The sequence below is a fragment of the Psittacula echo genome (genome assembly GCF_963264785.1).
Source record: "Psittacula echo genome assembly, chromosome: 4".
Classification (NCBI taxonomy): domain Eukaryota; kingdom Metazoa; phylum Chordata; class Aves; order Psittaciformes; family Psittacidae; genus Psittacula; species Psittacula echo.
In genome coordinates, this window is record NC_137738.1 from 74290761 (window position 1) to 74434939 (window position 144179).

The window sequence follows — 144179 nt, forward strand, 5'->3', positions numbered from 1 at the left end:
CTGTTTACTTTATTAGACTTCCATGGTACACCACATTTTGCAGCCAGTATTATTGTAAAACTCACCAGAGAGCCAATGCAAAAGTCCTTTGGGTCCAATAGTTATTTCTTAATCCATTTCCCCCTTTATCGAGAGTTTTAGTGAGAATCTGGGACACACAATAAACATTTAGTTGGTCTTCTAGAGCACAGTGATTTTGTACCTTAAAAATCTGACAGTGAACTCTTAAACATAACTAGGTGAGCACTTGCGCATGTATATTTCACTGTAATTTGCATGCATGCTTCACTATTGAATCTCAGAATTTTCACTACCATATAGGAAAATACTTCTGTTATTAAACTGTCTTCTATGATTTAGAATCCAAAATATACAATTTATGTATTTACTGGCTTCTGTGCAGACATAACTAGAATAAAAAGCATAGAAAATATTATCCAAGGAAACTGAGTTGTAAAATAATCCTGTTGGGAAAGTATTCCAGTTTTAAGATCTGTATTTTAGAAGGACAAATAGATTTTTAAACACAAAATTGTTTATCCTGTGAGAAAGTTCTTTTTTTTTTTTTTGTTTCTCCTTTGATTTTGTTCTGAGGATAAAATAGGAATTTTGAGAGATAATTACTGACCACTAGCTCTGCTTGCATTTCTTTTTCACTATTGTGTCAAGTAGGAACAAAATGCCTCAGCTCAGAGAAATATTGGACTTATTCAAGCCACATACAATTGAACTGCCTCCTGTGACTAAATCATGAGCTTTGGAGGTGCTTTCAAGAACAGCCTGTTCAGATCCATGGCAAAAACTGCACGATTGTAGATTAGAAAAATCAACATCCCCTTTCTTGCCAGTACCATGCAGATGCCCCACGTGCAGATATCATGTAGGGCACCTGAATTCAAGGGGCATGGGCAGACGAGCTCTTGCTGACTCAGCAGCAGGGGTTCACGACAAAGCTGGCAGGCTGAGCTGCCTGCTGCCCTCCATTGCCAGAGGCAGCTCAGCTCATAGCAGGAGCAGCAGAAGGTTGTGCACGTGGTCCGTCAAATTAGTGCACAAAAGCCTCTTATTTCTCCACCATCAATAAACAGATGGTTCTTCACATCTTTTTCTTGGCTCAGAAGATGGTAACTAGCTGCGATGATTTGCTGTGGCTTCTGGTGCTTGACAAGGTGTGGATGGTGAGTTTGCAGTCAGATGCAAGAGCTGCTGCCTCCTCAAGTTCGCTATAGGCCACAGCCACCTCCATTTTTCTTGTCCTACAAATTTGCTGCAGCACTACCATCTTCTCTACCTCCAAAGTCACCCTGTCTCCTGAAGTTTTAAACAACTTCCATGGAGGCATTAATGGTAACAGAGAAACAGAAAAGGAAATATGTACTGCCACATGTCACCAAGTCACGGACAAACACAGACTTAGCTAAATGGTAGTATTTAAAGTTTGGGAATACAGTCACAAGAAAACTGAGACTATTAAAGTAGGGTTTCAATAACCGTGAATTCTTAAAGAATCCTACTAAAAATTTTGAAACAAAGACATAATGCTTATTTGCTTTCTGTGTAAAGGTTGAACATATTTTATCTTTGCCATTTTATATTAGACATCTTTCATCAAAAAGATACAGTTTCCTATGAGGCGTGAGAAAGGGTAAATGAAATTAAATGAACAAATGTGTTTCCCTATTGAAAATCCCATAATTAACTTCATGGAAATAATGAAGCAAATGTATTTTTATTGTTATTTTTTCAATTACAGCACATTGTTGGAATGTAACAGAGATACAAAGGAATAACACTGAGATTGTGCATTGTATGGAAAGGTTTGAGGTTTGGGTATTTTTGCTGGTTTTGTTTATTTGTTTGTTTTTAATACTTCCCCTTATTTCCATGGTATTCAACCTATTTACTCAACAGCAAGACAGTTTTCCAAGTGACAAGTGTACGAGGTACACATTTATTGTAAGAGTGAGTTGGTATTGTCATTAGTTGTGAATTGTTCCTGAAGTAATAAAACTTATTTAGCTACTCATCAAATAGAAGTTTGTCCACTTCTGAAATCCTGGGTTACTGCAGTTTATCACATCAGTCAAAATCCATGTGGCTCTTGCACGGGACATGAATAAAAGCTTTGTCAATATTTTTGGTTTGCAATGTTCTCAAATGTTCACATTTACACAAAGTGCTATTTAAGGTGTTTGTGCTTTTCATCTCTTGTTTCAATGCATTCACCAACAGAATGATTTCCCTGTAAAATGCTAAAACCAGCTTGGCAACCATTCTAACACACTCCATGTGTAACATTTTATAGAACAATTAGTAAAGCCTATTTGTTCTTCTACAAAATGTTTTTACTGCAGAAAGAAGGCAAATTGGTTAAGCTTTTGAGATTTCTGCCATTAAACTTGCTCCTGTCAAAGTCTGCTAAATAAAAAATGTCAGTCTTTCAATGCAAGTGAGTTTTGCTCCAATAATCACAACACATCCCAGGTGGCACATGCTGGAAATGTTTGAACCAAAAATTACTCAAAGCTTCTGAAGATTACAATTTTCCCTAGGTTTACTGCATAAAAGATTAAGAAGCAAGATGATGTTGATAGGTGCATTTTTCTAAGATTAGGAAGAAAAAAAATTTGAGAGAAAAACTTTTCTTACTTCAGACTGTATTTTCTGAACCTATTTCAATACTATCCAGAAAAAAAAGCCTACTGCTTAGCTAGTGCAGGATCTGTTCTCCAGCAATGACAAGAAGACTTAGAATTTAGAAATGAACACATGGGTTGATTCCCACAGCTACATCAATAATCTTTAAAACTGACATTTAGATTCTATTTTTAAATGTAAATGTAAGTTTGGGGACCTAAAGGGAAAAATTTAAGTTATCTTTGTTTTGTGAATTTAACCGCATAAAGTTATTTCAAACCCATTATAGTAGGAGCAAATTTATGAAATTTAAATACAGTTTAAACCTTATAATCTATTGCAAGCTTCTCAAGCAATATTGAACGTTTATGTAAAATTATTCCAAATCCCTCAACTATCACACTATCAGAGAAACTCAATGCCTTCCAATGTCTCCAGGGAACACGTAATTATTCCCTCTGAGTAACCATACTTATTTTTACAGAATACCCTCCATCAGAACAATCTTTCCATTCCCAGGGCATGATTTTTGGTCTCAGCCTACTGGAGAACTTTGTCTTCAGTCAGATGGGCATCTATGGTCTTTACTGTTGCTATTTTTTTGTATTTTCTGAGGCTGCCAAGGAGTTGCAGTGTTGTTTCCTCTGTAGGCACATCCCACTAACTGCTAGTGAGAAAGGCAGGGTTGCCACTCCTTAACATTAATGATCACAGCTCTGCTTAAAATAAGTCATCATCAGATGATGTTGAGGAGGTCAAGATGTACTTCTCATTTCCTATTTCACGCAGAATATGAAATATGTTGTTAATACATTTTTAATTGCATGCCCTCCTATAACAAGTTTACAACCCACCAAATGTTGCACCTATTAAAATCCCAGTACTTTACATTGCCATATTTTTTCACAAATACATTGGAGCATGATTGAAATATTAACAAGAAAATAACAGGGCTGAAAAAGACTATACAACTGATAGAAGAGTAAAGGTTCAAAGCACACATTAAAATAAAACTAAAGTTGTGATCTCTCACTCACACCAAAATGCTATTGCATGCATAATTTCATGAAAATCCTATTTAATTTTGCTGCATTTTTATGCATTCAGTAAGTCTACCATGGAAATGCAATAAATCAGAACATTTTACCTGAATGTTTCCAATAAGCTTGTCACATAAAGTCAGGAAAAATACGCCTAGAGAACATCATGGAATTGTTTCAATGCTCCATTTTGTGTCAGGCCAGGTCTCCAGATTTATTTATTTTCTCAGAGGAAGAAATACATGTAGTTCAGGGTTTCTCAAAAAGCGTAAACAAGCAAATGTGCTTGCATAATAATAAGAAAAATGTAGTTCATGTATTAATCAATTTGGGATCCCATGACATTTCTTTAAAGTAAAACCACATCTACTGACACTTGCCCTTTCCAAATTTGTACTGTTGCAAAATGGTAACTAGGAACAGCATTATCTTTTCTGAATCACAGACAGCAAAAGAAGCATAGCTATGTACAATCTAAATACGTTATCAACAGTTGGGCAGAAAAAATTATAGCAGGTTGGACTAAAAGTATAGAGGAGGATTTTCCCTGAAGCTTGTTTTCTGGACCACTTTTCTTTGGGCGCTGGACTACATAACTAGGTTCCTTCCAACCCAAAGTATTCTATGATTGTTTAAGTATATTAGTATTTTCCAAAGATAATGGAAGATGATAATGAAATCACTGGACAACAGACATAAAGTTAGGAAGAATTGTCAAAACAGAAGAAAAATCACAGAGGAGGGGTATATTAAAGGAGTTTGTATCCATCGTGGGATAAATGAACCAGGAATTGGATGCTGTTGTGAAATAGCAAACTTGTCAGGGAAAGTACTGCTAATAGAATATAGCAGTACAAATTTCCAAGAAGAACCTGGTGAAACAACATTTGGAATCCTGTGTACATATTGGACCATGATGTTCCAGAAAGATGAACTCAAGCTACATAAGTGAAAACAAAGTCTCTTACGGTGACAGGATGAAAGAGAGCTGTCCTGCAAGAGCTCAATGTCTATGCTGTTCTAGGCTTATCTTAACATACATTAAAAAAAAGGCACATTTTGCACATGAAGCAAAGAATAGTGATGCTAGTGGTCACTAGCTCTGCTGAGTGAATTGCTCTTGAATTAACCTCCTAGAAAGCCCCATTTCTGGTTCACAGAGAGCTCCTTGCTGAGTCACAGGGTGGCTCAGAGGCTCAGTATAATGTTTAGAATGGTTGAGACCAGGACATTCATAATGGTAGCTTGCATGCTGAATTTGGAGGATAGTCCAAATGTTGAGTAAGTAACATCCACAGCTTCCTCAAGGTACCCCACACATTACCCCATGTCACTCTGAGGGCACTGGAAGACCCTGACTGACCGAGTGCCATGCTCTCTCTGCTTTGTATTTAACCATGGTGTACCTTCCTCTCAAAGCACATGACTCTCATTTGCTTCTCATTAGTGACTTTATAGTTCATTTTGAGGGGACAAAACTAGTAATTTAGAAAAATGGCTTAAGTAACTGAAGATATTTCCTAAGTTACTGACAATCTTGGAGTCAATGATGTAATCTGAAAGATCAATTCTCTGTGTGAAGATTATGATTAGAGGAAGAAGTGAATAACAATAACAATGACTGGGGCTAAATTACTGTAAATTGTTCAGCTAATTAAACAATGAATACATCAAATCAAAGACTGTGTGAATCAACCACTGAATCAACAATAATTTGCTTCTGAATTTTGAAACCATCAAGTCATTGAATTAATACAGAGAATAAATTGTGAGACTGACATAAAAAAATGTCTTAGAAAAAACCCTCAACAAACAAAAGAACCTCCAAGTCATGCATACAGATAGTGCTGGAAGACATATTGCACCACTTTAGAAAACATAAAAGCCGAAAACCTATCTATGCCAATGCCCTGTTTGCCACTATGGCCTTGACTTAACAGCTGTAAAATCTGAATATCCATACTTAATGTAGCTCTTTGACTTAGGGAGTTCATCCAAAAGGGCAGTGAAATAAATTTTGCTAAATGCAGAGAAATAATTAAGTTAAAGTAGTTTCCCTTCATTACAATCCTAAAATCTCACTGTGGCTAGAATGAGTTTTTCCTCTTACTTCTTTTGCAGAAATTAACAGATGACTTTAGCACAGAGGTAAAGTATTGAAAGATTAACAACTCCAGCAACATTTCTTTCATCTTAACTGAACTTAATCAGACAACAGTCAAAATTAAAAAAAAAAAACACAAAAACAAAAACCAAAAAACAGAAAAGAAAACCCAAACAAACCAACCAACCAACAAACAAAAAAAAACCCCAACCCAAAACCCAAAAAACAACCAAAACCAAAACCCAAAAAAACCCTGAATCATCAAACCGCAAACAGAGGAGCAGTTCAAGACAAGTGGATGTTCAAGGTCTGAGGTCCTGTTTGAACAGTGTTGTTCTTGGTGGGAGTTGTTAGGTCAAATGGGAGGAAGACTTTGAGGCCAAGACTAGAGTAAAACCAGAAGAGGCAGAGAACACAGGAGCTGCAAGATCAAGCACAAGCCAAGGCCAAGAAAGTGGGAAAAGAAGGCACTAGCTTAAAGCCCAAGACAAGAGAGGAGTCAGAGGCTGAGATGAAGATTGACCAACATTATACCAGTCTATATGCTACTGGGGAAGAGGCTGGGTCAAAAGAATAGAAATGAATGCTAGAACAGGACCCAGGGATATACTGTCTAAAATAGCATCAGACAGCTTTGTACACGTGGGTAGTAAATTTTCTGAGCAATTCAGTGTGATTATAGCTCCAGGACTGGCACTGCAAAATATAACTTCACCTAGGCTGTCTTTTGGTAGTCTATCAAAATAGTTACTCCCTTGAATCAAACTCAAGAAATGTGTTACTAGTAGAGCAGTCCATAGAGGTGTGCCTGTGGTCCCGACTTGAATGCACTAATACTCACTCAAGCGCAATTCAGTTTTTAATTTTAAAGTGTCTGTAGGCAAAAGCACATGAATGTGTGGAATAACCTTTCTGTTATACCTTTGAGTCATTGCCTGTGGGCACACACACGCTGGATGACTCAAACCTTGTCCCTGACATACATGGCTTGGAGTCTAACCAAAAGAACAGCAGAAAGTACAGGCACAAAATAGCTAATGCTTTTGGCTACACAAGGCACCAAGAGATTATAATGACTGATAAATTGCACTTGAGTGGAGGCAGCAGCTTGGTATGTGTCAGTAATGGAAACACTACTGACATCTCCTGTATCGTAACTACCTATAGCTATCGCTTGATGGAGACAGAGCTAAGGATAGTCTCTATTCTGGTAGTCTCATATGGGACCTTGATAACCCAATTTACCCAGTTTAAGAGTCTCAAGTAGGAGATAATCGTACATTTAACTTTCCCAACCACCAGCAGAACCAACTTTGAGGACTGTTTCGTGTAGTGAAAAACAATATTCCCTTGACAAAGAAAGGATTGAAGAATAAGTTCACTTCTGAGACGTGACATTCTTGGCAAACCACAGGTAGACTAGTCCTCTGAGTTAGGTAAATCTCAAAAACTGCAGAGAACCCATACATTCTGTGTCTTACGGACAGAGCAGGAATGATAGAACTCAAATCTATTCTCCCTTCCTGGTAATGCCGTCAAAAAATAGAAAGATACCTAAAAATGTCAACATCGCGAGGGGCTTGAAAAACAGTCTCTCAGACTCCCTTATGTCTTGAAAAAAATCTCCGAAAGGGGGAAGGTTGTGAGAAAGCAAAAGCACTCTGTGGAGGTGCTAGCAAGAAAAAAAAACAAGGACACAAATGCCTTGAACTTTCAAACAGCCTATCAAGAAAACAGAGAGGCCTCCTTTTCCTTCCTTCGCTTTCTCCCTAAAACATGGGGATGCCTTATATGAGTAAGTGGTTCGGACATTTTCTCTTCGTTAAGAAGACCTTGTTCTAATTCAATTTTTATCTGTTCTCACACCAATGGGTTAAACAGAATGAATACTTCAAATTAATTTGGGCTTTTTTCTTTTTTATTTCCACTGAAAGCTCAAGTTTCTGTCAGAGAGCAAAGCATTACTTAGTTCTGTTTGCACTTTAAATCAATCCTCTTTGAGCAGTGGTTCAGCTAGAGGATGCTCCCCCCATCTGACAACTCTGTTCTACCCTGCTGATTCATGCAAGTAACCCTGTAAACTTCAGCGTTACATATGAACAAAAAATTGAGGATCAGATACAATATTTAAATACACCTTTTATATACTTGAAAGCTGCTATTAATGGCTTCCCTATATCTTCTATTTATTAGCCTAAACAATTCTAATTTTCCAGTGTTCCCCCAAATGTTACGTCTATTCAAGAAGAAGTTTAAAACACAAACAACCGTACCACCAATTATCTGCTATTGGTCTTTATTTTTTCTTGTGACCTTATCAGTATCAGGATGTGGAGAAGAATGATTTCATATTTTGAAAGCTCACGCCTCTTATGAGCTAAATGTTTATAAACTCTGCAACAGTGTAGTATGATGTTTAGCTCGTTTTTCTGAAGAAGTGCTGAAATTGCCAACGGATTCAGTTTTACTCAGCATGTGTGTTACTTTCAGTATACTTACACTTTTAAAACATTTTTTTAAAAAGGATTATTGCTGGATTGAGGTAGAATTACTCTGGCATATATGCTTAATGTTATGCATGCATTTGTATGCTTTATTCAGGCAGTTCCCTGATACACCTGCCAAAACATTATTTCACTTAAGAAATAAAATGCATAAGAAACATAATTTTCTTGTGACAGTTGATCAAGCGAATGGTCCACTGTTCAGAAGGACCTGGACAGAATAGAATAATATACTAACAGAGACTTCTTGAAATTCAGAGAGGGGAAAGACAGTGTGCCACACCTGGGAAAGAAGGACCCCTTGCAGCAGTACAGGCTGTGGGCTGCCCGGCAGGTGAGGTTAACATGAGCTTTCAGTGGACCTCGCAGCAAGGAACACCAACAGCATCCTGGGCTGTGTCAGCAGTAAGGATAGCTGATAAAGGGAAGGGAAAATTCTCCTCTGACCTGTACTCGTTAGTCTGCATCAATGCCGCTGCAGCTCGTAATGCACCCTCCTCTCCCCCCCAAATGCAAGGAAAACTGATAAAATGGAACTATGCAGGCACCAAGGATGGTCAGGGCTGGAGCACCGGGGGGGAGTTGAGCCTGGAGGAGTGATGGCTTCAGGGAGACCTAACAGCATCCCCTAGTGCCTGCAGGACGATTATCAAGGCTCCAGAGCCAAGCTCTTCACAGTGATACATGGAAAGAAGAAGCGAGATAACAAGGATAATTGGCAACAAAAGAGATTAAGAATGGGTAAGGAGAAATGTTTTCACCATGAGGCCAAGCAAACAGCAGAACATGCTGACCAGAGAGGTCATGCAGTCTCCATGCTTGGAAGTTTACAGAATGCAAATAGATAAACCACTGAGCAACCTTCTAGTTGATGCTGCTTTGAACAGGAGGTTGGACTAGAACTTTTGAAGTCCTTTCCAACCTGAATTTGCCTACAGTTCCAAAAAACCATACCTTTTGGAGATTGACTAAAACTCTGAAAAAAACAGGGGAATGTCTTGAACACACAAGTTCAGCATGTACTACTTTTTTAGTTAACTACAACCTAGTACATTTACTACTTATGCATGAATCATAGAATCATAGAATAGTTGCCTTTAAAACTGTCAGTCAACTATATGGGCTTTAGTGGGATTTCTGAGCTTTTATTCTCATTCCAGGGAAGGCTAGAAAAAGAAAAGCTGAGCACACAAAAAAGCCCCGCTCATAAAGAACTCCTTGGACATCTTATTTGTCCCTTAATCTGCCCTTTCTTGCTTGCCAGTCGCATTTTTCTTTACATTTAACAAGCTCTACTTGCAAGGGCAAACAAGTTTTCTCCTAATGATGTTCTGATGGAAGAAACATAATTGCACACCATAAAATCTTAGTAGCTATTTTAATTGCTCCACAAATTATCTTTAAGTGCTCTGCATGATTTATAGTAGCAAACCATCCCTCACACACACACCACACCAGCACCTAATAGGGCTGACTGGGATCTTTCAAGAAAACATTTTTCTTGCAGAAAAAATATCCTCCTGAAAGACAAGCCTTTTTTCAGGGAAGTTTCAATTAAAAAAAAAAAAAAAATTGCTGGGAAAGGTTTTAAATTTGGGTAGAAGTTTTAATCAGGTTTAAAATACCAGGTTAATTAGACCTTAATCACAGCAAGTTGTGTGAGTTGTGAGACAAGCAATCTGTAAACTAAGCCAACAAGGTGACAGAAACAGGTTCAAGATACTGCCTCATCCAGATTGCAGATGAGCAAAAGGCTTGATTTGAGGTCTAGGTAAGAGATCTATATTGGTTGAAGCTTTGTCTTTTCTACTGTGCTGGATGTAACTTAATGTGAAAAAAAAAAAATCAGTAAATTAAAATTTTGTTTGCTGATGAGCCCTATCTTTAAATAATATATTTAGGCAGCTATGAAACAATAAGTAAAAAATATATACTTGCACAATTACAGTGATTTCTACACCCCTCATCACCTCAGCATTTTGTAACAGCAGACTAAGTGGCAACTCTGATGTAAGAGCAGCATGATTTTTAGATGGAATAGTGCTGAAAGTAGAAAATTGAGAAGATTAACATTTTAGAAAATGAAAGCAGTTTCTCTACAACAAAGCTTCACGCTAATTAGGCTACAATTTATTGAGTAGGAAATAGAAATCAGTGAGGCATTAGGAAAAGCTTTTAGAAAGAGACAAACTTTGTAGCTGTTCCATCAGAGGACTATATTCTGATGTAATTAGAGTTTATTTATTCAAAGAGTTGTATACCAGTGGGTTCCAACTCATTAATAAATAACATTTTTTTCTACAGAATTAATTGTTGACACGTCTAAACAACTTTGATCTGTATTTAATGGAATCTGATCTGCTGAATGAAATCCTTAATTATTAGTACTTTATTGAGCCTCTTGTAATCTAAAGCTTTTTTGAATACAAAGTACTGAAGCAATCTTGCTCTGCATTTAAGTTGGATATAATTATTTTCTGAATGTGACAAGTGGACGTAAAAAACAACTACAGAGTTTAAGCTGGAAATACATACAAATGATAAACCAAAACAGACTGGAAAGATAATTGGTAATAGGAAGTTTAGTAAGTCAAGTCAGATATGCAAACTTTGTAGTTATACAAAATTATGGCCATCAGATTGGTAGCAAGTACTACTCAAAAATCAAACTTAAAGACAGATATTTTTGCTGTTCTGTGCCATAGACTTTACTTAGGAGACAGTGACTTTAAAAAACCCTCAAGTTTCAAACCTGAGGCACCAAAACCGAATTGACAACACATTTCAAGCAGAACTGAACAACAGTTTCTTATAAGATTTAAAATAAAGATAAAGTAACAATTCAAATAATGGAAGTTTCAGTTGCTATGGCATATTAATAACAAAGTATGTTTGCGTAACTTATGTACCAAATTATGGCATGTAATAGAAATAAGTCTAAAATAAAAGTAAATATACAAGTAAAATAGAAATAAAATAAACATATAAAATATATATATACTCTATATATATTTAAAAACAGAAATAAAACAAACATATAAAAGTGAAATTTTGAGGTAAGATTCCAGTAGGAAAAGCAAGAGAAACTGCAAAGTTGCAGAAATTATATTTCATGCAAAGTAAGAGTTATCAGAATTTCATTAGAACTCTGAATGAAAGCAAATTTTGATATGTCAGCACTTTCAATTCACTCCATATTAATCTTACGCTTTACATATTTTCTTTGAAATTATTCACAAGTTAGTGTGTTCATACTTTTTGTCTTTATAAGTTACAGTTTCTGTGCTAGAAGATTGTCTCTTCAATGTGTAGAAGTTAGTAACTGGGTACAGCTGGCTTCGATTTTTAGAAATTGAAAATGTAACTTTCAAAATCTGCTTGTAAACACATTTACAGTTACTATTTCCTTCAGGATGATAAACACCAGAGTAGATGTAAGGATAAGATCAGCAATGCTATCAAAGATTTAAAGAGGTGCTGGATATGGAATCTGAATATATAACAGGACCCCTACCTTTGATTATTGTTTCTCCAAGCCTGGCTTATTCTCCTCTGCTTTGCGGACGTTATGCTGACTGCCATTTGAATTTCCCCTTGGAAGTTTCTCCTGGGCTCATACTTGCTACAACTTGACTAAATTAAAAACTGACGAAAGCAGCATTCACAAAATGTAATGATAAACGTTGTCAAAATGACTGCAGATGGATATCCTGATGTGTATTTCAGAAGAAGGTGTTAAGACCCACAATGTTTGTCGTTGTCTTAAGTGATCTGCAAGTGTATTAGCGACATGTAAACGTATGCAGGGCATAAGGACAGAACTTATAAATCACAAAAAAGTCAAAGAAATCAACAGGAAAGATTAATCAGGAGAAAAAAATAAAGCACAATTTTTATTTATTTATTTTTTTTTTCAGTTAACAGAAAAAAATAGAATTAATGCCTCCAGCAAGAAAATACTCTTGAATATACTTGAGGTTTCAGCCCAGGATGATCTCCTGCCTCCAACTGCTGATTTGTGATCTAGCTCTCACATGCCATACTTTGGAACCATAGGCACTAGATCTACTTTTCAGGAAGCCTTTTACTCGAAATTCCCTTTATTCTCCTTCCTGGGAGTTCAGGCATTGGGGCTTGTCAGCTACCTAAAGCTCTGCTCCCTTGCTTCCTCTAGGACTTTCCCTGACACCCCTTCCAGACCTTCCGAGAACCTCTGGTGACACTTCCTTCTGGGTAGGATAACATTTAAAGCAAAGGGCACAAACATTATGATGGAATTTGTAAACACACACATACCAAGATGTTAGGTAACTGCCAACACATATATCCAAATAGGCATGGCTGTGCAAAAACCTATTTCAACCTCTGCATGACCTTAGGAACATAAGGACTTTGCCTGTACCACTGAATTAGGGAGTGTCAGGGCAGAGGAGTTAACTCATCTATTGCTGAAATGCCAGAACTGTCCTTGGTGGCACCCTTCTAGTACTTGTCATCTAGCATTTCCCCATGTGATTTCCTACGACTCAGCTCAGGTGCTTGCACAGGCCAAGAACCATCCCTCAACAGCTGCTTTGGACATGGCAACCCTGATTAGAAGACTGTGGGAATTTAAGTTGGGTTGATGGACAGAGGAAGACCCTGGGGACTCGCGCTGTGGCTAGTAGAGATGCAGCCTTTGAACCGTGGGCCTCACAAGGGTGGCACACATCTTGCACACCTCAAAACTGGAATCACAGCAGGCAGCACAGCAGGCAAGGAGCCATCTAAAGCCAACATGCTTAAGCAAGGTCCTGCTCAGTCTTAGTCAATGGGAGAGCAACGAGAAGGATGTGTCTTAAATAAAAAATGGTAGGAAAGTACTTGGGAGCCATGGATTGTATATTTTCTGAAAATATCTGTCCAGAAGCCTTTCATTGAAAGACTGAACAGGGATCACTGATTTTCCACACTTTTCACACTTGGGCGGATGACCCCCCTGGATACTGTGTGAGAAGAGAGAATGAATATCCTTACTACTGCCTCCTGGGGTCACGTCTCGAAACAAGGCATATCCACAAATGTATTTTGTGAGAAGTTGAACAGATCATATTGGCTTAGGGCAATTCTTTGTGCCTATGTGGTAAGTAGAGGTATCTATCACACAAAGAAAATGAGGAAAGAGAAGGGAGGAAGAGAGAAAGGAGTTAAGTGCACAAGAGGAGAGGAGTCAGTAAGGTTGCAGACACTTTTATTTTTTCCTAAATGTAGCTGAACTGACTGATAAGGTCTCTTCTCAAAATTACTTCCACATGCTCATGACTGCTGTTGCCTGGGATCATAACGCCCAACTGAACTGTTCTTGTTCACACACAAAACCCATCCCAGTTGACATGAGCTACCATGACCCATTTTAGCTGAAACACGTATTTCAGTGGGATCAGAGACCAGTTAGAAGAGGTTAGCCACTTCTTGCCCTGAAAATAAAAGGATGCGCATCTGAATCTTAAGGCATGAAAACTCCCGGTAGCATTTTAGTGGTCTTAAGTGCCTAATGTATCCAGCACAATGTATGTGGTTTTGTACAAGCAGCTGCAACATGCACAGGGAAGGCCACAATCATACAAATCAGAACAACGTACAGTCACAGCTGAAATTACTACTCTCCAAGCGTTATAATGTTATCAGAAAGTTATTATTAAATCAGCTCACAGGATATCAACACAAATAATGCTGCCTGGAAAGTCTGAATCACAGGGGACAGTCAAGAGAGATAAATGAAAGCAAACGAAGAATCTAAGATCTGATCAGGGACACAGAATATTAAATGGATCTATTCCTGTTTATCAACACTTGATAGCACATTACCAAGACAACATGTAAAATGATCTGTTGTTTATCAGTCTAGAAATTAGTAAGATATTTGTTCACTTATAATTTCTAATCTTCCTTCAAAGTGCTGCTGACATAAATTGTCACTGTGCCAAAAAAGTGGATTTGATGCTTAGGTTATGATAAGCACTTTTCTTCAAAATGTTTTTGAAAACAATCTATCCAGAAGACATACAGAAAAAAAAGGGGGAAACTGCACAGGCTTCTTCACCAGTATAATTTATAATACTATTTTCTGCTCTTTGAAGCAGGATTGCTATAGGAGCTTAGAACTCATGCCTCTGCTTTTCAGCTAATTCCTGCAGTATGTGTGCTTACTGAAGTTAAAATAAATTAATAAACCAGAAACAAGAAAAAAGCCCCCACCCAAAGTTACCCTGATTAAGGAATATAAAATCTAACCCTTAGTTACGTCTGCATGCTTGCAGCAACCAAAATAAAGGTGAAATTTCATTTTTTTTTAATATCACCGACATAAGAAAACCTTGGGAATGTTTAATTTTGAAGGTATTCACACAATTTCAGCACTTCGCTCTTCCTGGTAATTGCTAAACAGGTGCAGGTAAGCTCACATTTTATGGTCTGCCTAACCAAAGCTCAAGACATGAGGGAAAGTGTTTATAGTAACGGTAGATGTGTCATCTGTGCAGTCTAGTCACAGAATACATAAAACCCTTCAGCCATCAACATTTTCCCCTGTTAAAAATGTAAATCCTTGGTTTATTTCAAAATAACCATAAGGGCACTTTGTGCAGAACAGGATCATTAACTTAGCAGTGAAATAACTTTGCAGTGAAATTACTTGAATGTAACCTGTCTCTAGGACCCTCTTCAACTTTACTAGAATGAGTGAAAAAAAATGAAAGTGCCAAAAATAATCCCAGTGATATACATGACTGACATATATTTGTTTGTCTTATTTGTTTCAGTTATTGCCTTAAGTGATTTTCATACAACAGCATAAATTATTTTAAGCAGATTTTCCTTCTCATTTGGAGAAAAAAAATAGAATTGCCAAAGAGAATCCTAAAGTTCATAGCCAGTTTATTTCCTAGTTTTGGATATCAGTTTTAGTTTGCATAATCATTAGGAGGAAAAAAGTTGAGTACACTGCTCAAGAACATATATTAATATTACACAGAAATGCTTGCAGCATTACCTTTGTGCAACAAGGAATTTGGAGTCAAGTGGTATCCATGCGGAACAGCCTTCCTTTGTGCTTCTATTAGCTTCTAATATAAGAGTAGACTTTTAAAGGATCAACTAGTACAACCTGTTTTCTGAATAGTGGAACAAATTGCTGCACCAAAAACATACAAAAGAATCTATTCTGTTATATTCTAATGGTGGCAGACTAACATTTAAAGTGTTGCCTAATTTCTTATAAATTCTCCCTTCTCAAAAGAGCCTTTTACACAAAAACAAAAAGAGAAAAACAAGGTCTCCTTTGAAATAGAGATTTCTTGTTTGCTTTAAAAAGTAACTGATCATTAACAGGAAAAAACAACACTGAATGGGATTTTAGCAATCTCCATTCCCAGTTATGTGAGGTTCATATTTTTTACAAGAACATACAAAAACCTGCAACTGGCTCTGTATTTAGGAAGCAGACCATGCTTAGTTTTTTTAAGAAGACCTGCAGAGAGAACTGCCCTGCTAAGTGTTGGGGTTCCTGCCCTGGTAATGCAAACCATGTAGGGCTGCAGATCCCAGAAGTGCACAGTGCTTAGGACACTGCCCTAGGTTGTAGGAAATTTTTTCCTGCTGCCTGTGCTAGCTCCAGCCTAATGGCAAGGAACCAACAAGGCATGATTTGGCCATGCCCCTTGGACCTTTAAAAGGATGACTTACTGCTGAAAGCTTTTAGACAATTCCACTGGAGTTTGCAGCTCCTGATAGGTCTCATCAGGGTTTGTCTTTTTGCTTCTTTGTTTTCATCTGTTTTTCTTTTAGTCTTGTATTGTGAAGTCAGGAGAGCCTCACTCTAAGGTCAGTGTGGAATTACCTTGGTCCTTAGAGCTGTTTTTATGGATGGCTGCTAAAATAAATAGAAAGATTAGCTGAAAGATGCTTTGCTATCTCTAAGGCCTGAAAAACTTTGATCTTGGTAGGACTCATTACCACGAGTAATGAGTACCAGTGAGGTATCAGTGAGACATCCTGATATCCTATAAATTGAAAATACCTGAAAGTACCTGAAAACCAGTAGTGAGATTTCCCCCGCTGAAAGAGTTAGCCCTCTTCCCTCCACTCTCCCCTGCCCCCCCCCAAAAAAAAACCCCAAAAACCCAAACCAATCTCAAAACCCAAAACAAACCAAAAGAGAACCAAAAGAGTTCAAAGGAGTCAGTCCCTAAGAAAAATAGTAAGCTACTAAATCAGTCTCTCATTCTTTCTTTTTCTGGTTCAAGACGTATTTCCTCATCTCTGGTACCAAAGACAAAGCCCAGAATACCCATGGGCCAAAAGTAACAAATTTCCAGAAGACGACACAGTGAAGGGCTGTGAAGGTCAGAGATGCCCCATTATCTTCCTCAGGAGTACTATATAAGTCTGTTCAAAGCCTTCTGTGGATGAAAACTTATCTTGTTAATTCAATATGTCGCAAAAATAGAAAATTAGGCTGACACAGTTTTTACTTGCATTCAGCAGAAAAATGAAGTAAATGCTTCACTAAATCAATGAAGCTCATTTATGTTAGATGAAAACAGATTAGGCTCTGTATTTCCCTTGTAATAATACCTTTGCTTTCAATGTTTTATCTTCTTTCAGTACATAACAGTAATTTACAGGAGTTTTAAGTTCTTTCCTCTGGAGCTTTTCCTTCATAATATTCCTCTGGCTGTACAAAGGGCTGAATGTATCAGAGAGTATACTTAAGAAACCTGTAGGTACCATCATGCCAGAGTCCAGGGAGAACAGCTACTCTAGAGGACAGAGAATAATTTCAGTCTCCATAGGCTGGAAAGGAGGTCTTCAAAGAACATAACTAAATTCACTAACGATAACCACAAAAAAATATGCTTTGACAGCAGAAACACCAGAAACAGCAGCTGACAGGAGGAGGCAAGAAATCACCACAACTTCCTGGAGGAGTAAGTGCTAAAATCTGCAGTGTACAGTTCCTCATGTTGTGATGGAGAAAACGCTGATGAATGCACATATGCTGCTTTTTATACCTCACATGCTGAAGAGTTGAATTCTGTAAGGTGCTGGGTTTGCATTCATCAAGTCAGGTGAATCTCTGGCAACTACAGGAATAAGAAAAGAAAGAAGACTGCCCTTTTGAACGTCCCCAAAGATCTTGTCTTAGAACTATTTCTGTTCACTGGAGGATTCTCCTGGCTGGCAGAGACTGTTTCCTCAAGTTAATTTGAAAGAATTATCTCAGACATGAACTCAAGCCTGGTAAGCAGGTGATTTGCAAACATTGCTCTTCTCAGGAATGAGTCTGTCTTTAGTACAACTACTTTAATAGTGGACACAAAGAATTTGTGATGAATTTGAAATCAGCAAGTTTGGAAGAAATTATATTGAAGGAATGACTTAATTAAAGCAAGAATGAAAACTAATGTTGCTTGTTCAATTAAAAAAGAAGCTGCAGACTAAGTGATTTTACTTATAAGAAAAAAGGGAAAACTAAAAGGAAACGTAGCTAAGGAGGGCAAAACAATTTATATAAGGGGAGGTGACTTAAAGAAGGTTTTAAGTGAAGCACATTATCTGGATGAAGTTGCAGAAACTCTATCTCAAATCAAGGCAATTAAGAGCTGCAAAACAGAAAAAGACTCCTTCCGTCATGTTATAGATGAAAAAGCAACAAGCCAGGAAAGCTACAAGTACATAGCTGGGCAAGACTTGTCTGAGAAGTAAACGGGAAGGCACATATATGAACGACTGCTCAGAGAATGAAAACAAGCACTGAAGGAAAACCTGTAAAACTTCATCCTTTGCTTTTCTTGATTTTGTGCTTAGCATTATGAATTAAAACTATTTACAAATTTGACTTTTTTTTTTTTAAATCTGCGCAGGCACACTAAGGCAGAGCTTTTTAAGGGTCAGAACTGACTACGCTGGACTCAGGTTTGTGGCTTTGAGGGAGTGAGGTAACAATTGCTTAAAAGCAATCTAATTGTCGTGGCTTAAGCCCTGGCTGTAAATTAGAACCACGCAGTCTACTTCCCCCCCCCCACTCCCCAGAGGGATGGGGAGGAGAATCGAAAGAATGTAACTCCCACGGGTTGAGATAAAAACAGTCCAGTAACTAAGGTATAACACAAATCACTACTGCTGCCACCAATAATAATAATGATAAGAGAAATAACAAGGGAAGAGAATACGATACCGCCTGCCGGAAAAGAGCCCGACAGAAAAGAGGACGTGCCCTTCCGGGTCGCTCCCAGTTACATCCCCCAGCATGACGTGCTGTGGTATGGAATACTTCTTTGGCTAGTTTGGGTCAGGTGTCCTGTCCCCGCTTCCTCCCGGCTTCTCCTCCTCCCTGGCAGAGCATGAGACTCACAAAGTCCTTGGTCAGTCTAAACATCGGTGTTATAAGCTTTGTTCCCAGGCCGAAAGTCAAAACCACAGTGCTGCAACAGCTACTAAGAAGGAGAAAAACTGACTGCTACTGCTGAACCCAGGACAGTATCCACCCCTTATTCCATACCATTCACGTCATGCTCAGATCCCACATTTTCCATATACCCTCACTCTCATCTCAGTGCACTGTTATCTTAGTGCACGGACCAATTCCTATAAAGCTACTGAGTCCGTTCGGTTCATGATGTTGGGCTCCATCTCTTGTAACAGTCTTTCAGGGCAGGAGAGGCTGTGTGCAGTGTTGGATCGTTGCCTGCTGATGCTGATTGTTCCTTTACTGTAGAACTCGTCCGGTTCTATCAAAGTTCATTCTCTGTTGGGATGATGGTCGGAGGGAAGTCAGGGCCAGTCGCTGGTGCCCTGCAGACTTCTAGTTGATGGGCTATAGCAGGCAACAGCGTACAATTGAGTTCATTGTCTGTTTTCCCCTAAAATCAAATCCCCTTGAGGTACGCATCGAACTTCCCCATCTTCCCGCATTACCCACCAAGTATATCCAGGTCCCTGAGCAAAAGCAATCCCACGAGTGGGTTTGCCTTTACCTGAAGCAGGAATAACCCAGACTGTCTTCCCCAGCAAATTCTTCATGTGCACCACAGGAACTTTGTCCCCCTCTACAATATGTAAAAGTTCTGACTGGGCTGGGCCAGCCCTTTTGGCAGATCCTCTGGTGTTGACCAACCAGGTGGCCTTTGGTAAGTGTGTATCCCAATGCTTGAGAGTTCCCCCACCCATTGCTCTCAGTGTAGTTTTTAACAGCCTATTGTACCGTTCGATTTTCCCAGAGGCTGGTGCATGGTAGGGGATGTGATAGACCCACTCAATGCCATGCTCTTTGGCCCAAGTGTCTATAAGGTTATTCCGGAAATGAGTCCCATTGTCTGATTCAGTTCTTTCTGGGGTGCCATGTTGCCACAAAATCTGGTTCTCAAGGCCCAGGATAGTGTTCCGGGCAGTGGCATGGGGCACAGCGTATGTTTCCAGCCATCCGGTGGTTGTTTCCACCATGGTAAGCACATGGCGCTTGCCTTGGCGGGTTGGTGGGAGTGTGATATAATCAATCTGCCAGGCCTCCCCATATTTATACTTCAGCCATCGTCCTCCATCCCAAAGAGGCTTTAACCGTTTGGCTTGTTTAATTGCAGCACATGTTTCACACTCATGAATAACCTGGGCAATAGTGTCCATTGTTAAGTCCACCCCGCGATCACGGGCCCATCTATATGTTGCATCTCTGCCCTGATGGCCTGAAGTGTCATGGGCCCACCGGGCCAAAAATAATTCACCTTTATGTTGCCAATCTAAGTCCATCTGAGCCACTTCAATCTTAGCAGCTTTATCCACTTGTTGGTTGTTCTGGTGTTCCTCAGTGGCCCGACTCTTGGGTACATGGGCGTCTACATGGCGTACCTTCACCACCAGGTTCTGCACCAGGGCAGCGATATCTTGCCACAGTGCAGCAGCCCAGATGGGTTTACCTCTGCGTTGCCAGTTGCTCTGCTTCCATTGCTGCAACCACCCCCACAGGGCATTTGCCACCATCCATGAGTCAGTATAGAGATAAAGTACTGGCCACTTTTCTCGTTCAGCAATGTCCAGGGCCAGCTGGATGGCTTTCACCTCGGCAAACTGACTCGATTCACCCTCTCCTTCAGCAGTTTCTGCAACTTGTCGTTGAGGACTCCATACAGCTGCCTTCCATCTCCGATGCTTTCCCACAATACGGCAGGACCCATCAGTAAACAAGGCATACTGCCTTTCACTTTCTGATAGTCTATTATATGGTGGGGCCTCTTCAGCACGCATCACCTCCTCCTCTGGTGACGTTCCAAAATCTTTACCCTCTGGCCAGTCCATGATGACTTCTAGAATGCCTGGACGACTGGGATTTCCTATTCGAGCTCGTTGTGTAATTAGTGCAGCCCATTTACTCCATGTCGCATCGGTTGCATGATGTGTAGAGGAGACCCTGCCTTTGAACATCCAGCCCAGCACAGGCAACTGGGGTGCCAGGAGGAGCTGTGCTTCAGTGCCAATCACCTCCGAAGCAGCTCGAACCCCTTCATAGGCTGCCAGTATCTCTTTCTCAGTTGGGGTATAGCTGGCCTCAGATCCTTTGTATCCCCGACTCCAAAAGCCGAGGGGTCGACCTCGAGTCTCCCCTGGAGCTTTCTGCCAGAGGCTCCAGGTAGGACCATTCTCCCCAGCTGCGGTGTACAGTACATTTTTTACATCTGGCCCAGTCCGGACTGGTCCAAGGGCTACTGCATGAACTATCTCACGTTTAATTTGCTCAAAGGCTTGTTGTTGCTCAGGGCCCCATTTAAAATCGTTCTTCTTCCGGGTCACATGATAGAGAGGGCTTACAATCGAACTGTAATTTGGGATGTGCATTCTCCAGAACCCCACAGCACCCAAGAAAGCTTGTGTTTCTTTCTTATTAGTTGGTGGAGACATTGCTGTTATTTTGTTGATCACATCTGTAGGGATCTGGCGACGTCCATCTTGCCATTTTATTCCCAAAAATTGAATCTCCTGTGCAGGTCCCTTGACCTTACTCCGTTTTATGGCAAAACCAGCTTTCAGCAGGATTTGGATTATTTTCCTCCCTTTCTCAAAGACTTCTTCCGCTGTATCACCCCACACAATAATGTCATCAATGTACTGCAGGTGTTCCGGAGCTTGCCCCTGTTCCAGTGCATTCTGGATCAGTCCATGGCAGATGGTAGGGCTGTGTTTCCACCCCTGGGGCAGTCGGTTCCAAGTGTACTGGACGCCCCTCCAAGTAAAAGCAAACTGTGGCCTGCACTCTGCTGCCAAAGGAATTGAGAAGAATGCATTGGCAATATCAGTCGTGGCATACCACTTGGCTGCCTTTGACTCCAGTTCATACTGAAGGTCTAGCATGTCCGGTACAGCAGCACTCAATGGTGGTGTGACTTCATTCAGGCCACGATAGTCTACTGTTAGTCTCCACTCTCCGTTAGACTTTCGCACTGGCCATATGGGGCTATTAAAGGGTGAGCGGGTCCTGCTGATCACTCCCGGACTCTCCAGACTACGGATCAGTTTATGGATGGGAATCAGGGAGTCTCAGTTGGTGCGATACTGCCGCCGGTGCACTGTTGTGGTCGCGATTGGCACTTGTTGTTCTTCGACCTTCAGCAACCCCACAACAGAAGGATCCTCTGAGAGACCAGGCAAGGTGGACAGCTGTTCATTTTCCTCAGTCTCCAAAGCAGCAATACCAAAAGCCCATCGGTACCCTTTTGGGTCTTTGAAGTACCCTCTCCTGAGGTAATCTATGCCGAGGATGCATGGAGCCTCTGGACCAGTCACAATGGGGTGCTTTTGCCATTTCCTCCCAGTCATACTGTCCTGGGTTCAGCAGTAGCAGTCAGTTTTTCTCCTTCTTAGTAGCTGTTGCAGCACTGTGTTTTTGACTTTCGGCCTGGGAACATAGCTGATAACACCGATGTTTAGACTGACCAAGGACTTTGTGAGTCTCATACTCTGCCAGGGAGGAGGAGAAGCCATGAGGAAGCAGAGATAGGACACTAATTTTGCTCGTGTCTTTTCCCTCTTCTCTCTGAAACGAAGGTGAAGTACCAGTATCTTTGCGCAGTATCTCATTTTGTCACGCAGTCATGTGATATTCCCATGCTCCTCATCTCACCTAGCACCTCAGCATTGTCAAAGGCTCATCTGTACTTCCTTCTTCATCTTCTCCCCAGTCTACTTTTTGGGCTGAACTGCTTTTACCCTTGTCGGGGAGGATATGCTGAGGATAGCTAAAGGAATTGCTACTGTGCAAGAGCCACAAGAGGTTCCGCATGTAAATACTGCATTTTTAATGTCCTTACTCAGAAATCACTGCTATTTTACCTCACAGACAAGGAGCACTGCAGTGTTCCCTTGCAGTCATTTTTGGAAAATGCCTTGCACTTTTGTGGTATAAAGGAAGTTACGAGTAGGGCTTTCCACCTCTGAGAAATAAATGTTGTTTTGTTCTATTTAGCTGTCCCTGTAGGCTAGACATGCTCATGGGTTGCTGTCGTGGTTTAAGCCCAGCCGGCAACCCAGAATGACGCAGCCGCTCGCTTGCTCCCCCCACCCTTTCCTTCTCCCACTCCCAGAGGGATGGGGAGGAGAATAGAAAGAATGTAACTCCCACGTGTTAAGAACAGTCCAGTAACTAAGGTATAACACAAACCACTACTGCTACCACCAATAATAAGGGAAATATCAAGGGAAGAGAATACAACTGCTCACCACCTGCCTACCGATACCCAGCCCGACCCGAGCAGTGATCTAGCCCTTTTGGGTAACTGCCCCCCAGTTTATATACTGGGCATGACGTGCTGTGACTTTGGCTAGTTTGGATCAGGTGTCCTGTCTCTGCCTCCTCCTGGTTTCTCCTCCTCCCTGGCAGAGTATGAGACTCACAAAGTCCTTGGTCAGAGTAAACGTTATGGAGCAACAACTAAAAACATCGGTGTTATCAGCACCGTTCCCAGCTGAAAGTCAAAAACACAGCACTGCACCAGCTACTAAGAAGGAGAAAAATGACTGCTATTGCTGACCCCAGGACAGTTGTGGAACTAACAAAAAAGCAGAAGCTGTAAGATTTATTTTTTTGTTTGATAAAAGAGTCATTCTGATCCTCTGTTCCTATACCAGCAAGAGATCTATATTCCCTTGTCTAGATCAATAAAATATGAACATATATTAATCAACCCCAACCTACTGCTTTTTAAAACAGGCTAAGCTAAATTGAATTTCAGACTAAATGATTTTATATAAATTTGGTGTTAATTCTGAAATTTCAAAGCTAGATCTCTTGGAAATGCAAAGATAAACTTAATTACATTACTGATGACTTTCAGATTGATTTACATCCCAGTATATCACAGATGGCTTTAAATCAAATTAAGGATTTATGAAGGATGAAACTTTTAGTGACAGCAGACACAGGTAAGGCTGATGAAGTTGTCTTCAATGACAAAGTCTCCTAGGCCTTTCTGCTTAGTGCAAGTGTTCATGGACAGGAAATATTAAGGAGCAGCTGAAGATCAAGTTAGGGTATTTCTCTGCGAGATTGATGGAATCGGGTGGTGTACGTTCACAGGTGCTGAGACAATTGGTCAGTGTCCTCACAAAGCAGGTTAAACAGGTGGTTAAAACCTGTTGGTGGGTGAACAGCTTAAAAACCAGGTGGCTAAAAAAAATATTTGATAATCAAGCTCAGTGTAGTGCTTAAGGTTGTACTTTACCTGGCTGCCTGTCACAAACGGAGGGACAAATGTCACACAGGGATCTACCCTGGGATGTGTCCTGTTTAACATCTTTATCAGTGAGCTGAAGACGAGGTCATGGAGTGTACCCTTATCAAATTTGCGTATGACACCAAATTGGGAGCCCCAGTTGATGTGCTTGAAACTGCTGGCTGCAAGAATGGGCTGATAGAGACTTTTAAAATTCAGAAAGAACAAGTGCAAAGTATTCAACCTGTGAAGTGACACAGCATGGAAATGCCTGGCTGGGAAGCAGCTCAGTGGACAAAGCCCTTGGTGGCTCTGGTGGGCAGTGAGCTGAGCTCACACCTGCAGCGTCCCTGGCAGCAACAAGGGCTGACAGCATCCTGGGCTGTGTCAGGAGGAGCACAGATCAATGGAAAGGATTACCCCTCTCTCATCAGCACTTGTGTTTCTTCATCTAGACTAGTAGTGCCTATTTTGGGCCTCAAGTAAAAAGATGATAAACTGAAGCATGTTCAGTGGAAGTCCACTAAGATCACTGATGGTGGAGCATTTGTGCTATGAGATAAGGTTAAGGGAGTTGGACTTGTTCGGCCTGGGAAAGAGATGATTTCAGGTGGACCTAAAAGCACCCTCCAGTGCCTATAGGGAAGGTATCAAGGGAACAGATCCAGGCTCTGGGTGGTGGGAAGACTAAGGACACCAAGCATAAAATGAAACAGAGGTTCAGACTGTATATGAGGAATTTTTTTTTTCACCATGAAGACAGTGAAGCAGGATGGGAGATTATCCAGAGAAGTTGTGCAGTCTGTGTCCTTGAAGGCTTTCAATATCTTACTGAATATTGAACCATCAACAGACAACTTGCTTTGACAGCACAGCTACCCTTGCTTCAAGCATGAGGTTGGACTGGAGATCCTGAGGCTCCCTCCAACTCGAATTCTCCTATGAGCACATGAAGGTCAGCTGAATGTTGCACCACAGTAAGCTATAAAGTGTACTCTGTATCAACTAGTAATGCACAGATAACTGAAAGAAAAAAAAATTATTATTACAGAATTAAAATAAGGTATAATTTAATTTCCACATTACCAACATATATGAGCAATAACTAACCTCGAAAAAACCCAGTAAATCATAGATTACCAAATGATTCCAAATTAAGTTTACAAAAATACCTTGACAAAGTTCACTTCAAAATCCCACTCACTGCTGTCATTAGTAGGCATGCAGAATTCTTTAGAAAGTAGAACAGTTAATGGAGCTGTACAAAAATAAAAATTTATTTTCCTTGTCTCACAATTCTTCTACTCTCATAAAGAGAGACACTCTACCATAAAATTCTTTCTAAAACAGATCAAGATGAGTAAAAAACACAGCCACCTGGGAAGCTAAGAATGTGGCAGGGTTAAAAATTACAAAATCACAGACTGCTATTAGGCCATTAACTAATAAGCACTGCTAATTCAACCATACAAATACATAATTCAACCATATGTGTGTGTGTACAAATGTATAAAAAGTCTGAACAATTTGCATTTGCAGAGCATTTTCCCAGATTCTCAAGTACATATATTTACAAAAAAAAAAAAAAAAATATCAGCCAAGCGAAAGAAATATCCTTGTACTGTTAGTTCTAAAACTAAGGGTCACTCAGGTGAAACACTTCAGGGAGTGATGGCAGGTCAGACCAAGTACCTTTCTCTGTGTTTCCTATTCTTCTGGCCTATGACATGATACGCTTAACACATGGGACTTTGAGATTGTTCTTCTGAGACACTGAATAGTCTCCACTTAGCAAAGACCATAGGCACTTTCTTTGGATTTGAGAGTCCCCTCTGGGGGCCAGATATGTAAAAGCTGGATGTAGACATACCTATTTAAAGTACTTTAAGACAGTTATAGGCCAAGCTGCAGGAAGGTTTCTTCAAACCGGGTCGCAAATCCTCACCTGTAACAGCTAACTCCAGGGACTTGCTCAGTCATTATATTTTATGTCAAAACTAAAGACAGTGATGTTTACTCAAATTACATCTAACAGTCACTGAACAAAAGCAGAACTTGTCTGAAGAGGATGGACTTAAATTTAAGATTTCCTACTGTTACAAACAGGTAAGATATCACGTGGGCAGGATTAGGTTCTCACTAAGATACCTAAATGCATGTTTGTGTCAGTGAGCTCATGCTCACTGATAGCTCACTGATGCTACCATCACTGCTTGATTTAGTTGTCTAAACACACACATTTAGCAATAGTGCCACTAAACATGCTCCAAGGCACCTACATAAAGAGAGAAAATGTGACACAAGACTTACAGAAGATCTGCAGGCCTTTGAGGTTGTAGCTGGAGACTGCTAGGGTACATTGTGTTTCGTAACTTAAGACATTCCAACTACACAGAAGCATCCAAATGCACATTTTGTGCATCTTTATCTTGAGGTGAGTTTCATCTTGGTGAAAAATCTCTCTAAGAAACATAAGACAACAATCTGTCTAATAACTATTCTGGTTGCAAAGGTTATTGCTCCCACAAAAGCTGAGGTATGCTCATTAATGTGGTTCAACCACACTATTTAGTTTTGCACTGTAATAGGTAAGGAGAGCCCAGGTGACCAGTTAACAGCACTTTTACAGAGAGTCTAATGTGTGCCTAAATCGCTGCAATGGCATTATGAGGGGAATTCTCACTGTGCCCCAATACTTTCAAAGCTGCATAACAATCCATTTCAAACCCTTGTCAGAGTGAAAGTGCCATGTAGTTCCATCTCTGGACACCCCCCCCCCTCCCTGTATGTTGTGAAAAAGATTTCAAAAAACATGTCTCATCAGCTGTTACTTCAAGATTTATCAAGGATGTGTGTATTTCCCAAAATATCCATTGTTCTTTCAGTGGCATAGAGACCTCACTGGTGAGAAAATGCTACAATCTATAAAGAAGAAAATATGTGTCCCTTTGTGCCTCAGTTGCTTTACTGGTAACCAAAATATTTATTGCCAATAGATCAGCAAATACGCAGTGGTGTGCAATATAGTGTTGAAACTGTTCTTTAGAACAGGAATATTGAAACAATCCACGTTTTGCTATTACACAGATTCCAGTATCCTCCTGTGTTTTGTGTCTTTAGAAAATACTTTTGAATGAAGCTTTTTTAAAAAATTAAAATGAAAATTATTTTATCAATTAGATACCAGTTCCTTTTGTTTATTCCTTTCCTTGCCCTTTTTGGAATCATGCTTTCACCGCTGTGGAGGGAGGTGGAAGAACTGACCCTCTACCTTAATGAAACAAACAAACAAAGAAGTAAAGCAGTAACAAAAAGGGCACAGTAGTTCCTGAGTGACTACCAAACTTACATACTTATTTATTTTCTTTAATTTAACTTGGCTAAACTTATCCAATTTTCTAATGTGACTATTCAGGAAAACTTGCTTTGCAAATTAAACATTTCTGTTGAAAGAAACATTGCTAAAAGAAAGCGTTAAACAAATGTTACATTAATATACCAAATACATTAATATATCAAATACATTAATATACCAAATACAAAGTTTAAGAAACAGAACAGTGGTCCGTGTCTAAACAAGTGTAAGAATCACTCTTTAGGGAGCCAATGCAAGATCAAAGTAAATATTTTTTTAAATATTGATATATTTTACATATATAGAAAACAAGGGTTTATTATCTGAAATAAATGCATTCAAATTAACAAGATAAATTATTTACAGTATTTTTAAAAGCAGTGTTTCAGAGACTTTTGCTGACACAAAAACTGAGCTGATGAAACAAGTGCAAGGGAAAGGACAAGATCTAATGCTAAAAATGTTTTATATTTACAGTGAATATGCACTACTGACAGACATAAAACTAAAGTGTTGTTTATTTATTAGACAAAAAATGCTATTCATCATGAACAGTTACCCTCTAAATTTATTACAGATGCTGGATCAGTTAAGGTATTGTTGAACTTGTATTTTAAAGGCCTTCATGTTTAAGATGATTTTGTTTAAAATATGTTATTTCAGTTATTATGAGGAATATAATTTCATTACACAGAAATAAAAATTTAAAAATCAGATGATACATAAATATACAAAGGGGATTTTATCAATATTCATTAATTTTGAACAGAAAGGTTCAAAGTAGTCATTAAAAGAGTTAAATTCATTCAGATTAGATCTCTGAAATCATTAATCAACTCTGAGTGAATTAGGCCTACGGTGCCTACATTTGTGCATACACAAGTAAAGCCAAGCAGTACACAATGAATGTAAGAAAGCTGTAAAACTGAGCACCAGGTTTTATTTTGCTCAGGTAAGGACTCTTTTGATTAAATTAGAAACTAAGTCTGCCCTATAAGAATTTTTGGTGATAAGTTACCAAGTTTAAAAATAAACATTTTTATTTCTGCCAACCAACTATTGTCTCTAAAGCACAGAGAAGCTATACAACTCTTAAAAGACAGGCATTAGTTTCCTAACTTTGAACCTCTATACACCCTTTATGTCTTAACTTTAAAATTCATAGTGCTTATTTTAAACACCACTTGAAACAACTTTCTTTGTTGCCATTTTCACTGTGTATGTAAACAGCAACATATTGTTTTCCAATATGAGAAACTATTTATTCAAAGCAGCATCTGGATTATTACATTTTTTCTGTATTTAAAATTGGAAATAAATTGCATTATCTCTGAAACCGCTGGATAGCACAGCAGTTTAAAGTAAATGTTTTCCAATAATGACAATTTTCCTGTCTGGCTCAAAAATTTCCAATGCAATCCTGTAACAAATGCACTGTTAAAAAGTAGGTTGCTTGTTTAAATCAAATTGAATTTGAGCAGAGTTCAAAAAAACACTCACTCTCCATAAAAACAAAGAAAACAAAGGGAATTCATCTGAGAGATGAAGAATAAGTTGATCAAGGTTCTCCAGAAATCTGACTTTTTCTTCTCCATCATAGCCTGTGCTTGAAACATTACTTTCTTCTGTCTCATTTTGAAGAAGCTGTTCCAGAATCATGCACAAAGGAAAAATATTCTCATACTGGGTAATATCATACATGGCCTGGATCTAGGAATAAAGAAAAATCAATAATAAGCACAGCGTGAAAACATTTCTGCAGCCCACCATTCAGATGACAGTTTAAGGAATAATGTTAAAATGTGCGGTATATAATCAGAATAGCTATATGCTTAGTATAATTACTTCTAAGAAATTTTTTCCTTTTTGTGATAAGAGCTAAACAATTATCTCTCCATCATATTACAAAATGAAAAGTCAACATAACCTCCTGTTCATGAGTCACAGAGGGTTTTCTTTACCGAATTATCCACAGGCTGCGACATACAATAATGACCTACACCACCATCAAACACTTCGTTTGGTTTAGGCATATAATTAAAATTAGTGGGTTTCAGCGTTCTGAGTAAAAAGTATTTTTCTTTTTACTCTCAAATTCAAGTGACAGCTCTAGTAAGTAAATAAAAAGTCCAAATTTTCACTCTCAATCAAAAATACACAAGCCAGTACTATGTATCTGAGACAGATATAAAGTGTAAGAGTCGGTTTGTCAAACAAGCTCACTGATCAAACCATAAAGTCATTAAAAGTCTTTATCTAATATAAATTTACCTGTCCTGTATTTGGAACTGCAATTTCAAACTGAAGCTTTCAGAATATCTGCTGTAGATAAAAAAATTAAACCATGGGGAGTTGTCTGGAATGAAACTCTGTGTCCTCCTTAACAGCAAATCTACCAGTAATATGAGATGACCTTGTTTTGAAAAGGCTGCAGTTACAGTAAACAGATTATCAGAACTGAAAGGTAAAATCCTAGCTGCTAGAAAATTAACTATGTATTTTAGAAAATGGACAAACAACTGTTTAGGCCTGTGGTACAAAGGCAGATGGTTCTAGGCTTCAACATGGGTCTATGACTTAGTATTGAATCATTTCACCAACTTAAACCACATCCTTCCAGACTTTCCAACGTATGAAATCTGTTACATAATACTTGTTTTCACAAATAATGTAAGTTATTTTTTATTCCAGTGTAGAATCTAACAAAAAGAAGGAACTCTACCTTCCTCAGGTAAAGCTGGTACTACCTTCCTCTGCAGCAGATGGTGGCTCAGGGATTACTTACTTGGTCTTTCTGAGCTAGGAGTTCTTAATATCTGTGTTGAAGCTCCCGAAGGTAATTTCTTTCAGGTAAACTCCCACCTCAGGGGCACCACTAGGACACAACAGCAATCCTATTGCAAAGCCTCTAAGTAGCAAAGTCATTTTGCTGAGTTTTCAAGACATCTTGAAAATCAGCTTAATCACTGAAAAATATTATCCCTAGCCTTGTACACTCCAGTTCTCTCTTCCTAGAAGCTAGTAAGAAGAATTTGCAGTTCAAAAGCTGCTGTCAAGAATTTAATAGTGACATTCGTATCACAACAAACAGCAAAAAATATAAAAGGAAAAATATTTTAAGTATTTTCATACTTTCGAAGTTCAATTAAATCAAATTATGTAATTAGAGAAAACCTTCTTCTAAAGCAGAGGTAACAAGAGAGTCTGTTTCTCCAAACACCAAGCATCTGACTAGTGAACATCCATGTCTATACACTGACTACTTTGACCGTTAACTAATACTAGTGAGATAAATGCATTCATTTGGCTTATTAGACTAAATTACAGCTTTCTAAGTCAAGAGAATAACTGGTATTAGCAATTTCCTCAATTTCCAGGGAATAGATGCTTCTCAAGGCTGACAAAGGCTGCTCTTGAGACTTTCAGCGTAGGAATCATCTGATCAAACACAGGCATTAACAGGCTGAGATTAGTTCCTGATTCAGTCAACAGAGGTAAGCAGAGGGTGGGATTCAGTTGCTTGAATGCCAGTATCTATTGCCATTTTGGATGTCCAAGGGTATCCAAGGCATGTGCACAAGCAGAGCTTTACATCAGAGCCAGCAGCTCTAAGCTAGGACTACCAGTTAGAAATCTGACTTTTGGCAACCAAGTGGTTATCAGGGACTTTCAGGATGTAATTCATCCCATTCTAAACTAGATCCTCTGATGTACCATGTCCTGAAACTCTTTACAGTGATAAAATATGATTGTGCCCAGAAAAATTACTATTTAGAGCCTTAAAATTGCAGTTCTATGCTTTTAGTTCCTGTAAGTTGGATATTGTAAGTACACTACAAGCAAAATTCTTTGATTCTAAAGTGTTTGGCTTGTAAACTCACATCTTCCTTTCACATGAGGAATCAATAGAAAGTATTTTAGAAAAGCAAATTATGTCACTTCACTTATCCCCATAACCTCAGGCTCTTCCAAGCAGTTAAGCGATTGTGTTACTTTCAGTGGGTCTTTAAAAGTCCAACTAATTGCAACTTCATAAACTATCTAATTGATTGTGGGTAATAGAAACCACAAGCTAACTAATTATCCTTCCTCTGCAAATACTATTGCACTAAAGGAAAATTATTTTAGTCACACAGAACTGACTTTGCAGAGATAGGGTAAGAAAGGAGGAAGTATTTTCTGAGGTAATTGCTTTTCAGGGGACAAATGCTCTTTGAAATACTGTTTTATAAAACCAGGAAAAAAAACCCGACAACAGTCTAGACCATTCTCTGGCTCAAGGCTTATTAACCTTAGCAACCCATTTAATATAATCTGAACAAAACATGTCTCCATTTCTTCTTTAGATGTTTTTTGTAGTACTAATTGATCCAATTATTACCAATGCAAATTTATGCCACACAATTTGTAGAGGCATACCTTTATTGTGACCTAATGAGGCAATCAGGTACTAGTAATCTCATCAATGTGCGTAAGTGGGTACTGACATATGTACATGTACATACACATGCAGCTAGTCCATCCAGAAAATTCTGAAGGTATATCCACAAAGCAAACCTCATATATAGACGACAATTCCAAAACACCTAACACCAACATTAAGTAACTTTATAACTAACCCCATTTTTCAGAAAGATTTTTAATATAATCAGTCTTTTTACTGATCAGATGGGTATGCAATATGGATTTTGGACACATTTTTTTTTTCTTTGTTTTTTGAGATCAGTCCTTGCCAAATTTTCCTAAGTATTTGGAAATGTGTTTTTTAGCAGTAAGATGCATTTTGCATGCACCTCAGTTTTGAATTTAACTTCTGAAATTGTACTCAACCCAAAAAAACTTTAAAGTTACATAATTTAAAAAAAATGGTATGATTACATAAGATTAAGCTTTACATAAGATGGAAACAACGGGTGCAAGGACCTCCTAGCTGGATTTGATGATCTGCCAATCAGAATTCATATATTTATATCACCAAGTTCAGAATACAGGAAGTGTCAAAGGTTTTGGCTGAAATTCATTCTCCAAGCTCTTCCCACATTACAGAGTGACCACCTGGAATAGCACACCTACTTACTACATAATCTGAAAGCAGGGAAGAAGTTCTCTAACCTGTCTTCTTTACAATGGCATCATAAAATCATGTACTAATACGTTAAAGGAAACTGCTCAAAAATGTAGGAAGCATTGACAGTTGTAATGCTAAAAAGCATCTGTGTTCTAGGTCCCTCGGCCTTTATTATACTTTCTCCTTGCAAAGCAACAGATCAGATGGTCCTGGATGAAATTCCAAGCTACTGCTCTCTTATTGACTGATTTATTTATATAGAATATATTAGCAAAATTTTGGACAAAAAGTAGGGATTTGAAGGCACAGAATTAATTGAACTAACCTTCACAGAATGGCTGATGTAATTTCTGAAGGTTATTCAACCAGATTCAGAAAAAATCCCAAGTGATATTCTAAGCTCAAAACCAGCACTTAGAATATTTTTGTTTTCTTGGCTTAGTGGCTCATGCACATTTATATAATTTATTCAAATGCCCTCAATAACAGCAACATAAAAAAAGAACAGGAGAATAAACATTAGCTTCTGCACAAGTCTTAAGCCATTTACCAGCCACAACTAATATTTCTAGTGATGAAGTCTGTTAGGGCTTGAATTTTCACACGCAGAAGACTGAGTACAGGAAAATTAGTTTTACTGCTTTTATATCTCAAAGGACCTACTGAACGAAGACAATACTTTATCAGTGCAAACAAAAATTATATGAAAAGAAGGAAAGTATGTTCATGGCAACTAGAATTTGCTTCCATGCCACTATATAGAATCATAGAATCATAGAATAGTTAGGGCTGGAAAAGACTTTAAGATCATCTAGTTCCAACCCCCCTGCCATGGCCAGGGACACCCCACACTAAACCATGCCACCCAAGGCCTCATCCAACCTGGCCTTGAACACCGCCAAGGATGGAGCATTCACAACCTCCCTGGGCAACCCATTCCAGTGCCTCACCACCCTCTCAGTAAAGAATTTCTTCCTTATATCCAATCTAAACTTCCCCTGTTTAAGTTTGAACCCGTTACCCCTTGTCCTGTCACTACAGTCCCTGATGAACAGTCCCTCCCCAGGCTATGGACGAAGCATCAGCAACACCCGCATACTTTCTGGAATAAGCCAAAACCAGCTCTAACTCAGGAAAACTTCGTTTTGGTTTAGAATGCAACGTTGAAATGCTGAATTTTTTTACAAAATTAAAACCATTAAAATTCATTTAGAAGCATCATTATGTTTGATTAAGGGCAAAAACCTTTCCTCCTTTTCTATCCCTGTAATTTAGTAGTATCTGTTTAGGCTTTTTTAGTCCCATGAAGATAGTAGGTTTAAACATATATCACAAAAAAAAAAAATATACACAACATAATGCTATATAAAATACTGGCATACTAATGCAAATTTTAATTCCACTGGAAAGACAAGTGTTTATACAGCTCTGCTGTTTAGAAAGGGATAAAATTGACACTTCTCAAAGAAGTTATTTTAGCAGAGAAGTGTTCTGCCCAAATCTCTCCATCCTATTCTAACACCTTTGTTTCTTAAAAATTTTTTCTTGCAACTTTTGTCACTTCCATTCCTTGGCAAACTTTTCATCAGAGAAGAAACTTTTTGCTAGCAAGGTGTCTCTTCTATGTCCCAGGAAATTCTATTTCAAATCTCACTGAAATATCAAGTGTTAACAATTGATATTTCTATTCTTTTACATGCGTATTTTTCAGAGAAGCATAAAGGGTAGACTGAAATAAACAACAGGAACTGCTAAAGCCTAGTTAATATTTCCTCTCAACGGAAGAAGAGGCAGTAGGAACTGTGGTAGCACCAGCTGCTGTGATCACTTAGTTAAGAAGGATGGAGGACAGAACAGAACCAAATCTGCCATTCAGCTATTTCCAGCAAAAATCCCCCTCATACCGTCCCCTCCTTAGGGAAAAATTATTTCTGTGCTCACTATGCCTCCATATAGGAGGGATGCTTCTCTGAAATTATTTTCTGTATTTTACCACTACAGTTGTCCTAAAAGGAATATAATTATAAAAACATGTCCCTTAATGGAGACATATTTGACATCATCACTTTTTAGGAAAAAAATTTCTAAATCATCATAATGAAAAGGAAGAAGGAAGTGATTGGCTGGAAATGCTATCAACAAGTGATAAGCATTTAGTAAATTTTTGTTTGCTAAGGTAATGCCAACAAACTTAAGCTTTCAGAAAAACCAACACTGTTTTAACCCTACCCATCCTGTCCGAGTAAGTGGTTAGTGGAAATACATTTCAGGAATGACTGAACTGTTTTCTCAAGTTGCAATACATTCTCACTTTATAAACAAAAAAGATTAATTCTCACACAGAATTCTGTTCTTGACCCTTTGTTTTTCCTTCAGAAATCCCTATTTAGGCTACTCATTGTTGCGCTCAAGTCCTAAACACAAGACAAACGTTTTTCAGAGTGTGGCACGTACGTTTGGGTAATAGGCATTTTACTTCAAAACAACACAGAAAGTCTTTTAAATGGATGATCTACAAGCATGTAAACAAGCTCTACATGGATCATTAAAATTTACAAAACCAACAACATCCATGGAATAAGAAAGCACGCAGCAGGATAAAACAGGTTATCGTTAATTGCTGTTCAGTTTTTAAATAACATGCTGATAAGCATCTCTAAAATATTTTAAGGCAGGCATGCATGAAAGACTTCACTAGAAATATTTGTTCTGATTTTAATAGTGTCATATTTGATTAAAAGGTGCAAACTGCCACAACTGGGGATTCTGCTTTTAGTTGATTAGCATTTCTCTTTAATTGCTTTTTGTTTCATGATTTGAAATGTGTATTTTCCTAATATCCCCCACCAGTAATCATAATCGTCATTAACCATGGCAATATTCACCTGCCAAGCAAATTCAAACTGATTTATACGCTCTTTCCATATCTAAAGTGAAATTCACATCACCTACAATTCCTTACTTAAATTTATACCTGCACCCCCAGCTTTCAAAGTATTTTCATCTTTTATTCAATGAGCCACTACGAAATCTCATTTAGAGAGAGAACAACCAAAAAACTGAAACCTTCTTGGAATACTGGAACTTTATAAATCTATTTTACTCCAATCTACAAGGCATAAATTTGACCTGTCACTTCTTTCATAGATGTCATTTTAAAAAAATTATTCTAGAATAAAAAAAAGTCAATTCTTCACAAGCTGAAGCATAAAATATGGGTTTGGTTGGTTTTTTTTTTTTTTTTTCCCTTTTTTTTTTTTTTTCAGAAAAGAATCTGAAATAGACTGTGTAAGTATCTATCATAGTATGGGTCCTTCCAAAACAAATGGGCTACTTAAGCATATTTCTAATAACAAAAGAAAATACACACAGAAAAGTTCTAGACCCGACAGTTGCATGCAAGTCACTATCAGGATGAAAAAACCCAATAATTTTATGTAATTTCTCAGTTATGAACATTTCAATATTAAAGAAAGGTTTTTCTTGCGGCTTCTCTTCTGTCGGAGGAGGAGGGATTGCCTCTATTCCTGTAAACTCATAGCAAAACAGAACTATGGGAAAGCGGAGGAAAGAGGCTGGTCAACTATAAAGCAAAAAATCCCTGGTTTTAGCTCCCTTGGATGTATACTTCCCTCTAAAAAGGAGCCTTAATACAATTTACATTGACTTTCAACTGCAGCGGGTCACAAAAAAACCTGACAACAGACTGTACTACATGCTTTGTTCTGCCTTAGGTTCCACCCCATCTTGAAAGTCCTATTTCTCTATCAATGTTTTGTTTAGCTTTCAGGGAGCCAAAGGATGGAAGACAGATGATTTAGATGTGGTTATGAATAAGATGCTAATTACAAGTGGAAACTGAGACAATGACAAAGACGGAGAACTCAGCATGTAAGCATCCAGATTTTATAACCAGAAGGTCAAGTGTCATATCAAAGTTATTCTAACATATCAGAAAAAAAACCCTAGAAAAGCAGAAAGAATACAGGCTGTCAACCCATCAGCGTCCCCATTTAGCAGCTACTGCCCATTAGAAAAGCATGAAGTAGGACAGAAAAGAGCTCTCATATTCTTTCTTGTTCTCAACTGTTCTTAAAAGTGGTAAGGAAGCTCCCCCAGACAAGAAACCTTATGGTACTTTGATGGCAACTGATGCCTGAATGGGCCTCCTTAGAACTCTTCTGTTCACAGTCAGACTTGCCTGTCCTTCAAGATTTCCACTCAGTTCCCTGGGTTAGCCTTATACACATCATGCGTCTCTTTTAGCATAAATGTGAGAGGTTACGAATTCATCACATCACTGTCTGAAGTGCAATTCTTTAACACAAGCAAGTGTAGGAATACCATATGCAATAACCATATAATTAAAATAATAGATATTTTTTCATAGACATAAGAAATTATATTCTCATCCTACAGAATATCTCATAAAGTTGCAGCAGCGCTAATAATCTAAGCAAGTCTTGAAAATAAACATCAAACATATAACATTTTTATAGGAAAAGAATGACACTAATGTAATAAAATTAAGTTTTGAATAACAACAATAAAAAATCCTCTATTTAATTAAACTCATCAGAAAACAATGGATTGCTGAAAAATACAGCTATATTAGTTTCAAAAGATTTATTGGTAGAAGTTGACATATCTTTTGAAAAGACACTGAAAATAAAAAAATAAAGCAAAGTAATAACTTTGCTTTAGTGGCTCTAACACAGAGCATCCTGACAGTAATGCAAGATATACACTTACTATTTCATAATACTTAGTAATTGTTCATAATTCATTATTTTTTGAAAAGAAGCTTTTGAACATGCTTTTCATGTCATAAGGCTTTTCTGTTTTTTTCTAAAAGCATGATAACCTTGCCTCATATTCAGCCTGACTTAGAAAAATTGTCTCTTCAAATATTAGGGATGGCAAATATCAAATAAAACAAGTTATCTGGCACTGTGAAGTCATTATCTGCTGCAGAAGAAAAGAGGAGCACCATGAAAAACAACACAAAACAAAACCCCTAAAAAAAAGCGAGACGAGTGATTCTAGGCGCTGCCCTGCATGAGGAAAAAGACAAAGCTGGTTGGAACACAAACCTAGGATTTGTAAGAGAAAAAGTGACATTTCCTTTCTGAATCACTTCCATAGAATCATAGAATGGTTAGAGTTGGAAGGGACCTTAAAGATCATCCAATGAATCTAAAGTCTCTGCACACTTTTCATAAATTTAAAAAAGGATAATGCTAAAGAAGCCAGATTTCCTTCTAATTATGCAATTATTTTTCTGTTTTCATAGTTAGAGGCTGGATATTGTATAACTGTTCAAGGATATATTCAACTAAATCAACCTTCGGTTTAGGAAGAACTGTTCTACTTATCTACTTATACTTCCTCTTGTTTTGGAAAAAAAAATCTTACAGTTTATTGTAAAGGAAAAAATCTTTAAGAAAATATTTGTATTTCATATAATGTCTTCACAAACTAGTTGCCAAAAATGGATGAATAATTCCCTTAGATATTATCATGAAACAAGACAACAAAATTGTGATGTTTCAACGATCCTAGCATTTGCCTAAATCACCAGCTTTCCACTACAATTATGTCACCAAATCCCATAACCTCCCCCCAGTTTTCAAAGAATACCATCAGTCTTACAAATTTTAACTGGAAGACTCAAGAGGTGCAGTAGGATATTGTAGTTTCATGAAAATCAGACAGCATAGACAAGCAATGCTACTTTCTTATTTAATGTATTTAAAACTATGTGGAATATACGTAGAAAATAAATCTTGAATGGATTAATAGCATTTAACAATATGAAACTGATGTTGGTTATTCAGCTTAAATATGTGAGAAATTAGAGAAGCAAAAATATTTAACTGAAAATCATGCAATGTCTAAAATATCATGAAATCATGAGCACACCAAAGTACATCTAAAAGTTTATGTACATACTCAATTTTAGAAGCAATTACTCCTTTGACTAAAACATGACAAAACAGAAAATGGAACAGATTGCTTCCTACAATCTTTTTAGGCTTTACAGCAACTAAATGAGTGTAACTGTGAGCAAATATGGTTCCTCTTTCAAATTTTAGTTTTCTATTAATTTTCCATCATATTCTTGTGGAAAGCCCCAAACCAGTAGTTTTCCAGACATTTTCACAGTTTTAATGTGTGTTTCTTTTTCAAATGCTACAGCAGCACAGTAGTGTTAAAAGACAGGTTTTTAAGAGCTTTAGAGCAGCAGTTTAGAACTTGTGAGTGTCACAGTAAAACTGGTGCTGGAAAGAAGTGGTATGCAGCTCAAGATTGGCCCTCTAAAACTCAGCATGCCAGGAGTAACTCTAAAGAAAGTTGCATTTAGAAAGATCCTTTTGAAACGGGAAGTCTTCTGCAGCTTGTGTGGAAATTGCAGCATCCTGACAGAACACAAGAAAGCAAAATAAACTTGAAGGGGATTAAACTATAAATTGACTGTCAGAAACCAATTAGCTTTTCTTTCAATTTTTGAAGCAGAAAGGAATGTAGAAAAATATACAGGAAGGATTATGTATAGGAAATGCTTAAAATCTAAAATTCTAAAAGTTATTATATCATCTGGAACAGATAATGGAAGAATTACTGAAGAAAGATCTGTGGTCTGAGCATCATCATCAATATTGGTATTATTATTATATTATTAAGTTAAATACACAAGGTTATACCAAGCCAGCCCAAGTCCAAGGGCTTTCTACGCTTTGATCTGGAATAGGTGGACTTCCATTCACAGAGTGTGGTAAAAGTTCTCTTGTTATGGAAGTCACAGCTTGCGCGTGGCCAAACCTGTCATCTGGTTTGTTCTGTAAATCTCAGATGTGTCAGCTGGCAACGGCGCAACTGGCCTTAACTAAACAAAAAGATTCTGGTGGGTGCAAAATTAAACGAAAATCTGGATGTATAGCACTACCATTTTCAGCAAGTACAGAGTCACAGCAGGCCTTATTCCTTGTCCTAACAGGATGCTATCAAGAAATTATAAACCTGGGAATACCAGGACTTGAAATGACCTAGAAGAAGCTGAATAAAATTTAGGAATATTTATATATGGCAACAGAAGCATACGATTTTTCTGTCTTTCATATCATTTTTTTATGAGAAAGCCTCTCATAGCTCAGTAAGACTACCTAGAACTGACAAGTAGTGGGGTGGTACAGGCTCATTTACCCTTTCTAAAATCTGTTTGAAGGTTATGTTCTGCAGTTGAGTTGGCTATCTTAAGAGCTGATTACCCTAGCAAAAGTACAGATGATTTTATCACATGACTGTGCTAAGCCAAAGGCCTAAGAAGAATAAAACTAAAAATTATCGGAAGTCTCCTAAAAGGAGAGGTTTAAAACAATTATCTTTGAAGCAGAAGCATCAATTCCAGAAATAATTAGAAACAGAGGCCCAACTGGAGCTCAGAGTATGTTCAAAGTCAAAAAAATCTGAACAAAGCCCAGTGAAACAGCATCTGTGTTGAGAAACCTAAAAGGCAGTGTTTTAGGCAAATGTCTGAGATGTCTGACAGACGTGTTACAGAATGCTGACATAAATGTACCTGTAGAGGCTCATATGGTACTCTGATAATACTCAGTAAGCTGAAGTTTCCAGAAACAGATTTTCATTCATGTGAATACAGTATGATAGCTGCATAAACGAATGTCACGGTACCAAACAAACCCATCAGAGAGTAACATAAACAGCAGCAGTAGAATGCTGTGTCAGTCTGACACCACTGGAAACCCAAGAACATAATTGCATCTGGTAGAAGTAAATTTTGTAGAGCTCAAATCCACCTTCCAGCTAAGGGTGCGATATCCCCTAATGGCCTGAACCAGCCATAACATCAGGTGCATTATGTATGAAAAGCTCTCCTGTCATCCTTAGCAGTTACAACCTGCCCTGCCATTCTTTTGAATTTCTGTTCAATCCTAACCCTAACCCTACCTCCATTCTTTTGGCTCTTTATTTTTTCCTTCCCCCATCTCAGGAAAACAGAAGGTAAGAAAAAATGTGGCACTGGCATGACCATGTTCTGAGCCATCAGCGGGGCCACATGAATTTGAAATACACAGGAGGTATTTCAAATTGTACTCCATCGATCACCACAAACTCTTCTGCTCTTAAGGTCTCTGAATTCTGAATCTGTACAAAATACATTTTTTATTCAATTTGAATTTCCCACAAAAACACAGTCTTGGGAAAAAAGAAATAAAGAAATAAATAAGCAAATAAATAAATAAATGAGTAGAAAATAAGCTGCCATAGTTTAAACCTAGCTGACAGCTGAGGCCCCACACAGTTCCTTGCTCACTTCCCCCACATCAGGATTGGGGAGAGAATCAGAAGGGTAAAAGCGAGAAAACTCATGGGTTAAGATAAAAGGCAGTTTAACAAGTAAATCAAAAGCCATGCACACAGGCAAAACAAAACAAGGAATTCATTCACCACTTCCCTCTTGCAGGCAGGTGTTCAGCCATCACCAGGAAAGCAGGGCTCCATCATGTGTAATGGTTACTTGGGAAGACAAACACCATCACTCTGAACACCCTCCCCACCTTCTTCTTCTTCCCCAGCTTTATATGCTGAGCATGAATCCATATGGTCTGGAATGTCCCTTTGGTCAGTCAGGGTCAGCTGTCCCAGCTGCGTTCCCTCCCAGCTTCACATGCATCCCCAGCCTACGCACTAGTGGGGGGAGAGGCAGAAAAGTCCTTGACTCCCTTTTAAGCGCTACTCAGTAACAACTGAAACAAACACCCCTCTATTATAGACACAGGTTTCCAGCACAAATCCAAAACATAGTCCATACTATCTACTAAGAAGAAAATTAACTCTACCCCAGGTAAAACCAGCACATAAGAAAATCTGCAGACTGAAGAAAAAAAGATACAAATCTCCCCATGTTCCCTTCAAAACTATGGATGTTTTGAATTTAAAAATTAAATTAGAGTTTAAAAATGCAATTAGAATATGTCATTTACCTAAATAATTTCAGAGCTTAATACAGTTTCAAGAAATTTACAGAAAACAGCTCCTAATCATCGCCACCATTAAGATCATGCCCTTTTGTGTAAAACAACATCTAGCATTGCACTAGCAGGATTAAAGGTAACTGACATTCAGAATAGATTCTCAGAGATCATTCTGTTCTTTCTGCAGGTGCCATAATACTTGCCAATTACTAAATGAGCACACAGTAGGCGAAATGCCAATTCTAATGTCAGATTTACCGTGCAGTCAGAATGCAATGTTAGATATAGCATGATATTTATTAAAAATTTGTCCTGATGAGATTAAAAAAATTCCAGTTCTTCAGAGGATAACTAGCCTTTCAAAAGGATAGCTACACTTCAGATTGAGGCAGATTTATTTGGTTTTTATTACATGGTCTGGAACAAGAAATAAAGCATCTTCCTAAGCGTGGAGCAGATGCAGTAATTCAAATACCTGTTACTTCATTTTACACATGAAGCTATTTACAATCAACTCATTCGATTTAATAATTACTAGTAGGCAACAGATACAAGAATGTAGCAATGCTTCTTTAAGTGCTGTTAGTAACACAATAGCATTCCTCTTTTTTTCTTTACTACTTCATACAGATAAAATGCTGTCAATTTAATGCAATTTAACATAATTGCTTAATTTATTTAGGCAGGAATAAAACCACTGTGAAAGATATTAAAAAGATCATATTAACAAATCATACTGAATACACAGGCGACCTAACTCTTCAAAATCATTTCAGATGGCTGCAGGAATTACATTTACAAAAATGTGATAAAAAATCATTACAGATTGACTAATTAAAAGAAACAAAATCAAACCCTATTAAAATTGAGGTGCACTGATCATCTTTCTTATGCTGCAACTGACCCCTAGGAAATTTCTAGTTATTGGAAGGTCTAGGCTACCTGGCATAGTAATTTTAACATTCCTATTGAGTGAAAAACATCAGCTGCAACATAAAGAAAGCCTCCTACTGTAATGATCCAACTTACATTATTAGAAGAAAGTCACTATCCTGAATATGAGCTTTTATACATTCCATTGCTATCAATGTTCTTTTAAAGAATATGTATGCCATAGTAGAGGGGAACACTTCTGGGATAATACAGCGATTTGCAAACTGTGAACAAATAAGAAATAGACTACTGCTACATTTTAATGGCTTTAAGGTAGCCATGTAATACATTCCTTGCAAGTTTTCCTGCTGACAGCAAATTAGCCAATAAGGAACTCATGCTGTGACTGTTTCTGCTACCAAACTTAACTCATGTAGATCAAATTCAGGTTCACCTATGCTATACTGGCATACAGCCATTGCCTCAGAGAAGTTTTTAAGCTTTCCAGTCTACAGACTCTTGAGAACTTGTCATTTGTTTTTGTCACACATCTATCCCTCTTCCGTAATACTGTGTATGCTATATTCCCTACTGGAAATGGGATTATCGTCATGTAGAACTATGGTTCCTTTAATGTTCTTTTCAGCTCTCAGTCCTCTGGCCAACAAGAATTGACAGACTTTGACTTCCTCAATCCTAAAGGCTTCTGCCACCTACTGTTTCCTCTGTGAGATCTCACTCTAGTGTTCAGAACTGTACAAGGTCAGCCTTGGGCCATTACCACTCTCTATGTTGTCTCACCTTCCCATGAAACTTTACTGATAGCTATAATCTCTTTCCAAAATAAAATATGCCACATGATTTGTTCCAAACCCTTTTGCCCCAGGTGACACAGGGATTTAGCAACATGCAGGAAATCAGTTTGTTGTTTGTTTTTTCCCTTTCCCAACTCTTGAATGTCTGAGATTTGTTATCAGAGTGAACTTAAATGCTTATGTACAGATGAAGGAACTTAGTACCTGGGTTCTAGACTGATTTCAATTTCACTCCTTTCTTGAAAAAAAAAAAAAAAAAGAAAAAAAAAGGCAGTAAGAACCTATGAGCTGCAGAGCATTCTTTCCTTTTACAGGAAGCTGCTCTTGTTTTCAAGATCAGAAGAAAACCTGTTTTGAAAGATCTTCATGAGCACCATCCTTAAAAAGGGGCAGAGTTAACAGTGGTTCAAGATGAAAGAAAGTAACGAAAACTACACGGAACAGCTTCTGGCTGTATACACATTTGTACTGCAACACAGAGTAGATGTACAGAGTAAATGCACTTAAAGCAGGGGTTATAGTCAAAATTGAAACAAAAAAAAAAAGGTGATAAATAGCAGGAGGAATGTATCAGGCCTCGGGTATGTCTACAGTGTGAGGGTAGGTATCTCATCAAACTTTCTCAAACTAGGCCCTCATCTGGGTGACACTAATGCCATTATTTCAGTGTATCCAACTCAGGCTGTACCTGTGGAATGGCCCAGAAGCATGGCTTCTCTAAGTATGAGCCACACAATGGGATTCTTCTGAAAAGTGATTGTCAGTAAGCCAAGGGATCTTACTATGGTTCTAAAATATTCAGTAAAAAGAAAGACCTCACCCACTCTATCATTAGAAAGAATGAAGTTACTGATAGGTAGATGATCATAGAGAAAGGCATTTCTCTAGGTAAGCATAGAGACTCAAACTAGCAGGTGTTCCTTGTGAAAACTGTACATCTTGCTTGACAGGTGTCCTGGTTTCAGTTGGGATAGAGTTATTTTTCTTCCTAGCAGCTGGTGCAGTGCTGTGTTTTGGCTTTGGTTTGAGAACAATGCTGTAACACACCCATGCTTTAGTTGTTGCTAGGTAGCACTTACTCTGATCAAGCACTTTTCAGTCTCATGCTTTGCCAGTGAGGAGAGGCACAAGAAGCTGGAAGGAAGCACAGACAGGGCACCTGACCCAAACTAGCCAAAGGGGTATTCTGTACCACAGCACAGTATGTCCAGTATATAAACTGGGGGGAGTTACCTGGAAGGCCCAAATTGCTGCTCAGGTGAGGCTGGGTATCAGTCAGTGGGTGCTAAGCTTGTGTTTTTCTGAGTTCTATTGTTTTGTCTTTGTTCCCCTGTTATTATTGGCATTATTATTTCTATTATTACTATATTTTACTTTTATTTATTAAACTGTTCTTATTGCAACACACAGGCTTACATTCTTTCGATTTTCCTCCCCATCCCACCAGGGGGAGGAGAAGGATTGAGTGAGTGGCTGCCGTGGTACTTAGTTGCTGGCTGGGGTTAAACCATGACAACAGGGAATATCAGCACAACCACCGCTGAGTCTAACAACCTTGTGATGAATGAATAACCCTTGGGTGGAAAATTCTCCTTGAAGTCAGTACAAAAACACTGGTGAAGAAGGGCAGTTTATGCATATACATTTGCATTTGTATAGACAGCTTGATAATTAGCTGGAGAAGCTGATGATGCAAATAAGTGTAACTTCTTCCCAACTCCACTGTCATGCTCCTAAGTCTTATCTCTACACTTAACAGTTTTCTATTTACACTCATCAACTAGTTCTCATGTGGCCACAGAAGTACCAACAAACCCCCACCACCCAAACCAAATGAAAAGTCACCCAACCTATGTTGTTATTTATGTTATTTATTTTTTTTAATCTATCTATTCATTAGATAGCTTAAAAGTGGAGATGTATTATAATGACTTTGCCAGATATAAAATGGCCTTGTTAACAGAAATATTCTAGCCAACAAAGGATGCATTCTTCAAAAGGATGTACAGGGATCGTATGCTCAAGTTACAGTGAATGACTGGCTGAAATGCCTCAGGGATCAAAATGGGAAAAACCCTGCAGGCTCATCACAGCATACAGAGTATGCTGAACTGTGAAATACTCCCTCTTATGACTTTCACGCAGATGACATCTAGCTTTCTAGAAACCACTCAAAATTACTAAAAGCAGTAATGGTACAAAGGTCTGTGAATTTCTTCTTAATGCTGGAAAAAGGTAGAAGAAACTGGAAACTCAGCTTTCCGCCTTCTTCACGCATCAGCTGGAAAACATCATTGCTTGGGACAAACATCTTTCATCTCACAGCTCTATTTGAATACTAAATTCATACTGCCTGACTTAAGACACAGCCTTATTGTCAAACAAAAGTGCACAACAGCAAAATAGAATACATGTGACTATTAGCAGGGCTGTAATAATACCAAGAGTAGATAGTCAGTAGAATATTCTTCCTGAACCAGTACTCTTTCTTACCACATTTGTACCAGAAAAACAGTCGAACAGATCAGGTAGGTAACACTTAAAATATTTTATGGAAGTAATCCACATGCACTGTTACTAATAACAAGCACTATTTGAAGGCGAGAGACTATTGTGACAAGGAAATAATTATCCCACTCATATCTGGTCTTCCCATCCTTGCCACCAGGTGCCCCATTCTCCTTCTGAAAAATTGATACAGCTTTGAAACATTCAGAAACATTGAGTGGGGTTTTTCAAGGAAACATTGAAGTTTTTTGAATTCTTTAGCACATTTAGGACTACTTATATAAATTGCAGCATCTTTTAATGACATTTTCCAAGAAGATAAAGGTTAGAATCACAGTACTTCCTAAATCTACTCTTCTTACTCACCCTTTAGAATCCATTAGATGTGGATCATCAGAGAAGCACAAAGTACTGTATGTACTGCCTTAGTGAGAAACACAACTGCAGTGATATCAACAGTCCAAAGAGAAAAGGTAAAGCAGAAAAGAAAAACCATTACAGAGAATAAACTCATATGACAAGAATTTTCATGGAATATCATCCACACAGAAAAGTAGCTAGAAAGTTCTTGTGCAGGACCTGGAAATCAGAAAAGAAAATAGTCTAGATATTACCTTTGAACAAAGGTGTCTCTCAGATGCAAAGCTATTTTTTTTACCTTCAAATTTCAATGCCATCTAGTTCTTGTATAATGAAAGATAATAGAAAAAAACTCAGTTTATCTTCTTTATATCACTGGTTTATACACTGTTTCCTCTTTAAATCACAACCTCTTGTTCTCTCAGAATAGATGACTCTACAAACCTTGTCTGTTGATTTTATCCAAACCCTTTCTAGTCTGTTACACATTTTCTGAGAAGACGTTACAACATGACCAAGTTTGCTACAACTTATCATCTGTATCTTTACCAGTTTACCTCATAATCCTGAAAATGCTTTAGAACAGTTGCTCTTCACAGAAATAATAGATAAGAACCTATCTTCTCTACTTGGTAAATGACACCAAATTTAAAGAACTCACTCTTGAAGGTTAAAAATTTAATCATTCATTACAGTTATGAGTAAAAATCAAAATAACCCATCTTCAAAACTTAAATCTACAATAGCTAGCACCACCTTGCTACAATAACTGACGAAAAAGAATAATGACAAAATACTTAAGAGTGATTTTTAATTTGCTCCTCTTGCAGTGTGCAGCACGATTTATCTTAGGATTTAAAACTGTGCTTAACTGCACATTAAGAGATAGAAATACGTGCAACGAGACTTTATTAATACCACTGTCATTTCATACTGAAAACAATATACACTGGCTCACCTATAAAATGAACTCATAGCAAAGGCTTACTTCATGCAAAGTAGCACATTAATATTCTAAACAGACTGTAATTGCTATTCTGCTAGTTTTATAATATTCATGTTTGTAAGCAGTTTTGAACAGCAGTCAAGGACTTGTTCTTTTGTAATGCTTCCCTTGCATTTATATTAAAAGCCTTGGAGAAGACAGTCACTGACTGGTGGGAATAATTTTGCAAGAACATAGGTACATTTTTTTTTAGGTTTGTGAAAGTCTAAAAGTATTTATTTGGTCTTTGTTTTTAAAAAAGTTAACTAATTCAAGTACTGTGATTACTCCAGTAGCTGCAGTATTCACTAAAGGGACAATTGAGTTCTGAACTGCAGCATGATAGTAACACCATTAGAGCATATTGACACAGATGCTTAAAAGACTGACACAAATTTGATAATGTCTTATAATAACCAACTCCAGATATTATTGGGATGTGTAAGTAAATAAAAGGAAAAAGGAGTAAATGCAATACAAATATGAATGACCTGTAATAAAATTAGCATTACATAATACTTAAGCATAGTTTTGATGCGAAACCATGAGATAGCAAGACAGGAAAAACGTAATGTATCTGACTAGAGCCATCCTGTGCTGGCAGTCCTTCTATGTTGTCCATGTGTTGTGGAAAGTGACACAACTAAGCGCTTCCTATGAATTACATTCCTTGCTAAGTCCCAGACTGGCTTTGTGGTGCTTTTTAATGAAATGTGAGTATTATATAAGTGGTATTTCAAGTAGTATGGTAGAGAACTTAGTAAGCTGCAAAGAACAGTGCAATCTGTTAGTCTATACCACTGATTAGAGTGTATAAATCTATCTCTTTCTAAGAAAGTAATTCTCTGTAAAAAAAATGGGACATTAGAAGCCCTCTTATGTACTGACTTAATTTAAAAGGACATATGCAAATCTCCTTCCTATTTCCAACTTGAAATAAAAGACTGAGGTGCTTCAACTAAGAAAATCACTTAGGGTTTGTAAACTGCAATACTACAGGCAAGTTGCACAGAAAAACAAAATTTAAGAAACACCATTTCTGTAACTTCTTCTACTTATTAGAATAGCTGTCTCCCACTTGTATCTACTCCTGACAAGCCTATTCTGAAATATTCATCTCTTTCCCAGCACTATACCAGGAGCTTATTGAAAGATTTCACACTGGGAACTAGTTACAAATGCAAGTACTGTGTTATTTTTTCAGTTATGTTATCTAACAGTGTTAAGAGTCCAAAGAATGTCTATTGTTTCTAAAAATCAAGAAACATACAAGACAAAAATATGAATATTTACTAAAAATAGGATGATAGCAGTTTAGCTTCTAAATGTAGTCAACTGAAACAAAGAAGTTCAGAACCTGGGAAAAATTGACAGCCTTAGAGCAAACTGCAGAGTGAAATAACAGGGAACAATTATTAAAAATGCAGAGTTGACAGAGTTGCAGAAAGATGTAAAAAAGGCAGCAAAAACCGGCTGACAGCACACAGCTAAATGGACAGTGAGTGACTCACTAGCCCACTTTGAGATGTATACCCTAACTAGGAAATCACATCCACTGCTCAGTCTCAAATATTAGCTGCAAGCAGGCAAACAAATTAAGAACCAGAAAAAATGTTAAGATGGTAAGAAATCAGTTATTTCATAATTTACAACTAGACAGCCCTGGTTTATATATTACGTGTAGCATTTCCTTAAGTTTGTGACAATCTATTTTGTGTGTGTACATCAGGCTGCAGGAGGCTGAAATTCTAAACACTCCATGAAACCGAACAAATAAAGCCCTCCTGAACTGTTGCTTTGATTACTTAGAAATCGACTCTCAAACATTTTTCTTTGAAAGCTGAACTGCTGTTGTTCTCACATCTTATGACACAGTCACTTTACCTTTCCTAATTCCAAATTCATATCCATTCACTTGCATTTCTAGGGAACCACTGCTCTTGAAAGGAAGAGCATGTAGAAAACTAAATAAAAAAGCTCTCATTTTCAGAACGAACAGTTTGACTTAAAAGTTCTTACAGCAAACAAACAAAGCCAGAGTAGTAATTCCAAATTTTTACTGATCGTGTATCTGAAAGTCTTAAATCATGTATTACGATGTTTTTACATAGCCTTCAATCTTAAATCTGTAAGGGACCATAAAGACCACACTGCTTGATCTGAAAATTGAAGGGAAAAAAAATCACAACCTTTTTCCCAGAAAATTAATTTAATTATCTTTCAGACAGATATATAGTTTTATCTTAAAGATGATAAAACTATAGAAGTCACTATTTTTCCTTCTGTCAGTATGTCAGCTGAATTTTTCATGTATCAACACTGCAAATCAGAACATATGCTGATGCAAAAGTGAACCCATTAAAACAAAAAGTGAAAGCACTGATAAAATATTAAATAATCTATACATAGGGAATAGAAAAGAAGGCAACTAATGGCATTGAAGGCAGGGCGAACATTTATAATGCAAGTATCTGATAATAGAAGCTAAAAAGATCATAGAATATCAATACATCGTAAAGTAAAAAAAAACCCAAAAAACCAAAACATACAAACCAAAACAAAAAGTAAGAAATTTAAAGTGTGTTAGGAATATAAGTAAAACCCCAGATAAAGCCAAAGATACCCTATTAAATATTGGTAGGAAAAGGAAAAGGAGTTATGCAAGAAAACCGCAACCAAATAGTCAAGAGTGGTTTCTCCTCCACTTCTGAACTGGAAGAAAAGGCATTCCTATTCCATATGATATTGTGGACAGAACTGAAGAAGTGAGGATACGAAACATCATCTGCAACAGCCTAACACTTTACTAAAAGATGCTCTCAAGTTCTTTCAAGAACATCTTTGTAGTATTTCTCACAATTAATGCACGTCAAGACCCACATTAAAACATAAAACATATGTGTACATTAAGCCCAAGATCACTGTTTGGAAGATCTATTTCGACTAAATAATGTATTTGTCCAGCAGGCTGTGAGGTCTGTCTGTTACGGAATTTTCTTTATGCTACTACAGTTATGAATTAACTGGAACACAGCCCTGTCCCCTACGTTCATACTGACTATTACAAAACCACAGTTTCCTGTGCAAAAAGCGTTATGTACAATACAAACATATTTCCTGGTTTGCTAAAAATGAGTATCAAAGGAAGCAGACCTTTCTTCTACCCAGAAAGATCTTGGCATTAACAGATATTTGATTAAATCACAAAATCATAGTTTACTTTTACATAGTTAATTAATTCCAAAATACCATGAAGAGGTGAAAAAGTAAAATTTCTTATTATGGTTAACCATTTCAGGGACCACAATTATTTCTCAAACAGTATTTGTAAGATGACAATTTATTTTAAGTACTACATTTCACTGTTTTGTGTTCCTGGATACAACTAGCAACTAATAAAACCCATCTATGTTTCATTTAATAACCTTAGACAGACATGTGCTTACTAGCTTTCACATTAATTGCTAGTATTTCCCCACAGCAACGAAGCCCTGAGAGTCTTTTTAGAAATATGTCAACTGCAACTGGATGCCTATATCTGAGTTTGTTTTTCAGATGCAATGATTTACACTTAACTACTCAGGCTTCTGGAAAAAACAATAAATAAATAAATGAGTTTTTCATTTGCCAATCACAGAAACGGCTATAATCTGACAAAGATAATTATTCAACTGCTGCTCCTGCAGACCCTTAATATGCCACAATGGCAATTAAATCAATATGCCTCAATTTCAATGAAATTATTTAAAACACACAGACTGCACTGTCAACCCAGTTTTATAACTACATTAATAGCTAAAAATTCCTGAAAATCTTGCTGTTTCACAGGATGCATTTTACTGCACATCCTGACTCGCTTTAAACTTCCCACTGAAGGAAACAGGTTCCTTAGAAATAAGTTGGTCTTTTAAAACCCTTAACTTTAGAATTATTTAATTTTTTAAAGTTTCTTTGGAATTTGGAACTTGGAACACTGATGTCATTCAAATGTAAGACATTATGGATCAAATAGCTACACATGCCCAACTTTGTGAAATTCCAGAAATCTGTCTCCTGCCAAGTCAAATGCAATAAAGTATTGTGCCTTGTGCACAGATTACAATAACATTTGCCATGTTTGTGTTAGACCAGTTCCTGTGTGTGCATAAATTCATTGAGAGGCATTACTTCTGCACAAATAAACCACCCTCAGTTGCTCACAATGAATTCAGATCTGTACACTGACACTAAGAAGAACCAAAATGTCATCTTTTTTCCTAATACTGCACTGCTTATTGAAAGAGTAAGTGGGTATGAGGAACACTTCTTTACAGACAACAATAGATGAAAATCAGACAACAGACAGCAACGAATGAAAATCTGAGATCTTCTGGGTGGTGATGTACGTAGAGTTAAAAACCATGTTGTATGTTATCTGCTATTCCAACAAAATTTCTCATACGTGCACCAGTGACAGTAAAGTGTCTTTAAGGTTGTCATCAAGGATATTTAAAATGCCCCGCTTTGGTTCCTCTGCCCTCATTTTTCAGGCAGGAGAATCAACCAAGAAGCACCTCAGGATGACAAAAGATGTGCCAAGGTGCCAAGTCAGCAAATGCTCCTTTGGCTGTAATCAGAGAGAACTGCTGCTTGCAGGCTTGGTGGCAGGCTGTCTGGGGTGTTGTCACACAGGACCTGAGACTGATGGGGTACCAAGGTCACACGGAAAAGCAAGAGCCCTCCCGGTTGCCTCCCCTGTCACCAGAAAGAAGAAAAGCTTTGCCATGGAAACACCACTATGTATTTTTCATCTCTGCTATCTTTAGTACAGCTTATTTTGGCTGTATTTTTTAAGGATCTGCATTACAAACATAACATTTCTTCCCCATTCCAACACTAAAAAGGAGTAAGACTGAATTGCTGGAGCAATCTCAAACACTTAATTTTTTGCATCCTGATAATCCCTCAAAAACCTCCATTCAATTTTTTCTTTGAATGTATTACGCTACAATTTAGAACTATTCTAACAAAAGGAAGAAGACAAAGAAAATATGGATGACATGAAAACAATCACAAAATAGTACAGACATCTGAGACTATTAAGGTTTGTTCTTCTCTCTTTAAATCAGACATCTGCATTTGCTACTGAATATATATTACTGTAACTGTTGCTTTCTTACAGGAATCATAACAGAAGTGGCTGATAAGAAGTTTCAAAATGCAAATAGTGTACAGGCTTGCTAAATGTGCCACACACTGTGAATATGGAGACATATATAGAGAATCCTGTTTCAGAGCGTAAGGTAGGAAAGACAGCTAAGGCAGATATTACTGATCAAGTGCAGGTAGCATTACGTAAGAGTTCGTTTCATATGGAATAAAAAATTACAAAATCATGTCTTACCTAGGGACATAATAGAAAGTACTGATAAAAGGGTTATCTGAAGTAAAAGAAAAAAATTATAAATCTCCAGATAAAAGGAAACTCAATTATATTTACATAAACAAATTCTCAGTTATTGATCTACATCATTATTCTATTATTTTAAAAGTATCTGAACTCAGCAACTGTATAATACTATCATATGATAAATCCAAACACTTAATCCAGTTTGACTGAAAAATTGAGTCCTCTAGAGATTTCAACAAGCTCTGGATCTGATCTTTAGCTTTTTAATTAACTAGACTAGCATCATACAGAATGCAATTAGATCACAACATAGCCAGGACTGTTTCATTCCCAACTATTTTAACTGATACTAAAAATGCTGGCATATTCTAAGCATTTTTAACACTTCTTTCAAATGAATTCTAGTAAAAATTTTGTTCCCACCAGTTGGATTTCTTCCTCAAATAAATATTTTAAAAAGTAACAAAATAAATCAACATTTAGTTAATACTACTGATTCACGTTGAATCAACATAAAACTAATTGTGTAGACAACTGCTTATGCTCCATTCATAATTTATCTACTTATTTATCTACTTACCATATAACTTTATATATAAACACTTTTTTCAGCTGTAGTACTATTTCAACATATCCTAACAACGTAGATCAGGGCTCTGTTTTGGTTTTTTTTCTGTTGGTTTTTTTTTTTTTTTTTTTTTTCTTTTTTGTTAATTATTACTTCATTCTAGGCAATAAAGCTCAGACTGAGAAAGCCAAAACTCCAAAGTTATTCTTTAAGAATTAAGAGAATAATAATTGTAAACAATAAACAGAATCAGTAACAGTTTTCTGGTTAGATGCATAAATAACACATTCTTAAATTCAGATTCTGGAAAAATTTATCACTTGTATAGGAAGGAATTTGGACTAAATAACTCTTTCTGACCTCAGAATCCATGAAACAGTAATATAATTTAACTTCCAAATGCATTTTAAATTGTTTGCAAGGAAGTTAAGAAGTGTGTTCTGAAACTGAAATGTATGCTAAAATCCATTCTGGAGAACAGCTCTTATGATAAATAGAAGTATTTAAAAATGAGCAAAAAAGGCCCTTGATTATTATTAATTTTGTCATTAGTATAAAATAACCCAGAACAGTACATATTATTTGAAATGCTATTCAGGTGAACACAGTTGGAAGGTACTTATTATTCAGATCCTTACATGTACATATGACACCACTGTAACTGAGCACGACTCTTGTAAGGTCTCGATCAGTGGTGCAGTCCAAGTCTTCAGGTACATTTTTCTTCCAGTTCTCAAGAGCTCTCTTAAATTACTGTTTTCTCCATCTTTATAGATAAAATATATTACACACAGGTGTTACAGTGAATACTGAATATAAGTGAGGACATCAAAAGTAATCTGCCTGAGAAATACAGAATTCACAGGACACCAAACATGAAACCCCCAAGAGGCTTCCTCTGATGCAAACCAGTCATTCCTGCACAAAACTGATCTGCTTAAAATCCCTGCCAGGTCACATCTAATCTACATCCTGATTTTTTTATAACTGCCTGAAGAAGAGTTTTAGCCTCCCTCACTTTGAAATCCTGATTGTGGGATGTGTTAGTAATTTTCTAAAATGAGTCAAATTTTGTAAATTTTCTGTAAAGCCTCTTTCCTGACTTACTAGCATTATTAAATCCTCATTATACCATTTCCCCCAAAATTACCATCCACATATTTCATTTGAATAGTACTACAGTTTCTTCCAATAGTCAGGAGGAAGAGGACATCTGTAATGGAGTTTTGCCTCCTTCCCCCTTCCCTGCAACTGATTTAAATTTTGATGATAATTATCAGTGTCAATATAATATATAAATAGGAGTGGAGATTTATGGCTGAAAGGGTCTCCAAGTGTTTTAATCCCAACCCTCACTCTGAGATAGGTTCAAGTATACTTTGAGCACTCTCAAATGATGCTCATCATGAACATACTTGAAGACGTTCAGTAAAAGAAGTTTGGTATCTAACCTTAATCACCAAGTATGTTTCTTCTTGTTCACTCCAGAAGTCATACGGACTACTCCTTGTACAGCAACTTTTAACATTCTGGAAGACTATTACAGCTCCTCATCCCCCTCAGTCCTCTCTTTTCTATCTTATTTTATGGAAACTTATATTTTGTCAACAATATCTTAAACATGCACACAAAGAATTCCATGCAGATGATCTGTGAAATGTAAAAATCAGCTATTCCATGATTTACTGTATTTTTAAATAGACTGAAAGCTTTAAGAACAATACCAAAATACAAATCACCAATAATTACTATTTTGAGTAAATATAACATGTTCTTGACATTTTCATCATAGAATCATTGGTTAGGGTTGGAAAGGACCTTAAGATCATCTAGTTCCAACCTTTCTGCCACACCATCTGGTTCTTTGTAACACAACTTGCTTAGTTGTGCTACAGAATAGCTAGCACAATTCTAATAAATATTGGGCAACATTCAACGCTCCTCATCATAAAGCACCTTTTACAGTTTGGCCTATTTAGCACGCTATCTATGGAAAACAGATGAATTTTGAGCAAAGCGTTAGCAAGTCTTCAGTAATTTCAAAAATTACACTTTAAAGGTGACTAGTAATGCTGTATAGCAAATAACAAAATTGTATGACATAAAGAGAATTCTGCAGGCAGTTTAATTTGCATGACTCCTTTAAAACCACTATGTGAGTAGAAACCCTCTTCCTTTCATTGGCCTTAAATCATGCATAAGGAAAGTCTCATCAGCTTTACATCTTCCCTGAAAGTTAACTTCTTCTGCTTCTTTCTACAGTGGTGTCTACACTTCAAGAAACAGACAGGCATAGTTTAGAAGGAGCCATCTATCATATGATCATTAGTTAATCTTAAGAATCCAAGAAAACTGTACCAAGGAAAACTGTACCTTAACAAAAACACAAACTGGAATTAGATCCTATGTTATAGACAAAAAATATAGGTATAAACTGCTAATTCATTAAACACAGACACTAATCAAAGCATACCTTCATTTAAGCTAAGTAGAGCTGAGTGATTCTTGAGCAACCACTGTGTAGAATGAACTAGCGGGGGTTATTCCAAAGCTTGGTCAAAGGATTCATTAGAAGAATTGTAAAACAGTGAGGTAATTAAGGTCTGTGATTCAGACAGTGTTCTTTTAATACTGCACATTAATTCTCTCATTTATTTTACATCGTTTCTTAATGTACTGCTAGCTACCTGCTTTTTATTAGGAATGGCAAGTCTAAATCAATACAATGACACTGCAAGCCTAATTTAACTCTCTTATGCCTACATGTTTAATTATGTGATCGCTTACTGTTTGGTTACAGGGTTGTTTTTTTTTCCTTTTTTTTTTAAGGGATACTGGTTTCTGTTACTAAAGAGGGTGGATAATGTTCAATTAGAAGAAATACTATTCAGTACTTTTTCTGTCCTTGTTATAGCATGGGCATGAAAAGTGTAGCATTCGGTCTCTGCCCTGAATAAAGAATTCTTTTATTTTTTTATTTTAAATGACAATCATTGGTATAATTCCACATATATCACAAATACTACTTTAATTTCATACGTGCTTTTACAGAGGAAAGTAATACTTTAGTCCTTTTACAAAAGAATCTTTTAAATACTCAAATTCATCATTGATACCAATCTTGGCTGACTAAGACATGATTTTACAATGCCTGCCATTACACAGAACTGCACGAATTCAAAACAAAGTTTTGTTTTGGCTTCTATGAAAGCTGTGAACACTTACACCTTTGTCTTTAAACCTGGACACATGCACTCACAGAAACTAAAATGAAAAAAAAAGCAAATACAAAAAATGGCCTGAGGCAGGTATCTACAGAAAAATTTTCAGCTTGAATGATTGATACTTGCCAAAATTGACAAAATAAAACCAAGCTCTTATGATTAAAAACACTATCATGTACCTGATCTGCAATGTAGCTGAATTTTGCCATGTGAGACTTGTGTCAACTGTGTCCTGGGCTGCATGACGGGAAGTATTGGCAGCAAGTTGAGGGAAGTAATCCCTCCCCTCTGTTCAGCACTGGTGAGACACACCTGGAGTGCTGGGTCCAGTTCTGGTCTCCTCAGCAGGAGATCTGGATATACTGGAGTGGGATCAGTGAAGAGTCACAAAAAATGATGAAGGGATAAGAACATACAGGGAGAGGCTGAGAGAGCTGAAGTGTTCCACCTGGAGAAAGGAAGTCTCAGGAGGAATCTCATCAATGTCTATAAATACCTGGTGGGGGAGGGGGTAAGGAAGACACAGCCAGACTCTTCTCAATGGTATCCAGTAACAGGACACATTAGGCAAAACTGAAATACAGGAAATTCCATTTAAACACAAAATTTATTATTTTTTTCTATGATAAAGATGATCAACATTGGAACAGGCTGCCTAGAAAGGCTGTCTAGTCTCCATCCCCAGAAAAATTCAAAACTCGGTTATATACAGCCCCAAGCAACCTGTCCTAGTTAAGACTGATTTTAGTGAGGTTGTACTAGATAATCTCCAGAGGTAATTTCCAACTTTATCCATTCTGTAATTCTATGATTCATTCAATGAATTCACTCTGTTTAAGTTAGTCAACAGGACTCAATTACAATTCATGTAATAAAAATGTGTAGGAAGAACTCAAAATGAGTGACTGAAGAAATTAACCTAAACTAAGCTCTGTTTATAATTTATTCCTATAGGCAGAACTACTACTCAGATTTTTATCTATTACCACACTCTCTCTTGTATTTGTCATACACAATTCCCTATAGTATTCTGTATTAAATGTAGTAGCTAAGCCTAGCTGCTACAAAAAACCACCACTTTGATTAAATGATAAGGCTACACAAAACAGAGTTCTTTAAAACAGCAACCCCAGCTAGAAGTTTAGTACTCTGAGAACTTGGAGAGACTAGGAGTAACTTCTAATGAAAGAATTAATTATAAGAATGAAATAGAGGCAAAACAATCTTGTTTCAAGACAGTATACCTAGAGGCTTAATTGTGTTTTGCCAACTCAGTTCAGGGATTGACAGATAACCAGGAAATTCAAAACATGCAAGCTAAACCTTCAAAGGCTGCACTGTAATCATGCAACCTAGGATGCCATCATTCACAAAAAGAAACCAAACAAACAATAACACACACATTTTTTTTTCTTTTTTTCCCTATTTTCTTGCTCTATGCATTTTACTCAATTTATTTCTCCCTATGTGAATTGCTATTGGAATCAAGTGAAAAGAACTCATTTTTATATATTAGGAAGTTAAACTGGAGTGGATTCAAGAACGTCATTTCCTAAAATTAGTTTTAATTCTGTAATGTTAGTGCTACATGCATTTCAAATGTATACTCCAGCAGGAAAGAAATAATTCTAGAAGATATGCATACAGATTGTGCTGCCATAAATTACTCTGTGACTGTGTGTACGCGTGTGTGTGCATTCACAATTGTGGTTCAGCCCAGCAAAGGTATCCGGTTGCCTGTATTTCATCCAAGTCCAAAACTGCAACCAACAATGTCTTAATCCTAAATCTAATCAAGCCATATAAATCATATCCTGACCAAGCATACTTTATCACCAACTTTAGGAAAGCATTTTCTGCTGTACAAATCCAAGCATCTAAGCCTTGCTCTCTACCTTAACACCAACCCAGCAACTCATGTCACTAACACTTAAATCTAAACACTCAGTTGCTGCCCCCTTTCTCCTTCTCCACAAACCTAGCCTAGCATGCTATTCCTGTATCTCCAAACGCCTGTGAGTCCCAAGCTCACTTCTCATTCCTACACTTACCCAAGCCCACCAATATATTACCTCCAGCGAATTAGTTGTGGATTGACAAGGCTACATCATCAGTGCCTATCTAAAACCGACAACCCTGACTCCTAAGCCCTCAACAAGACAACGCAAGTCTAGTTCTGTGACGTCTTCTGTAAACATGTTCAGCTTTAGCTCATCATATTGTATCTCCCTAAATTAAACTTATACTAGAAATCCTGTCAATCTAACAATGAATAGGAGTTGCTAATGATACCAGTCCTGAAACAAACTTCCTCCTCTGGGCACAGCAGTAGTTTGCTGGCCTACTAGATCAAGCCTTAACCAGGCAGGTAGAGTACTGTTACCCAAAATCTAGACTAAGTTTATGATAAACTACAGAACCAGATTTCATCACCTGCACACCTCAGCCATGCAAACCATAATTCCAACTTTAGCTACAAAACAAACACCAGGTAGCCAATCCCCTTCACCTCAGGCATAAACCTCCTCTATTAATGACTTGTACATCAGTTAAAATCTAGCAAGATGAAAATTCTTCTTGCTTTGGAGCCAAACTAGGGACAGAAGCTCCTTCTGGATGTGGCAGCACTCAGCGCAGCTCATAGGCATACGCACTCAAAACAGATTCACCACCACAACTGCAGCCTGTCATAGTTTCAACTGAGGACGTAACCAGAGAGCTTGCTCTAACACCAAATCTAACCAGCTTAACAGTAAACTATCAGAACAAGTGTAGTCTGGGTGGTCATGGTAAACACTCCAAAGTACAGCCTTTCAAACATTTTGCCATCCTAAACCTAAAACCTTTTCTAACCGTAAACCTAACTCTAAATGCACCACAGCCATCCTTCCCCAATTAACAATCTAAACTAAGCTATGTGGTCCCTTGAAAATCCAGAGTTCAATCCAAGCACAAGCAGGATCAAATCAAACTCATTGCTAATAAAAAAAAAAAAACGTGCAAAGAACAGAAGCAGCTTTTCTATGCTTGACAGCACACCACAGCAGACTGCAGAAGCTATGCCACTCTGCACGTGCTTAGTGGTTATCATGTCTCACAGTGAGCTATATAATGAGTTTTTAAAAGCACTTTTACATTTTATGGAAAGCACTGAACAAACATTAGTTAATCTTCCTGGCATTGTGATTTAAAGTAGTGATGGTTATGCATAAGCTCTATAGGTAGATAAATACAGCTTCAAAGGTATTTTTAGCAAAAACTCCCAAACCAATAAATGAGGTCCCAATGGGGCAAGCTGATGATCTAAATCATTATGTACAGGTCTGTCCCACATGTCTGAAGACAGGCAAGAGTGTGAAAGCTAAGTAACCCAAAGATCTTGATGTGTCCTGTAAAATGAAAATAATGTTTTGAAAGAAAAATGATTTTATTACTATCTTCTATCATTTAAGAGTTTCCATTTACATTTTCCTATATTTAACTAATTTAAAGACAGTTTTAATTTTTGACTGTAATTAGTCTTTCAAACAAAAATCCATTTTATCAGTAATTTCTAGGGCTACAACTCTTCTCTTTTCCACTCTATGAAGATATGAAACCCTAAGGCAGCACTACGAAGCCATTGACACAGGAACTGTGCATTCAGTGATAATGAAAACTTTATACAGTCCCCCCAGAAGAAGAAAATCAAAGGTAAATCTGCAACAAAATGTTACTTTGCCTGTAAATTGAAATTTTAAGAGCACTTATGGTATAAACACTAATTCACACACACAACTTCGATATCCAAAAGCATTAAGGAAGTGGTGCTTAATTTTCTGTAACATCATTCCAATTTGCAAATCACTGTCAGTAAGCAAGAATGCTCCATGAAGAAAGGAGGTAAACAGGAGCATTAAAACTACCTATTTGGAGATACCACATATGCCACAAAAATCAGATGCTTCCTCCTTATTCACATTCTGCTTTCAAGCATGTAAAAGGATTAACTGAGCTGTAAAGAAAGAAATACTAAAAGAACAGAAGTTACACTGAGAATAAGGAAGTAAAAGCAGCATCAGCCCAGATAAGAAATAAAAAGTGCAATGAAAGCTTAACTGTATCAAATTGTGTGTGTGGGTTTGGGGTTTTTTTGTTGTTTTTTTTTTTTACTTTTGTTTGGTTGGCAGGTTTTTTTGTGTTTTGTTTATTTTTTTGTTTGTTTGTTTTTAAGCCTGGATTTTGTGCATGATTTGAAACAATAAGATTTCCAGGAATATTACTTATTTACTCATTGAGGTATGATATATTCTAATTTCTGTAATTAAGCATTTTTCCCTTTCCAATATTATGTTTTCATGAATGAGATGATTCACCAGTATTAAGAGTAATAATTCTCTACGACAGTAATACAGAGTTCTCCTCATGGAATCGATATTTGTTGCTTCTGTTCCCAAACACACCTGAGGTGTTCTGATTACATGCCATCCTAAATTTGCCAAGCACGTAAGTGCAGTCAAAGCCCTCCTACTTTTTAGCTGTGTGGAAATACTTCAAAACTCCTTTCTCCTTAGTGTTATCATTTTATGAAAGTATGATAGGGAAGAGAGAAACTGCATGAATCATTTGTCATTGTCCAGTTCTGTCTGGCACACATGCATCTTAAAATCTGATCTGTAATAAGTGATGACATATGCAGCAAAAGCTGATATATACTTCAAAGGTGTATGGCACTTTCCTGACATATACCGAGTTTAGACTGATTCTTTTACTCCTGTCTTTCAGGGGAGAGATTTATGTTTTTGCAAGTACTTATCTCTAAACTAGCTGCATATCTATGAGACAAAATGCAGATCCACTGATTATTCTATCCAGCCATTATTCAACTTGTTACCAGTAGCATAAACAGTCACATGGAATGAAAAATAATCCTACATTTACCCAGAGCACTATTTGTCAGCATCTTTAACCATTCACAGTGTGAAATATGTTACAACCTGTGCTTACCAACATAAAGAAGGAAATGAAATCTAAAAAAGGATGAACAGGTGTCCAGATGCAAGTTTAATTATTTTAATAAAGTTTACATGGCATTGATCTCTTTTGTTTTACCTGGGTGAAGTATTAATAATCTGATGTGTTAGTAAAAGTCAACAGTACAAACTACAAAAAGCCAAATATGCTGCATAGCCATTTTAGTACCTTGATCAACAGTGGATTGCAAAATGCATTTAGCTTTTCTAGCTGCATGATACTGTCAGCTATTTTTTCTAATTAATGATTTTAGCCATATCTACCATATCTGAGAAAAATAGTATAGCTTTTTTCCTAACCCATAAAAAAGCCATATTACAACATAAATAAACTTATGGTTGAATTGCATAAACAAAGGAGACTTCTTGGAAACAGAAGCTTATCTGATGAATTTTCAACATCACATCAGACATGCTCTCATTCAGAATAAAGCATGTGATGGGTACTATACCTGCCTAGAGCATCCACTGGATACAGAATGACTGCATGGAGAGAGGCTTATGAAGACAAGCCCTGACATTAATAGCTCTGTCCTTAGCACTTTAAACCTTCTGTTATCTAGCTGAACACAGCTCCAGGCAAACTGCATTTTCCCTGATGGACTGATTACCAACTGAGCTAGTCCATCTTGACATTCTCAATGTCTCTAATTTGCAGGCGTGCTAGAAAAAATAATGGCTCTCCAGCCACAGGAATAGTTCAGCCCTTCATTTGCTTCCACATAGAGCTGTTGCCACGTAGTTTGACATTTCAGTGACATGACTGCTATACAGTGCTGAATGGCAACAAAAATCTCAGAAAATGCTCAAAAATCATACTGTATTCATGCTCCTCCTTATTTGTTTTCTTTCCAAATACACTGCCTGTAAGCACGGTTAGTTTAACAGAGCTTCCTATTTAAAGGCATATGTATCATACACACCACAGCTTCATGCATGTTACAAGAAGCATGTTACACATCCTGCACTCTAGTTCATCATCAGTCTCTTCCAACATGTACACTTAAAGAAGTAGAATACCTGGGAACTAAGTTAACTTATTAACTACCCTACCTGAAACATAGCTTGTTACAAACATCTAATAAGTTTACTTACGTGAGTTTGTCAGTGTTCAGATAGAAGTACACTTTGCATGACTACCTATTACAACTGTTCTGTAGGATCAGGCCTTTCCTGGCATAACAGCTCTGGCCCAGATCATCCAAAAGCAATCGTCAAAGATACAATGGGATTTTCTTCCCTTAATTTTAGATGTGTACAACATAAATATCTATATTTCAGCTAATCAACTTAAGTTTCATTCCTCACAGCCAGGGAGAAACAGACATCTCTATGGCAAACTATTATAATTAAGTACATCCAATACAGATGGGACAGGAAATGCCTTTCCCTCCCTTGGCTATAAAGGAAAACAGAAGTAAGCAAATCAGATGGAAGCATCACAGAAATCAAAAGTTAAGTGAAACAAATCTCACCATATGCTTAACTCCTTTGGCCTATTTGAATCAAAGCTATTCTACCGTAATAAGACCAACTCTCAGGAATTTACGTAATATTCAACAAAGCCTTGCACGACTATCCATCTTCACATCGGCAGATTTTTTAGTTGACCTTAGCTGCTTGGCTGAGTTCTATAAGAAGTAGAAAGCAGTGTCTACTACGTAGATCTAAACTAAATGGGAAGAATCCCACCCTATATCTTGTGTCAAAGTGTAACTGCATCATTAACTTCAGGGGAAAAGTTAGCACGCACATTTGGATTGGGACTTAACCCCTAAAGATAATACTAAGAATTACATATAATTTGGTGTTTTGATTTAAAAAAAAAAACCAAACTTATTCAGTGCACAGGTTTGTGACAGAAATATTTTAAAAGTTTTAAAAATGGAAAAATAGCGTTCAGGGGTTAATGGGATATAAAAACGTAATGCTAGACAAGCTATGCATCAGCAAATACTAAATAAGAAGGCTTTCCAGAGCCTCACAGTATGTCTTCCTTTTTCTATTTTCAAATCTATTTTCTGGGTTTTCATTTTCTTTTTCAGACCTCTTGGAATTAACACCTGGGGTGGGGTGGGGGTAGAAATGGGCACTGAACCAGCACGTGCTTTCCATTTCTGGTCCTCTGTCATTGAAACAGCTATCATGTAGGAAGATCTGTTATCATGGTGAGAAGCTCAACATTTGAAAAATAATCCATCTTTCACAGTATCATTCAGCAATCTTAGTATCTCAAAATTGTATCTGCTCTGCAGTACAAATCCAATTGGGGATCAGATGATTTCTATTCCATGGTAAGATAAGGTTCAGTTACTGTATTCTTATAAACTGTATTTATGAAACATGAAAGGGTCCTACTAGAGATAAAAATTAAATATATATATCCAACATAAATAAAATTAAAAGAACGAATGAATCCAACTGAGTTTATATTAATATGCTTTTGCCTAGAAGTCAGTGTCCTGGTGTCACCCAAGCAGTGAAGCAGAAGTCTCACTTTAAGTACATGATGAAGTACTTCAATGAATTAAAACAAACTACTAACTTGCTTGAGAGTTTACTACCATAAAATTCATCTTAACTGGGTAAAAATCAGGATAACTACACTGTTTTATGGGCTTCTTAGTTACTTTTATTTTCTATATTAACATCAGAATATTGGTCCAAAATACTAAAAAAAAAAATCTCTTATTCATATAGTTTGCATTAATTTGTCATATTCTAATATTAATTGATATATTTGTCATATTCTAATATTAACAGATATATTCAACTAGGGGACTACAAAAATATGCAGGGTAAACTGCATAGTGTGTAGTTCATTAGATAGATACACTCTCCTACATTCAACCTATATTTTTAAGTTGTAAAGCTAAGGGCATAGATAGCTCTGTAAAACTGTGGGTCACAGACAGATAAGCAGGGCCATAGAAAGGAAGATGCAGATACAAACTCAGTGAAATCAGTCAGAACTTTAAAGTAAAAAAATTTCAGTTAAGTATCAAAATACATACCCACAAACCACATAACCTGAGCTGAGCATACTTCCTATTGAAGAAATGAGTGAATATAACATTGCACATACCATAATGCATTTTATACCATAATGCATTTTACAAACTATAACTTAGCTGAAGTCTTAATGAGGAAGTTAAAATAAAAATGTTAAGATACCTAGATGACTTCTTTAGAAAAAATAAAAGGAATTTTGGTTTTAATCCAAGTCAGTGTTGGCAACTTCAACTTTAAAAACATTATGATTAGACAAAAATAAGAAAACAGAAATTTTCTTAGATGAATAAGCTTTTTTAATTTCTATATTTCACCAAATGTTCGCAAGTCAATTAACTGCAAGCTAATACATGCCTCAGATGATTTGTTTCTATCTGCCAACAACAACAAAAAAACCCCAAACAATAAAACCCAAAACCAGTACATACTTCTAATCATAGCTAAAGTTCAGAGTCCCTAATTTGATTATCTTACTTGGAAAACATCGAATGCCTTTTCAATTAACGGAAGTTTTGCTTAAGCAACAAAAGACGATTAGGATACTTGGCAGCGAATGAAGTTTGATTATGTAAGGTATTATCCTTCTGCAAATTCTATTTTTAGTATTTACGAAGTTTTTTTAAAAGCTGTCACTTGATATATTTCAAACTGATATTGTATTGTTAGTTTTGATTATAAAACAAGAAAAAAAAATTCTTTTTAGAGTCATGACTACCATAAGTAATGCTACATGAAGTCAGAAAGACTCAGAAGCAGGTCTATAAATTAGGCTGTCAGAATTACTACAGTTTAATGTCCTATTGTGTTAAGTAGAAAGGTTTTTGTTAAGCACTATTACCAGACATAAGTATCACATACAGAATGTATAAGGGCTTGTAAATGAACACAATACATCTATTTGCAGTAAATGCAAGAATGCAAAAGCTTTAAAAACTTTACCTTCACAGCATACTAAGCAAATCATAACTTCAGCTACTTTCCCTATGTGAACCGCAGCTTTTCAAATCCTATGTGTCAGCTACAGAGAGATGCATAGCTCCTGCTTCAAATTCAGAGCCTTGAACCTTCCGCTCTTGCCAGAAGACCAACACTGTGTTTGCAGATAAACATTTCAAGACTACTTTATCGTTCTAGAACTATCAGCTGGCATCTCTACCTAAGTGCCTGAAGCTCACTTACTCTTCTGATGGTTACCTAAATGCAAAGTGTTTTCAAAGCACTCAAAAGAAAGCCCCATAAGCTTTGGTAAGATTATATGAAAGTCCTATTCCAGACCAGCATTTGTGTTTGGCTGGTCAAAACGCATTAATTTTCCAGGAAGCACTTATAATGCTGGATGATGAAAATATAAATAAATAAATAATGTTATCAATTCCCTCCCCCCCAAAAAAAGAGGAAACACCCTCCCCCCAACCCCCCCCCCCCAAAAAAAAAAAAAAAAAAAAAAAGGAGGAAAACTGAAAAAGGAAAAGGGACAGTCTATTGCATTTCAGTACCCGAAGGCGGCAGACTGACAACCTAGTGGGAGGAAGCAAAAGCAGAGCAGGTAACTCTATGTAAACGTGGCTCTGAATTCTTGAATAGGAGAGAATTAGATTATTTCTCTGGGTGAACAGAAAGGGCTATTTAACAAAGAAAAAAAAAAAGTTCTGTGGACTGATAATGGCTAAGATTTGCATCAAGCATGAATACAAGGTAATTAAAATGAGAGAGATGGAGGGCTGCAGGTAATGAAGCCTTAACCTGAAAAATGACTTGGTCCTGCAGCTGAAAAGGTCAAGTAACAAATGTATTTTAACATCTCAAATTTCATTCCACATATACGAAGTATGAAGAAACAGAATAAATTTAAAAGAGAAAAAACTTTTTGTTTTGTTTGTTTTCCCCTTTTCCATAAATGACTCTGTCTCTCTGGAAATTGTCACCCACTAGACTGACATCTTCCTTTCAGTGCTAGATAGAACTTTCTTCAATTGCTCTAGAAGTAGTACAATCAAAGGTTTCCATTTCTTGACAGTGGGGGAAAGGAGAAATAGTAGCAATAACAACTAACAAACCAGAAACAATATAAACTAGGGCTACCAAGCCATCCTAGACAAACTGGCATTTAAGCAATTTATTATACCAGCTGTGGTATAAGAATTGTTCAGGGATTAAATTACCAACTTCTCCATATGTATATATGAATCAAATATTCTAATATTTTCTTGTAAATAAACAAATTACACTGCTGGTAATAAAATAACTCAAACAAATCACTTCTGTAGTTAAAGAGAATCTTTTACAATTAAAATCACAGGATACTAATTTACTTCCATTATCTCAGCTGCAAGTTATACATTTCTGTAATCTCTCTAATTATAAACTTAAAATCAAATATATGATTCTTTCTAACATAAAGCAGAGCCAAAGAGGCATCAGACTTAGAAACTTTTAGAAGTAAATTTTACGTACCAAATACAAAAGCAATACTTAATTACAGTATAGTAAGGCTAACTAGTACTGTAATAACTAACTCAGCCAAGTAGAATGCTCAGTGTAAACTTTTAATCAGTATGGAGCATTCAGTGTTGCCACTGGCAATAACTCTGCTGAAAGAAGGGATGACTAATTCTGTTAAACAGCTGAGATTTAATAATACTTGTTTAAACTTAAAAAACAGATTTGTTTTTGTTTTGTTTTGGTTTTTTTGTTTTTGTTTAAGTACACACTTCCCTATTGTTTATATTAAAAATAATTATAATTAATAATTAATATAATTATAATTATAATTAATAATTATAATTAATTTATATTAAAAAATAATAAATTATTTTATATTTCCCCTTGTATCCCTTATTTCCATTTGTTTAAAGTCTGTTCTCTTTTAGGTACCATCAATAACTATGGTATGCTACTAGTGACTTCAGAACATAATTCAAACATACTAGAAATTTGGGTTGGAAATTACATGTTCCCTTGCCAGCAGTCAGAACTTACTCCCATATCATAAACTACAGATTAAAAGAATAAAGTTTAGACTGTCCGAGCAACACTTAAAGCATTAAACTGAATCATCACTAGATATACCTATGATTAATGTTTTTTATATATATCAACAGTTTTATTTGCCACCAAATAAAAAGCTGCATGCTTTCATTTTATTGACCCTTCGAGGATAAATCATAACCCCAAGTGAAATTGAACAGTTTGCATTAAATACATGACAATATCTATGAAACCCCGATTTATTTCAAACACCTTTTCTCCAAATATTAAACATCTATTTTTTATTTTTAAAACAAAAAACATAACAACCAAACAAAAAAACCCACCAAAACCCAAAACAAAACACACACAAAACCACCACAAAACACAAACAAACAAACAAACAAAACCAACCCCCCCCAAAATCTCTGCAGTTTACTGGAAAAAAAAATTTAACCCAAGAATAACTTTCATCAAAAACACTGTCCTCATTCTATTCTGCTCTTCATCTCCTACTCAGTGCAATAAATTAAATAGAATTCTAAGTGTTGGATAACTTTTGCATCATGAAAATTAAGGTTATAATGTGAAACATAAAATCTAATTCTGAAATAATGTGACTTTCTTTCCAGTTTTGCATGAGGTAGAGAAGACATACTTCTTTGTGGGTCCAGCTGGATACCTACATTGTATTGTTCCCTGCATAGACGACAATTTACATGTTGCAATAACTGTTTTAACTAATTATTTCAAAGTATTTTCCAGATTATATAGCATGATCTTAAAACCTATATGGTCTATGGATTATACAGTCTGATAATTTTACGTTTGTCCATAAGGAAATTTTCTTTTACTTGGTATCTCTTTTTTTGAACCTGCTGTTAAAGGTAGGTGCTAACATTTTCTGGGTTCTTAAACCCACATATTCTGGAGAAGCATCCATTTATTACCTTTTATGAAACAAACAGATATGTACAAACCACTTCCAAACACCACTCTTTAGCTCTTCTCTAAAAGAAAAGATGACAGTACCTGTTGAGCCTGCAACAGCTGCTCAGCAAACTTACGTACTTCTGATAGTAAAAGAGATATTAAAGAATTCCTTAGTACGTTGTTCCTTCCTAGCAAAACCAGTGTGTGTGATACAGCATGCAGTGCCTGAAACTAAAGAAAAATAACAATATATGCAATCCTTTTTACCCCAAGCAATGACTTTAAAAAGAAATGTGATTTACATATTAAATAAAAAAATAAAATTCAAAATTTTGATGTTTAAAACTCTATTAATTATACACGTATGAAATCTATGAGAAACCACATCCATTGCCCAGAAACTTTCTTTTCTTGAAATATTAGCACTACCGGAAACCATCATATGAACAAACTCATCCAACAGTGTGAATTCCCCAGCTGGTAGCTTTTCAGCATTAGCTGTCATCCTGCCCATCTGCTGTCAGAGAAAATTGGTGACTGCCCTGCACATAAAGTAATTCTGTTCATCACAGGTAGACAAATGAACAAATGAATTCTTTGAAATTCAAACAAACACATGAGCAAGCTAAGAGCTATACTGAGTTCTCTGTCAATAGAGTTATCAGTAACAAACTTGATTAAATACTAACTAATATAAGACACTATATTTTCAAATTCAAATAATTCACTATCAGATTGTTGCTTAACAAGCTGTAACCAAAGCACTTCTTCTGAACCTCAGGAGGAGTGATATGAACTTATATGAGAATTATATTAGCAATTTTTTTCCCTACCGTCTTTTATATATATATAAAACCCCCCAAAACAAATTAAAAAAAAACCCCAAACTCACCACCACAAACAAAACAAAACAACCCAAAACAACCAAACAGACAAACAAACCCAAACCAACTCTCTTCTTTGTTTCCAGTACTGGAAATGTACAGCTATTATGTAATGAAACATACTACTCTCCCAAAGTAAACACTACTAGAAGAACTTGTTATTTCTACATATAAAAGTATTGCAGTTCTTTCAAAGAAAAAATACACATTAAATATAAATGTAATCTATATTTTTATATAATGTATACCCCTATGACATTAACATTCAGTATCTCTTTGTAAATGAGTCTTTTCGACTGACAAAAGGATATTTGACCCAAATTTGTATGTCTAAGAATAACTACATCTTAACCACTCAAAAGCAGACCACTGCATCTTATTAACAATCTTGTTTAGTTCACTAGCCAGCTAATGTACATATACACACGCACACATATATGTATACACACACACACACACAAACAAAAATACTTGCCCACCCTTTACAAGTTTGCACTGGAAGAATCCTCCTGGAAATTACTGAAAACAATGAACATTTTTATTTTTTGTAATTATTAATGCTAGCAGCTGAGATTTAACTAAAATAGGATTTTTCACAAAATTTTGGTATCCTTTCTGGTTTAGGAAAAGTCATCATTTTCTAGCTGGAATTTTGTAGGACTAGATAACAGGGGATATTCAAATTTAAAGCCTGAACCTCTACTAAAGGAAGTAAAAGGGATTTTATACTGACTGTACTTACGATACGTGAGATATGGGTATCAATGCCACTGAAAAACCCCACCTGCTAACTGATTAATTAAAGAGTATGGATTTAATATTCTATTTTGGTGGAACCTTATTTTAAGGGAAAAAAAGGAGACAACAAAAAAGGAGACAAAAAATTAAGGTTAAAAATAACACAGACTATATGCATTAAAATCAAATAGAACAAATTTATAGCATATAAGCAATGAACCTGTAAATAGCAAACAGAAGTAAGTCTTTGTGTTTCCGAGCAATGCTTATGTATTACTAATTAAACTCTGGAAACATTCAAACTGATACTAGTTCAAATAGTATGCAAATTCATTAAAGATAAAAGCATCTCTTTAGCTCTCCAATCTATGAAATGTTACAAAAGGAACTGAAATCTTTTAATCTCTTGGGCTTGCTTAATGGTATAGATGAAATAAAACCTTTGCTCTTCAGGGATTCTCAGGTAAAAGCAGTCAGAAAATTAGATTGTAAAAAACATACAATCAGAAACAAGAAAATAATGGAGCTCGGTTCACTATTAAGGAGCTGCATCATCCATCCCCAACTCTCCTCTAACACCTGGGTTTCTGCTCTCTTCCCATGTTCCTCAGGATGTAGAGCAAGAGAGAGCAATGCTGTGCCAGTAGCTGGGAAGGACATGTGGATTATTGGCCTGCTGCTGCCAGAATGAATATGTAATGCTCCGCTTGCCTCACGCATAATGATTTGGTCTCTCCTCCACCCAGCCACTGATTTTAAAGCCTACTGGAAAGTATTTTTTGACTTTCTACTTCTTCCCATGTGATTTCAAACTCACTCTCAGTTTCAAAAATTACTAGTAGAGGAAAAGACTGACAAACAAAACAAACGGCACACTCCTATGAGTCTTGTTTCCTCAGAAAATGGGGATAAAAATCTTTACTTATGAATTATTTGTTTAGAATTCATTTATCAGAATGTGTTAGACTTTTCTTCAGTAACAGCTATCCAGAACTTCTGAGTTCAGCTACCTCATGAGCTGCCATGATACACTACACCCCACAACTATGCACCATAGTTTCTGCTTCACTTGTTTACAGCTTTCATGCCAAATAATAGTTCTCTTCCACAAGTGACTGGCATGTTTGGCAATACAGGACTAAGGCAAATAATTATTACAGGTATCCTCAAATTGTGAGATGTTAAAAACAAAACAGTATTTTTGCCTTTGAATTCACATCACCCTTGCCCTTTGCCGACTGAAGTCCAACCTCTTTTCTAACTCATCAATGTCAATTGAAAGTTTCACTTTTAGACAGACAACCTTAGTAGCCCTTTTTTAATCTTACTGTCATGTTGCTTCCTTTGTTAATTTGATAGCTGTCATTCTGTCTCTCTTCCTGTTTATGCTGCACTATTTCTCCTATCTTCAAGTCTTGGGATTTGATATATTATTCCCATTCTTTCCTCTGTAAACCTCATCTCAAGCCCTTGCTTTGCCCTTACCTTTGCCCTTTGCCTTTCATAATCTTTTTCACTCTTCTAAACCTGATGTTCTCTGCTAGGATCATCAGTTAGCTTGGCTGCTGCAAGCTGCCTTTTATATTACAGTATTTCAGCACTTTTGCAGAGCTTTAGCTGAAAACATTCTGGCAGACAGTGTGACATACAACAGAGGCAGGTCTCTTTGCCACATTTGACTGCATGCACCAAAAATATTACAAAACCCAAGGAAAAATACAAAAGGGGTGAACATTTTTTTGTTTGTTTGTTTTTTTGTTTAAGAAAAGGTTCAGAAAAAGTGCAAAAAATAAGAAAATTAAACCGAGGTATTTCAGTATCTGGAAAAGAATTACTGTAATACAGCACCTGTATGCTGTGCAGAGGATGGAGATGGAGAAATAAGTAACCTACAGTCTGTCTACTAAATATTCTGAAAATCAGAACACTCTGGTGAATTATACTGGAAAAGCCAGAAATGTCAACAGTACACATTGTGATACTCACTGAAGTAACCTACTTGTGCAACCTACTGGCTTAGGTGTAGCTTTGCTGAATTTGTGGAGTGAAGAAAGAAGATCTCCAAGGAAGTGAACTACATGAACTCCTACCAGTTGCCTTTGCTGATCAGGAAGCTTGTATGTCAGACCGGGAGTGTGAAGGTGCACTCACAGATTGAAAGTATCTTTTTTTAAGGTTTATTTCTTCATGGCTGCCTAAAAACCACTCTCTGATTCACTGATCAGCAGGCTGCCTCTGGTTACATACATGCTTTTATACAATCCAATACCAATCCACTAGCAAAAGAGGCAGCAATTAGTGCATCTGTTAGCTTCTGTCCACAGGCTAAAATAAGCCAAGTCAGCTGCTGCTGCCACATTGTCAAGGAGAAGGAGAGAGAGAGACCAAAGAAACTGCTGTGGAGAGACACTTGCAGTCACCTCCCCATTTCCCCCCTCCCCCCTTACTGCTTCTTCACACCACCAAGACCTCTGGCAGAAGTAAATTTCCTAGGTCTTTATCCTCTCCTTCCCTGCACAAGGGAAGGGTTTTACTGCTTAAGTAACAAGGACAGACTCAGACCAGAACCAGCGCACCTGCAGAGACTGGACTGCCCTTAAGTAGTATGTCCTCTGATTGACTGACATACACAAACCTTTCCCCTTCTCTTCCTGGCAATTGTAAACATTTGGTACACAGCACAATTTCTTGCTACTTCTCTAGCTGCTTTCCTATCCAACTACAAAAGATTAAAGCATTGAAGAATATCTTCTTCAGTTCCATTGTTTTTCTAGTATGTGTTCCATAACAAATACTTTCTTGAACACCAGATGGATAAAAGCTACCAAATCTTCCATCTGTCAGCACAGTTTATTTTACAAAGAATGCTCTTACATTGCTCTCCTACAGTTTACCTCTGGTAAACTCATGTTGCATTTTATATAATTTATCTTTAAATCTTTAATTATTCTTTCATTTTAAATTTGTTATAAAGTGTTTCATGTTATTGAGATACACTGCTACCCACGTAACTTCTCTAACCATCACTTTCAAACACAAAGCGTGCTGCATTAGAAATTCTACAGTTAAATAATACCATCTCTAAGTCTTTGATTCTAAACTTATTTCACTTTTTTTCCCCTTCAGTTTCATAGGATAAAGACTTGTCTTTTTCATTTTGAGCACACTACATACTCTTGAGTTGGATAATATATAAAAAACAATGACATCTGGTTGATGGGATAAGATACATATAACAGATGCTGTTGCAAGTTTCTGTGCTTGTTTTTTGGTCTTTTTTAAACAATAAAAAAAGGCAAACCAACCAACCAAAAATCCCTAACCCAAAACTAAAGCACAACCTGCATGTCCTTAGAATTCTGGGCTGCAAATCACTGCCATGTTTAATTTAGTTTCTACCTTAAAAATGGTAACACCCACTTCCATACACTAAAACCAAGTACCTTTCATATATCATCTCACCCCAATCACCTTTACATGAAAGGCAACACTTTCCTTGAGGACATGCAAACACAAGTTATCAGTTAATCTGAAGACTGCAAGAATCTGATGTGTAAAGAAATCCAGCTAACTCCTAACAACATTAGGGATCCTGCTGGCATCAGTTTTCGTCCACAAATTTACCGTAAACAATGCTATCTTGGCAGAGAACAAGGACGTCTGAATCTTCTTGGGATTCATGAGTTAAGCATCTAAATATCTAATTCATCCAAGAGGCTGGATCCAGTAAATATTGTCAACAGGACGCCATTATTAATCCCAGGTAAATAAGCAGCATTCACAGTAGCTGCCACTCAGAGAACTCTGATGTTACTGCTGCCCATTTTTTTAATACCTAGTGTAAATACTCTACTGACAATGAAGAAGCAGCTCTAGATACAAAATTTTTCCCTCCCTAAGAGATTAGAATTTATATTACTTTTTATTCCTCCTTCTTAACTAGTCCTGGAATGAAGAACTGCCCACCTGCCTTGCTGATGCTGAGTTGCCAAGCCATGTTAATAGATGTAGAGGACACTAAGCACTAAGTGTAAGCTCACTGAGAGCAAAAGACTTATGGATTAAAATCTTTTATCTGAGGACTGCTTAGAAAAAGTCACTGGATAAATTAAAGAAAACAGGTATTCTTCAGCTTTTAGATTTTTAAACTAAGGAGTGAGCTGGTCATACTTAAATTCAGGGATCTAAATCGATGTCTCATTTAAGTATCTAAGATTTACAGACAGTTCCTGCAAATGAAAATGAATTTCAGACATTTCCCAAATCTTGCACTCTTCTTCCCTCTGCCCACAGTGTGAGAGCTACTTGGATTACCACTTAAAGATGCCAAGTACCTGGCATGCATACCTAGAAGAACAGAGGTACCTTGTTTAGGGTTGCAGATTTCACTGCAGTTGAGCACCAAGAAGTTAGGCAAAGAATACTCAACTGTCTTTGCATCTGGCTGCAGATAACAGGCTCCACAGAGCTTACTTTTAATTTCTGTCCTATCATCAGAACATCCCATCCATTTTGACACACAAAAGTATTTCCTAGGGAAGCATAACAAATTTAAGCTATGAGAAAACGGTCATTAGTAAACAGGCAAAAAAACCCAGAGAAACCCTACGATTCTCATTATTAAAGTATGTACACATATTTTAAGAAATGCTTGAAGTCTACTACCAAAAACCCCTTGGGATATACAGCCACCTTCAAAAACTAGAGGATGTAATTTTCCATCAAGACAAAATAAATAAATAAATAAAATTTTATCTGTTAAAAGCAACTGTGGAAAATGTAGGAATGATTCGTGTCAACAATCGGGAACTCCTTGTGACCACTGTACTTTGTGTGAGATATACAGAAATGATCCTGATGCTTGTTTATGTCAGTACAATGATGAAAGGGAAGAAGAAACAAAGGAATAATCCATTTACTCAACTGCTTAAGTGCTAGCATGGTTGGGCAACCAAGAGACACATCCTGTTACAGGATGTTGTGAAACTTAAGTACTGAGCAAATAGACATACAAGGTGTGGAACAAATAAAGCTAAGACTGTGGTTAAGCTTGTAACAAACGTCTCCCTGTTAATACATTACCAAGAAGGTCGGCAACCTCCTCTAAGAAGTTTCTTTACCAAAAGGAAGACCTCAGCAACAAGAGAAGAACAATGAAAAGAAGCCACGTCGGTATCCAGGTGAAGAAGACAAGGAGATTGGTTGAGACCCAGGACCGAGAAGTATAAAAGACTAAACCCCAAAGATCACGGTGTGTGTCTTGGGTGGAGCGGAGACTCCCCGGCGCACCCAGCGCTGCTTCCTTATTGCCTCTCACCCTTAATCAATCTGAATAAAATATCTGGAATCAGTCGTGGCTAAGACTGAGTTTTTATAACAGCAACAAACCGAACCTTTCCATGAAAAGACAATCCTGACAGCAGGAACAGCCCTAGGCCTCCATCTGGAAGTGACTCTAATGGAACTAAACTGCTGGGGTAAGTAATGCTGTGATGGAGCTATGGTGGTCATATAATCCCTTTGACTAATCACCTTATTATGGTACCCTGAGACAAAAAACCCCCCAAACAATTGTATTCTTTTTGTTCAGTAATAGGGCTAGAATAACAGAAGACAAGGCCTAGATAGAAGTCAAGTACTTTTGCACAACCATGCTAAGTGAAGGACTGAGGGGTATGCTTTGATGTTAGTGTTCCACATGGGTCTCAGCTGCAAATATCACAGAGATGCCAAAGAAGCAAAATGACACTGCTACTGCAATGCTACAGAAACTTAGGAGAGCTTTGACAAAAAGCATTCACTGGACAGAGACTGAGGGCAGAGGTAAAAAACCAAACAGCTTTTGATACATATTTCCTACCATATTCAACAAAATCAAGAACTTTCTGCATTATTTCATTAAGGGCCTCCATACATTTAATTTGTAAATCAAGCAGAGGCCCATTCCATCCCTTTTTTCTCCTCCTAGTGGAAATAATTTATTACACCCTGAACACTAGTTAATTACATGGTTAAAATCAGGATATTACATTATTTGTTATTAAGAAAAGAGACGTCCTGACAAAAATGCGTTACAGGGAGGCTGGAAACTATAAAAAAATTTTGCTCTTATGGTAAAAAAAAAAAATCCTGCTAACTTCATTCTGTAACTGTAATAACTGTAGCATTAGTACATGATGTGAATCAGCTAAGGCTGCCTGAGGAGGGAAAGGGGACAAAAGTCTAGGAGTCAGACAAAAGTTTCTTTCACTTACTCATCCATTCATTCCTGTCTAGTTACTCTGATCCACTTTACTGAAGTAAATGAGAGTCAGTAGTTTGGTGATTGCTTTAGACTGTAGTGATTTACAAGACAATGGATTTTGATTATCATTTGACTCAAATAGCTCTCTACATAGGACAACAGATTGCTGAGAAAATTTAATTCAACAATCAAGAGATTAAAACATTGACTCTTACTAGACCATAAAATCCTGGCAACACATTTTAATATTCATACAAATGAACTGCTCTTCCACTACGCAAGCAGAATTCTTTGGCCAATGAAAATGCACCATGGCACAAGAACCACAATAGTCCCCTTGGGACTCAATTTAGGAAAACTGAAGGCCACTAGTTTTATATGTGGGAACCACCAGTGACATGGATGACTATTTTAAATTTTTATTTGGCCCTGAGAAGGCAAGACTCTTGTAAACAGTTATGTACTGTCCCGGCAGTTACTAACAAAAGACGCTGCAAATTATACATGGCCGGGGAAATTTATTGTCACCCACAACTAGTTGGAACATGCATCAAACACATACTGCTGCACGTATTAAAACCATCAAAGTTTATGATTACTCTCTTCCAAGCAAGTTCAGTCATTAATGAATCATACAAATTGTATCCAAGATAAGATTCAAAACCATTGCTCTAATTAATGTCTACTTTTTCAATTGCAGAAGCACGCTTCCATATATTTAATTATATAATTGCCAATGAGATTAAAATATTTCCTTCTGTTTTTCACTGTACTACATTTCAACTTGTTATTTTAATGAAGAATTGTGAATCCTTTCTAACACAAACATCGGTAAAGGCATTAAATTACTACCCAGAATGCACGTTTAGCAACAACTAAAACATCAGTGTGTTAGCAGCATTCTTCTCAGACTAAAGCCGAAACACAGCACTGTACCAGCTACAAGGAAGGAGAAAAATAACTGCTGCAGCTGAAACCAGGACACTAAGGAACACAGAGAGAAAAAAATGGAAACAGGCCATATAAGTCCCAAACAGAGTAAGAAAAGTTCCTAGACACTGTGCTCATGTCTCAGTATCCATGTACTGTTAACACAAACCAACTTCAAAACAACTACCTTAAAGGTAGAGTAGCCAGTTTCCAAAGGGGATTTAAAAAAAGGGAAGGAAATAGCATATAACAATGAGGATTTTTTTTTAATGGCAATTCATGACTCTTGACAGAATTTTCTAAGTCAATATAGATGTTTTAAACATAGTGTGAGAAGAAGCAAATGACCAGAGTTCACTGAAATACAGCTCTCTTCCTTCTGGGTCCTGTTTGAAAGAGATTATGAGTGAGGCGGGGCAGACAGCTGAGGTATTTGTTGAACAAGAACAAGGCACAAGAAAGCAGTCTCTTCTGACAGCCCGATACAGTTTGACTTTAAGAATCTTGAAGGCAATATACCACTGTCTTCTATTCTAGCGTTTTGATTAATTCCTTAAAACAAAAGGTCAAAGAAACAGTCACAAATCTCTATACAGAACCCAGTGTGAAGGCCAGGATCTTCTGGTACATAGTTGATCCATTAGCCATGCTCCAAATTACAGTATCAGCTGCACCTAAAAGAAGTACAAGCAGCAAACTGAACTTCTGTCAACAATGCTGACGAACTATGGTGACACAACTAGGGATCAGATCACATAAATCTTATGTAATGCAGCACCCTGTGACTGTATTTGTCCATGACAGCTTTGAATACAGCTGAAATGCCCTGAAAGAAGCCAGGTATAAAAGTATTTTTCTTCTACTTCCAAAGCAACAAACAAGAATATAAATTCAGATTAGCAATAACTGTTTTGACATTTTACACAGCTCCATATCCAAGAGATGTAAATAAGACATGCATGAAGTACCTCAATTTCTGTTATAGGGATTTGACTTCTAAAGCTGATTCCATATACTATGAAACTACAGCCAGCTCAAGTTCACCACAGAAGGTTTCCAGGTAGGGCTTCAGGATGCTGTGCAAAACCTTCACCAGAAACATAATCACACATGCTATTCCCAACAGCACAGGGAGTTGGCAATCCCCAGTGCTTTTGACTGTTGCATTTTTCTGATATAGGAGAAATAACCCCTTTTCAAAAACACCTTGGACAACAGAGACAAACCTCAACAGAACAGGCACATCTCAGTGCCAGTGAGCAAGTGATCCATCTAGGAGCAGGAGAAATGCACATTCATTATGTCCCTGTGGATATGTATAGAGATAGCTATTGTCAAATCCAAAATGGGTTGATTAAAGAAAAAAATGTTCCTGTGATTCCTTTCTGCAGGAAAAGAGACAAAGTTTCTACTCCACTGGAACTGTAATTACATACCATAGCTTTTACAGAAGTTTTCCATGGGAAATGATTTCCCATGTTTTGTCGGGTAGCAGAGAACAGTCCATTTGAAAAGCAGTCAGTGGCTCAGCAAACTGAATAGTCTTGCAGAGCTTTTCTTGTAATACACTTCTGTCTGTTTGAAGGCAGGACTTACAAAGAACCTGCACAAATAGGACAATAGTTCTGCTGACAGCGGAGTGACTCAACATGAATGAACGATTTGCACCTCAAAAGGCAACGCACCAGTAACACACACCCACAACAAACTTCCAAGAGTCTCGGTGCTGAGGACTCAGAAACTGGTGACAACCAAAGCGCTTGCTCCAGAGATCAGCAGTGACCATAGCAGATTTTACAACAGATGGCTGCAGAGAGGAACAGCTCATCTGTACCAGAATTACACAGGATCCTCACAAGCTCTTCTGTGGCAGCCATACAGGGATGTCAGCAGAAGGTGCAGAGGCAGGCCTTAGAACAGATGATTGAGAGCTTTCATGACCTTTAGATGATTTAGAGCACCCATGCTTCACCCTCAGCAGCCATGACTTGAGGATCCTTCTAGATATTTCTAAAAGGCTTCTTCCAAAAGACTGTGTGTCTGACAGCTGTGTGCATACTTCTGAGCTGCTCTCCAAACATGGAGAAAAAGAATTAAAAAGGGACATTCAAGAGGCTACTTTCATTTGCAGTTCTTTGATTTATATGTTTGGGGTTTGGGTTTTTTGAGAGGTTTTTTAAGTAATATTTTATTTTACCTCTCATACATGATAGATTTTATTCTTATTTTCCCTTCTGAGACTTGTGATGGTTTGGCATTTCAGGTAAAAAAACCTATCCGAAATGCACAGCTTTATGCAACTGAATCTACGCAGAAAAGCAGGAGTATATGTCTGCTGGTTCCTACAGCTTCCAGTGCTTTTATAATTAGAAACATCTCAAACAATAGGACTCAACAGTTGCAGCAAGTAATTCTGCTGCTGTTTTTCTTCCTTTGCATCTAATGTAGGTATAATTATTTCTTTTCCAATTCTCAAAGGTTTTTAACGATTTTTAATTTGCTCTGCAAAACGCTGAGACTACTTTTGAAGATGAGGCGTTAAGTGTAATCCACAGCCATTTCTCTCTTTGTTCACTTTTTGAAGGTGTTTCTGCAGCCCTTTGTGCTCCTTGACAGCCCAGAACAGTTTTACAGGTGAGGATGGCAATGGGAAAGTTGTGTCAAATACTATAGCTGCACTGGTGGCTGTCTGTACAAAAGCTTTTTGACAGTTTGTAAGGTTAGCTACAACAAAATTCCTAACGTTTTCATGCTGAAGGGATTTAAGCATCCTTCTGGAACCGAAATTTATAGTTTGCCACTCTTTCTAGATGACAGCCTTGTAATTAATGGTAATTTTATTTTAAACCTATAATCTTGATATTTCAATCACTGCTCGAGTAAACAGTGATGATTAAAACTGAAGCATAAAGTATCCCTGGGAGATATGTGGTACACAGCACATGAAGAATTAGTTACACAGTCTCTGCTACTGATTCTGATTTCTACATATTTATTTCCATGTTCAATTCAGTTTAAAGAAAAACAAACCTCTAGAAAGGATTTTTAATAAATCTTTATAAATAACGAAATTACCACATACATGTTTCCTTTTTCTCTAGAAATCTAGGAACTACCAGAGTTATCCCTTAATAACTGGATTTTTAAACTCTTTGAATCTGTTTGATTGAAGTAATGGCTGTCAATAGTAATGACTGTTAAGTCAATCTTTTGGTGGAAGCAAGATATAAAACATCTCATAAAAAGCCACGTGTTTCAGTGACGTTATTCAGAGAAAAGATGCCACCTGCAAATTGCGTGGACATATTCCACCCTTCAGGAACGACTTATAAAAGCACTTTGCAGACTTGAAACATCCTGATCTAACAGAATATTTTCTCTCATTTAAGATGTGACACCTGTCACTTTAGGCTTTGCCAGGTTCCTGCAATCAGCAAGCAGTCCCTTTCTGGAAAACCTTTTGGTTGCTCTCCTACAATTAACATTATTTTAATTATTTATTATCTTCCTCTTTGGGTAGAGGAGAACAGGTGGAAACACTGGACATAATCAACTGTGAAGAAGTCCTTAATGAATCCCTGCTCAAGTTTGCTGTGTTCTTTATCCTGTAATCACACACAAAAAAAAAGGAGTCACACCAGCATGATTCTATTCCTGATGCCACACAAATGGTATGTAAGCTCACATTCTTCCATAACACTGGCCATGGATACCTCTAATTAAAAACTAAGTATCACACCATGACAACTCAAAAAACACCCTGATATTAGAGACACAAGGCTCTAGCCCTGGAAAAGCTTCAGTATAAGCTTCAGTATATGAAGACTTCTTTCTGAACACTTTCTAACCAAAATACAGGCATATCCTCTCCCCATCCCCCAAGTCTTGCAATAATATTTGTTTGATATTTACATTCTGGGTAAATACATAATACACAGTAAATGAGATTAATCTGAAATTAAGACAAAGGTCTTTTCCAACCTAAATGAATCAGTGAACACAATTTCAATAAAGATTTTGAAGAATGGTGAAAGGCTGCTGCTTCTTCCTTAAAAACAGGTTTTGGACAGAGAAAGATTAACCTTATTGTACTGAAAAGCTTTCTCAAAATAATTGTTCATTTAATTGTTCATATAGGAACAAAACATAGCAAAATGCAAAGATAACTGGTGGAAAATGGCTATGTCTAATACATGCAACAAGTGCTGTTTGGCATGTCATGTCAGGACAGGCTGGATGGGGCTTTGAGCAACCTGGTCTAGCGGAAGTGGGGCTGAAACTGGATGATCTTTGAGATCCCTTCCAACCCAAACCATTCTATGATTCTATCTGTCCACAGGTGCAGCAGATGTCTAGGCTCTCATTTTGCTAAAGGCAACTTTTGAGCTCATCCTAAATTAGGGACCTAGTACCTGGTCAGCATTCATTAGGCTCCATGGATTATTGGGATACAATCTTCATTTACTAGAATGGTAGTGTAGTTTACATACATCTGGACACTATATTGGTACCTCTAAGTCTCAAACAATTCCACCATCTTGTCTTCTCCAAGTTACTCTAAAAGACAGAACGAAAACCAAAAAGCCTAAGACAGACAATGGAATTCAGTACTTATTAGAAGCCTTGTGAAGACAGACTAGAGATATTTCAGTTGAATGAGGAAACTAACAAGATGATGCTTGGCAGTGTTCAAGGCCAGGTTGGATGAGACCTTAGGTGACATGGTTTAGTGTGGAGTGTCCCTGCCCATGGCAGGGGGGGTTGGAACTAAATGATCTTAAGGTCCTTTCCAACCCTAACTATTCTATGATTCTATGCATGGAACAGTGCAGAATAACGAATGCAGACAAAATTAAGTTCATTCCTGCTGCTGTCTGTGCTGGGGACATGCTAGTTCTGAATTCCTCACTCATCTGCTGACTTACTTTTAGAACACAAATTTGCAAACGCATAGAGTGACAGAGGTTATCTGAAGCAAACCAACTTATTTAATCTAGGTGCACAAGAAAGAATAAAGAAATCATATAGTCATTACTTTGTGAATATTTACAATATATCTTCATATAGCAAGTGGAACAATGTGGTTTTCTCTCATATTTTCTATAAAGTTGTTTTCATCTGCCATTTTAACAATTTTAAAAAGTCCTGTACTCAGGAGCAGAATAGAAGAACTTGCACGTATGAACAAGACTTTTTCAAATGCTTTAGAGCAAATAAAAGTCCATATTACAAAAAAAAAGAACAATCACAAAAATCTCCAAGTACCCTTCAAACTATAGTAAGACAAACTAATATTTTAAAGTGCATAAAATACAGGAGAATACTGCAGTATACTGAAATGGCATAGGAAAGATGGAAGATGTTTTAAACTTACCCTATTGACACTGCTGTTTCTTAAAATAATCTGTATTAGATTTTTCTTAAATTCTTCCAGCTTCTTGAAACACTTCTTCAAAACATGATTAGATAATTTATTATTAGTTATGAAACTGATCAAAACAGAAACTGCTTCAGTAAGAAAATCTGAAACTGGAAATTTAGGACTGTTGTAAAAAACAGTCAGTCCATCAAGCAACTGAGACACTGAACTGCGTATGGTGAAAGAATCATTCTCAAGCTCTGTGAAGTCTGCTTGAAGTATTCCTTCTTCTGACAGTCTTCTTATTTCAAGCAGATGTTGCAAAAACTGCACTGGAGCAGTCAAAGACTTCTCCTTGTTCGTACTGCATAGACTCAGTGGAGGAACTCTTTCCAACAAGCATTTAGAAGTGTCAACATTATGTTCAGATTGGTGAAAATCAGAAGGTATGCCTAAAGAATCAAATGCATAGTCATTAGAGACATCACATCCAGAGTCTTCTAGCTGGCTTGAGTAACTCACAGGGTTTATACATTCCTGATCCAGAAGAGTTTCAGCAGAGGCATCTGGTTTTCCTGAAACACAAATGTGAAAATTACAATACATGCTTATGGAAAGTGTCATATATCCTTTTTCCTTTTGTTTCCATGCAAATTTCACATAATATGCATGTTTGCTCCCCAAGAACTTCCCATGACTAGAATTTAGCTGCGGAAGAAAGTGACGTAAACTTTCAGAAGGTAGTGTGTATTTGTGGGCAAAATGTTTTATGCTCATAGTAATATGAATAGTAATTTTGAGTTTAAAATTCCTTATGGCTTTAAATTTTCACATATATAATTTAAGTGGACATCACATGAACAATTTAAGTGGTCATTTATTCTCCCATTAATTCCCTGGGAAGGAAATGCATGTAAATTTCTGGTCCCCCAACATTTTCACTACTTTTATTTTCAAGAACTCAGACTGCTTTTAAAAGACAGTGAAGGTCTATCACTGTTAACGGTGTCAAACGAGATCTCTTTTATTTGTACTCTTCCTTCCCACGTCAGGTAAGGAATTCTAACGAAGTCAAAGTTGAAAAGAACATTATACTTGAGATTTTTTTTATTATTTAACAGAGAAAACGTTCAGAATAAAAAATATCTTCAGTTACCACCTATCTCATACCATCTTCTTCAAAGGCACACAAACTATATTACAGAAGGTATGCATGGCATTCACACTATTAAATTATTTTCATACACCCTTGTAGAATCTCTTTCATTCTATTTCACACATTATTTACATTTGAGTCAGTGCCTCTGGGCATAAACTCGGTACTAGATGATAACAGACTCCCTCTCTGCTATATGCTACCTGTGCCAAAAGATTACAGTCAAAGCAAGCATGAGACATTAGAGCAGTGAAGTGGAAGGCCAACACACAAATATCTCAGTGCCACAAGGCAAGGCTCCATATGACTAGCTCTTGTTTGTGACCTGCTTACTGGGCCACAGCCACAAACTGCTTCTCCTCTCACTCTTAAAAAGAATGCATATACTGTTCTTATTTTCCACAAGGGTCCAAAGCAATACCTCTGTGTCTGTATTCTTAAGTGAATAAAAAGATCTTATAGACGGTTTAGCCCAATGGCAAATAAATGTTTTATTTCATGTCAAGTTAAAAAAAAATCATTTTAACACAGAAAATCTGTACACTAACAAAACATTACTGACAAAAGTTTATACAGACTTCATTAAACACACAATTTCAAATTGAATTCTTATCATTACTTCAGTTTCAGAAAACAGACCAGATCATCCAATGAGGGTACTACTACTGAGATGAAAACTGGAAATGTGGTTTGTTTATTTATTGTTGAGTTTCATGCCTTGTAATGTTCAAGCATACTCAAAATCGAACACAATTGGTACTGACTCACAGAAAATAAAATGGCTAACTGTAGGGAAGTCAAACGACATTTGCAGGAGGTAGCAAAAGCAGGGCTTGTAAGGCCAGCCTAGCATTTTATATATTAACACTGCTCCCAAATTCCCTGCATACCAGAACTTGGAAAAGCAAGCAAAGAAGCAAAGCATACTTCCCATGGCCTGACTAACAAAAACGGGCATCAATCTTTCATGTCTTCTCTCTCTAAGGTTTTGAGCAAAAGACATTCCAGAAGAAAAAAAACTGAAAGCTGTTTTTGGTGCTGTTTACAGAAAATAAGCCCTTCTAGGGAACCCATCTATTATGAGTTTCACTGTGTGAGTATTTTGTTCATTTTCTTAAACCCATGGGGCAACATGAAAATTGCTAAGAGGATGTAATGCCAGGAGTCAAAAGAAGCAAAGCAAGAAATATGTGCAAAAAAAGTATGTGTGTTCACTGCTTCTCTTGTTGAAACGGGAGGAAGAGGGGGAGAAAGAGCAGTGGTAAAAGAAAGGAGAATGAAAGAGAAGAAAGAAGAGAAGTAAAGAATAATACAGAAATAATACAGAAATCAGTGGGAACCAAACTTCAGGCTGTCCCCAAATAAAAGAGGTAGTATATTCAGTGAAACCTTCCTACCAGTAGGAAACAACATTGCATTTATGCTCAAGGTTGCTACTCACTGAGATATCAAACTCCTGTGCCATGAGGAGTTTCCAGAAAACCCTGTTACAGTAAGTCCCCAATAGCAGCATATTTGCAGTTCAACAAGTAATACAAAATGCTTCAAAAATGTTCAGTTATTTATACATTCTAGTCATCTGGGGTGCAGGTGGAAGTTATCTTCTGAAAAAAATTAGTCACCTACCAGAAAACACTCATTATTTCCCTCAAAATGTCTAGAAACAACTTATCATTTATTCTTGAAAGAAGGTAAACTAATCACTTTGTACTTACCCACAAATGAGAAAGTAGCCTTGATAATCACACCATGTGGTTATCAAGTACAAAAAAAAACCCCTAAAAACTGAACAGCATTTAGCCTACCTCACACTCATCTTTAAACAGTAATTTCAAGAATATTTGACTATAAATATAGTGGAACAAGAAATATGAAAATTTAGTGTGCATGATAAACTCACCACAAAATTTTACAATGCTTTTACACAGGTACTGAAATATCTGGACATGAGCAATTTTACAGCGTCCTTAAATATCTCACATCAGATTCAGGAAATATTTAAACTCTGAATTCCTATTTAGGTCTTTAGCACCTTACTACCTTAAAATCCTGAGCTGAAGATCAGAACTGTGTGCTCCCCAAAGCAAGACAAGGTCACAAGAACAGCTTTGGGGTGCAAAGGCTGAAGAACTCTACACATTCACCACTGCAGAAAGTATCCGTCATGAAAACCAGCAGTCACCCAAAGGACAAAGGAGTGACATGCATACAGTGTATAGCATGTAACCAACATCTGTAGGCATTTCTGTGAAGCATAAGAACTCAAATGAACATACTGCTTTGGGACCACAGAACAGAGTGAGATAGATGCCCATCAGTCTTATGATTAGAGAAAACTAATCATAGGTCAGCTAGTCCTGACAAAGCAGAGCTCTCGCAAACACCAAAGTCCATCCATCTCCCAAATACATTCTGTCACTTCTGAATAGCCACCTGTCCTGGGTTCAGCAGTAGCAGTCAGTTTTTCTCCTTCTTAGTAGCTGTTGCAGCACTGTGTCTTTGACTTTTGGCGTGGGAACAAAGCTGATAACACAGATGTTTAGACTGACCAAGGACTTTGTGAGTCTCATGCTCTGCCAGGGAGGAGGAGGGGCCGGCAGGAAGCGGGGACAGGACACCTGACCCAAACTAGCCAAAGATAGTTATATTCCATACCACATACTATTCCATACCACAGCACGTCATGCCAGGGGATGTAACTGGGAGCTACCCGGAAGGGCACGTCCTCTTTTCTGTCGGGCTCTCTTTTCCGGCGGGCGGTATCGTATTCTCTTCCCTTGTTATTTCCCTTATCATTATTATTATTGGTGGTAGCAGTAGTGATTTGTGTTATACCTGAGTTACTGGACTGTTTTTATCTCAACCCGTGGGAGTTACATTCTTTCGATTCTCCTCCCCATCCCTCTGGGGAGTAGGGGGGGGGAAGTAGACTGCGTGGTTCTAATTTACAGCCGGGGCTTAAACCACGACAGTTCTTTTTGGCGCCCAACGTGGGGCATGAAGGGTTGAGATAACGACAGTACTCAAAGTACCATAGGATTAATTAAAATCCTAAAACCAGCAAGCTTTCAGGAAACAGAACGTGATCCTTGAAAAGAATGAATGGCTCCAAAGAGAGAATGCAATCTGAGTATGAGGTTAAAAAGGAATGGCTTAATCTTCTCCTAAAAAAGAGACTCAGTATCTCACAGGATTAGGCTCCTTATTCTTATTAAGGATATGCATCTTGAAGAGTGAATGTGAATTGAGATACGGCATGGACGGGAGCAGGCAATACATTCATATGTCTGTTGAAAGGCATAAAGATTAGTTTAAAAATAATTTTGGTAAAGTTCTATTAATAAAGAAAAAGTTGAAATGTTTGTAATGTTTACAGAAACCTTTGGGTATGTTGAATTAAAACCAGTTATTTTGCTTATTGAACCTCTTGATTAAGCAAAGAAAAAGCATCAGTGTATTATATTCATTGAACTATTAAATGGGAGTCCAGCAAATGATTAAAATTAATAGGTCAGCATGAAACTTGCGTGAATGCAGAGCAGAAGACCCAGGGTGAGTAGCTGTCAAAATGCTGCATCTGTTTATCAAGGTGAATGATGGAGCCCAATTTTTTCTGTAATAGTCTTCCTAATTGGGCTTTATTATAATTCATGTCCACTTGCCATCTTTAATGTGTTAGATTAGAATTAAATGGAAGATGTATAACTGTTCTTTGTAACAATATACCATAGAATATATTGCTAGTTAACTTCCCAAACCATTGATTTTCTATTCAGTGATGGTAGTTTCTTGAACTAACAGGTAAAGTGTAATACGTAAGTTACATCTGCCTTAAAGAACTACAAAGATGTTTGCTGATTGTGATGAGGGTCACCATGTTGGCACGCATACAGAGTGTGTTTTGTCCACAACCATTACGCCTGATCTCAAGAGTTAAGCAGAGTCGGGTTTGGGTCTTGTCTGGGGTTAGATGACAAAATAGGAGGACCAAGAGATTTTCCCCGAGGCTGGACAGCCATGAGTGGCAAGGTGTGTGGGATAGTATGGGCAAGTATCTAGGTCAGTAGGCCCCTCCAGTGTTTTGGAATTTCACCACCGAACAAGTGCAAAATCCAGAAGAATTAGTAAAACACTTAAATGAGGTGTGCTGTCATCCTGGTCATACCAGAGAGGGACAAATCATGTCAACGTGCTGGGGCTTGGCCTATGCTTACCGGGCCTTGTTCAACACTATCCAGCACCTTCAAAAGGGAAAAAATGTCCCTGGATCTGAGGGCGAAGCAACAGACAGCGCAGCTACTCCAGCTCCGAGCACAGCAGCTACACCACCCCCAGCGACAAGTACAGCCACTACTCAAACTTCGACTGCAACAGACAGTGAAGCTACCCCAGCGACAAGTACAGCCACTACTCAAACTTCGACCGCAACAGACAGTGCAGCTACCCCAGCTCCAACCACAGCAGCTACACCACTCCCAGCGACAAGTACAGCCGCTACTCAAACTTCAACTGCAACAGACAGCGAAGCTACCCCAGCTCCAACCACAGCAGCTACACCACCCCCAGCGACAAGTACTGTTGCTACTCAAACCACAGTGATGACTGCAGCTAAACCAGAGGACCAATTTGTACCAATATCGATTGCCCCTGTACGCAAGAGAAAAAGCAAAAAAGAGGCAAGAAGGGTGAAGCAAGATGAAGAAACAATGTATTCACCACCCGGGCCACCATCTGATCAGGAGTCATCATCACATGACGAAGAAGAAGAAGAGGTGACTTCTCGACCTCGGACCTCAACCGAGCTACGGAATATGCGAAAAGATTTTACCCGTCAACCAGGGGAGCACATCATCACCTGGTTGCTCCGATGCTGGGACAATGGGGCCGATGGTCATGAACTAGGAGGTACGGAAGCCAAGCAGCTGGGATCACTTGCTAGAGAAGGGGGAATTGACAAAGCAATTGCAAGAGAGAAAAAGTCCCTCAGTCTTTGGAGGCGGCTCTTGGCAGCTGTGAAAGAAAGATTTCCATACAAGGACGATGTTACGAGTCGTTCGGCCAAGTGGACTACTTTAGACAAAGGCATCCAGTCTCTGAGGGAATCAGCCATCGTAGAGATGATCTATCACACCAAACCGAATAACGGAGATATACCCATAGACCCAGATGAAGTCGAATGTACACGACCCACGTGGCGAAAACTTACACGGAATGCACCGTCATCATATGCCCATTCATTGGCAACGGTAACCTGGGGTGACATAGTAACACCAACAGTGGATGAAATGATTCATAAACTCCGAGAGTTCGAAGACAATCTCACCCCTTCCATCATCTCAGCTGTGGAAAAACTGTCCCAGGATGTCAAACAATTGAGGGACTATCTATCTGATTTATCCAGCTCCTCACGTGTACCAACACACGTCTCAGCTGTTAACAAAAGACGTCCTATTGTTCGAGACAGAAGATATAGAAGGCAAACACCACGGGCCACTCTATGGTTTTACCTGCGGGATCATGGAGAAGACATGACGAAGTGGGATGGAAAACCTACTTCAGCTTTGGAGGAACGGGTGCATGAATTGAAAATAGGAACAAGGGTCAAGACTAATCATCCCATGAGAGCTGCGGCTTCAGTCTCTGGTGAGCAGGTTCCCAGATGGAGCGGAAGAGCTGATTTTACTCCAGCTCCTGTGATAACGAAGAATAATCCCTTTCAATACGACTTAGGTGTCCAACGTTGTGATGACTGTTAGAGGGACCCTGCCTCCAGCCAGGTGGAGGTAGGGGACAATCGGATTTACTGGACTATGTGGGTCAGATGGCCTGGCACATCAGTCCCACAGAAGTATAAAGCTCTCGTAGATACCGGTGCACAGTGTACCCTGATGCCGTCAAGCTGTCAAGGGGTGGAACCCATCTATATCTCTGGAGTGACAGGAGGATCCCAAGAGTTGACTGTACTGGAGGCTGAGATCAGCCTGACTGGAAGGAAATGGCAAAAGCACCCCATTGTGACTGGTCCAGAGGCTCCATGCATCCTCGGCATAGATTACCTCAGGAGAGGGTACTTCAAAGACCCAAAAGGGTACCGATGGGCTTTTGGTATTGCTGCTTTGGAGACTGAGGAAAATGAGCAGCTCTCCACCTTGCCTGGTCTCTCAGAGGATCCTTCTGTTGTGGGGTTGCTGAAGGTCGAAGAACAACAAGTGCCAATCACGACCACAACAGTGCACCGGCGGCAATATCGCACCAACCGAGACTCCCTGATTCCCATCCATAAACTGATCCGTAGACTGGAGAGTCCGGGAGTGATCAGCAGGACCCGCTCACCCTTTAATAGCCCCATATGGCCAGTGCGAAAGTCTAACAGAGAGTGGAGACTAACAGTAGACTATCGTGGCCTGAATGAAGTCACACCACCATTGAGTGCTGCTGTACCAGACATGCTAGAACTTCAGTATGAACTGGAGTCAAAGGCAGCCAAGTGGTATGCCACGATTGATATTGCCAATGCATTCTTCTCAATTCCTTTAGCAGCAGAGTGCAGGCCACAGTTTGCTTTTACTTGGAGGGGCGTCCAGTACACTTGGAACCGACTGCCCCAGGGGTGGAAACACAGCCCTACCATCTGCCATGGACTGATCCAGAATGCACTGGAACAGGGGCAAGCTCCAGAACACCTGCAGTACATTGATGACATTATTGTGTGGGGTGATACAGCGGAAGAAGTCTTTGAGAAAGGGAGGAAAATAATCCAAATCCTGCTGAAAGCTGGTTTTGCCATAAAACGGAGTAAGGTCAAGGGACCTGCACAGGAGATTCAATTTTTGGGAATAAAATGGCAAGATGGACGTCACCAGATCCCTACAGATGTGATCAACAAAATAACAGCAATGTCTCCACCAACTAATAAGAAAGAAACACAAGCTTTCTTGGGTGCTGTGGGGTTCTGGAGAATGCACATCCCAAATTACAGTTCGATTGTAAGCCCTCTCTATCCTGTGACCCGGAAGAAGAACGATTTTAAATGGGGCCCTGAGCAACAACAAGCCTTTGAGCAAATTAAACATGAGATAGTTCATGCAGTAGCCCTTGGACCAGTCCGGACTGGGCCAGATGTAAAAAATGTACTGTACACCGCAGCTGGGGAGAATGGTCCTACCTGGAGCCTCTGGCAGAAAGCTCCAGGGGAGACTCGAGGTCGACCCCTCGGCTTTTGGAGTTGGGGATACAAAGGATCTGAGGCCACCTATACCCCAACTGAGAAAGAGATACTGGCAGCCTATGAATGGGTTCGAGCTGCTTCAGAGGTGATTGGCACTGAAGCACAGCTCCTCCTGGCACCCCGGTTGCCCATGCTGGGCTGGATGTTCAAAGGCAGGGTCTCCTCTACACATCATGCAACCGACGCGACATGGAGTAAATGGGCTGCGCTAATTACACAACGAGCTCAAATAGGAAATCCCAGTCGTCCAGGCATTCTAGAAGTCATCATGGACTGGCCAGAGGGTAAAGATTTTGGAATGTCACCAGAGGAGGAAGTGATGCATGCTGAAGAGGCCCCACCATATAATAAACTATCAGAAAATGAAAGGCAGTATGCCTTGTTTACTGATGGGTCCTGCCGTATTGTGGGAAAGCATCGGAGATGGAAGGCAGCCGTATGGAGTCCTCAACGACAAGTTGCAGAAACTGCTGAAGGAGAGGGTGAATGCAGTCAGTTTGCCGAGGTGAAAGCCATCCAGCTGGCCCTGGACATTGCTGAACGAGAAAAGTGGCCAGTACTTTATCTCTATACTGACTCATGGATGGTGGCAAATGCCCTGTGGGGGTGGTTGCAGCAATGGAAGCAGAGCAACTGGCAACGCAGAGGTAAACCCATCTGGGCTGCTGCACTGTGGCAAGATATCGCTGCCCTGGTGCAGAACCTGGTGGTGAAGGTACGCCATGTAGACGCCCATGTACCCAAGAGTCGGGCCACTGAGGAACACCAGAACAACCAACAAGTGGATAAAGCTGCTAAGATTGAAGTGGCTCAGATGGACTTAGATTGGCAACATAAAGGTGAATTATTTTTGGCCCGGTGGGCCCATGACACTTCAGGTCATCAGGGCAGAGATGCAACATATAGATGGGCCCGTGATCGAGGGGTGGACTTAACAATGGACACTATTGCCCAGGTTATTCATGAGTGTGAAACATGTGCTGCAATTAAACAAGCCAAACGGTTAAAGCCTCTTTGGGATGGAGGACGATGGCTGAAGTATAAATATGGCGAGGCCTGGCAGATTGATTATATCACACTCCCACCAACCCACCAAGGCAAGCGCCATGTGCTTACCATGGTGGAAGCAACCACCGGATGGCTGGAAACATACGCTGTGCCCCATGCCACTGCCAGGAACACTATCCTGGGCCTTGAGAACCAGATTTTGTGGCGACATGGCACCCCAGAAAGAACTGAATCAGACAATGGGACTCATTTCCGGAATAACCCTATAGACACTTGGGCCAAAGAGCATGGCATTGAGTGGGTCTATCACATCCCCTACCATGCACCAGCCTCTGGGAAAATCAAACGGTACAATGGGATGTTAAAAACTACACTGAGAGCAATGGGTGGGGGAACTCTCAAGCATTGGGATACACACTTACCAAAGGCCACCTGGTTGGTCAACACCAGAGGATCTGCCAACAGGGCTGGCCCAGCCCAGTCAGAACTTTTACATATTGTAGAGGGGGACAAAGTTCCTGTGGTGCACATGAAGAATTTGCTGGGGAAGACAGTCTGGGTTATTCCTGCTTCAGGTAAAGGCAAACCCACTCGTGGGATTGCTTTTGCTCAGGGACCTGGATATACTTGGTGGGTAATGCGGGAAGATGGGGAAGTTCGATGCGTACCTCAAGGGGATTTGATTTTAGGGGAAAACAGACAATGAACTCAATTGTACGCTGCTGCCTGCTATAGCCCATCAACTAGAAGTCTGCAGGGCACCAGCGACTGGCCCTGACTTCCCTCCGACCATCATCCCAACAGAGAATGAACTTTGATAGAACCGGACGAGTTCTACAGTAAAGGAACAATCAGCATCAGCAGGCAACGATCCAACACTGCACACAGCCTCTCCTGCCCTGAAAGACTGTTACAAGAGATGGAGCCCAACATCATGAACCGAATGGACTCAGTAGCTTTATAGGAATTGGTCCGTGCACTAAGATAACAGTGCACTGAGATGAGAGTGAGGGTATATGGAAAATGTGGGATCTGAGCATGACGTGAATGGTATGGAATAAGGGGTGGATACTGTCCTGGGTTCAGCAGTAGCAGTCAGTTTTTCTCCTTCTTAGTAGCTGTTGCAGCACTGTGTCTTTGACTTTTGGCGTGGGAACAAAGCTGATAACACAGATGTTTAGATTGACCAAGGACTTTGTGAGTCTCATGCTCTGCCAGGGAGGAGGAGGGGCCGGCAGGAAGCGGGGACAGGACACCTGACTCAAACTAGCCAAAGAAGTATTCCATACCACAGCACGTCATGCCGGGGGATGTAACTGGGAGCTACCCGGAAGGGCACGTCCTCTTTTCTGTCGGGCTCTCTTTTCCGGCAGGCGGTATCGTATTCTCTTCCCTTGTTATTTCCCTTATCATTATTATTATTGGTGGTAGCAGTAGTGATTTGTGTTATACCTTAGTTACTGGACTGTTCTTATCTCAACCCGTGGGAGTTACATTCTTTCGATTCTCCTCCCCATCCCTCTGGGGAGTGTGGGGGGGAAGTAGACTGCGTGGTTCTAATTTACAGCCGGGGCTTAAACCACGACACCACCCTAATACAGACACCAAGACTCAGTTCAGGGATAAGAAGGGGAGAAGGAAGATCCAATTGCTTTATCAGGATAGAAAACACCTTTTGTCTCCCAAATGCCTGTTGCCAGCAGTCAAGATCATAAGGATTCTCAGAGCTGTGATGAGACAAGGGAATGACTCAGCTTGTGGTACTACCCAACACAGTATAAGAAATGCAGCATCTGTAATGTAGCAGGAGCAGGGGTGGTAGAAAATGCTTTCTCAGCACGCTACTGGCTGCCACAGATTGGACAGTGTCTGAATGAGGAAGGCCACATCCTATATGTAGTTAAAAATTTAAAACCTGAGGAAAAGTCCCTAGCTGATGAAACTGCAGCGAAATCATAAAATGGCCTTCAAGTCTTTTGAAAAGCTTAATATACCTGCAGTTACACCAAAACCAGGGACTGTAGAAGAGAAAACGGGCTTGAAGTTGGCAGATACAAGAAACAAAAGGGAAGACATGGTTTGAATTTGGTAAAGGAAAAAATCACTATCGTTTCAAGCATTAGGCATTGTTTATATTCTCTCATTTTGAGAGAACACACATTGATTATCACTTGAAAATAAAAAATAATGATGCTAGACATATAAAGCTCTCTTAAAACTCAGTTACAATTGATAGGATGTCTTTGACGATACCGCATTCTGCTTTCCAAGTAGGTGTTCAGTCAATAACTACTAAAAGGATATGAAAACAGATGTGAACTTATTTCTACTTTTTCCTATTGTATTCACTTTTCCACTTCTACATTTTTCAGGAGACTCTGTTATTCTTCATTTAATCTTCACTGATTTGTTTTTGCAAGTGCACTTTCCATGAATGATGAATCAAGGTTTATTCTCTTCTTAAAAAAAAAATAAATCTCCTCACACATATTGACTGTTTTCTTTATCTTTTCTTCATGTGTAAGCCTGTCTCTATTCTGCTGTTTTCATAACTAAACAAGCTAGCTGGCTGAAGAAAAACAACACTCTCTCCTCCTCATGAACTCCAAGCCAAACTTCTGTATATATCAAAGCAAAAAATATTGCCTCACATACTTCAACATTCTGAAATAATTATAAAAAAAAACAACTCAAAGCTTCCAGGATTCTCTAAATGAAGAAATTTTAGAAGCCATATATACCACACTTTGCTTCTGCATTTTCCTATTGTTTTGGTTGGTTGGTTTTTAAAACCAGCTTGGACAAGAAAGCTCTTCTCTTTTAAGCTAAGGTATTTCATGCTGACATACTTTATACCATTTCACAATAACTGCTCAGAAATGAATGAATATAGGACTGAATATCTAAAATTCTCAAATTAACTGCTTGGCGCCAGGATTTAAATGCTTCTTGGAAGGCTTAGAAACATATACTTAAATTTGTCAGGGATTTTGCTGACATAAAGCATCTAAACATTTATAATTAAGTACAAAGTGAAAAGGATTTTGAGAATATAAACATTCATTTTTAGGGGATTTCTGCAGACGACAGCACAAACCTTTCTAGTTCAAATCAAATAATGAATATTTGCAGTATAGATATGGAAGGATTGATAATCAGATGACAAACATACAGATTTGGATCAGTTACTTCTCACAAAGCAGCTTTCACAACAAAAGATCTACTGCATGCTTTACAATACTGACCATCTCAATGAGATGACTGAAATTTGAGTTTTTAGCTAGATAGGAGATATTTCAAGATACTAAGGGAATTAATGTTACCTATGAAAACTACCTGACTAAACTATGTCTTATTAAAAATGCTTTGCATTGTCAAACAAACTGAGCTTCACTAAGAGGCAAGAAGTACCATCCAATGCAGACAGCAATGACCAAGGTGCAGCTGTAACTGGCTGAAGGCTGAAATTAGGTGGACTCCCTAAGAAATCAACTTGGGTGTGCATTACTAAAAATATCTTTCTTGAATGCAACATTGGACAGAGCCTTGGTTGGCATGGTTTAGTGTGAGGTGTCCCTGCTTATGGCAGGGGGATTGGAACTTGATGATCTTAACGTCCTTTCCAGCCCTAACTATTTATTGTATGTATGTATGTATGGTATAAATATTCGGCTTTTTTGTTTTATATACCCAGAGGCCCACAAAGATCTGCTTGAGGAACTCTAATCTATGTTCGAGTTCGGTTAAGGTTGCCCAAAGAGGTTGCAGAATCTCCATTCTTAGAGATACTCAGAAGCTGTCTGTGCATGGTCCTGCACAACTGGCTGTGTGGTCCTGCTTGACAAGGGAGTTGGACAAGATGACCTCCAGTGGTCCCTTCCAAGCTCAACCATTCCGTAGTTCTGTATTTCCAAGGAAAAAAATTGTCTGATCCTTAGCTCCCCACAGCAGACTTATAGGCAACAGGATCCTAATTGCCATGGCCATAATTCTTAATGTGCTTTTACCATATACATTCAGTTTTCATCAAAATTATAATTCTGTTACCCAGAAGAAAGGAGATGAATCTACAATAAATTATGAATTCTACTTGTTTTTATGAACCTTATTCCTAAAAATAGCTATGCATCTCATCTATACAGGGAATTTATAAAATAATAATGTCTTTTCTCTTGCTGAGACAATTGGGTTGTTTTTGCTTCTGAACGGGTTCCTTACACAGAAATCTGGAAAGAAAAGGATGCTTACTGGGTCCCTTTGCCCCAAGTATGTGCTTAGAACAGCTGTAGCAATGCCATCTGATAAGATAGACAACATCTGCTTTCAAAGGGAGAAACCAAAACAGACCTGTTATCCATGGAAGGAGCAGTACTGAGATTTCAGTGAATCATTACACTCCAGCTGGTGCTTTTTCCAGATTGCAAATTAACTTATTTAATTATCCTGAAAAGGCCTCAGCTTTCATAAAGTTCCCCATTGTGTCACTACAATTATAGGGAACAGATTTATCTCATCATCATATTCCAAGAGCCATAGTCTCATAAATCAGAGCTAAACACATTTTAACTTCATTTTTGTCATCTCATGTATCTGTTCTCAATTCCCTCCTACAAAAAATAATTTTTAGGTTGTGAGACATTACTTGCAATGCTGCTGATGTGCATTAGTATCACTAGTAGAAGCATGGGAGTACAGTAGTACACTTAAGATGACAAATGACAGTTCAGTTTTGAAGGACTGTCTGTCTGACACCATCACACCTCAGACAAAAAGGCTGAGATGGCTCTTTGTTAGACTGGGCTGCCCTTATGGATCTGTACGGAGAGAAGGCCGACTTTGGGGAGTGGGGAGCACAGGGAGGGAGGAAAAAATCTCTTTATGCAGAAACATCACACTCCTAAGCATGAGACGAAAATTCTAGTCTATATTCCTCTACCTTCCTACCATGCCACAGAAACTAAAATCTTTGCTAAGTGCTATTCAGGGCAGTTTTAAACATTTCACACCATTTCATCTTCTTTCTGGGGAGGGAAGTAATTTCTCCTAGAATAGACTAATATGTTTTTATTATTATTAGTCTGATTTGGACTTCTGGTTCCCCCACTATTGAGGAAGATTCCTTTATGAGCCTACAGAGAACATATGCACTAAAGAATCTGCATACATTTTGGTTTGATCTTCATGAATTCATCTCATGGGTTTCTCTTTGAAAACGAGCTTAAAAAAAATAATTATTATCAATTATGTTCTCTCACAGCTCCTTTTAATGTAAGCAGGCAGAGGAAACTTCACAAGGTAAGTTATTTAAGTCATGGTGGAGAGTTCTGTCCTTTCAGAGGCTTGAAATCAAATTATTCTGAAAAAAATTTGACTGGCTATCACTCTTCCTGCTCTCAAAGCAGGACTTACCTGGTGTCTTCTCCGCCTACTGAGGAAATGCTGGCTCTTTAATGTGAGTACCCAGTTTCTGCCTGTCCCTACTAGGCAAGAAACACACAAGCTATGACTTACAGGGAAGTACAAAGGGAAGCAGTAGATGAATTCTGTGGCCCAAAACAAGGCTGCTGGTAAACTGGAGTTGTGTATCTTCCATAATCAGTTTTACCTCAGCTGATGAGCTACTTGGTTCCAATTCTATATGCTTCTGCTTTTGCAGCAAGCCTGAGCTTCAGCAAGAAGAAAGGAAACTGAAGCGTCTTCATTCATACTTATCTACAAAGGAAGTTGCTCCCTTTTTCCCCATGTACAACTAATTGCCTCAAGAACACACCAACTTAAGGAGTGAAGCAGGAGATACAAAAATACTTTTGTCTCTGGCTCTTATTTCCTGAAGAGATACAAGTTGCTCCATATGTCTTAGCACAGGAAGCAGAACTTCAGGGACAGTATCCTGAGAAGTCAAACACAGCCTCAGGACACAGTTGAAAAATCAGACATTCATGTTAATCACATTCTGACTCAGAGTTCAGCATTTCCCTAAACACAGGCACACTATGGTAGGGTGGGCTGGCAGCCATATGCTACTGTGGAGACTAAGAACATAGGAGGGGACTTTGGGCATGACAGATTAAGTTCTACTGTAAATGATCTATATAAGGAAGACTAATTCTAAAAAAGGGGGTGGGGGGGAAGGAGAGATTCTGACTTCTTTTTTTTTTTTTTTTTTTTTTTTTTTTTCTTCTTTTTAATTAGAGGAGCAAAAAGTTCAGTAAATTCCTACCCACAGCATAAGAAGGGAATAACATGAACCAAAATTGAAGGGGAAGCTAAAGAAGAGATAATACACGCTCAATACAAGTTTTGCTAAACATATACCCTGGATAACTGATTTGGAAACCCTCATGAGTATCAGCCTAAAAGCAACCACAGCAATAAATGTATATCCTCTGAACTGTCATTGCTAAAATACATGCTTGGCAAAAAAGGGTAGAGTACTCCATTTCTGCCTTCTCAGGCTGGAGTAACAGCTGCAGGCTTTTCAGATCTCTTGAACAGAAGCTGTCAAGAAACAATATGACTGTTGATTTGATGAGCTGATAGCAGCTAAGGAATTTATCTTAGAGGACAGGTGCTTCAATCCATAGATCTATCAATTCATCAATGCTTTGCCTCTTCTTGTAGCTCCAAAGCAAAATGACAACATAATGCTCAAAATATTTTATATTCTTCCTTTTGGAATAACACCAACAAGCTTCTCTCCTCCTTTCTGTGAAATTTCAATCTGAACCAAAGTAAGGTAAGAAACTGCTTAATGTGATTTTTTTTTTCTTCTCAGGGAGACAGTTTTCAAGGAAATACTGGCAAGGTGAAGAATAATGAAATGACAATTACAAAAAGATTTGCTTCTCCTCCTCCTTGGATAGCTGACATGCGACCAAAAGCACCATGATGTAAAAGGAGTACTAGTGTCCTCATAGTCAGAAAGACAGCTGCCAACTTAGTCAAATAAGGAACTTCCAGACACAACACAGTGAGTGAATATATACCACAGTGATTTTATAAACACCATATTAAACTGCAGCAATTCATACTACCTAATCATAGAATCATAGAATAGTTAGGGTTGGAAAGGACCTTAAAGCTCATCTAGTTCCAACCCCCCTGCCATGGGCAGGGACACCTCACACTAAACCATGTCACCCAAGGCCTCATCATGTAGCAAAGCATGTTCCTCTCCCTCAGTGAGGAACCCCAAACTTTTCTAGGGTCTTTCAGGACAAAGAACTACTCACATGGGTCAAAAATAATTTAGACAACATATCTCTAAAAATGGGATACTTTGTTCTTTCTACTTGATGTGCTTGTGCATCCATACTGTGTGTAGCTATGTGGAAAACAGGCATCACAGCTTCAAAGAGCTCACAAATTTCTCACATCAGGGCAATAAAACTCCATGCCCAGTCTTTAATCATTCCAGAAGCCCCTGAAAGATCTACTATTATTATTACAAACAGCAGGTGGGAAAGTCAGAATGCAGAAAAGGAAGATACAGCTGCAAAGTGAACCTTGGCTGAAGGACTCAAATTCTCCAGCTCACAACAGGCAGCAGCAGATGCAAATGCAGCATCTGATCCTTACTGCGTAAGCTTTTCCAGTGGTGGATTTTGTGAAATTCTAGTATTTTTGCATCTATAAAGTTGTTAGAGAATACAAAACAGCCAAAGAAAATATGAGGGTTTGAATTTTTTTAAAAGGTTGCATTGCTTTTAGCAGAACACCAACTCCAAAAATGAGGCTGGAGAAATGAGTGCAGGAAGAAAAGGATCCATGTTGTCTGTGGATTACCTGACCACAAGAACAAGCACAGCTACCCTCGGCCCTAAAGACAACTTCTCCAGTGTGATATTAGGTAAAATTGGGCAACATACCATCAACAACAAACCAGAACAATGGCTTGATGAATTTGTAGTAGCCTTCACATGAACAGGACAGAACACCACTTAGACCACTTCTCCTCTCAACTTAGGTTCAAGCTCCTTATGTCTTCCTATCTCAGCAGTGCCTAGCCTTTAGCTTCTATTCTCCATGGGCTCAAAAACTCTCAAAATTGGCACAACACACAAGAGAGGATTTTTTTTCCACCAGAGCAGATGATGCCAGTGGTGAAATGGCCCCTGTTACAGGCAGGCTTTGCAACAACCTTTAAATGTCAACCACAGATGTTCTGCTATTAATATACATCATCAACTTTATCACCACCAGAGTGCACAGACCTCACTAATAGATAATCCTATCAGTTATCAGTAACAAACTCTTTACTCCAAAGCAAGAGACTGAGCATTTGTCTCCAGTATAACTGTAACCATGAATGCTCAGTCAGCACTTGTATTTGTTTGATGAAGAACATATTCTTTCCAAAATAACATATGGCTCAAATCCATTATCAGAAGGGTTCATATGTCATACCAAGGTTTAAAGAGGGAGGGAAGGCAGGGGGAGGGGGAATAAAAAAAAACAAAACAAAACCCAAAGAAACAGTCAAAAGGAAGACATAGAAGAAAACACAGAAAATGGCGGTCTCAAAACTAGACTCCAAGAACTCGAAAGTGACTTTTCAATATTAAGAGAAATCTGTATGAAGAGACAGAAATTATGATACAGTTCTGATTTTCACACATTACTATTCTCTTACACCCAACTGTTTAAGAGAAACTGAAGGGAAAGACTATGCCCTACTCCTCTTGGACAGCAGGTGGGGCTGATGCAAACTCCCATAGGTATTTCAAATGTCAAAAGGTTTTCTAACAGATTTATCAATACTGTAATCATAAATATAAACAAACATTTGAAGTGAAAAGCAGCTATACTCTAATCCTTCAAATTAGTGGAGCATTGGTTTTGTACCCAGGGGAAACTGAAGCAATATAGAAGGATTATAAATATCACATACTCATCTTTACTATTTATGATTCCATTAGCTAAACAGAGACTGAAACTTTTTTGTCTTGACTGAAAAAATGAGACTTGGTCAGCTACCCAAGGTATGTTTGAACAGGCTGCTGAGACTGTAAAAAAATAAAAAGATGTATCTATGAAGAACACCTCCTGAAATGCTTTGTGAAGCATGGGACTTTTTCAAAGCCAGGCAGCCTGCTGGTGGCAGACAGATACTGGAAAGGGATGTCTTTTGTGGACAATTCACCATATCCATATTAGTGAATATCGCAATGGGTCAAGTGAACCACAAAGTGTAGAGTAAGCATGCTATTTCCCCGTACAGATAATGAAGAAAGCACAAACAATTTAGTGCAGCTGTAAACATCTAATATTACATAAGATTTATCATATTTCAGGTCTATGAACAAACTTCACTGTGACTAGGGCAATGAAAATTGGCATTTTTTGATCTTTCAAAGGTATTATCCATCAGGGTTTAGTTGCTTTTCTCCACCTGTCTTGCAATCAGGAGAGCTTACTTTGCAAAATGAGATATTATTATTCAGTTCAGCAGCTCAGGGTAAAGAATCTTTTAAGAAGACAGCCTTGGAACACTGAAGTTTCAGCTGAATTGATTTAGTTTCTAGTGTTCTGCTCAATCCACAAAAAAATCTCTCCTAATCATATGCATCACGTGCAATCAGTTCTTCACAAAACTGACACCTGATGCAAACAGCAGCTTGAAAGTTACTTTTATTCTTAAATAAACATCATGTTAGTAACAGGGTTGCAGAGAACACACACAAACAATAACACAAACAATAACTAAGTATGAACAATCACTGAATCACTTCTCTAGAGAGAAAGGTCTATTACTAAGAAACAAACAAACAAAAAACCTCAAAATAAAACCAAACCACCAAACAAAACCCCAAAACAAAACATTAGAGCTTCTAGCCAAAGTCTAACACATTCCCCCTCTCAAAGTTAGAATTCAGAAATCTTTTCACAAGGCAATAAAACAGCTACTGTTTCAGTACGAAAGCACTGCAGTAAAGCTGCATCAACTTTTCTATCAGGGAACCTGCTAAAAATCTCAAGGCATAAACTTGTCAGAAACTATGTCAGAAACTTACCTTTTTCTGAGCAGAATCTAGGACAGATCTTGTTCAAAAGAAGTTCCTGACGTAATCGAAGAACTTCAGCTTCCAGCACTTCAACTTTCGATTTCCATCCAAAATCTCGTTCAGATACAGTTTTGGCAAGATGCTCAGTGTATTCTTTGCAACTCTTCCCTGGTGGTTTTGAGTGGATAATTGCAAAAGCCAATGCTAGTTTTGATATTTTCAAATACCAAACTTCATTTTCTCTTCTGCCTTTGATTTCTATCATGTTAGAAAAACAGAAAACAAAAAAGTAACTTCACTATTGGCTGTGTTAAAAGGAAAGTATGCACAATATTTTCTTGGCTTTGAAAACTGTTCAACAGTGAGACCACTTATCTTATTTCTAGTGCATTTCTAAGTCATCAAGGAAAAAAGAAGAAATGTAAGCATCTGTGCACAATGTGAGAATACGACATACATGAGTTGCACTCCAGCTGTAAAAATAAAATTCAGGCAGTGTCTGAGAATAATTGTGGAAGCAGAAAGCACTTCAAATCGGTTTATCCTAGTGAAATCTTAAATGCAAATGTTATCTCCACTAAAACAAACATGAAACCACAAAAAATACAAACCTCAAAAAAAACCCTGACCCTTTCCCCCAGAAAAAGAACGCGTATGTGCTTCTTTATACTTAGCTTAAGCACAATACATACAATTTCTTGAAAGTATACCAAAAAGTCCCCATACTCAACACTTCTGAGGTTGTTGTCAGTTTCTGATTTTGGACATCTGGTATTGCTGCACTTGCAGTTCTAAGCCCACATTAAGCCTCAAACCTGCAGAGAGGTTTATGCAGACATCTTCAAAGTAATGCAAGTGGCTAGTAAGATAAGTGATGAAGACAGTTTCATCAGCTCTGTTGCAAACAGTCAGGATGGGGTAAAGGGCACTGTAGGACTCAGAAAGAGCTACCTTTTGGATATTTCTTTCACCTTTCAAATGCTTCTGAAATGCACAAACAATTCCTGTGCATTCCTTGCATACTGTCCATTCAGATACACCAGTCAGTTACACTTTGAAACATAGAGAGCACAAGGAATAAGACTGCAAATATTCGTAGGGATCTATCTACCTACAGCTATGTTTTAATCTACTGTTCTCCACTTGAAACTGTGTCAGGGCAAAAAACACCTAGTCTATGCCACTAGTGCACTCTGAAAGCTAATGGAAGAGTAAGCCTTTACAAACTGAACTCTACTATCTATACCTACTGTTTAAAGCAGTTATGCATGAAATAAATGGTATGTTTTACAAAATTTCTTAATTGTATAAAATCTCTTTCACACAACCTTTCTACTCACATCTGAGAATATCAGTGAAGAGGCGAAGTTAATTCTCAGCCTCAAAGGATCAGCACCTCTGTGGGTCAACAAACTGATATAAGACTCTTGTTTGTCTCATACATCAAAGGAAATGTTTTACAAATACAGAATCATGAAAGTAATTGAACTGCCTTCAAAACTGTGAATAAAACTAAATACATGGAATCACACTGAAAGAAGAATAAGTAACAGTAATGTATCCAAAATCTTTGGCTTTGAACCTGAAAGGTACTCCCCAGATTATCCTGCCTTCTTCAGAGAAGTTCCACCCAGATATTACTCAGTGTCTGTCGAGCTCCATTCTTACGAAGTTCCGTACAGAGCCGAGCCACAAATTAAGGCAGGCAGAAAGATGCCTTACAAATGGATTTCACTGCTGATTTATCATTTTGGTATCTTCACAGACTACTTTGCAAAAGCTTTCTGATTCACCTTCCTTTTGAAAAAGGACAAATAAGAGTTGCTTTGTGCTTTGTAATATGCTCTGTCAGTAGCAGCATCTTCCTTTCAATTACATTTAGCAGAAGTTGCAGAAGGACCAATGTTCCAGTTTGGGTCAGGGGATGGTATTTAGTTTCAGCATTTCAAGAATGGTCAGATGCCTTTTATCATTAGAGTTACCATCAACCCCTTCTTTTCTATCATGCTCTGTTTGTTTCTACTCACATGACATACTACTACAAAGAAAAGTCAAAGTTAGCTGTTTGACCACTGACACTTCACCACTATGCACTTCACAAATCTCAGCCCACAAATCTAAATTCACAAATCACAATCATTGTAATATTAAATAGCATTCCACCTTAATAGTTAGGACATACAGTTAAGTAATAAAATTTGGTTTTTGATGGAGGCCTTTTCCTTATAGCATTTTATACAGACCCATTTCTATAGTAGAAGTGCCTTACACCAAATGAGTTTACTGAGGTACCTTCACTCTGGGGAAAAAAAAAGAATCACTCTTTTTCTGGAATAATTACTTGTAAACATGCCTTAAAAAAAAAAAAAAAAAAAAAAAAGAAAAAGCAGCACATCACAAAGTTGGTTCTTCTTAGGAGCAGCCAAAGTTTTTGGAGAATTCTGTTGTAATCTCAAAATCTCTTGTTTAAAAACAGATTATTTAAAAATAGTGACATACCTATTTCCACAAACAGTGGATTTCAAAAAGATTTTATAGAAAACATACAGCTCTTTTGAAAAGACAAGTCTGTGGAATGAAAAGCAGGAGTTTTGAGTTGATTCAAGTTTTTCACACTTTCCTAAATGGACCAGTGGTCTCTCAGAAACCACTGTAAAAATCTTTTAGAAAATAACACTGGATGATGCTGTTAGAAGTATAGGGATGCTGGCCAACTGTGCATTAGCAAAAATTGCACAGCCTCTGTTGCTCTCAGGAAGTGCTGCACCGAAGACCACCAAATGCAAATACACTCCACTAAAAGCATATTGGCAGCTACAGAGTTTTATCAATAACATTTTTGCTCATATCAGCACAGAAATAACACCAGTAGTTAGATAAAGATTTACAACCAAACCAGAAATCTGGGAATAGAACTAGGCCAAGAGCAGAAAGAAGTCACCAGTCTAATTCTAGCCCCTAATGCCAACATATGTCCAACAGGAACTGACAGGATGAAGAATTATCCACCAAAATATATCTGGCACCCAAGTTACTCAGGGATAGTAACTACTTACTAATAAAGCTCCACTTGAGTCTTTACTCAGGGAGGGAACCAGTAACCCCTTGCAAACTCTGCTAGGAGCCTAACAACAGATACTGTCCTGTGACAAGTTTCCTATGCAATCCTCTCATCCCACCAGCTGATACTGGGAGCGCACTCAAGAGGGTAGGGACAGCCAACATCCCGGTCAAACAGGACTGGATCTCCAGATTTCCTACACAAGAAAGAGACAGCTCCCTCTCTCTCCAGCCTTCTAACCCTCATGCAGGGAGAGCATGCTGAGGACCCACCGCCCTGCTGAGGTCCTAGGCATGGAAGGCTGCTGAGTCACTAGTTATTCAGCTGCTGAAATAATTACATGAAGTCATGAACTGTCCTGTACAGCTCAGTGTTACATAACCAAGGGAAACAAAGAGGTGGTGTAAGATCCTTTCAGGACCACAGATATAAACAGTAAACAGGATAACACAAGGAACCAGCATAAATCTGATTCATAAGCACTACCCTACTCTGTCAACCTGCTAGTCCCAGCATTCTGCAACTGCATTCAATGCTGCAGCTCATATTACACCCTTAACTACAGCAAGATACCTTTCTGGGAAGTCTCACCTTGGTTTTGACTCTGTCTGCAACATGTGAAGAAGAAACAGTTCCCACTAATTAGAAAAAAAAAAACCAACAAAACACTAGTTTCAGATGACCACCTTTTCAGTTTTCATCTCATCTCATAAACAAAACCTAACTGCTTACAATGGGACATTTACTTGTTATTCAGATCATACTGCATACTTTAAAATTTAGCAGAGTAAGGCAAAAAACATACTGTAATTCATTTAACTACCAAGCCATTCAACAGCTCAGTTTTCTTTACATTTAAAACAGATGAGACATCTATCATCAGAACAGAAACAACTGTCATTCGTCACTACTATATGGCTAAAAATCTTCATCAACACTAAATAATAGTATGTAACAGCCAAAAAATTGTTTTCCTTCTAAATTTAAGTATATGGTGTGTCTTTAAAGGCACAAACATAATAGGGAAAACTGATTCTTTGCCATGATTTTTACTTTAACTAGTCTATCAATTACATGCTGCAGATAAAGGTGAAAAAATTATCCACATCTTTGTAACTTCATTCTGCGTTATACAATAGCAACCAAGATATTGACTCATTATAATAGAGCACAAAATGCTGTGAGTGCTCTAGCGGAACTAGGCTGAGCTGCAGACCCATAAAGCCATAACACTAAGCAACAATAAAATAAACTTGATTTAATTGCTATGCCTAACATAATACTGTCTTTCGCATATACAATAAATAATGATAATGGGATAGCTGCATAATCAAGATGAACTAAAGTATGCCTTGTGTTCCAATTAAGCAGTTTTTATTGTAAAAACATATATTAAACCAAGGCTACTCCACAGTGTCAATTTTAAACAACCTATACTCACAATACGCAAAGATATCTGATATGGACATACTCACTGAGGGAAAAACTTGCTTTTAGTACCATACGCCTACTGCTTTCTGTTGCTTTTTGTTCCACAAGCCTGTGGTACTAAGCCAGAATTTTTTTTTTTTTACGGAGTCAAGATGCTAAAGTGATAAACAATAAATATTTAAAATACATTATGTCAAAAGCACAAGGAAACTTGATTAACAGAATTCATTTCTTCAAACAATTTAATCTTTAAATAACTTTTGCTTCTAAAGTCAACTCATATAAATTCTCCAAAACCAAATAACATTAAAAGAAAAATATTTTAAGAGTTTTTTAAAGATCCTCAATTACAGTCATTTCATAGCACTTAAAAACATACGCAAGCATAATCGCTCAGTATTTCAGTAACTTTCTAGAGGTATGATTTATCTCCTCTTAACTATGGAAATCCTCAGTTTAGAAGGCCATAGCTGAGCTTGCTGTCTAGACTTCCTTTATGATCAATGAGCAGAAACAGGTATTTTGAGTGTTGAAAATACGCCAAGCGATTTGTACATCTACTTTGTGATGAAGTTAAGTCATGGCCCAGGAACACACTCATTTCCTTCCCAGGATTATACAGATAGTTAAGATAACTAGATCAGCTCCACATACATGTATTGTGGACGGCTAACTTCAAGGAGACAAGTTGGAGCATCTCAGGCACCTAAAGCTGAGACATTCAAAAAGCTATTTAAGTGACTAACTAATAAGAGAAATTTTGCAAGCTTAAAATCAGCACCTTCTCTTAAAAGAAATTTGTAATCCTAGATATTTTTAATATTTTTAATATTAATATTAATATTAATTTTCTAGAAGAAAACCCAAAAATCATGGAAAAAACTTGTGAGAATAACCTTGTGAACATTTAAACACTGTCTATGCACAAACAAAATAGCATACAGGTGCAAAGTAAAACACATGGGAAGCATCAAGTATGACCAAAATTAAAAGAGAATAAACCAATCAGTTTGGCCCCTCATAAAGTTACTGTGCATCACTCTTCAGTGAGATCACACGAGGAAACTATTTCCTCCCACGTGAAACTGTGTAAACTCCCAATTTAAGATCCTACAAGTATATTGATACTCCCATAACTATATGCTTAGACTAACTCCAGGTCTGGACTAGTCTGGCACTTCGGTTTCCGAACAGAATCATCTGACAGGGTTTTTTTAACTCTCTTTTTTCTAACATGTTGTTGTACCGGCCCATCTAGAGGAGAAACACCATATCAGATTTAACATACGATAATTCCAAATCACTCAGAAGTTCAACTCTGGCAATCTTCTTGAAAAAGCATTATCAAGTATTGACAGCAAGGACAGCTTATGCACCACAGAAGTCCTAAAGGATTCACTTCTGCTCTATTCGCATTAGAATAGGCCAAGTGAAAAACACTAATGTAAGCCTGAGATTTCTTGTTTTAAATTATGTATATGTTCTCTGTACAAGTTGCAAGTTCTTCCTCTTGCACTCTTTCTTCTCCTCAAACAGGCCTTTTTTGCTGTATCACTTCCAATGATAGCTAACAAATCTGGCACACAGTACCATGTTTCGCTTTACTACTCTTACTTCTTGAAGACATGCAGAAAAAGGAATTTATTCTATAAAGCCTGCAGATCAGGAATCAAAGTATAACTCAGTGGTGTCAATTTATCTGTTCTTATGCCAGCACAGATTTCTTCCCCTACCAAAACAAACCTGTGATCACTTAAGCCTCTGGATATAAATCCATTTAGTTTGGAAATTGAGGATATACTTTTCATTACCGCTTTATGAGATTGTAAATGCTTGCCCGAATTTCACGGTCTAAGTTTCACACAGCATGCATTTAGCACAATAATAATTACTGAAAGTGTATATTTACAGTTGGCATTTTCGACTGTGGAAGATACTCCCAGTCCTTACATACTCAAATTGTAACAAGAAAGCAGCTATTATCTCCCAAGTTCTACATATCCCAAGGACTGTATTAGCCCTCAAATGAAGAATTTCTAAGCAGAATTAATTAAAAAAAAAAAAAAAAAAAAAAAAGGCGGCAATCATGAAGTTTAGAGCATTATACAGGATTATTTTGCACCTCTCCTCTTCCCACATTGAAGTATATTGACTAAAATATCACCATAATTTCCTTTTCAATTTCACACTCCCAGCCTTTACCTGAACAGGTTAATTTCCACAGTTTTTTTAATCTGCAAGATCAGTATCTTTCAGGGAACAAGTTTCCTTCAGGTTAAGTCACTAAACAGCATCTGCGGTGTTTTAAAAACCTTGTTCTTGGCTTTCTTACACAAATTGTATATTGACAGAATGAAAGATAAAATTGTTCAAAAGAAAGCAAATCTTTGCAAGATGACATGGAAGACAGAATACCTGGAATAGCAGAACTCTAGTACTTCAAAAAGCATACAGTATGCAGTGAAGAATGAAGTCTTAAATATACTATAAATACTAACATAACTATAACCACATTTAAATACTTAATGTCTGAATATTAGTTTATGAAGCACTAGGAAGCTGGAAAAGAGTGAACCACAGAACTGGCTTGCCAAGCATTTGCAGCCAAGTCCATAGACAAGTTATTTTTCACACTTTAATTCAGCCCAATTACTAGTTTATCCAAACTAACAAAACAACCAGGAAATAAGACAAAATTACTTGTTATTTTTCTCCATCGGTCATTGAGAAAAATATAGAAGACTGAACACTATCATTTCTAAATTCCTCAGAGTGATCAGGAACAGTAACTTCAGTTCACTAAAAACAGAAATAATCAGTTTCAGGTAAAAACACTGATAACTCTTTTCCAATAACTCTGTTGTACTTGCATAATTAATGCAACCTTATTCTAACAAGCAGAGCACTAACAACGTTAATCGAATTCCAGCATCCACTCTATATAACTTAGTGACGATACAGCGTTCTTACTTGTGACTTTGGTGAGACGAGCAGGAAAAAAAAAAAAATTAGAACTGTCAGATACCAGAAAATTAAGAATCTGAGTACATGTAGTCAGAAGTAATTCATAGCTTCTCTTCTTCATTAATAACAAAGAAGTGGTGCAGCTTTCATGTGAAGGCTGGCACTTCCTTCCAATCAAACCAAATAAACCAAACCTTTACTCATGAAAGCAATCCCTAAACAATCAAGCCTGCTCATCCGAGGCTCCTCACTCGCTGTCCTCAAGCAGAGGCAGCCCCAGCGGCCTCATCCAGCCTGACCCGCCTCTGCTGTCTTGGCAGACCTCCGACCTGCACCAGAAGACACGGGGTTTACACGACGATGTCTCCAGACGCCGCAACAGCCGCGGCCGAGGACAGCAGCCCACGGCACCGAGGAGCAGGCAGGTGGGGGGGCTCCTCCTCAAACGTCTGCCTCTCGCCCGGAGCCCTCGCCCAGCCAAAAGGAGGCCGCTGCCCCCGGAAAGCCCTGAGAGCCCCGGACCACAACCCACCTGCTGCAGCGGCAGCCACGCCGACGGGGCCGCTCCCCGGCTCCATGGTGATGAGCAAGCAGAGGCCGGCAATGGCCTTTCCAGGCGCCCAGAGCTAAGGAACCACTCCGGGGGGGGGGGGCGGGACACTAGCTCACTGCCCCTGCTGGGCCCCGCCAGCCCCTCGCCTAGGCCCGGTTCTGGCGCACTTCTGGGGCAGCCCTTGGGTACAGGCCGTCCTCTGTCCACTTGTTTTTCATCTCATGATGTGGGCCTAACTTCCTGCTCATAAGCCAGGGACGAGTTGAGGGACAAAGGCCACCTTGATGCAAAGGCAAAAACTGCCTTAGTCGGGAAGGTGAAAGAAAGGGAAGCAGAGGAGCCCTGTAGGTCTCTGAAGGCCCCTTGGGCTTCCCCCAGGGAGGGTGGGGAGCATAGCTGCGGGCAGGGGTTGGGCAAGCCTGGCCGTGTGGAGGGAAGCAGGTGCAGCCTCCAGCCCCACACTTGTCTTTCACCCTCAGGCTGCTAATGGTTGAGGTCCTGGAGTTTACCTGTTCACCTCAGTCACCTGAAAGGACCCCGCATGCTTTTACTTAAAGCAGTAGTGGCATCTTTACTGCTATAATTGCATGAAGGTCTCTTGAACTGTTTTGTTGATTAATGTCATAGAATCACAGAATGGTTTGAGTTAGAAGGGACCTTAAAGATCCTAAAGTTCCAACCCCCATGGTACAGGCAGTGACACCTTCCACTAGATGAGGCTGCTCAAAGCCCCGTCCAACCTGGCCTTGACACTTTCTAAGTTTGGATATTGTAAGAGCAAATGAGATAATAAAATTTCAAACAGTATTTCTTTAACAGTACATTGGAAATAGAAGCTGCCTCTTAGAGGTAACACTGATCAAAGCTCACCAGTTAACTTAAGAAATTGTTTGTGTATGTGAAATTACATTCTTTACCTGATCTGTGCTGAAAAGGCTGTATGGCCTTTGGCCATACTTGTTGGCCAGAGATGGAGTCTTTTCAGTTGAAAACAGTGTGGATGAAGGATAGGAGGAAAGATAAGAAATAAGTAATGAAGTCAGATGCATTAGGTGCAGTTAGGCTTGTCACAATACATCAAGTTCTTAAGTGGGGGGGATTGATCTTTCTAAAGACAGAAGTATTCAGATGTGACAAACGATGTACTTTTAAAATTCTCATCCCAGTTTTTTGTTCTTGGGAAATCTAACTTTAAACTTTATTTATTCAAAAAGCTAACTTTTTATCCATATATACAGTTGTAGACTTCTGAAGTAATATACTTATTTGGTTTTAATTGGAAAAATAAATTTACCTTCCAAAGCACAGAAAACTGTTAACACATTAGAACTTTCATTTTAGACTTCAAATGACAAAAATAAATTAGGCTTAATAATTTAGAGACTGTTTTCATTCTGGCAGCACTACTTTCTCAGTGAAACCCAGGAGAAATAAAAATAAAGCATTCTCTAGCCTTTTATTATGATGACATATCAGCAGCTACAATTCGTTTATCACTGTGCATCCTTCGCGCATGTAAGTGATGCAGATGCTTCGCAAAGTGGACAGTTATTACATAGATTGGAACATCCACGTTTTCAGGTACATCTTCAACTGTGACTGAAATAAAAGATTCAGAGACGTCAGTGCTTTTGCTGCAAATCTGGGCTTTATATACAGAAAGCTGAATCTCAGAAGCAGAACTGGGCAAAGGCAACATTGTTAGTGTTCTAAAAGAGAAAACGTCTCTGCTTTTTGTTAGAGCACCAGTCCTACTTGCAGTTGTAGCTTACTGAAAGGCACATAACAATCCTAAGAACTTCTACCATTACACAGTTGGAGGGATGTTTTTCGCATGATTATTTTGTACTTAAACATCTAAGAGCTAGATGAATTTTAGACTAACACCCTCCTCTATACATACCTTTTTTTATATGGGGCTAGTAGTAGTTAAAACAAACGTGTCTTGAGCTTATAAAATCATGGCATCCAACCTTCAGAATACCAACCAAGGTATACCTTTTTACAGTTTTTGCAGGTTTTAGGTTTGCCTTTAAAATAAATTGAAGCATCCCAATATTTTCAAAACAGAGAAAAGCTGATTTATCTGAAAGCAGCAAATATGGGTACAATCAGCCACAGGTTCACTGAGATGTGTGATCCTGTTCTATTGAAGAGCACTTTACAAAAATTATTTATAGAACTTGTATTAACTCTGTGCACTGAATATTCACAGTGATTGCATAATCTAATAGTACTTTTTCATAAATGAACAATGTGTGTGTCTGTACATGCATTTGTGGACACATGTAAATTAATGTTATAGCCAATAAATAAATATAGTTCTCATTCTGGGATCAAAACATGAGATGATTAGCACTGTATGTAATCTCAAGTGAACCAACAGTAAAATCAAGCTTTGATTTGAAATAAGCAGTTTGTAGATCATGAAGGAAGCTGACCCTACTAGTTGCAGATAAATTCTTTTGATCTCTGTTTCTGAAGCTGCTTTTGATCTCCAAAACACTCAAAGGATATATTCATGGTAAAAGGTCATACAAAATAATTAGCTGCCTGTATTAATAACTATACATAAAAGCAGTGCAGGTGTTTAATCACATTAGAAGTCATGAATTCTCAGTATTTAACCAATCCACGTGCTGAATAATTGCAGACAAGTTAGTGGTCAACTGAGAAAAAGCTCCAAAACACAGGCTTCAGTCAGTTATTGAAAGTAAGTAGATTACGTTACTGTCAGACATGCAGGCCCTGCTCTTGCTTGATGCCTGCAGTATCAACAACAATTTGTGTTTGGAGAGCTACAGTCTTTCAGAATTCATCAGACATCTTTATATTTTTATGCATCTGAATTTACCCAAGAGCTGGAAGTTTCTGAAAACACATATGAAATATGCTGTCTCAACTGCTGTAGTTTGCAGTTTTGTTCAGCATATGTGGGGCAAGAGATATACCATCTTGAGAAAAGCATGTGAAAATCATGAGCAGGAACTTCAGTGTCTTCTCATTTGAGTTTTCATTATTCTGTGTTACAGTGCCATATTTATTTAAAAATAAAAATTTTGACATCATAATTCTTCATTACTCAGCATCATGCTCTTTTCAAGATAGATTATGTTTGTGATGACTACTCTGTATGTAATTCTGATGACAGAAATATGGCTCAAGTAGTCCTTTTGATCATAATCTGCAATTCTAAACAAATCATCTGATTTAGGGTGTTCAGGGAGTTATGCAATGACTTCTTTGTTACTGTTCAGAAATAAAACATTACCATCAGGAAAAAAGATAACACTTCAGCTTCTGATGCAATGAAAACCTCATGCTACAAAAGCAACATAAAAAGTTAGACATAATGTGAGAACAACAAAACAAACAAAACTTGCTACCATTAAGAGGCAACATGCCATCAATTCTGACAGTATGCTCTGTTATGAATAGATACTTCACAGTGCTTTATTTAAATGTTATCACTTACATAAAAGTAATGACATCAGATTCCATTCTCTTCTATACAGTATGTACTAAAGAAGGAGAAAAACTTTCCCTCAAATGATTTCACCATCTGGAAATCAATACTAAAAGTTTCCCACACCACCAGGTAAGAAAAAGGGTAAAATCATGTTAGCGAGAAATAAAAACAATGGTCATACGTTAGTGTAGAGTTGTTTAAAAATAAATGTGATTGATAGTATAGCAGAGTTTTCTGCATTTGCATTTCACCATCTATCGGTGACTAACAAAACACTGGTGTGAAAGCTTTTTTTGCTTTTTCCCTGTATGGGACAGCAAACACTTGGGAAGAAAGAAAAATTAAAGCAAGGACATATAAAAAGAGTTTCCACTTAATTTAGTACTTTTTATTGTAATTCCACAGGGTTTTCTTTATGAAGTCTATAAAAAAAGTAGAGAGAGTAAGAGGCAAGTGCTATCAAATAGCTATCCTAGGATATACAAAATTCAGATTACACTTCCACACACAAGGCTGGGATCAAAGAGCATCTGAGCAGTCCTCCCTAACTGCCTAACAATACAGAAAATGGAGTGCATTAAAATCCACATTATTCTGACTTAAACCTGAGTCATTTTGATTGGCATTCCTTTGTGCAAATGTTGGGTGTGATGTGGACTGTGGGTTACAACATCCATGTCTTTTTGTTGACTAGAATGAGTCTTGTATAAGTTTTGATAAAATGAGTTTCACTTCTTCGAACGTACTCACTTAATTACACTTCATACACAAAAATTGCCAGATGCTAGCCTGCTTAAGACAGAGTAGTGGTGCTAGTGTTCAAGGTAGCTACCATCTGCATTTTGTGAGAATTTGACTGTTCCAGACCTAAAATCAGGAGATGTTTATAGGAGTCTGTGTACTGTATGTGGACATACCTGCTCTGATCTACACTGGAGGAAGTTGCATACAGCCTGGCAGTCTTGTACGTGGGTAAAAATTTTGACTCCCTCAAGAAGCTCCTCTCTTGGCACCTACCTTTGTCAGTGTCGTTTTTCCCAGGAGACTTGTTGGCAGTGCTGAGAAGTCTCCTGCTGAAAAGTATCCACAGTCTTTGTACTACATAGCAACACAGAGGTGGTTTTCTGGATTGGACAGCATGCCTGTGCTCTATCATGGTGCTATCCAGATCATGCAGTCTGGTTGTGCCACACAGCTGATGTCAAGCACAACGAAGCCCTGGATTTCCCACATTAAAAAATTCACACTGATCTGCCAGGAACCAAAGTACTCTTCCTCATTTGGTCCACAAAGGACAACATGGGCATTTCCTCATTTTGTGGAAGCTTATATGGTTTGCACACACACACTTGCACACAGGGGCACAGATAACTAGTGATTAATAGACCTATTCTTACAGACTAAGCAGTCAGGTTTAGTCTTCAAAATTAGGTTAAATTCTCCCCTCAAAAGGACTGTACTGTACTGTTCTTGTAGGTCAGGAGGGCCATCTGCTCTGCCATGTAAATTATCACCATTTCATTCACTTAAAAGGAGTTTCGTCAGTTAGCTGTAATTGTCACTGTGTCCCACTGAGTTTAGCAAGCTTAAACCATTAATTCATTTGTTTTTCTCTTGGTGTGAAATGTAGGCTTTGGGTTAAATGATTAGAAATGTAGATTCCTGAAGCCCAGAATTCCTTGTACCGACGAGCTACAGAAAAGAGATTGGTGAAAGAAAACACATTTCTCAGAAAAAAAACTTAAATATTTTAGACTAGTCAAACTAATTTCTCAATGCAATATGTAGTATAAATAGGTCATATGTAGAGATATGCGCACTTAAATACATATATACACATTCAGACAGACAGATAGATAAATAGGCAGACGGACATATCTAGGTACAAATGAGAGAGTGAAACAGATTGTGGTAAAGAAGCAGAAAAAGTGACTTTTTTGGTTAATATGTTCCAACTATAGCACCTGGCTTCCAAAGAGAAAACATTTTGTCTCCTCCACGCACAACTTTCCTTCCCTTAGAAAAATCCCTTCACACCTCCTAGTTCAGTGGTTACTGAGCTTTATAGCTGAAGGGTTGAACATAGTCTTAGTGGATGAAGGGAGCTGCAATCAATACTGCAGCTTTGTGTCTCCTTTGAAACTCTTACTCTGTGCTTTCTGGGGCTCCTGGAGCCCATCAGGGAAGGGCAGTGGACCTGACATAAATCCTTTTTTCCAGCAGCTGGACTGTTGCTGCAGAAAAGAAGAGCATCTGCTTACAGCACAAGAGAGTGACATTATCATGGTTCCCATGCCTGAAATAAAATGGTGGAGGTATATGGATGTGAGCATCAGTAGATAAAAATGAAGATGCCATTTAAAACTTGCATGACTTGAGTGATGCAATTTCAGATTCAAATAAAATCCCTACAAGTTATGTCCTGATGCATCTGTCCAGAAATCTTAAGATTCATATGTGGGCCTCAGGAGACAGATTAGAACCACAAAAGATGAGCTATGCATATTTTTAGGGGAGAAAATTGCACATGCCCATAGGTCTCCACAAACAGCCATTTCATAGGAATGTCAAAATGTTAATGTTTAATCATGTTTCTTCTGAATGAGTAGAAAACATTGGAAGGAAATAAATAAATAAATAAGAAAAACAAACAAAATCCACCAAAAATGAGATTACTAACTATAATTATTAAGAAAACAAATTATTAAAAGGAACTGGCTGCAATGAAGGTGAATCTAAATTTTATTAAATATGTAATTTTGGAACTAGAGTGACTTGTCATGACTTACAGCACAACTAAAACCCTTGTTAGAGGGAAGGATGCTTCATTTAAATCTATGAAAACCTCTGTATAAGTATAGTTCATAAAATGAACTAAATTCAGTTCTGATTAAATTCTACTTAGTTCCAACTGCATTCTAAATTTTTGTTGAAATAATTCAGCTTGATTTTTCAGTTACGTTATGTAAAATCAATGCACAGTTTTTCATTTCAACTGTAACATTTGGTTGCTCTTTACTGTAAGCTCTCTTGGTTGTATAACTCTGGGATTTGAAGAACAATGACAGAAAAAGCAGCAAGTTAGCAGAGTGAAATTCTTATGTAGGTTACTTGGATAATTCATATCTCAGAAAAAAGAAATCTGAGTTCTGTGGAGTACGTGATACTTGAAAAATGTGCTATATATATAATTCCTGAAAGTCTGTAAGAAAGTTAAACTGAAGTTTAATCAGAAGTTTTGCTCTGCACTTATTTGTGAGAACCTAAGGTGCAATTGGACCAAGAAATGTGTTTATGGACATAATCCTCTTGTATTCCCATGCACTTTGCATTTGGAGGGGAGTTATTTTCCAATAGCTTTCAACATTTTGATTCCTTCTTCAACTCTACTATTTTATTTATGCTTTATCACTGTGTTCTACACAGAGATACGTGCGTGAGTTCATTGAGAGTCATGCACATACGCACACATTTTTCTCAAGGGAAAATGTGGCCTTTAATAAATATGCAATGTGGCACAATTGTGATTGAGGTAGGCAGTTTTAAGATGCATAATTTGCTTATTACAGAACCAAATTTCATCAAACATGCCAAAGGCAGGTATATGTCAAACTAAAAGTTACATGAATTTGAGCATAAAAGGAGAATCTAAACATTTTTCAAATTATGCAGAAGTCTGGTTGCTCATATTCCATAACTCAGAACCAGCTAGACTAGATTTTTACTACACTTTCATAATAATTCACAGTTGTGTAGTGAACAAACATGAACAATATTAACACAACAGATCATGTTCTTAAACCTTTAAATGTCAGAACAAAAATACCTTCTCAACCACAATTATGGCTGTTGAAAGTGAGATGCTATAAAAGGTAAGAAACAGACTTTCTCCTCATTTGAAGTGTTTAGTAGCCCTCTGAACACTATTCCTCACTATTAAATGTTTTCCAAGGAATAATACTTTAAGTGCTCCAGACTGCTCAAAGTTTTGAAGTTTTGTCAAAGTTCAAAGAAACCTATCATGTTGCCACTGGTGTTTCTTTGTATGCTAGAATCCCTCACTTCCTCAGAAGTAATTACTTCTACATTTGTTTTCAGAGCTAGGAATTGCTCTGTCAATATTCATAAAGACCAGCCTGTTCTCACTACTTTTATTTTATTTGTGGAAAACAAAGCAGATAGACTGTCTGAATGCTCTGGGAGTTAGTTCAGTTTAACATCAATACCAAGCCAAAGAGATGATCCCAGTGTCCCACAGATCATTTCTTAGGCTGTCAATCAATACAGTTTCACCCAGGTCTCCCTATCCGTTAAGTCCATTACTAAGTAACACCAAGGATGGACACACACATAAGTTGAAAACATAAGAAATACTACAGTAGGTGAGTCCAGAGTCCATCTAGCCCAGTTTTGTCTCTCCTACAGCAGCAGTGGGAAAGGGTGATAGAATACACTGGAGGGAAGGAATGCCACCCAGAGGGACCTTGACATGCTTGTGAGGTGGGCAAGTGCCAGCCTTATGAAGTTTAACCATGACAAGTACAAGGTCCTACACCTGGGTTGGAGCAATCCCAGGCACAGCTACAGGTTGGGCAGAGAAGAGATTCAGAGCAGCCCTGCAGAGAAGGACTTGGGGGTGTTGGTCGATGAGAAAATGGACATGAGCCAGCTTCAGTGTGTGCTCGCAGCCCAGAAAGCCAACCGTATCCTGGGCTGCATCAAGAGGAGCGTGACCAGCAGGTCGAAGGAGGTGATCCTGCCCCTCTACTCTGCTCTTGTGAGACCCCACTTGGAGTATTGTGTGCAGTTCTGGTGTCGTCAACATAAAAAGGACATGGAACTGTTGGAATAAGTCCGGAGCAGGGCAACGAGGGTGATCAGGGGACTGGAGCACCTCCCATATGAAAATAGGCTGAGAAAGTTGGGGCTGTTCAGCCTGGAGAAGAGAAGGCTGCGTGGAGACCTCATAGCAGTCTTCCAGTATCTGAAGGGGGCCTACAAGGATGCTGGGGAGGGACTATTCATCAGGGACTGTAGTGACAGGACAAGGGGTAACGGGTTCAAACTTAAACAGGGGAAGTTTAGATTGGATATAAGGAAGAAATTCTTTACTGAGAGGGTGGTGAGGCACTGGAATGGGTTGCCCAGGGAAGCTGTGAATGCTCCATTTCTGGTGGTGTTCAAGGCCAAGTTGGACAGAGCCTTGGGTGGCATGGTTTAGTGGGAGGTGTCCCTGCCCGTGGGAGGTGTCCCTGCCCATGGCAGGGGGGTTGGAAATAGATGATCTTAAGGTCCTTTCCAACCCTAACTATTCTATGATTCCATGATTCTAATATTACTTAGAGATTGCTTGCTGGCATCTGTCTTCTCCATTGCTTATTGTTTCAGCTCTCAGACACTGCTGAACCCTTCATTACTGCTATGGCTGAGCATCCTATTGTCCTCTACATCTTCCTGATAAGAATGTGGCATTGCTTAAATTTTATGAGTGAGACAGGGAATCAACTACAGAGTGAAAAATTAAACTTTCATCTCCAGCTTCTTTACTGTCTAACCAAGTCAGTTGTCCTATTTGATCCATGTCATTAACAAATACATTAATGAGCAGCTAACTTGCACAGAAGTATTGCCAGCTGCTTAACCTAGCTGCTTTTAGAGGTATTTATTTGTTTTTCCTTCTTCAATGTGTATAAATTTTTTATCAAGATAATCCATTCAGTTTTCTTATTTGTTATGTTCGAAGCAAAAATTCGAATTATACAGATAGTATTTAGTGTTAGTGATCATATTCAAGATGGCTTCAGCTAATCTTCCATAGGAAATAGGTTACTTCTTAGTGATTAGACACTCCATTAGGAGTTGAAATAGGTCAATGAGAGAAGATAGCAAACTCCTTTAAATGTAGAGAGTAAGATGAAAAAACTGTCTTCAGTAAAGCATAAGGAAAGGGTGTAGCAAAGCTGACAGAGAACATGAAGCAACAAAAAATTTGGGGGTTTCAAGGGGAAGTTTGTTTCCACTAATTTGCCTTTCTCTCTCAAAAGTGGCTGCTTTCCATTTACATTGCCCTCAAACCTTGTTAGCTGTAGTGTAAATTTCACAGGGCCTTATTTCCCTCTTCTTCTGAAGGACTTACTTCAATGGCTTGAAGTTGTGCAGTGGTTTTTTTTTTCTCCTTCTGTGGTGAAATGAAAGGCCATATACAACGCTACTATTTATATTTTCCAAAAACACTAATGTTAATTCAGATTTCAAAAATTGGATAATTAGGGAAAATTGATTATAAATTAGAGTAGGTTTTAGCATGTGTCCAAACCATTGTTCCACAATTCTAAATTCTCTGCACATTTGCAGGACAGAGTACTTACATTTTGCTAAAAGAACTTCCAAATAAAGTTACTGTACCATTTGTAACTGAAAAAATTGTTCTGGAGTACTGTGTCAAATGCCATCCCATGCTGATTTTCTATGCTTAAATTATAGTTTCGTGAGTTATATGCAGTAAGCTTGAACCACAGGGCTAAGAAAGCCCCTGTGAAATTTCTAAGTAGCTCACAGAAACCTTGAAAAATCCCATCAAATGTAGGAGACCTTAAAAGGATTATTCAGATGTCCCTGAATGAATTCAAAGATGATGTACATGTCCTTGAAAATAAAATTTTATAATTGAAAATCTGACAGGTCCTTCACTATCATAAGTGCAACTCAAATCTGACTTTTACAAAGGCTTAGGGCAGCGAGTTTTCAAAGCAAGTCCTTGAAAAGAAATGTTGGGTTACTAATATCAGAAAATTGTGAACAATGGATTGTTAGATGACTAGAACAGTTCAAGCGAGAAAGAAAAAGATAGTAAAATGTGGATTTGTATTTTCAGTTTAAAACAATGAAATGAAAAGTTCTTAAAATAGTTCTAACCCTCCACAAAACTCACAGGGAAAACCTGTACATACGAAATATTGCTATCTTCTTTGTTATTTTCCCCTGTATGATAAAGGTAGTGTTGATTTTAATTTCTAGAATCACTTAGAAGCTAAAGTATTTTGCATGGTGATTAGATGTTGCTTTTTGGTGACAGTACATGGAATGATCCTCTAACAGTTTCAAAAAGAAAAAACCAAAACAAAAAGCAATCTATGGCTTAGTAGCCAATTCTCCAATACCCCAGTTGTAAATACCTCAAAAACTATCTTGTTACAAAATTTATAAAGGTAAATCCACTTTTGATTCTGAAGATGCTAAGAATATGTTTAAAATGTTAAGATGTTAAAAATATTTGGCAGCTGTGGTGGATTGACCTTGACTGGGTGTCAGGTGCCCAACTGGCCACTGTGTCACTCACCTGCTGGGGACTGGGAGTGGAGAGATGGAGTGTGGGAGAAAATAAGATGGGAAGAACTTTGTGTGTCAAGATAAAAGCAGTTTAATAAAGCAAAAGCAAAGGTGGCACTGGAAGCAAAGGAAAACCAAAAGATTTATTCTCTGCTTCCCATCAGCAACCACTTCTGGGGAAGTAGGGCTTAAGTACACGTAGCAGTTGCTCTGGAAGATAAACTTTGTAATAATGGATGTCGTCTTCCCCCCTCACTTTCTCCTGTTATTGTTGAGCAGGCATCATGGAATGTCCCTTTTGTCAGTTTGGGTCAGCTCTCCTGGCTACGTCCCTTCCCAGGATTCCCTCACTCCAAGTCTACTGGGTGAAGTGGGGGAATGTTGGTGAGACAGACTTGATGCTGTGTGAGCACTGATCAGCAGTAGCCAGCACACTGATGTGTTACCAACATCTTTCTTCCTACCAATACAAAGCACAGCACTAGGAGGGCAACTGTGGGGAAATATAACTCCACCTCAGCCAGACCAAATGCAGTAGTATCTCATTTTGAAGTATATTTTTAAATCTTTTCAAAAGGTTGTCATCTTCTGATGTCTAACATGAAAAAAACTCACTGCTGCATAAAAAAGTTTCTTCTTATTTAAATAGACACGAATAACAACTGAAATTAACATCAAGACACAGAAACTGTATAAAAAGAACTGTGAAAACTTTCTGCATAGAAACTGGAAGCAAGAACCAAGAATTATACAATTATTTCTATTGTTTTTCTTCATGCAAGTCTCTGCACAGTATGTTTAAGCACAAAAATAGGCTACTAAGCTATGATTGAGGTGATTAAAAAAATATGGATATAAATTTTTAAGATGAAAGTGAGGGTCCTTTCTGTCCAAAAATAAAAACACTGTTGCAAAGACATACACCTAAATAACCAGTGAGGTGAAAATCAGCTGAACCTGCTTTTTTGATACTATTTTCTAGGAGGGTAATCTTCAATCGCTTCAATCATGGGTCAATGAATAAAAAGGAAGTAAGAAATTTCACTGTTGATCAGTACCTGCCATCTTTACTTGTTTGTCCTAGTGTGCTGCCAGTCTTACTGAGACAAATGTAATCCTGAGGGAGCACAAGTGATACAGTGGTTTTGACATTGAGATATAACACTATATAAGGTACTTAGATTTTCTGAAGACTGTAGATTGTGTGTCTCTTGCAGTAAATGTTTTGGAGGTCAAGGTGTTACTTCCAATATCAGTAGATGGGCAGAATAGACTCTTTTTTCAATAAAGATTGCACATCAATTTCATTCAGCTCCTTCCACATATCATTTAGAATGGTGGGCCTTTGGGTCAGGGCGCAGGAAACTGTTATGTTTCCTTCTGAGGTCAACAGAAGGAGCTGATGCTTTTCAGCTTTTAGCAGGACTCTACCAGGCTTCCATGCAGTTGCTGGGCCAGGCAAGTAGATAACCTAGGCAAATGGACTCTGTATGTGCAAACCAGCTTATGCAGTATCAACAAATGTTGATAGGTGGAGGACAAGCTGTAGGTCTCCTCAGTTACTCTGTAGTCATTGTGAGTGGAGATGTTACTAGCCATCTTCGTAAAACTCACCTTAAAAATATTCCTTGCAAAATTTTTATGACAAGTAATGATCAGCCAGGGATCTCCTGTGAAATTAACAGAGAAGGGGAGGAAGAAGGATACAGAAATCTGAAAAGTAATATGAAAATTGGCATATTTTTACAGATATTTTGGAGGCAAGCCAAACTTTTAATTTGGATTATTATTTGAACAGTTTAGTTTGTCAATCTTCCTTTTACATCCTGTAAAATAAGAGGAAAAACAAGGACACAGAGCAGGATTATGGAAGTGCTTAAGCTGACAATCCAAGTGTCATACAGGTGGATTCCCTCAGGCAATAACTCCGTGCTCCTGCAGTGGTCAAGCCTCTCTGCTTCCAAAGAGCTTGAAGAGAGGCATAGGATATTTTGGACCCAGCAGGATAGGTTTCTCTGCTAGAGAGTTTCTCTGCTAGAAGAGAACAGTTATGTGCATTAAAGGCAACCTTTGTTGGTGGACTGGATAAACTTTACTACTGAAATAAACAATTTAGATGTACAAATAAATACTGTACTTCTGTTTAATAAGTGGAGGTAAGAGCTTCATGGCTAAGCACGGAAGGCCAGATTCCTGAAATACTAAAGGTTCTGCAAGGTTTGATTAGAGTTTTGTGTGAGCTATAAAACACAAACAAAAAAAAAGTCTTCAAGGTTTGATTCATTGTACCTGCTAATATCCCATACCCTTTCCTTTTGCATTTCTTTCTTTATGAATGAAAACTTGCAAGTTGAAATCAAGTTTTCTGGCAATTAACCTTTCTAAGGACAAACAAACAAACAAAAAAAGAACCATCAACAATCCATACAGAGGCTTTGGGGAAGTCATTTAGGAGCTTGAATTTCTGCCTGAAAGGAATTTTCCCTTTCTCACTGATCTTATTGCTTCCTCCTTTGATATCTCTTCCTCTACCTGCAGATGAAACATTCAGTCATGTCTTGCTGGAGAGAGTTGATGGATGAAACAGTTTCATACTGGAAATGATCTCTACACTGCTAGTCAAGCTCTTTTTGTCCCAAATGGATTCTGCATATGGCTGATTTTCCCCATATAGAGTTAAGAAGTAAACAGAGAGTGATAGATACTGGCTTTCCATCATCTGAACTGTCAGCTGATGTACATTAAAAAGTTATCTATGCCTTTAATTGTGAGTAGGAGAGGGATTTAGAGCTTGCAGGAACATAATTGTTTCACAGTAAATCTCCATATAAGCCCCTCTTCCTTACTGCCCACACACAGTTCCACTGACTTAAAAATATTAAATTGCCCCTTTCCCTTCAAACACTGGTGCCTAAAGCAAGATCTATTATCCTGAAGCTTTCTTTGTAGCTTAGACTAAAGAGATGCCGATATTGCAAACCAAGAACCAAAATGAGGAAATATTAAAATAAAGAATAAAGCTGCCTTTATTACTGCCATATTTCTTTACTATATTAATTTTGAGACATGTTTCTGTCTAATGCCAGTCTTGTGTTAAAAGTTCTGATAATTGACAAGTTTCCTTCTCATGTGGTTTGTTTCTGGAGACAAGGTGTTAGCATGTGGGGGAGGGGAAGGGAGAATTTTATCTTTTAATGTGCCAGAGACTGTGAAATTTCTTTTAATTTACTCAGTCAGCTAAAACACACTTGTTTTGATGTCTAAATCTCAAAGTTTGGTGAATTGCTTATTCCTTGTTATGGATGAGTTTGAATTGAACAAATAGCTTAAGCAAATCAGGTAAATGGTCCTATGATTAAATAAATATCTGCAATCCCTCTGGGCTTGTCTTTGTTTCTTTCGAGCTCAGGCAATTTTATCTTGTTCATGCGGTGAGGATACAAGAATATGTGCGTATTTAGCAAAAAGTACTTGTGTAAATGAGCTAATGAACACTTGCAGTTGCTTGTATTCCCCAGCCTGCCTAAGAAGACAAGTGGTTTTGCTTATTGATATTATTAATAAAAGAGAATCAGAAAGATTCCAGAAAATTGCCTCTGTTTATCCGTCCCGTGTTCACTGACAGTAATTTATACTACAATAGCATTGCTCATGGATGTAACATAAAGGGATTTCTCATTTAGAGTGAGTCTAATTGCATTCTTTGAATCAGTGGGTGATGCAAGGGAATCATGATATGAAAGAGATAAACACTGCTGGCACCAGCACCATGTAAGATGTGCTGTTCCTGTCTTACCTGTCCAGACAAGCAGGACTAGTCACATTATGCTGGTCACACCATCAGAGATTTTACATAACAAGAGTGACCAGGGCAGGGGACACAAATATGTGGCTGAACTGCAGCTCCTCTCTAGGTGGGCTTTTTGCTGCTACCTGATAAGCCTGGGAATCACCAATGAATGCTGATACATCTTCTGAGTGAGGTAATGCCTCCTCTATACCCTTTCTTCACGCAAAGCAGCCAATTATCCCAGTGTCAAGGATACTTGGCATTTTTACAGATACACGTGACTATAGAGTTTATTTTTGCCTTGACTTTCATTTTTCATTCCTACTGCCCTCTTTCTTTCCATTCATTTCATGAAAACATATCTCTCAACATGTACAAAGAGGCATACTGAAAAATAAAATTTCAGATAAATTATAGTAATAAAACATTTTGACATTGTGCAACTTCTTCTAAAATGAGAGAATGCAGTAATAGCATTTGGCTTGGAATTTCCTCCAACAAAGAGATGATCTACATTCACAGTTTCCTTAAAGGATAGGGTGATATGAAAGGAATATTTAATAATTTATGGGATTTTTTTTTGTGCTTGACACCTGTCTTTCCATTTTAATTGAGTTAATAGAATTTTCCTATGTGTTCTTTGTGTATTTCAATAACCATTTAGAATCATAGAATCATAGAATCGTTAGGGTTGGAAAGGACCTTAAGATCATCAAGTTCCAACCCCCCTGCCATGGGCAGGGACACCTCACACTAAACCATGCCACCCAAGGCCTCATCCAACCTGGCCTCGAACACCGCCAAGGATGGAGCATTCACAACCTCCCTGGGCAACCCATTCCAGTGCCTCACCACCCTCACAATAAAGAATTTCTTCCTTATATCCAGTCTAAACTTCCCCTGTTTAAGTTTGAACCCGGTAGAAGTTCAGGTAGAACTTCAGATAGCTCTGAGTAACATTCTGTGTGCTGAACAATGATGAATAGAAAACACAATTCTCTTTCTTTTCCCTTCTTATTTTTCTAAGATGATGGAGTGTATACTGTTACAAAGCCAGCAGAAATTACAAAGTCAGGATGTGATTCCAGTCTTCTTTATGAATGATGCAATCATATGACTCAATGAATATACAAACCTAAGTAGGAAAATGATAAGACTTTTACAATAGCCTCTGAGATTGACTTGATTCCATATTTACTGGCCTGTGAATCCGATTTTTATGTGCTTAAGTATTCATAATGACACTACATTTTAAAGAGAATAGTATTCATGTTATTCTGTGGGTACTTGGCTATAGAGAATAGAAATATGTCTACATAGTAACAAACCTGGCAAGTGGGGGTTCAACAAGGCATTAGGTGATACAGCTAATCACAACCACAAAATAAGGTGGTGGAAAAAGAAGGGAACTGACCACTGATTTTGTTCAACAACCCATAACAGTATAATATTAATCCTGAAACACTGACTTGTGGACTAGCCAGTAAATTGTGTAAATTACTTAAGGACCTTTAAGTATTTAATGATTTATGACATTTGAAGTATGCAGCATAGAATCATAGAATAGTGTTATATAGCAGTCACATCCTATTGCAATACTCAATACATTATGTGTAACCATCTATCCAGGCTGTTGGTTGCTAAATTTTCGTAGTTCCTGCTTGGTATATGAGAGGATAAAATTCCATCTCCTTATATAGTTTAAGGAAACAAAATGGAAATTTAAAGCTACATGGAAACCATTTCTTACTTTGATGTTGAAATTTCTCCTCTAAGAAGCTATTATGAGCCAAGAGCATTCCCAGTCAGACACCAGGGCTGTTGGTTACAACTGATTGTGAAGAAGCTGACTACCAAAAAAAGCAGACAGTTTCTGATAGTTATTAACTTTATTCACTTAGCTTATTATTAACTTAGCTTAATAGCTTTTCAGTTTTGTTGAGCATGGCCAAGTTAGTTAATTGAGAAAAGAGTCTTTTAGAAGAAATCCAGTCTTCTAAGAATTTGGGGAGTTACAGACATTTCAGTGACTTTCTTCACTGATGCTTAATTTATAGGTATCAATCAGTAATATTACTGTACCTTGATTTTTTTGCAACAGGTCTCAAAATGTGTATAAGCAGATCAAAGAAAATCTTAGATTCTTTGATTTTTTTTGTTATGATTACATGAAATCTGAACTGGTGCAGCTGGCTGTTTACTGAAGTGGTAGGTAACCATGAAACTTAACACCTCCAAGACTTGGGGTTAAATCTAGCTTTCACCTACAGCAATTAAAAAAAGAATAACCATATGAGCTATGTCAGTTATGTCAGTGGCTGCCAACAAAGATTTGACTCATACAAATTGATAATATATACTCTGCAATCTTAGGTGATACCTTTTGCAGCAACAATCTTCTTGCAACAGGAATCAGCAATCATGTTGTTTCAGAAGACAGTATTGATTAACCACTGAAAAAAGCAAAGGATATGGAAGTATTTGACCTGAAGAGCTACTTTTCCTCATTTCAGTAAATGATCCTTATGCTAACCCATCTCTGTCAGCTCAAAACCCTCCATCCACAAAACACAAAGGGGAAGGCAGAGTTGGTCTTCTAAGGATTTTAAGGAGAAACTATGAAGGTTTTATTGTTTTTTCCACTGTCTTTCTCTCTTGTCCCAGAGAAAGCCCTCATCTTCTTCCTCCACACCTCAGTTCTTTGTTCATGAGCAGAAGAAAAGGTTGATGTAAATATGCTGAGACGCATGATTCTATACTTATTTCAGCTTTAAGAAGAAAAAACAATGCCTCATCAAGGCTTCCACTTCAGTGAAACAGAGCTTTTTCGCTGTCTTTTAGAACTGCGAGATCAGTCAAAACAGCTCCATCACAAAAAAAGAAAAAAATAAGGTACAGGGAGTATATTTGTAAAAAGTAAATGCTGGTGCTTGAAAGCAAACTTTTTTCTCAAAAAAAGCTCAAAAATAATTCACTGTACAGGAAAGGCTTCACAATCACATCCTGATACCAGATGTGCCATTTGATGAATTGTGTTTAATCAGATTTCAAATTATTTCTTATTTGCAAATGAAAGATATGACGGGCTTTCTATTTGGATACATCTTTAACTTAAAGTATCAAAGAATAATGGCATAAGAAAAAAAGTTTGAGAAAGTTTAATTTGGCACTAAAGAAGAACTTCATATTGAACACTGACAGATTTAGCTGATGTTTTTTGTCCCACTGATTTCCTTTATCTTCCTCTGTGTGGGTTATGAATGAGAATGATTTACTCAGTGGTTCTCTTATTTATCATAAAGCACTTCTTATAATGAGAGTACTGTTCTATGCTTTATGGCTTTTAAGTGGTTCAATACTCAGTGACATTGCTTATGTAATATTACCTTAAATGTGCTGATTTATGAATAATATCAGTTTCCATTTCCCCTTTGTACTTACAGACATAAGTATACTTCTAGCAATAATCTTTGAGAAATGCAAATAATATGCTTCTGTTTTTCTTGGTTCCACCTTTAATTTTGCTCAGATAATGTTAGTATGGTTTTATTTATATCACTAATTTTCAGAAATCAGTATTTATAGTCCTTTTGGGTTAGCTCAGTCTGGGCTTGTGCTATTGGCAAACTGCTGTAAAATGGTTTAGAAAGTTACTTCATTATCTTCTAATAACAATATGTTTTTATAATTGAGAACACTTGTTTGTTTGCATTGCTTTGCATCTCAAACTCTGCAAAGGAAATTTAAAGTATTAGGACTGAATTCTGGGAGAACTTTATGTAGATCTTTTCTTATGTAGAACAACTTGCTTGCCAAGAAAGGTTCTGTTAATGCTAAAATCATTTTGGTGCACATTAAGGTCCAGCTCTGTCTCTGCAGACTCTCGAGACCTGGCTGTGCCACATGCAGTTAGTGTTAGCCAGCTGATGTCCCTGTAGGTGGAGGACAGGCACCTTTGGAGAGTGGTGAAGTCCACCTGGAGCTTCAGTGCTGAGCACAGCTGTTCTTGTCTCCTTCCATTAGCTGGAAAAGAAATAGACCAGCGTGTACATCTCTAACCTTTACAAAGTTGGGGTAAGGTGAGAGGAGCTGTGACCTCAGCAGCCTAATGCATTACTGCAGACCTTGCCCTGCTGGGCTACAGGTATTGTTGACAGTGCGGTCATGTCTCAGAGCAGCAGCCATGAAGATGCTGACCTCAGCATTTGCATGGAAGGGGCAGGTGGTGATCATGAGGGTGGCTTACTGCCATGCACCAGGGCAGCCGTCGGCAACCCAAACTGTCCTGACACCATACCCTGTGCCACGGTGCTGGAGCATAGGAGAACGTGCATTTCCAGCATGCACCACCAGCAGCATGTCCAGATTCCAGCTTGCTGGCTGAGCATGGGGCTGGTGTGTGATGAGAAGGAAGGGTGTGGGGTAAATATGGGAGGTGGGTGAAATCTGCAGCTGCGTCACAGTGATGCAGGGGAGAGAGCTGAGTAGCTGTACTGTGTATAGACATGAATGATCATAACCAGTGGGTGGTGAAAGAAAGGACAGTGGCACATTTTCTCCTGCATATGTGCACAGACTGAGAACTAGGAATTGCTGTTATCAGCACCTGAGCTACCTTCAAAAACAACTGAGCAAATTAAGTTTGAAATGCCCTGTTATAATATTTTCCCAGTGCTTCTCACTCCCAGAGCACAGATTAGGACCAAAGTTCATTTTCTCTTCCTGAAAAAGCCTGACATATATGCAATAAAGTACTGCTTACTAGGATTTCATTAAATAACTAAGAATTCACTGTTGGAGCTGAAGTTATTATTCAAGACTTGTGTTCTCATGAAAAGGCTTTTTTCTCATCTTTAAATCTTCTTTTAATGGTGTGGTTTTTATTGTTTGGTGTAAGGAATTGTCTCAATAGAAGTTTTTAAGCAGTCTTTATCCTTTAACTAACAGGATGCACAAGAAAAATACTTCCAAAGATATTTATCAAGTGTATGCAAATTCTACAGAATCATAACTTTTGAAGCAATTTTGTAAAAACACTTAAAATCGTATAGTGAGACATAAGTCTTATTAAAAAAAAGCAAGTAAAATAAATATAAAATATGCAGAATGGACTTAATTTGTGCTTGTTTGCAAACATTTATTACTAGGAGATATTTAAGCAGAATGAGCAGTATTTGCAACATGCTTATTCACTCTTCTCTTACCACTTCCAGCATTTCTGTAGTGGAGACAAATTTCTGAGAAATTATTATTGGTTTGTAATAGTTTGTATGAATATTAGGGACTATAGTGATATATCAGGGGCTAACGGGTTCAAACTTAAACAGGGGAAGTTTAGATTGGATATAAGGAAGAAATTCTTTACTGTAAGGGTGGTGAGGCACTGGAATGGGTTGCCCAAGGAAACTGTGAATGCTCCATCCCTGGCGGTGTTCAAGGCCAGGTTGAACAGAGCCTTGGGTGACATGGTTTAGTGTGAGGTGTCCCTGCCCATGGCAGGGGGGTTTGAACTAGATGATCTTAAGGTCCTTTCCAACCCTAACTATTCTATGCTTCCATGAATATAGAGGAAGAAGTGGGTCCTTCGTTCACGCGGTCGAAGCATGGACAGCATGATGGCCATATGTTTGGAAGCTCATATACCTTTCCAAGGCCTAATGGAGAAATCTTGGCCAACCCTTGTGTTACAGCTAGGTCTGGAGTTCCCAAAATAAGCTTGTGCATACATCCCCTGCAATATAGCTCTGAGTAGATGGTCAGGGCTCTGTGCTGTGGAGGAAAATCTTCACACAAACTTAGAGTAATCCAGCCCAGGAAAGCCTGAGTACTAGATATTTTCCAGTGATTTGGAGGCCCACAATTCACTAGTAATAGGCAAAGACAAGACATTCCCAATTTTTAGTGGCTGATAGATTAACTTGTTTGGTTTAGCCTAACACATAGCACAAACCATAATGCCTTACCAGATACACTGTGTTAAAGCCTGGAGACTTCTTGTGCATGAGAGTTCTGAGGAAAATAAACTGCACCAGACAGAAAACAGAAAAAGCTAGAAGTGTCAGCAGTGCACAGGCTGGTGTAACAGCACAGGAATGGGTACTTATGCTGGGCAGCAGCCTTCCTCTGCTCCCATTCTGCAGGTGAGTAAGGGGGTAGTCCAACATCTTCCCATGCTAAAGGTGCTTTGACTTCTGGACCTGGAAATAGATGGGCATGCACGACACCTACAGAGAGCACACGATGCAGGCTCTCTGGTAGCCTCTGTTTTGAAGGAGTCCTCAGTTCATCACACTGAATCTTGACCTACATGAGGAAAGGATATGTCACCTCCAGCCTGAATTAAGTCTCCCAAGTAAATACCTAGCTTGCTCCAAGACCTTGCTTGAATTGTCCCAAAAAATGAGAATGCCCTCCATCCCTGTGTACCCAGCAGTACCTGTCATGTCTCTGTGGCCTCAGAATTTTCTGTGACTTTGGCTGTGCTGCATGCCTTGCCAGCTGCCTTGTGTGCTATGCCCATTCCTGCACCAGGTGACAATTCAGACAGCTTTGTGTCTTTGTGAGTAAGGTGAACTTCATTCTCAGGTGTGAGGAATGAGATATGGAGGCAGGAGATTAATCGCTATGTATTGAAAAATTAGGACAGGCATAGGTAATCTGTGTTAGGTGCTTCCAGGAGGCGGATGAATTAAAATGTAAGAGTCATGACCGTGTCAGACTTTCCAGTCTAATTCTTGCCTTGAGCCACACATAAGCAATAATTCTATTCTCTGGTAAGCTGCTCTGTGGACACAAGTAATTATAGTCCCTGATACATAAAAACATGTTTCTCATTATGATGAAGCACAGAAGTTAACAGAAAGAAGAAGGCTAGAGCTAAATGTTCAGAGTGTCATTTGTATGCTTGGGTTTAGGCAGTCAGCTCAAGTTTTACATAACGAGGAAGTCTGCATGTGGAAATCTGGCCTTATAAGTGGAGTTTGTGTGAGGAGTGGTCATTAGAGATATGTGTCCAGTACCTGAACAGAAAATGGTTATTCAGTTTGAATATTTAATTAGGTAGTACTTGAAGTAAGGAGTGTGCAGAGATAGATACACTGCTTCTAAAGTTAAAACATAATTCAGTGCTAACATTTCTATTGTAACTAGCTCAGTAACATTAAGTAACTTTCCCCATTTCATTAAAATACTAAAATACTTACTAAAAAGTAAATACAAAATTACAAAAGTCACATGACTTAATGTAGTTAGTTACTGTAGACTCCTCTTAGAGCTAGCGCAGATCATAGAAGCAACTCATGTTCATCCTAGAGAAGATGTCTTCCGTATAATATAGATATGTGTATTTAAGCAAAAGGACCTACCCTAGAAATACAGAAAGCTTAGACTTAGAAATCCAATCTCCATGCATTCAGATTTCATTAAAATAAATCTGATACCAAATTTGCTAGCTATCCACAAAATGTAGAAAGCTTACCGAGCAAAAAGCTGCAGTGGAAACCTGTGCTGGCCACCTAACTGTCAAGACACATTTGTAGGTCAGTTTGCTTCTGTCTGATTTTTTTTGTATTTTGTAGGGAAATCGACTACATGGCTACATAAATTCATATAAATGCCCTCATTTCCATGTTTCCTTACCTGAAAGAATGTGATACTGAAACATGTACGTGGTGGAAATCCTGATTCCACTGAAGTCAAGGGGAACATTTCCTTGGTATCAGAAATGCCAGGATTTCATGCAGGGACAAGGATGGTTGTGCCATGTCATCAAAGATCTGCACAGGGAATTAATATAATCCCCCAGACTTCAAAACAAAACCAAACAACCACCCCCTACCTCGTCTGGCAGGTTTCTTATTTCTTGTTCCATGAAGGCATCTGTAGGCAACTCTGTCAAAGGGAACAGGGTGTCTTGTTCTTAAAATGTGAACAAAGAAACGAGTGCTGTAGTTCAGCGATGACTCACATCTGGCAGTGCATATCCCTGTCAATTCTGAGCGGCACTACCCTGCTGTACTCCACAGAAATGTTTTAAATGATGTGGGAGATATTTTATATGGAGAAGCAAAGCACTTCGTACGTGACTCACAAAGAGCTTGTTATTATTTTACCCTTTATTCAGATTACTCTTTAGATCAAGATTGTATTAATACTCATAATGAATTTGGTCTTACATAATGCTTTTAATCCAAGTATCTCACAACACTTCTTCAGCATTATCTAATTAAGCTAGTCACAATATCTCTGTGATTTAGTCAAGGAATGTGTGTGGCTTGTTTCATCCACCACCAAGAAAAAGTCATCTCTGGGGTCAAGTAAGGCAGCTGTTCAATAATGCATAGTGGTATCATGCTGCACTTTGGGAGAGGAAGTGAGAAATAGCATCCCTAATTGGATTAATTAAAAACGTAATTATCCGGAATTTCAGATGTAAAGGTGATAACTCCACTTTCCCTCTGAAGATTGTCAAAGGCTCTTTAATGTCCTATTGTTTTTTTAGCTCATGGTACAGATGTCTCATAAAATACCACTGGTCCTCTGGTACCCTATGATCAGAGGAGTGCTTTACCATGTCATGATTTTATAACCTATTTTACTTTGAAATTTTTTATTTACACATAGCATTTACTTGCCCTAAGCAAATAGTTAGTGTAATATTTTGATCGAGACCTGTAAGCAACTGCCAATATTTAACATTTCTCCCTACAAGGCTTATTTCAAGTACTGTTATTATCCCCACTGTACAGAAGGAAACTGGAGCACTGGGAAAATAAATTATCTTCCTGCATAAACTGAGAAAGCCAGTGATTAAAGGGTCATCAAATCTTATTTTCCAGGCCTATATTAGTTTGCTAAGCTTTCACTCATCCTTCTTTCTGCCTGTTAAGATTTCCTAACATTCAGCCTCTATGACAAACTCTTTCTGTAGTTTTAATACCCTTAATAAAAATACAGCTTGAAAACAGAGTCTAAACTATTCTGCCTAACAGGAGAGCTTTCACATATCCATTTTAATTTGTTCCTCTACTAGAACAAGATTTAAACAAAAAAACCCCTGCTAAGCCCAATGATGCTGAAGCTCCCCAAGTGTCTTGGACAAGTGCTCCCCAAAGCAAGAGCTCCCCGGTTGTGCCTACTGCTGCTTCAGCCCAGGCCGTGGGGAAGTGCAATAGGCTAGACAGCAGTCACCCAGGCTGTTCAGAGCTTCACAGGTTGGGACGTGTGGAACACAGGGCTTTGGGAGTCTGCCAAAGGGGATAAATGACTTCACATGCAATTTCCGTCTTCTCCGGAAGGGGCAGGAGGAGCAACCTCATGGGCAAGATAATCACCAAAAACAGGTCTAAACTTTTCACAGGTTCTTGCAGCCAGATCAGGCTGTAGTGGTTTCCTGTAACCTCCTCTACAGCTCAGAAAAGAGCAGATACCACTGAGGAATTTTTGCATTAGATAAAAACCTAATCTCAATTTAGATGCTGAGAGACAAAGGATCCGCTGTGGCTCTAGGTAAAGTATTGACATGGAAATTTACACTCACAACTGAAAACCAGAGACTGCTGAATCTTTAGCAACTCACTCTCTATTATAAGAAAACATGTCCCTTGTAGGTATTTATAAACAGGTTTGCTTAAAAGGAAGAGGAAGGGAGGAGCCTGAAAAGCCCAGATATTTTGCCAGGGCCTAGAAAAGCTAAGAGGGACAGAAAACTCAGCTTTCTCCATCCTGCTCATAGTACAGCTGTTTTCCAAACCTAGACTAAGTTGTTTTTTTGGTTTGTTTTTTTTTTTTTTTTCCCCAGTTCCTTTGTAACAGAATGTGTAGTCTTATGAAGCAAGAAAATGGAGAAATATGATAAAGAATATGTTAAGGATTCCTGATGATTATTAAATCTTGAGAAAGCACAGCCACTACTGCAGAACCTGGAAGATACAGGTCTTAAAACACACAGAAAAATATATAAGAAAAATCCATAAACCCAGTATTTTTACTATCTAGTAATGATATACTTTGCAATGACTTATTCCATCCTCCATTTCATGAAAACTGAGAGAACCGATGTACATTATCATCATCAAGGGAGCAGACAGCTGACTTGACCATTCCCAAGGTGAAAACACCTTTGCAAGATGACCCTTTAAGTAGAGATCCAATGGGGATGAAAATACTAGTTCTAGGATGATTTTATTTTTCCCCAAATCTTGATGCTTTCAGATTCTTTATGAAAGACCCATTCTAGAAAAAAAAAAAAAAAATCCATCATAGTTCATTTTTTCAGGTTTTTTATTATAGAATAATTACAATTTTAAAACAAAGTAGTTCCTGGAGGGAAAAAATACAAAGAAGTATTTCAGTCTGCAAAAGTATTGTAACAAAAAGTTCTGACATGCTCAATTTATCTCTATGTTATTTGAGTTAAAATTAACACAGTTTCACATTTCACCACAGCAGAACACCTGTCAAAGTTTTAATAGCTATTGTTGTGTTCTTCAAGCAACTTCACTCACTTTAAATAATAATAATAAAAAAAAAGTTAATTTCAGAGAGAATTCTTTAGAAAGTTAAATTTTCTTTGCAATTACACCCAAAAGTATCCACATCTCCTTCACAGTAGATAATAAATTCCAGACGATTTTATTAATCATGTTCATTATGGTGTACATCATGAACAGCTGTAGCTTCATGGTCACAGTGGCTGCATTTTTATTTTCTTTGTAGAACAATGCATGCCCTTTCTCCTCAAAAGAGAGGAAGAATATCTCTAGAGTCAGCTAATAATAGCTGAAAAATGCCAAGTTCATTGTATTGCAGGGCAGGGAGATGCACATTGTGTGCTGGGATAACTTCAGAGGGCTAAAAATTAGACAAGGAAAGGCTGAGCTCTTCATAGTGATGAGGGATATGGGCTCCTAGGTGATTTTTTTCAACTCCAAATGAGGTTCCTAATTACACACCTTCCCTAAGTCAGGGAAAATAATTTCAAGTTGGAAATCCCTGCTATTCTCTGCTGACACTAAAAGGAGCAAAAGGTAGCTAACTCATTCCTTGATAACTAGCTTTGTCTAAATTTCTGTGAGATGATCCTACCCTGAGTGCCTACAATTATCCTATTTTTAAACTGCTTATGGATTTTGATAGCCATTCCTAAAACTGACAGGATCCAGCCTGGGCAAGTGCCAGGGATTACATGCCTAAGGGTGATGCTAGAGCAGAGACATTAGCAATGCTAAGCGTGCAGCAACAGTGCGTTATAAACTCATTTTTCAGGTTTAATTCTTCATACAATATTGCATTTGAGTGAATGAATGGATGAATGAATGGATAAATGTGTTGTTTGAATATACGTATAGCTGTAGCTTCTGCTGCACGTAAAGCAGATGAAATAGCAAAGCCCAGTAGATATGGCAAAGCACAGTGCTGTAACCAAAGCAGAATAACCAAATGTCTTAGCTTGGAATAGGTTTGTGAATACTGCTATATGCAGAGCATACAAGACCTTTGATCTTATTTGCACAAATTTATGCAAGAAATTAAAGCATTATTTAGAGCCAGGTTTATGCTTTAAATGTGTGTGTGCTGGTGCAAAAATCTAGCTGAAGAAATCAGTTGGTTTTAGAAATGTAAGCAAAAATATTGCTGCATGTCATGCTCTATTAGGATTTAGAGGCACTTAGGGGGGAAAAGTGTAGACAACCAGCTGCACTGATACAAAATGACTGAACTCTCCTCTTGACATTATTGACACATCATGGCTGGCAGAATAGCAGAAATATCGAAATTAAAAGTTAATTTGGGTATCTCCAACTATGTGCGGCAGTCTGACATATTTTAGGTTGCCTTCACTGGGATTGCACAGATATTAGAGAGGAGACACCAAGCCAGTTCTCATGACTTTACAGCATATGTTTTGCTGTACTGCTCAGATTTGCTTGGCTTTACTAGCCAAATTCAAAATGCAATGAAAGGGCAATTTCTCTTTAGTTGTAACCATTTACTCCATTGCAAAATTGGATCACTGGTGGAAAGGGAGAAAAACAGGTGATGGGGAGATTGTAAACAAGAGAAAAGCAATGGAGGTTCTCCTAGAAGAATGACCAAGAGACTTGTTTGCACTGAAACAATAAAGAGCGTCTCAAATGCTAAACAGTTCAACTTCCTACCTGATAAACTATACCTAACCAACTATACAAATTAAGACCATTATAAATATATTAACCCCCCCCATGCAGTATTAATCAAATATAGACTCAAGATATAAGGAGCCCTGAGTACAAAAGGAAACATCTCATTTCTTAGTTGAACTCAGTCAACCAGGAGAACAGATGGCACTTAATAGCGTGCCCTGAAACATCTAATTACATGAGAAACTTTATATAGTTTTTCTGGAGTTTTAATTGGTCCCCCAACTGTGTGTGAGGAGAGCCAAATATTCTAACAGATGAAATACTAAGTATCAAGATAGGCTCTGTGACAGTATGTACAAGACCTTGCAGGGTTATCATTAATGTGGATTTTAAAAATACAGCAGTGCAGGGAAAGGCTCAGCCCTGCAAGTCCAAACTGTCATGCAGACAGGTTATACTCATTTCTTTGGAAACCTTCCTCATAACAAATTGGGCACCTTGCCATCCCACAAAATAGAAACAAGAAGATGTATACGATAACAGATTTAGAGTCACTGAGAATTTGGCCTACATAAATGACATGAGAGGTGCAATGGCCAGTAACTATCACAATCAATAAAACCCTGACAGGGGAATGGCCATTACACATCTGCATGCCAAACTAAAATGTATCAATATAACTAAGATTAGCAATATATAGCAAAAGATCTAATCTACTGAAATAATAAAATGTTTTACTTATTAAAACAGTTCATATATATTTAATGAATAAGATGTAGTTAAGTATCTAAATAATAGCAGAACAATGCATAATCAAGTTCACAAACTCTTGTTAACAAACAGACACAGAAACTAAACATTAAACGAGGCAAGAAAAAATCAGCAATGTTTCCTCTCTAGGTCATAGGAGAGCATCAGAGTTCTGCTATTTTGGTCAATCACATCATTTAATCTAGGTTGTGATCATGCTGTTTAACCACACTAAATTTTGTGCTGCAATTAGAAAAGCCGTTCCAAAATATTGTTGCTTTGATGTTTAGAAACCTTCTTTTCAGTATAAATTTATTAATGGCCCTTTATACCCGTTTGTTCTTGTGCCAGCAGTGGCTATTAGTTCAAATAGCTTTTCGCTGGTATATTAACGTGTTATTATAGCCACGCAACATTTTGTTAGGCTGTGAAAGCCAAGTTCCTCTCAGAATACAGAATCATAGAATGGTTTGTTCTGGAAGGGACCTCTAAAGGTCATCTAGTCCAACCCTCTCTGCCAGTGGACAGGTACATCTTTCACTACATCAGATTGCTCCAAGCCCCGTCCAGCCTGCCCTTGAACACTGCCAGGGATGGGGCAGCCACAGCTTCTCTGGGTAACGTATTTCATTGTGAAGAATTTCTTCCTTATATCTAATCTAAATCTACCCTCTTTTAGTTCAAGTGGTTACCCCTTGTCCTATCATTACACGCCTTGTAAAAAGTCTCTTTTTTTCTCACAAGCCCACTTTGAAAGGCTGCTCTTCCCAGAGCCTTCTTTTCTCCAGGCTGAACAGCCCCCAACTCTTTCAGCCTTTCTTCTATGAAGGTTTCTGCTATGAGAGGTGCTCCAGCCCTTTGATAGTTTGATAACCTTTCTTTCCCCTATTTATCTTAGAAGCCTTTCTCTGTTTTTCAGCATGTTTAATTCAGTTTAATTCAGAGATCTCTATTCAATCCTTCTTCAGGATCTGTGGCAGTACTTCAAGGGCTGCCTCAGTGAAATCTCTTTTGCAATCCTTCCAGAACACAATTAACCAAAATCCTTTCTGTTTTCATCCATTTAACCTCTATTTCACTGATGGTTATGACCACTGTGATTCTCAGTCTCATCAATTTAATTTTATCTTTCCTGGAGAGCACACACTTATTTTCCACTGATGGTTGTAATTTCATTACACTTCTTGTTGTTGTACAGGAAAGAATTAGATGATTTAAGAAGATCCAGATTGATGAGCAGTATTTTGTACATATTTCCAAGAACACAGAAGGATGCAGGAAATGAAAGACAACAGGCAATCATGCCATAAAGTCTGATGTGCTAAACTGAAAGCAGATCCTGTTCCGCATAAGCACAAAGTGTTACAGAGGTGAAATAACCATGTAGAAGACATAATGCCTAAAGTGATAGTGCTTCCCCTTTTGGTTTGTATAGTTAGCTAGAATGACACACCTTATTAGCTATCTTTGCTACCTCCTTATCTCTGTTCACAGGGGAATCTGATTCAATCTCTGTTTACAATGGACCATAAAGGGTTTTTTTTCTCTTATCAGAGGAAAAATCTTACAGAAAATTTACAGTGCTAGATTCTGCTGCTCATTGCAGGGGGGTGTACTAAATGACCTTTCCAACCCAAAGTATTCTATAATTCTATTACCAGCCAGCAGTTAACCCAAGAGCGCCTTCCCTGTGGAGTACTACAGATGTTTTCTCAAGCACCTGTGGTAGTTTGTCCCCGAGGGTCCTAGTGCTCATTAACCAATACCAGGACTTTCTATGAAGTCCGTTTCCTGACCTTTCATGCAGATCCTATTGCTACCTATATATGGACTGCAACTTTGCAAAAGCCTTGGCTTTCAGGCACTGCCCCTTTATGCCCATTTCAGGCACTTTTACCATGAAAGAGCTAAATTGCATTTAACGAGGTTGTCAGACCCCACTCCCGCATCCCTCCCTGGGGATTTTGTTGAGCTGCAGTTCTGCAAGGCATACACAAACACCCAGGAGAAAAGATGGTTATGCCTATACCAGTAAGCATACCAGTCCTGAGGTCCACTCAGTAATCCCCGCTGCAGCTGGTTTTCCATGGCTGTGCCCATACTGTTCATTTTTCTTAGTCTCCAGAATGGGGTGGCAACTTCCAAACTGGCTATTGTGAACGGACTGTGGCACAATCTGTGCTGTGGAGATGCTCAGAAGGGTACTAGTTCACTTAGATCGAAATGTGCCAAGGAGCGTTTTAATAATTCATGCATGCATACATTTGATCACATCAGTTTAAATTATTATTGAAGACAGACACAGTGATGCTCATACTCTAGCATTTCAGTTACAGCACCCATATAAATGTATTTTCCTTTGTGCTCCTGAGAATTATCCCTACTCAGGGCTGGATATTAGTAGTGCCAAAACCTTCATTTGCAGCTCTCAGGTCTGCGAGTTCAAGAACTTCTAAGATTGCAGCTCCTGAATTACAGAGATTTATGCCTAGCAATTACCATTTTTGCATCCCCAGATCTTGTCTTTCACTGGCATACAGGCAACCTGCTTGGGGTGCAGAGGCTTGTGGCATTTACTGTTTTGTTTAATGATTTCCAGAGCCTGGAAAAGTTTTCCTTCATTTCAAAAAATCTACAAAGAAGTACAATAAAAGTGTAAAAAGCGAACAACAACAACAACAAAATTCTCTACTCTTTAAGTATCGTGACAACTGCACTGCTAGAGGCAGAGCTGTACTATTGGAATTCTTCCAGGATGTAGAAATAGGATAAGAAATAGGATAAGAGAAGTAGCATTAGAGAACCACAAAGCCCCATATTACTCACAGGATGCTTGCTCTGCAAGATGTCCAAAGGAAAGAAGATTGCTGAAGTGATGGCAAAAGGGAGAGGTAGAAGAAAGCTGAGCTTGGGGAAAAGAAAACTAGTATCAGCAGTCCCAGGAGCTTGAAAATACTTAGATATATTGTCCAAGTTGTCCTGTTCTTATGCTGAAGGGAGAGTCAGACCATGGCAATTCAAATAAGGCAATTCTGAAGCAGTCAGAAGGGCCATGAGAAAGCAAATTATAGATAAAGAAAGAAGAAAGTTGTTTGGAAATACTATTTTGCATGATAATGAGCAAGCCAAATAACATTCTGGATGAAATCACCTTACACAAATAGGGAAGGTGAAACACAACAGCCGTATAATTGAACACAGTACTGAGATGACTACTTCTGATAAGCATTCAGCTCACAGGATTGCAAATTCATAAAGGAAACAAGAGAAAGCACATCCCAGAGACACCTACGTTTGTGATCACTGTTTAACCAACCAAGCAGATGAATAACCCAAGTGAAGATTAAGTATATTAAAATTCTTAGCATTATATTAGAAAAAAAAGTGAAAAAAACCCTTGTTTGCAAGAGAACAGATCTATTCCTTTGGAATTAGAAATATGAAGGAACCATGTTTGTAAAACTGTGAAAACAGTTCTTAAGTAGCAATACATAGGGTAGTTCAACAGGTAGATATTCTGCATTTAAATTAGATGTATGCAGCAGTTAGAAGGTGCTATTAACACAGGATAAGCCATCTGGATAGCATGACAATTTACTCACTATTTCCTATCTATTTGTGTATTTGCTTTATTGGTTTTGAGTTTTTATTCCATATCTCCACAAATCTTGCCTTCTTCAAAATAAAAATAGGCAAATTGAGGCAGAGGTATTGTTTACTGGGTGCTTATTACAGTCTGGCTGTTAAAGAAATTGATTAACCTTTCAGAAACCATAACACAACTAATTTAGATCAAGGCACAAGGTCACATAGTCAAATTAAGCTTCATTTCCTGTCATTTTCTATGGTTACCTCTAGGCTTCCAAATTAGACTAGACAAGGCATCCAGTTATTGCTAGCCTGCCACATTACAGGTAGAAATTGCTTTAATTGAAGTACCTGGACACTTAAAGATGCATTTTATGTGTTAGAATAGTTTCCAGACCTTCACATTCTGAAAGATACCATTTCTTTTCATAGAAATATTGAAAATATATTATTTCAGTCTGAGATCTTGATAACAGGGGTTCCAAGAAAATAGTTTTATATGCAATAAGTTGGAGCCTAAGATAACTTCATTTTCTTCATATACAAAAGCAGAGATAAACAATGTAAAGTAAAATTGTCAACACATTGAAACAAAAGGTTATAACAAAAGATCTTTTAATTATTTGTCTGCATTTCCTCAGGTTTAAGCCAAGTTAAATCCTCTACTCTGGGTTTAGGATGGATATATGTATATATGTATGTATATATATGTATGTCTCTGTGTGTGTAGAAACAGTTATAACTCTGTGTGTGAATGAGGAAATAGAATGTAGTTTGGGATGGTCTTGTTTACCTTTTAACCAGAAGTTAACAGCAACACATGAATGATTTAGACTTCTCTAGAACTCTCAGTGTTTGATAAAAATGGTAAATATACATAATAAAAAGATGGTGTAATAGTAATGAAATTATCAACAAGAAAATGTTTGAAAAAATAAAAATTGAAAATATGATAGAATTTCACTGTAATTATGGAAACAAAAGAAAGAACTAAAAGAGTCCTAAAAGAGTCCTAAAGGGATAGACAGAATATTGCATAATTTCAATATTCAGGTTTGTTTTGGTTTTTTTTTCAATATTCAGGTTTGTTTTGGTTTTTTTTTCTAAAGAAAGGCAGAAATAAAATAAACAGAAAAAGATATAATTAAGAACTCCTGAATATTCTTAATTTATTAACTCAAGTTTTCTTTCTTTTTTTTTTTTTCTTTTAAGAGAAGGAATGGATACCAAAAGTATTCAAAAGTATTCTTTTGTACTTAGGTTAGGAAGCTGCTAACATCCCATACACAGCTCTCTTAAGTATTTGACTCAGGTTAGAACTGGAGAAACAGGAATTATAAATTATCTCAACTGCCTGGCCAAAATTAGTATGACCTTTAGCTCACTTTGAATCAATTCAGACTAAAGAATTAGGATCTCAACCTTCAAATAAATAAACAAGTAACAAAATACCATGTCTCAAGATTATTTGTGCTTTTCCCACAGTATCAGCGAGCCTTTTAGGATGACCCTGTGCAGCTCTGAAGAGTAGTATTTATGGTAAGTGGAAGAGATCATACAAAGCTAGCGGGAGGGCTGTGAACGAGGAGATAAGGCACCAAAAGGGAAACAGGGAGTTAGAATCCAAAAACAGCACAGTTTTTCCAGGAATTAAAGTAGGTCTTTAGCTACAGAAGGCTACTCAAAATAACAGCGTGGTATTGAAATGAAAGGTCTCCGTTAGAGACCTAAGAGCAGACCCATGTTCCTAACTTAGTACTTCACAAAGACAATACTATTACAGTGAAACATAGGAGTGGGGCAGGAGTATATCTGTAAGACAAAAACACTTTTTTAGGATGTTTGGGTATTGTGTCTAAGTTTCTGGATGATCTAAGACTAAATCCAAATCAGTAAAGCAGCCTGTGAGAAAAGACATAAATCAGTCCCAACCATAGTGCCCTATAGTGCCAGAATAAAAAATATATTGCCTATTAAATAACTTGAGGGTTTTCTTCTTTGGGAGCTTCTTGCTTAAATTAAGCACAGTCTTTTTATAAATTATGTGTAGAGCTGAATTCTATCTTTTCAAAATAAAAAACCAATCAAATAACAACCTCCAAACCCAAAAGCAGAGGTTGAAATATTTCAGCTTGCCACTGGGAGATTAAATATTTGTCTTGGGGCTGGGTTGCATGGCGCTCAGGTGGTTAAGTTTCATGAGGTGAGTAAAAATAGAGTGGAGGCACAAAGACCAGCTCTTCAGGAGTCAGTGCAGCAGTTCAAAATGCAGACTAAATTGTAGGAAAATGAAATTAAAGGCTTCAGTTAAGCTCACAGTGAACCCAGTATCTGGAAATGTCAAGAAGTGTTGTTTAGCTTAGAATGACAAAACAAAAGAATGGGATGCTGTGAAATTTTACTGCTGTGTAAAGGAAGTGTCAATATTCCTTTTTTCTGACAGAGCACGGATTTTGAAACCCTGGCATTTTCACAGGATGTAAGTATTAATTTGTAGGCAATTCTGATAAATTCAAGCACTGTATACTGTTAAGCAAAGTATGTGTGTGGAATGGCATGAGAGCCAGGTAAAGCTCTGAGATGTATGTCTTGACCCTTGCCTCAGAGTGGAGACCAGAAGACCAAAAAGCTCTTTCCACTCAAGGAGAGATTTTATTAAAATACAAACAGCTCCCTCTGATCCCTAAAGTTTCTCTCTGCCATGGTGGGGGTTGAGTTATGGGTGGGTAAGGTCCCTGCTTCCTTCAGTACTATCTCCATGAGCTGAAGGCTCCTGCCTTCTTGCCATTTTTCTCTCACCCACAGACACTTTTCTCTCCCCTGGGGCCAGTGACCATTTCCTAGCCCTCTGGAGGCACCACCTGAGCCCACCACTCTCTGCTGAAAGGCATGTCACGTTACAGGCAATCTGAGAACAAACTGTCCAGCACATGTGCCACAATCTGGTTTTATTTAGTTTTAGAATCTGGTATTTGGACCACAGAGCTATACTGCTTGGCAAGATGACAGCTTTCTGATTTAGTGAGTAGAAAACTATCATTTATTTGAGTATATGACAGGAATGTTGTTTCCTCTTTCTGAATCCATTGCCAATATTAAATTAGATTTTTCTCTGTGTGAGGGTTTTTTCCTCTCTCTAAGAAAGTCTTCTGATTAAGTCTTTTGGAAGTTTAAAGACTTTATTTAAGCTGTATTTAATAGCTTTTACATCAGCACGATACATTTTGACTTTTTAGTGGGTGCCATTTTTATAGCAGCAAATTAAGGAAAAAGTTGAAGAGCTGTCACCTCCAAAGGAGAAATGATTTCAATTTTATTCAAAATAGCACAAAGAAAATTGCCTGAACCAAGAAAAATAATGTGCATGTATGCTGATGAACATACTGGCAGCTTGGAGATGATGAGCTCCAATATTCTGCTCCTGGAAGGGGGCACTGAACAAAAGACTCAGAGACAGGAAGATGCCCCTGAAGTAAAGACTCAC

General features: G+C 38.0%; 1 protein-coding gene across 1 annotated transcript; it reads right to left on the minus strand.

Moving 5' to 3' along the window:
• Window positions 1-28814: 28814 nt before the first annotated feature.
• On the minus strand, window positions 28815-101903 carry MEI4 (meiotic double-stranded break formation protein 4; the record flags this gene model as incomplete). Its single annotated transcript, XM_080615913.1, has 4 exons — window positions 28815-29087; window positions 68187-68318; window positions 82258-82817; window positions 101648-101903. 4 exons carry the CDS (start codon window positions 101901-101903, stop codon window positions 28815-28817), a joined length of 1221 nt encoding a protein of 406 aa, XP_080472039.1.
• Window positions 101904-144179: the final 42276 nt, after the last annotated feature.